This window comes from Lissotriton helveticus, chromosome 4_1, assembly GCF_964261635.1.
Source record: "Lissotriton helveticus chromosome 4_1, aLisHel1.1, whole genome shotgun sequence".
In the NCBI taxonomy this organism is placed as follows: Eukaryota; Metazoa; Chordata; class Amphibia; order Caudata; family Salamandridae; genus Lissotriton; species Lissotriton helveticus.
The window spans coordinates 1,233,592,802-1,233,736,980 of NC_136063.1; positions in this window are offsets into that span (position 1 = coordinate 1,233,592,802).

Here is a 144,179-nt window from a genome sequence, read left to right on the forward strand (position 1 = left end):
ACGCTTTCATGTGTCTTAGGCCATTTTAAGTCATTTCCCCTTGAATGTAGGTATATAATTGATTTAGATGATGTGTTTAAAAACGATTTTTGAAAACAATTAGGTTTCTTGATATGTACTGCTAGAGCTTCATAGGTTGCTTGGGGCATATTTATAAGGCCTTTGAGTCTCTCTGATGTTATTTTTCCCATTTTAATTTAAGACCTTTCCCTGTGGTGCAAGGTCTTTGTAAATACGCCCCCATCTGTGCTTGGAAAATTTAGATCTTGATTATTTGACTTACATAGCCATGTTAAAAGTGATCCAAAAATGGAGCAAGGGCTTAAAAAAAACGCTTTCATGTGTCTTAGGGCATTTTAAGTCACTTCCCGATGAATGTAGGTATATAATTGATTTAGATGATGTGTTTTAAAAAGTTTTTTGACATCAATTAGGTTTCTGGATATGTAGTGCTAGAGTTTCATAGGTTGCTTGGGGCATATTTATAAGGCATTTGAGTCTCTCTGATGTTATTTTTCCCATTTTAATTTAAGACCTTTCCCCGTGGTGCAAGTTCCTTGTAAATATGCCCCCATCTGTGCTTGGCAAATTTAGATTTTAATTCTTTGACCAACATAGCCATGTTAAAAACGACCCAAAAATGGTGCAAGGGCCTTAAAAAAACGCTTTCATGTGTCTTAGGCCATTTTAAGTCATTTCCCCTTGAATGTAGGTATATAGTTGATTTAGATGATGTGTTTAAAAACGATTTTTGAAATCAATTAGGTTTCTTGATATGTAGTGCTAGAGTTTCATAGGTTGCTTGGGGTATATTTAAAAGGCATTTGAGTCCCTTTGATGTTATTTTTCCCATTTTAATTAAAGACATTTCCCCGTGGTGGAAGGTCCTTGTAAATACACCCCCATGTGTGCTTGGCAAATTTAGATTTTGATTATTTGACTTACATTGCCATGTTCCATACAGTTCTCACCTTCTGCGTAGTCTTTGATATGCTAGACTCCATCTGCACTATGAGATACCTAAGCAAAGGAAACACAGGTGATGTGATTGTGAAATGAGGAAAAGAAACTCCACATTTTTCAATTACATCACCTGTGTTTCCTAAGTTTACGAATGATATTGTGCAGATGAGGTTTAGGCCTGTCCACGGACACAGAAGAGGTCTGGCCTTTGTTCAAGAGTGAAGTGGACATGACTTACTTCATTGGTAGGCCTTCACATGTATTATCTCCTCTGTACTCTTCAACAAGCGTAAATTTCATCTGCAACCCTGAGTAGGCCTCACCTTAAACAAACCTCTGGATAGGCCACACCTTATCGTCATCCTGAATCAATCATTTAAAATGTTAGGGACAGATTTATGATAGGTGTATGCCTCTTTTGCGTCACTGTGCGTCAATTTTGTGACGCAGCGGCGGTGCAAAAGATTTGCTATGTGGCGACATATTTACAACTTGATGCATCTAGGCAGATGTGTCATGCTGTAAAGTCCCGTGCCACATGAAACCGATGCAGCAGTGATGCAAAAGATGAACCATGTTGCAAGACAGGCCTCACTTCATCTCCAACAAGATAAGAAGCTGAATCTTCTGTAAATGTCAAAATTGTTGTATACACTGCTGAACTTCTGTGTACTCTTTGATATGCTAGACTCCATCTGCACTATGAGATACCTAAGCAAAGGAAACACAGGTGATGTGATTGTGAAATGAGGAAAAGAAACTCCACATTTTTCAATTACATCACCTGTGTTTCCTAAGTTTACGAATGACATTGTGCAGATGAGGTTTAGGCCTGTCCACGGACACAGAAGAGGTCTGGCCTTTGTTCAAGAGTGAAGTGGACATGACTTACTTCATTGGTAGGCCTTCACATGTATTATCTCCTCTGTACTCTTCAACAAGCGTAAACTTCATCTGCAACCCTGAGTAGGACTCACCTTAAACAAACCTCTGGATAGGCCACACCTTATCGTCATCCTGAATCAATCATTTAAAATGTTAGGGACAGATTTATGATAGGTGTGTGCCTCTTTTGCGTCGCTGTGCGTCACTTTTGTGACGCAGCGGCGGTGCAAAAGATTTGCTATGTTGTGACATATTTAAAACTTGATGCATCTAGGCAGATGTGTCATGCTGTAAAGTCCCGTGCCACATGAAACCAATGCAGCAGTGATGCAAAAGATGCACCATGTTGCAAGACAGGCCTCACTTCATCTCCAACAAGATAAGAAGCAGAATCTTCTGTAAATGTCAAAATTGTTGTATACACTGCTGAACTTCTGTGTACTCTTTGATATGCTAGACTCCATCTGCACTATGAGATACCTAAGCAAAGGAAACACAGGTGATGTGATTGTGAAATGAGGAAAAGAAACTCCACATTTTTCAATTACATCACCTGTGTTTCCTAAGTTTACGAATGACATTGTGCAGATGAGGTTTAGGCCTGTCCACGGACACAGAAGAGGTCTGGCCTTTGTTCAAGAGTGAAGTGGACATGACTTACTTCATTGGTAGGCCTTCACATGTATTATCTCCTCTGTACTCTTCAACAAGCGTAAATTTCATCTGCAACCCTGAGTAGGCCTCACCTTAAACAAACTTCTGGATAGGCCACACCTTATCGTCATCCTGAATCAATCATTTAAAATGTTAGGGACAGATTTATGATAGGTGTGTGCCTCTTTTGCGTCACTGTGCGTCACTTTTGTGATGCAGCGGCGGTGCAAAAGATTTGCTATGTGGCGACATATTTACAACTTGATGCATCTAGGCAGATGTGTCATGCTCTAAAGTCCTGTGCCACATGAAACCTGCGTCAGTTTTCATATAGGTGTTTTGTTGCAGGGTATGCATTTATTTGCATGAAAGCCCTGTAAAACTAACACAGTGAAATTTAGAAGATTTCACTGAGTCAGCTTTATAGCATTGCTGAATCAAATCCTTACGCCTGTTTGAAACAGGCATAAGGAGTGATGCACCATGCAATGTGAGGCTTCCTCCTGTGCATTGCAGTAGACATGTCACGCTTACGACGTGATTCCTGCAATGTGCTGCTTTTGCAGCACAGATGCATGACGCATCTGTGCTGTTTTTGCTCAATGGTGCTCCACATTGTAAATGCGGCACACCATGGGTGGCAGAGCAGCGGTGCATATTAACTGGTTCATCCGTGGGGATGCGCCAGTTAACATAAATCTGCCCCTTTACATTTAAGTATGAGCAGGGGACACAGAGTCGGTGAGGCTTATCCAAGGTTAAGAAGAGATGAGTCCTGTTCACTAAAAACTTGGACATAGGCCTCACCTCCTCAGCATCGCTGGACATGGCTAAATAATAGCTGCAAAATGTTACTCTTGTTAAAAAAAATTACTATTATAATCTCTGAGATTTGTCTCTTACTCTGCAACATCTCATTGTTGTTCTCTTTCTTTAAAGATAACGACAACATCAACCATGAGTGATAATGAGCAATCAGTTGATCTCGACCTTATCATTGAACTTGTAATTGAAACGTCAGTGGAAGTAGATCCCTTGGATGATTTAAATCCTGAGGATGATGAAGAACATGATGAGGATGCCGATTTGTCAGAATTGTATGACATAGGGTGGGAAGCTGACCTGCTTGAGCCTATGGAACTATAAACATTTATTTTTAAAATTTACTTGAAATGAAAAGTAAAAATGTAAACCGTTTCATTTAAAATTAAACACAACTTCAAAAACAGGTTATGTGTAGTGTCTTTAATGAAATAGTAAAATATGCTCATAAAATTAGATCAGATTCACATATGAAACAGCTCAGGTAAAATGTAGAAGCATTCCATTTCTTTGCTACTATTTGTGATTTCTAAATTTGCCAATGCACTAAAAATGACAAGTAGTGTGTTAAATTTTTGATGACTGTTATTGATTTACTGTTTGCTAATAGTGGTTAATAACATTTTTTATTATATTTTACCACAGATTCAACTGCAGATCATTTCAAAATTAAAGAATGCCTTCGAAGGACAGAAGGCGAAAGGCTACCAAACATCAAAGACAGCAGCTTAAAAAATTATTGAAGCAGACCTCTACAATAAAAACTTGTCAAGTCACCAAGAAAGGTCCGGGTAAGATAAAGAAATCATTTATAAGAAACATTTGTAGAAAAAAAAGTAGTACTACAGAAAATGTTTTAGTCCAGAAAAAGAGAAGCAATTTAAACGGAAAGGGAAGGCCAATCAAAAATGTTACTGCTAGAGCAGGAGATAACTCTGTGCATGGTAGTAGAAGGAAAAATCAGTTTAGGGACATTCGTAGACGAATGATCCGCAACAGGATAATTGGCAATTTGTTAAAAAATATTAAGAAAGGTCAGCAGAAAGTGGTTTTTTATAAGAGAAAAAAAAAATTTGAGAAAGTTATTGATCAGGCACTTGAAATTAAGCGAAAGTTATTTATTTTGATAATCAATAGAATTAGGAAGCTAAACAAGGCAATTTATGATTTCAAAACAAATAGTAGATGGAAGAGAACAGTTAATCGAAGTAATTTTTGTGAAGTTTTTTCAGGAGAATGGATGCATAGTTCAAGATGTGAGGCATTTTTTAATGAGGAGAGTTATTTCCAGGATAATGATTTGGTGCATGCAGTTGACATCAGTGGTCGAGCTTATGAGGTGAAAGATGGTTGTCCAGTTGAAAAAGAAAAACTTGTGACAACAGAGGCAGAAGAGGTGTTAGGTAATGAGGTTTTAGGAAGACGTCCTAAGGGACCTGTGTACACCTGGAAGTGTAGTAGTATTTGCAGTGTGCGACAGGATTCCATCAATTTGCTTTGTGATTTTGTACGGACATTTAATAAGAAAAGTTTGAAGCAGAAAATGAAGTTGTTGCAAGAATTAGATCCTTGCAGAGTGAGAGAAGTGACAGGTTTGCATGGTCATTCACTGGCTTGTCTTTCCAGGAGAGTATGCCAGAGTGTTTTTCATCATTTCAGGATGCTAGCAGTGCATCATAATAAAGTGAGGAAATTAGTTAGAATGTTGTATTATGCTAACAGTCCAGCAGTTATGCTTAAACAATTATGCACTGCTCTTTTGCATGGTTCTGAAATAGATGTGAAGATTATTTGTGAAGAAATTAAGTTTTGTTACTTTGGAAGTAAAGAGGAGAATGTTGAAATTGACCCAGAAGAAGAGGGTAATGTGGAAGATAGTGTACAGGTTTCCAGTACAGATAATTTTCAGAAGGAAATTGCCACGTTTCAGGTGAAATCAAGTGGAAGGCCTAATTTCACTTGTGTGTGTTGTCGACGCACTTATTATAAGAATCAGACAAAGTTAGTGGATTTATATGCAAAAAGTGAAAGGGAAAATAATAGTGAATGGAAGGATTTTGCAACATACTTGATGGTAGAAAATTGTTTTGATTTGGGATTGGATCAACGTGTGTGTACTTATTGTTGTAACAAATTAAATCAAAACCAGATGCCTGCTAGAGCGGTTCATAATAATCTGGAATTGGTTGAGATTCCTTCTGAATTGAAGGATTTAAATACTTATTAATCTATTTTGATTCAAAGTATCCATCCCTTTCAGGCTATTGTAAGAATGGAGCCAAAGACAGGGAAATTGCCTCCATCAGATTTACAGAGAGGATTAAAGGGAAGAGTTGTTTATTTGCCTCTAGATTTGAAGAAAAACATTAATACAATTGGAGTAGAAAAAGTGGAAGAGGAACCTCTGGTTATCTTAGTTAATGGGGTTCCGACAAAGAGTAAGAAAATATGGCAAGATTTAGTGGATGTTAGGAAAGTCAAAAAGGCAACATTGTATTTGAAAAAAAACAATAAGTACTATAAGAATGTATATGTTGCAGAAGAGGACGTAAGTGAAGAAGAGGATAGCGATTTGTGTGCTGGTCAAATTGAGAAAGTAGAACCCTCTAAAAGTGAAGACATATATGAACATTATAGTGTTCATCCTTTGCATTCCAAGGAAGTCATGGGGAATGCTATTGAGTTGTTTCAAATGAAACAAGCCAAAGGGAGTCCCATTAGTGTTTGGGAGGAAAGTTTGGAAGGTCGGTGTTTCCCACAGCTATTTCCAACAGGTCAAGGAGGAAGATATGATGAGCGAACTCATCAAATTCCTGCTTCTGAATACCGGACTTTACGATTGTATGCAGAAGATCCTAGGTTTCGACAATGCATTCCCTATTTGTATCATCTCCTGTTTGAAAGCGATCTGTCTGGACTGTCATATGCAGTGAACCACATCTTGAAAAGTGGTGTACAGCTGCAAAATATCTCGGCAAGTGACTTTATGGATAAAGTCAATGTGCAAGACAGTATTTTGGATTCTCACCTGATTAATCTCATGGCGTGTCAGCGTGGTACTAATGAGTACTGGTACCGTCGTCATGGTGATTTTAAATGTATGCTGAGGAACTTAGGAACTCCCACATGGTTCCTCACTCTCAGCTGTGCCGAGTATGGCTGGGAAGACTTACTTGCATTTCTACGAGAGGCAAATGGAAACATTGAAAATATCGAATTCAAGACACCCGGAGAACTGTGCTCTTTGGATCCAGTGAATGTATGCAGGTACTTCAATCATAGATTTGAAGCTATGATGTCTTTCATCATGAACAAGAGAAATCCACCTCTTGGAGAGGTGTTGGATTTCTTTTGGAGAAAGGAGTACCAAGCAAGAGGTGCTCCTCATATACATATGCTGCTGTGGATCAAGGATGCACCTAAATTTGGAACAGATCCAGAAGACTTAGTGATGAGTTTCATAGAACAGTATTCTACATGTGCTGTTCCAAACGCAAAGGAGGACAAAAGCCTAAGAGAACAAGTTCTACGCTTCCAAAGCCATCGTTGCGGAAAGTACTGTCGTCGTAATTTCAGAAACAAGGACAAGTTCTACACCAAATGTCGTTTCGCCTTTCCACGACCGGTGATTTCTAAAGGAAGAGTGAACAGTTTGATGTCTTCGCTGCGACATAATGTGATGAAGAAATCACCTAAAAACACATACAATTTGAAAAGGAACGAAGAGTCTAAGTATATCAACGACTACAACCTAGTGATTTTGTCCATGTGGAATGCTAACATGGATATACAGTTCGTGGCTGATAACTGTATGGCTGTGGCTCGGTATGTGACATCTTACATCACCAAAAAAGAAAAGACAGAATTGAAGGATATGTGGGAGGACATTTCCCATGAAAAGAGCCTCAGTAAGAAGTTGTACAGTTTCAGTCTGAAGATGTTGTCACATCGAGAAATCGGAGCTTACGAATGTTCTGACCGGTTGTCTTCAGCAAGTCTCTATGCCAAATCCAGGAGTATCGTTTGGGCGAGTCTTGGTCTTGCTGCAACGCGTAATCGAGTTTCTGAAACCTGTGCGGGAAATTGAGTATTTGGCGGAAAAGGAGCCAAACAGTACTGATATTTTGAAGACCAACATGTTGGATACATATTATTCAAATAGAAGCAGACACCTCGAGAATGTTTGTCTGTATGAGGTTCTACAAAATTACATATTCAAGAGGAACATCAAAGAAGATATTGATAAAGGAGTGTATGCTGTAATTGGAAGTGAGGGATGTCTCGTCAAGCAAAGAAAATGCCACTTGGTAAACCATCGAAAATTGAGCGGCGAATCTCCTGAAAAAAAAAGAGTTTTTCTATTTAGCACTTTTGCAACTTTTCAAGCCTTGGCGTGCAGAAGAGGAACTGCTTGGAGATTTCCTCTGTTACGAAGACTCTTTCAATGCCGCCAAGGAGACCATAGAATGTCCTGTTTTTCTCAAATATCTAGAAATGTTGAATGCGGAAATCGAGCAGGAAGCAACGATTGCAGCCGAGATTGCTAGAGACAGTTCTCAGGACAGTCAGAGTTCTGTTTCATTGAGTCAGGATCCACTAGGAGGACCAGTTATCGAAAATGAAGCTGCCACTGCCATGATTGAAGTGGAAAGAGCCATGGCACATGCTCAGGAGGATGCGGTTAACTTAGAAGACTTGGAAATAAAACTCAACATTGAGCAGAGGAAAATATATGACGAAGTTACCAACCAAATTGATCATGGATTAAGTCATGAGAAGAAAGAGTGCTCATGTACGTCGTTGAAACCTGTCCGACTGTACGTGAGTGGAGAAGCGGGAACTGGAAAAAGTTTCCTCATTAAAGCAATTTCATGTTATTTGCAGAAAAGGACTGAGTCATCGCTGTCTTGTGTTGTTATCGCTCCAACTGGACTGGCAGCACATAACATTAAAGGTATTACTTTGCATCGTCTACTGATGCTGCCAGTGGAGCATGATAACAAATTACAATACCACAAGTTATCTGGAGATGCTTGTTGTGAAGTTTCAAGAGTCTTGAAGAAAATGAAACTTCTTATCATTGACGAAGTAAGCATGGTTTCCAATGTCATGCTTGCCTTTGTGCATTTGAGAATGCAAGAAGTTCTCAAAACAGAGTATGATGTGTTATTTGGTGGCAAACACATCATTGTTTTCGGTGATCTTCTGCAGCTGACACCAGTGAAAGGACAACCTGTGTTCAAAATGCTCACGCATGAAGATACCAGGAAGTGCCTAGGGAGCATTGGCAACGTCAATATATGGTTAAACTTCAATTATGCTGAACTGCATGAAAATATGTGTCAGGCGAAGGATGAAGATTACAAGAATATTCTACAAGATGTTAGAATCGGAAAAGTGACCGAGCATGGGAAAGAAGCTTTACATGCACGATTACTGTCAAATTTGTATCCAGAACAAGACGTTGTGCCTGAGAATATTTTTCAGAAAATTACTGAGAAGAAATCTGGAATATGTTTGATGCCAACTCTTGCAGAATGTGCCATCTTCAACAACAAAATGTTGTATTTAGAAAACCAAGATATTGTGAAACTGGAAGCTATTGACAGAGTAGAGCATATGGGATCAACAATAATTTTGTCTGAGAATTTGAAATCAAAATTGGATTCATAAGAGAAGAGTATATCAAAAACTGCGGGTTTTGAAAAGACTCTGAATGTGTGCTTAAATTGCCGTATAATTTTAAGAAGGAATTTACATGTTGAAAGAGGTCTGGTACATGGATCAATGGGTAATGTTGTTGATTTTGTGAAATACAGAAATAGGGATGAAATTGAATTTTTAAAAATTAAATTTGATGGCATTGACGAAGTACAGCTAATTGGTCGTTGCTCTGCTAGGTTTTTGGTTGTGAAAGACTTATATGTTCGCCGTAAGCAGTTTCCTGTTTGCTTGGCATATGCGGTGACAATCCATAAATCGCAAGGTTTAAGTGTAGACAGTGCATTGGTGAATATTGGCAGTTCTGTGTTCAAGGAGGGTATGGCATATGTGGCATTGTCACGAGTCAGAACTTTATCGGGATTGTACTTGATTGAGTGTGATGTCACAAACATTTGTGCGGATCTAGACTGTGTTAAGGAATACAATAGGTTAAGAAGAGAGTATGCGCCACATTTGCCTCAATATCCTTTGTTTGAGAAACGTGTGGTAGGCCGGAAACGAAGAAATGTGACCAATAGTAGGGAGGTTGTAGCAAAAAGACGAAAAGTCGATGAACCAGAAATTATAAGCAGAAAGGAAAAGGATTTTGTTGAAGATGTTGTTGGTTTTCAATTTGAAAACAGTTCTGGTGTCAACTGCTATGCTAATGTAGTGGTTAATGTTTTGTTTTCTCTAGAAACTTTAAAACAAGAGATTGTGGTCAATTCGGATCAGAGATTTTGCAGTTTGTTGAATTCTGTGTTAGAGAAATGTAGCACTGATAGAACAAAAATAGAAAGTGTGTCTGAAATTCGAAATCTGTTAGACAGATGTTCAGGTCAAACACAATTCTCTCAAAACATTCAGCAAGATTGTCAGGAGTTTTTAATGTATATGCTTGATGTAATGCATGATGAAGGTGTAGATGTAGATCACCTGTTTGGGCTTTCTTATCAATGGCAGCATGACTGCGAGAACTGTAGGGTATCAAGTACTACTAGTGTTGACTCAGAAAAATGTATATATTTAACTTTGCCAGACAGTAAATCAGTGTCCTTTAATAAGCTAGTAAAAGCAGCTGATCACAACATGGAGTGTAGCCAATGTAAGTCTGAAATGTTGTCAACATTATTTATACGAACATATGGCCAGTATGTTATTTTAATGTTCCAACGATGTAGGCCTGATGGAACAAAATTGACAACTTTGATTAAAAATTTTGTGGCTTTACAGTTGTCAATATCAGGAAGGACTTTTGTAACTGCAGCAATTATATATCATGACGGTCCTTCAATAACATCAGGACATTACACAGCTTATTTAAAGTCTAGAAATGGCTGGTCATTCTGCAATGATTCTGCTTTAACTTTTAAAAAAATTGCCTTTTGACCTTAAAAATTCTTACCTGGTGTTTTTAAAACCAAAATTTTAGGGAAGGAATCTCAGGATTTGCTCTGAGGAATTTCAAGAGGTTCTAATGGCTCCTACACAATTTGGCCTTGAGGATAAGTGTAGTACAGAGTCAAAAGTTATTTTTGAGTTTTAAATAGTTCCTGGAAAAAAAGAATGTTTTCTTACAGTAAGTGGTGGGCACGGATTAGTTAAAGGACAACAGAGTATTTCCCAAAGCAAACGGTGTTCTTACCATAACACTTGACGTCATGGAAAAATAGCTGCACTTTGAATGAGTTCAGAAAAACTGTTTATTTTTATAATCTAATTCAAGCAGCCAATAAAAACATGGAGTAGAGGTAATGTAAGTCTGCAATGCTGTCTAGATTATTTGACCAAACTTTTGGTTATAATGTCATTTTAAAATTCCAACTATATAAACCTGATGAAAGTAAGTCTTCAACTTTAATTACAAATGTTGTGGCTACACAGTCGTTTATTTTAGGAAAATTGTTTTTAACTGCAGCTATTATATGACATGATGGTCCTTTGACAAGATCCGCCTATTACACAGCTTAATGAAAATGTAAAAAAAGCTGCTGTTTCGTAAATGATTCCTATTTGACTACGATACAATGTTGCCTTTTTACTTAAAAATATTCTTACTTTCTGTTTTCAGAAAAGAGAATTTAGGGTAGGTAACTGGTCTATAATGATTCTAGGGGTTGATATAATTTTATCTACTGTTTTAAATTGCTTTGCGATTAAAAGTGATGTAGAGAATTAAATAATTGTAGTAGTCATAGAGGTAGTGTAAGTCTGCTTCATAGTAAGCAGTATCAGTGTCATAGGAAATGTGGAACATGAGTGAGCAAGAAGGGTAAGATATTACTAGTCCAGGATTCTGAAAGTGATCTTGAACGTTTTCTTTCTCAAAGTTGCGGAAATACAAAATGACGGGATTTGCTTAGAAGAATTCCAAGAGTTATAAATGGCTCTTACATGATTCGGCCTTGTCGAAACGTGTGGTAGAGAGCGAGAAGTCATTTATTGTATGTAACATATTTTTCAAAACGATGGAGGTTTTCTTTCAGAAAGTGGCGGGCTGAAAATAATAGCAGCACAACAGAGTGTAAGCTGTTCATAGGACATCATTCGACGTCATGGAAAGTAAGTTAATTTTAAGGAGTTCTGATTTCTGATTTGTCATGTTGTATGGGTTTTTTAAACACAATCATTTTGATTGTGTTTTTTTTCCCCGCTGTTATATGATGAATACCTTCAAGTCACTGTTTTTAGTGAAATTTGATAAATTTTGAGAACAGCAAAAATAAACCATTTAACATGTATAATTAATTCTGTACTTTTTGTATTTATGATATACATTTAGAAATGTGTAGTAGACATGAAGAAGCTGAGGCTTCTGTAAGTGTCAAAGTTGTTGCATACAGTGCTCACATTCTACGTAGTCTTTCATATGATAGACTACATTTTCACAATGAGATACCTAAGCAAAGGAAACACAGGTGATGTGATTGTGAAATGAGGAAAAGAAACTCCACATTTTTCAATTACATTACCTGTGTTTCCTAACATTACGAATCACATTGTGCAGATGAGGTTTAGGCCTGTCCAGAGAGATAGAGGAGGTCTGGCCTTTGTTCAAGAGTGCAGTGGACATGACTCACTTCGTTGGTAGGCCTGCACATGTATTATCTCCTCTGTACTTTTCAAGAAGCTAAATTTCATCTGCAAAACTGAGTAGGACTCACCTGAAAGAAATCTGTGGATAGGCTACACCTTATCAGCATCTAGAAACAATCATTTAAAATGTTAAGGGCAGTTTTATGAAGGCTGTGTGCCTCTTTTGCGCCGCTGTTCCGTCACTTTTGTGTAAAAGATGCACCATGTTGCAAGATAGGCCTCAGTTCATTTCCAGCAAGATACCGTCACTTTAAAATGTATATAATTAGGACTGTGTAGAGGGCATGCAGAAGCTGAGGCTTCAGTAAGTGTCAAAGTTGTTGCATGCAGTGCGTACTCTTTCATATGCTGGACTACATCTGCACAATGAGATACCTAACCAAAGGAAACACAAGTGATGTGATTGTGAAATGAGCAAAAGAAATTGCACGTTTTTCAAATACATTACCTGTGTTTCCTAACATTACGAATCACATTGTGCAGATGAAGTTTAGGCTTGTCCAGGGAAACAGAGGAGGTCTGAACTTTATTGGTAGGCCTGCACATGTATTATCTCCTCTGTACTCTTCAACAAGCCTAAATTTCATCTGCAACCCTGAGTAGGCCTCACCTGAAACAAACGTCTGGATAGGACACACCTTATTGCCATCCTGAAATAATCATTTAAAATGTTAGGAACAGTTTTATGATGATTGTGCACCTCTTTTGCGCTGCCATTGCGTCACTTTTGTGAGACAACAGCAGTGTAAAAGATGCACCATGTTCCAAGATAGGCCTCACTTCATCTGCATCAAGATACTGATAGTTTAAAATGTATATCTTTAGGACTGTGTAGGGGGCCTGGAGAAGCAGAGGCTTCTGTAAGTGTCAAAGTTGTTGAAAAACTGTTTGTCCTTCAATCTTTTCCCTTGTCTTTTCTAATTTTTAAATACATGTTTTAATATTTTTCAAATGTTTGTTCTCTCTTTCACAGATTGAAAGTATAAAAATAACAAGTGACTAAGTTAACGACAATTATAAGGTAAATGTTTTGTACTCTTTTCGTTACATTTCTATCACATTTAACTACTATTAGTTCCACTGCTTCATTTCTTTAACCCTCACTTTCCTGCCTTTGCTACTTCCCTCATTCCTTTCTCTATTACTTACTTACTCTACTCCTTCCACTCCTTTTCTCAGTCCCTCTCTTCTCATAGTTCCTCACCCTTGTTTACTCACTCCGTCTCTATTACTCTCACTGTCTCTGACTGATCACTCTTTCACTACTTGTTCATTATGCTTTCTCTGTGTAGTTGAAGCACACTAAGGGGCATATTATGAACACAGCCAATAAAATTATTGCTGCTTTTATCGGCAGAAAACTGCTGCAAAAGCGGCTTTAGCGTCAGTTTTCTGCCGCAAAAGCGGCTTTAGCGACACATTTCTGCCAATAAAAGCTGCGAAACTTGTATTGCCTATGTTGATAATATGCCCCTAGGTTATTTACATTTCTTTGCTGTTTCAATTATTCCTTTTCTGTTACTTCTTCTTTTCTGCTTTCTGTTTTTTCTCTCTGTTATTCCACATGTTTTAATCTTATTTTGAACATTCACTCACATTCTCTAAGAAACTCTTCTTTGTTATTCTTCTACTCTCCTTTTTTTCTTTCACTTCCTTATCTATTTTGTTTTTCACAATTATACCTTCTTCCATCTTTTCTTCGGTAAATAGATCTATTAAACAGTATCTCTGGTTTCGTCCCTATAGCTGTCTTTCTTTTAACATTACTCTCTGTTTACTTCCCTTATACTTACTCTTCTTTTTTGAAAAAAATTTTTTGGGTTCGCTCCCGGTTCGCATACCGGGGAGCGAACCGGGAAGCGAACCAAAAGAAATAGAGGTTGCCAGAGTGCTAAACATTCTAGCAATTTTTTTATAAAGGGGAGGTAGTTCTGAAAAGAACTTTTTTTTTTGTTTTTGTTGTTTTATATATTTTTTTTATTTTTCTGAACATTTTTTGTTTTTTTTGTATTTTTTGAACAATTTTATGTTTTTTTTGGTTTTTTGGGGAGGAAACAACGAAAAACAGGCATTAGAAAGGGCTCAACAGGAGCAAAAAAAATTTTTATTTTTTGGGGCGTTTTGAGCATTTGTGGTTTTCATATGCTCTGTTTATCAAATTGATGCTCATATTTGCACATGAGAGTAAGTTACCACAATAAAGACACACTATCTTCATGTGCACAAAATTTTCTTGAATGTTTGGCACTGTTTCCCGTGCCTCTGGCCCCGACAGAGTTACCTGTGCCGATGTACTGGCCACAGGAGTTGGTGGGTTGTCTTGGAGGTCACGCATCTCTGCCATGCTGTAATTCAGTGGATGCCACCTCTGCATATGACGGTGCATAGTATAGTTGCCGAAACTATACTTTTTATTTGTGCCTCTAGATAAATCTTCTTTGCATATGAGGCATGTCACATAGCGAGCATTCACTTTTTTTTGTCCTTGAGGAAAAGAAAAAAACTGCCAAATAAAACTATTTTTGTGCTGAGATATCCGGGGCTCCTCATGTAAAAACTGTCTTGGCTGTACTTCCTCTTCCTCTTCTTCATCCTCTTCCTCCTCTGTGTTGGGAAGGAACTGTGGAGGTGGTCCTCTCTTCCTTGGTGGTGGTGGTGGTGGTGGGGGTGCACCAGCTGCAGCTACTACTGAAGCCATTTTCTACTAAGCAAAATAGGTCTTCCTTTCACAAAGTTGAAAGTCAGAGTGAGAAAAAAGGTGGGGGCTTTCATCATTTTGGAAAAAAAATAGTTCTAAACCAATGAAAAGTGTTATTTTTAGGTCACATGACCTAGCCTTACATCATTAGGAAACCAAAAGTGAAATGAACCAATGAAAAGTTTTATTAAGTCACATGACCTGTTACGCTTACGTTACGCGCTGCGGGCCGCGCCCCGGATCGCTTCCGGGGAGCTGCGCTTCGCGCCTCGGTTCGCGTACCGTAGCACTTCCGGGTGCGCTAACGCGGCGCGTCATAAGACGCATTACGCGACAACGCGATACGTCGCGCTTCCGCGACGCGTCACGATGTTGATTTCTAACGCGGCAGTTCCGCTAACAGAACGTTTACCGGTTCGCGTACCGAGTCGCGGCACCAAATTGAGCTAACGGGAAGCTACCCGGTTCGCGGACCGGGAGCGAACCAAAACATAATAATACAATTTTTTTTTATTAATAAACATATAAAATATATTTTTTGATTTAAAGAAGAATACATTTTAAAGCTTTTGATATTTGCTATTAAAAAACCATTGAAATTCACAGAAAAAACCATAGGTTATAGACCATATATAGTTAGGAATTAGCATTTGCAAAACCTTGAAAATTCACTGAATAAACCAAAGGTTATAGACCATATATAGTTAGGAATTAGCATTTAAAAAACCTTTTTTTTAACTCACACAAAACCATTGAAATTCCATATATAGTTAGTTGTACTAACTATATATCCCGCACCCGCAATCCACTGCTGATCATGTCACATATTACATCATTCATGACATGGTCAGTGACATCACTGATGACATCACTGATGACACCTCAAATGACATCACTGATGACATCACTGATGACATCTCAAATGACCCGCAGCGCGTAACGTAAGCGTAACAGGTCATGTGACTTAATAAAACTTTTCATTGGTTCATTTCACTTTTGGTTTCCTAATGATGTAAGGCTAGGTCATGTGACCTAAATGATAGACTTTTCAAATACTGTATGTTAATTGATTGTTGGTTTTGTTGATTATTTATTTTTATTTTTTTTAAACAATTATTTATTGTGTTTCAAAATTTAATAAAATGTCTAACATTTCACTGTCTGAAATGTCGTTATTTTCATTGAACATAGCTTGTAATGTTTGAGTGTGTAAAATGTCCTCATTTTCAAGGAGGACATCTACTGCTTGCACACATTGCAGTAGTTCTTGGTCCCAAGTTTCATCCATAAATTCTATATAATTTGGATCAATTATTTCTTGGTTGGTCTCTTGCAGGACAATTTCAAATGAAACTTTGTGTTCGCCTTCCATTTTGTCTGAAATTTGGATAAAAAATATATTAGTAGAGATAGGGCACTGTTGGGATTAATTTTAGATAGGCAGTTTTTAACAGTGAATTTATCTTTGGGCAGTGTATAGTATCAGAGTGGAAGTAGGAATATAAAAAAGTGTATGTGATTTAACGTAAGTAAATTCATAATTATACAAGAGAAACCTAACTCCATCCATAACTATAACAGAGAAGTCTATCTAAATCTATAACTACTACAGAGGGATAGTATATAACTATCGGAAAAAGTTTACCATATTAACTTATAGTGCACAATATACTTCAGTTTTTAAAATAACAACTTACCTTTACAAAGAAGTTGAAGTGATTAGTGAAAATCCAATTGAAATGTACACCAGGAAGTAGTAGTCAAAATGGCTGTGTTTCCTTCTCTTCCTTTATATATATTCAGGTACATAACCAATCAAATGTCAGGTAAAAAAAAAATTGAAAATGAAAGTAACATTTTAATTGGTTGTGAATTCCAACACTTCAGATGTGTTTTGTGAAGTAATTTACCTCAGGGTATTTAGAGAGGTCTACAGGCTAAATGGCTAAATGGAATTTCAACCAAATTCGTGAAAATGGTAGGGATTGGTATGTAGTATGAGCAAATCTATATTTGGTGAAAGTGTCTCAAGAGTTTCTTCTGTAAATTACTTTCCCACCTTTTTTAATGGAGCGCTTCCCGGGGAGCGCCCCGGTACGCGAACCTTAAGCGTTACGGGAGTCCACCATTTTGTGTTTCGGTCGAATTAAGATACAAGATGGAGGGCACATAATGTTCAGAATGGGTAGAAGGGGACACGGTAGACGTATTTTGACCCCCTAGGTTTTCTGAGGATGGCTGAGGAGGCCCATATGTGCGAAAAAAAACATTTTTTTAAAAAAATTCGCGCGGTTAGCTTCCGGTTCGCGTACCGGGTAGCGCTCCGGGGAGCGTACTTTGTTGAAAATTAGTAAAAAAAGTTAGAGTAAAATAATAATTGTGAGTGATCAGATGTAGGGTAGCTCTGAGAAGAGCTTTTGGGTTTATGGTACATTTAGGTACTTATAAGTAGGTACCAATGCACATTTTTAAATTCAGAATGAAAACTCTGTTCCCTTCATCTGAGAAGTGAACTCCATCTCCTCTGTAGATATTTTGCATGTAGTAACGCAAGTTATTGTTGTACACGGAGCCCATTCCATGGTCTCTCATGTAAGCTGAAACAGATTTGTTTACATGCTTCCTCAACTTCTCAATTTGTGGACAAAATTGGTTCGACCACCTCCATTTCTGTCTTTGGCATATATTTGAATATACCAAGGCAGTTTGAGGAAAAAGTGCCATTAATTGCTCAAAGGTGTCCTTTAAAAGCATTTCCAGACCTACTCCAGTCAAAGTGCCCAAATCATTACCTCCACAGTGCACAATTAACAGGTCAGGTTTTGGCAAATGCATAAAGGTTTTCACCAATGGTATCAATTGGTGACATTTTAATCCTCTGTGGCCAAACCACTTAATTTCCACATCTTGTAAATTGAGGTTAGGTAAATTTCTGTTCTCAGCATACCTCTGAGCCCAATAGATGTAACTATGTCCAACAATCCAGACAGAAAACATGGTGAGAGAAGGTTCTGCTGCAGTCAGATGAAGTGTGGTAATGAAATGGCAGTTGAAAAAATAAGAGTTTAAAATGAAAAAAACTGTGGAGTTTCTGTGTTAATGAAGCAGTAGCAGTGATTGGTGGATTTTGATTGCTGAAAACAGAAAGTTAGGGTGCATGGATGAGTTCTTTGAAAGATGTAATTTGAATGGTTCAAAAAAAATCATTTAATGAAAGATTGCACTGGATACGCAGGTGCACTGAGAGTTCAGAGTTCAATTGAAACATTGTTGTGTGAACTTGCAAACACCAGAGGTCTTCCAGGAGGTGGTTGCTATGTAAAAAAGGCAGAGAGGGCAGAGGGGGGAAGGATTTTCATTTGAAAAAAGTGAGGGAAGAGTTTTGATTGGGTGACATGAGAGATATGTGTGATGAATTACAGCATTTCTGTGCTTTCTATAGCTGCAGCCTCTGGAGTGCATACCCTTTGTTCTGCTGAAGACAAATTGGTGTATTTCTGAGACTGTTTTGAAACTCATAAAGTATTTGCTAAGGTGAGAAAAGATTTATTTAATTTAGATAGAGAATAGTGTGTTTTAAGGAGAAAATTATGAAGAAAGTTGTGTTTTTAAAATGTTGCTTTGTCTCAAGTGTTTTACAAATAGATTATGTTTCTTTGAGAAGTTGTAATTGGAGAAAATGTGAAGTATTAGTACTGACAGGGTGTTTTTGTGCATAGGAGCTGTGCAGTGTTGTCAAATTATGACTTGAAAATCGTTTTTGAGGAAAAGGAATGCTTTTAAAATTTATGACAAAGAAATAATGGTGTCTGCTTCTTTATAAGGCATTTGAGTGTCTCTGATGTTATTTTTCCCATTTTAATTTAAGACCTTTCCCCGTGGTGCAAATTCCTTGTAAATATGTTCCCACCTGTGCTTGGCAAATTTAGATTTTGAGTCTTTGAGTTACATAGCCATGTTAAAAGTGACCCAAAAATGCTGCAAAGGCAATCAAAAAACGCTTTCATGTGTCTTAAGGACATTTTCAGTCATTTCCCCATGTGCAGTGTTTTCAAATTATGACTTGAAAATCATTTTTGAGGAAAAGGAATGCTTTTAAAATTTATGACAAGGACATAATGGTGTCTGCTTCTTTATAAGGCATTTGAGTGTCTCTGATGTTATTTTTCCCATTTTAATTTAAGACCTTTCTCCGTGGGGCAAGTTCCTTGTAAATATGCTCCCACCTGTGCTTGGCAAATTTAGATTTTGAGTCTTTGAGTTACATAGCCATGTTAAAAGTGACCCAAAAATGCTGCAAAGGCAATCAAAAAACGCTTTCATGTGTCTTAAGGACATTTCAGTCATTTCCCCATGTGCAGTGTTTTCAAATTATGACTTGAAAATCGTTTTTGAGGAAAAGGAATGCTTTTAAAATTTATGACAAGGACATAATGGTGTCTGCTTCTTTATAAGGCATTTGAGTGTCTCTGATGGTTTTTTTCCCATTTTAATTTAAGACCTTTCTCCGTGGGGCAAGTTCCTTGTAAATATGCTCCCACCTGTGCTTGGCAAATTTAGATTTTGAGTCTTTGAGTTACATAGCCATGTTAAAAGTGACCCAAAAATGCTGCAAAGGCAATCAAAAAATGCTTTCATGTGTCTTTAGGACATTTTAAGTCATTTCCCCATGTGCAGTGTTTTCAAATTAGGACTTAAAAATCGTTTTTGAGGAAAAGGAATGCTTTTAAAATTTATGACAAGGACATAATGGTGTCTGCTTCTTTATAAGGCATTTGAGTGTCTCTGATGTTATTTTTCCCATTTTAATTTAAGACCTTTCCCCGTGGTGCAAATTCCTTGTAAATATGCTCGCACCTGTGCTTGGCAAATTTAGATTTTGAGTCTTTGAGTTACATAGCCATGTTAAAAGTGACCCAAAAATGCTGCAAAGGCAATCAAAAAACGCTTTCATGTGTCTTAAGGACATTTTCAGTCATTTCCCCATGTGCAGTGTTTTCAAATTATGACTTGAAAATCGTTTTTGAGGAAAAGGAATGCTTTTAAAATTTATGACAAGGACATAATGGTGTCTGCTTCTTTATAAGGCATTTGAGTGTCTCTGATGTTATTTTTCCCATTTTAATTTAAGACCTTTCTCCGTGGGGCAAGTTCCTTGGAAATATGCTCCCACCTGTGCTTGGCAAATTTAGATTTTGAGTCTTTGAGTTACATAGCCATGTTAAAAGTGACCCAAAAATGCTGAAGAGAAATGAAATGAAGAAGCAGACACCATTATTTCCTTGTCATAAATTTTAAAAGCATTCCTTTTCCTCACAAACGATTTTAATTTCATTTTAAGTCATTTCCCCATGAATGTAGGTATACAATTGATTTATATGTTGTTTTTAAAAAAGTTTTTTGAAATCAATTACATTTCTGGATATGTACTGCTAGAGCTTCATGCACCTTAAACAAACCTCTGGATAGGCTACACCTTATCGTCATCCTGAATTAATCATTTAAAATGCTAGGGACAGATTTATGATAGGTGTATGGCTCTTTTGCGCCACTGTGCGTCACTTTTGTGACGCAGTGGCGACAAAATAACAAATTGATGCATCTAGGCAGATGTGTCATGCTGTAAAAAACCTGTGCCACATGAAACCGATGCAGCAGTGATGCAAAAGATGCACCATGTTGCAAGACAGGCCTCACTTCATCTCCAACAAGATAAGAAGCTGAGACTTCTGTAAATGTGAAAATTGTTGTATACACTGCTCAACTTCTGTGTACTCTTTGATATGCTAGACTCCATCTGCACTATGAGGTACCTAAGCAAAGGAAACACAGGTGATGTAATTGTAAAATGAGGAAAAGAAACTCCACATTTTTCAATTACATCACCTGTGTTTCTTAAGTTTACGAATGACATTGTGCAGATGAAGTTAAGGTCTGTCCACGGACACAAAAGAGGTCCGGCCTTTGTTCAAGAGTGAAGTGCACATGACTTACTTCATTAGTAGGCCTTCACATGTATTATCTCCTCTGTATTCTTCAACAAGCGTAAATTTGATCTGCAACCCTGAGTAGGCCTCACCTTAAACAAACCTCTGGATAGGCCACACCTTATCGTCATCCTGAATCAATCATTTAACTTGTTAGGGACAGATTTATGATAGCCGTGTGCCTCTTTTGCGCTGCTGTGCGTCACTTTTGTGACGCAGCGGTGGTGCAAAAGATTTGCTATGTGGTGACATATTTAAAAATTGATGCATCTAGGCAGATGTGTCATGCTGTAAAGTCCTGTGCCACATGAAACCTGCGTCAGTTTTCACATAGGTGTTTTGTTGCAAGGTATGCATTCATTTGCAAGAAAGCCCTGTAAAACTAACACAGTGAAATTTAGAAGATTTCACTGAGTCAGCTTTATAGCATTGCTGAATGAAATCCTTACGCCTGTTTGAAACAGGCATAAGAAGTGATGCACCATGCAATGTGAGGGTTCCTCCTGTGCATTGCAGTAGACATGTCGCGCTTATGACGTGATTCCTGCAATGTGCTGCTTTTGCGGCACAGATGCGTGACGCATCTGTGCTGTTTTTGCTCAATGGTGCTCCACATTGTAAATGCGGCACACTATGGGTGGCAGAGCAGCGATGCACATTAACTGGTGCATCCGTGGGGATGCGCCACTTAGCATAAATCTGCCCCTGTACATTTAAGTATGAGCAGGGGACACAGAGTCGGTGATGCTTATCCAATGTTAAGAAGAGATGAGTCCTGTTCACTGAAAACTTGGATATAGGCCTCACCTCCTCAGCATCGCTGGACATGGCTAAATAATAGCTGCAAAATGTTACTCTTGTTAAACAATTTTACTATTATAATCTCTGAGATTTGTCTCTTACTCTGCAACATCTCATTGTTGTTATCTTTCTTTAAAGATAACGACAACATCAACATGAGCGACAATCAGCAATCAGTTGATCTTGACCTCATCATTGAACTCGTAATTGAAACGTCAGTGGAAGTAGATCCCTTGGATGATTTAAATCCTGAGGATGAAGAAGAACATGGTGAGGATGCAGATTTGTCAGAATTGTATGACATAGGGTGGGAAGCTGACCTGTTTGAGCCTATGGAACTATAAACATTTATTTTTAAAATTTACAATAAATGAAAAGTAAAAATGTAAACTGTTTAATTTTAAATTAAACACACCTTCAAAAACAGGTTATGTGTAGTGTCCTCAATAAAATATTAAAATATGCTCATAAAAATAGATCAGATTCACATATAAAACAGCACAGGTAAAATGAATATGAATTCCATTTTTTTTCAGCTATTTCTGTATTCTAAATTTGCCAAGCACTAAAAAATATTCTATGTAAAAATGTGAAGTAGTGTGTTAAGTTTTTGATGACTGTTATTGATTTACTGTTTGGTAATAGTGGTTAATAACAGTTTTTTATTATATTTTACCACAGATTCAACTGCAGATCATTTCAAGATTTCAGCATGCCAACCAAGGATAGACTTAGAAAGGCTGCAAAACGTCAAAGACAGCAGGTCCATGAAATAATGCAGCAGTCCTCTAGCAAAAAAACTTGTCAAGTCACCAAGAAAGCACCGGGTAAGACCACAAAAACATTCATAAGAAATATTTGTAGTAAAAAAAGTATTACTACAGAAAATTTTTCAGTCCAGAAAAAGAGAAGCAATTTAAACGGAAAGGAAAGGCCAATCAAAAATGTTACTGCTAGAGCAAGAGATAACTCTGTGCATGATAGTAGAAGGAAACAACAGTTTAGGGACATTCGTAAACGAATGTTCCGCAACAGGATAATTGGCAATTTGTTAAAAAATATTAAGAAAGGTCAACAGAAAGTGGTTTTTTATAAGAGAAAAAAAAAAGTTGAGAAAGTTATTGATCAGGCATTTGAAATTAAACGTAAGTTATTTATTTTGATAATCAATACAATTAGGAAGCTAAACAAGGCAATTTATGATTTCAAAACAAATAGTAGATGGAAGAGAATAGTTAATCGTAGTCATTTTTGTGAATTTTTTTCCGGAGAATGGATGCATAGTTCAAGTTGTGAGGCATTTTTTAATGAGGAGAGTTATTTCCAGGATAATGATTTGGTGCATGCAGTTGACACCAGTGGTCGAGCTTATGACGTGAAAGATGGTTGTCCAGTTGAAAAAGAAAAACTTGTGACAACAGAGGCAGAAGAGATGTTAGGTTTGAGGTTTTAGGAAGACGTCCTAAGGGACCTGTGTACACCTGGAAGTGTAGTAGTATTTGCAGTGTGCGACAGGATTCCATCAATTTGCTTTGTGATTTTGTACGGACATTTAATAAGAAAATTTTGAAGCAGAAAATGAAGTTGTTGCAAGAATTAGATCCTTGCATAGTGAGAGAAGTGACAGGTTTGCATGGTTATTCACTGGCTTGTCTTTCCAGGAGAGTATGCCAGAGTGTTTTTCATCATTTCAGGATGCTAGCAGTGCATCATAATAAAGTGAGGAAATTAGTTAGAATGTTGTATTATGCTAAGAGTCCAGCAGTTATGCTTAAACAATTATGCACTGCTCTTTTGCATGGTTCTGAAATAGATGTGAAGAATATTTGTGAAGAAATTGAGTTTTGTTACTTTGGAAGTAAAGAGGAGAATGTTGAAATTGACCAAGAAGAAGAGGGTAATGTGGAAGATAGTGTACAGGTTTCCAGTACAGATAATTTTCAGAGGGAATTTGCGACGTTTCAGGTGAAATCAAGTGAGAGGCCTAATTTCACTTGTGTGTGTTGTCGACGCACTTATTATAAGAATCAGACTAAGTTAGTGGATTTATATGCAAAAAGTGAAAGGGAAAATAATAGTGAATGGAAGGATTTCACAACATACTTGATGGTAGAAAATTGTTTTGATTTGGGATCGGATCAACGTGTGTGTACTTATTGTTGTAGCAAATTAAATCAAAACCAGATGCCTGCTAGAGCAGTTCATAATAATCTGGAATTGGTTGAGATTCCTTCTGAATTGAAGGATTTAAATACTTATGAATCTATTTTGATTCAAAGTATCCATCCCTTTCAGGCTATTGTAAGAATGGAGGCAAAGACCAGGAAATTGCCTCCATCAGATTTACAGAGAGGATTAAAGGGAAGAGTTGTTTATTTGCCTCTAGATTTGAAGAAAAACATTAACACAATTGGAGTAGAAAAAGTGGAAGAGGACCCTCTGGTTATCTTAGTTAATGGGGTTCCGACAAAGAATAAGAAAATATGGCAAGATTTAGTGGATGTTAGGAAAGTCAAAAAGGCAACATTGTATTTGAAAAAAAATAATAAGTACTATAAGAATATGTGATGTATTCCTATAGGTTCTGTATCGATCCCCCTATTCCTGACCCTGTTCTGGTTAACAAGTTAACTAGCAGCCATCCCATGATGCAGAAACCGTTATCTGATTAAGCCACACCACGGCACAGGAACGTGTTATCTGATTATGTCATAACGCTTGCCATCTAATTAGACAAGCGATATTCCTCCAGCCCCTGATAAGGCATACGGAGTTCTCAAAACAAATCAAACCTATGACAACCTGGGAAAAACCCTGCGGCCATTGTTTTGATTTCATCGAGAACTTCAGCAAAAGAATGTGCTAATGACCAAGTCGTATGACATCCTTATTGACGTATCTATGTCCATCCTTACGTCAATCTCGGCACCTTACAGGTATAAATATTACCGTATTGCCTTAAGCAAACACACGCGGTGGTGACGAGATCGGAGCAGCCAGACTTGCCGAAGCCCAGAGCAGAGCAGACCCCGCTGGCGCAGCCCCGCCTTCCTGACGCGCTGAGAACGAGACGCTGCTTTCTCCTGCCGAGAAATCCAGCTCCGGCGCTTCCGGGTAGCCCTCGCAGGCAGCCTGGAATATCGAGACCAGAGACGAGAGATACCATCCCTCATTCATCCTAAATTCCAGGTACAGAACTGAATAACCCCTCGCAGAGAATTCTTGAGTCAGTCACTTGGCAAAACAAACTTAACTTAAACTGCTACTTTCTATTCCCGCCCACGTATTAGGCTTAGGTCAGGTACACCGGGGTAGGCGTAGTTAGAAACACCAGTTGAGTACGATTAGTCAAATGTATATGTATATATATATTTTATCCATTTTAAACCTGCATATGGCTTAGAAACCATATAAATGTTTTTACAGTATTATTTTATACTTCTGCTTTTATTGTATGCACTTTACTTAACCATAAGTATTGCGATAATATCGATCCATTTCTCTTGTATGAGAAAAGAGACTGATCAATAAATACCATCTTTTATTGAACACGCCCGTCTCTTCCTTTTCTCTACAATCTGGTGAGACTAAGAATGCACGTACTGACTGAGTAAAATAAGTTGTCTTTTGTTTTCACACGACTCTGGAGATACACTCTTGATTAGGGGAGAGCAAAGTTGTCATGTTCTATGGTTGTCAGAAACTAAATCCCTTCTTGTCTATCCAGGGAGGTTCAACTCCTCCTTGCCTATTCGAGAAAGTTTCTAGTGAACTCTGAGCTAGCTAGCAAACCCAAAACTTTAAGTCTAATATCGACAATAGAAGACCTAGTTAACGTCTGGTCTAGGCCTATACTATTGAAGGTATTATTCCAATGCGCAGAGCCTATTGGGATAATAGGAACTACACTACATGGCGCCCAAACGTTTGGAAAGGCGATAAAACTAACGCAAGACATTAGAGTAACTCAGTCGTGCTTTTTCACTCAGACCCCTTTTTTCCCATAATACTCCAAAGACGTCTGGAGTGGGTGAAAGGTCATATCCGCCAAACCTCGCAGGAGGAAACTCCTATGTATGGTTCTTGGTTTAGTCAACGTTGAAGGATACACTGTTCCAAAATATTGTGCATCTAATCTTTGTTTCCATAAGAAACCTGATCTGCAAACAAACAAAATAACCTTCCTGTCGGTAAAATGGTAGACAGTGATGAAGAAAGAGAGATAGCTAGAGTAGCAGCTGAACTCGTAACAGCTGATAATACTATGCAAGAAGCAGACCCGGATTTAATACTCATCGCGGTCAACATAAGGAAATCTATAACTTTAAAACTTATAGAAAATGGACTGACACCTAGAGGTGGCACAGTCATATTCGTAATTGAGGCACACGAATATCGGCAGACAGAGGTATTCTATTCATGGATAAACTTTCCAGCAGCAAACGCTGTAACAAAGGTCTTCCACCATTACAAAACAGAGGAACCTCCTGAAGAATACACTCCTTTTGAGGAGGTGGAAGTACCACTTAAATTTCAAGAGCACCTGCTCTTGTTTAATGGCGCCCTAAAACACAACAATCACATCACCAGGCTTGGTCCACTAGGTAGACCAGGAGCAACGTGGCCGGTCCTAGCCGGATACACACCACATCCAGACATCGATGGGATGTCTGCAGCAAATCTTTTAATACAACTAAAACAATTAATAAAAATACATAGACAATTAGTCCAATATGTAATGCGGACTTCAACAATTCAACCAGCAATTAAAATTCCACAGCTGACCCCTCATCAGGGGAACACAAATAAAATTACACCACAGAACATACAGTCCTGACTAGGTAAGGTACCAGCTAAAAGGGAACAAATACCATTCTGGTTAGCACAAAAAATCACCCAAATAGAGGCGGTGTTTCCAGACACCACTCCTGTGGATAAACACAGGATTCTGACTATCTGTCTTCCAATGGGAATCGCACCACACGTGGAGTACTGTGACACTTGGGGTACAGTCTTTGCTTCCATCTACACAAAAACGCATGGTGTTCCATCCATCTCGGTAATACCAGATGTGCTAAAACAAATTCAAGACGAATACGGTCCAGAACCCGCTTTAACTCTTGGTATGAAATTACTGAAAGACTTCAAGCAGGTCTCGGCTATATTACTGGCCAATATAAAGGGAGAAGCAGCAAACGTGGCGATCCGCCAGAGGTTAAAAGAAACAGATATAGCAGACCAACCAGCTGAAATTGCCAGAATCATAGAAAAATCCTATGAGGAACTAGGTAGAGATAGTTTAGGTGAAATACCAGTAAAACCCCAACTGATTGAAAGTCCTGAAAAAATATTTATTAAAAATAATTTAACATCACAAAAGAAGAACTGGGATGGAAACAAACAATCCAATCCGAAAGAAAAGAGATTCCAGTCCAGAGGAAGGTCTCCTCGGCGGAGAGAAAAATCTCCAAACCAAGGACACAGGTCTCCCCAAAGTGAGCCCTCTGGGAAAAAATACAACCTTAGAAATAGGGATAATATAAAGAAACCGGATAGATATCAAGATTTTGATACATGTCCCTCTCAATCTTTTCAGACTTCCTCGCAGAAATCGGAAAGAAGAGGACAATCGGAACTCAGGGAAGGGCACGTCAAGTCCAAAGACAAGGAACCTGCTCATCCAAATAAGAAATTACAATTTCCAAAAAAGAAGGTAGCCAGTATTAAAGTATTCAACAATGCCGAGAATACTGAGGACACAGCTGAAAAACGGAGAGTGGGCTCAGACAATGCTAGACAGCGCAGCAGAAGTGAGCATAGCTCGCAAAGTCCTTATGAATCATCTGGAGACAGTGGACACGAATGAATACCTTCAAGTGGAAACTGCAGACACCAGAGTTAGCAAACCTCACAAAATATACGAAATAACATTACGTATAGAGGGGGATAAGACTAGAAAAATAAGGGGACTATTTTGGGATAATCTCTCCAAGGGCTATGACATCCTTCTAGCTGAAAAAGACTGGCCACCAGAGTTTGTCAGGGACTGCCCTCATGGCGAAGAAATAATTATGCCTGCCTTCTCAAATCATATCCCAATTCATAAAAAATATACACTTGCAAGAAAGTGGGCAGTAGCTCAAGCTCCTGCTTTATATAAAAATCATGTAGAATGGGATGAGGATTCTCCTCCTCACAAAATCCAGTTAAAATCACAACCTACTGCACAAAGACAGTACCCAATTAAGCAAGAAGCTAAAAAACAGGTAAAAGAAATCCTAGACCAATTAGAATACCAGGGGGTGATTGAAACTTGCACCTCACAAATGAACAACCCTTTGTTTCCTGTCTCCAAACCAGACAATTCATATCGTCTAGTTTTGGATTACAGACACCTTAACTCATGTTGCAAAACTTTTGCAGTACAAAACTCGCATAGTGCAGCACTAATGAATAACATAGTGCGCAAAAAATACAAAACACCATTAGACATCTCTAATGGATTCTTCTGTCAAAATGTAGCACCAGAGAGCAGATACTTGTCTGCGTTCTCAATAAATGGTGCTCAAAAACAATTCTGTCGGTTACCCCAAGGGTTCAAGAACAGCCCAGAATTATTCTCAGCGAGAGTAACAGAATTATTACAAACATATGACGAAGAGGCATTATCTTATGTCGACGACATATACCTAACAGATGATGACTTGGATACTCACTTGAAGAGAGTGAACACCATAATACTTGGGTTCGCAGCAGAAGGTTACAAATTCAACTTCAAAAAATCCAGAATTGCCCATCTAACAGTCCTGTTCTTAGGATATGAATTATCAAGTGAAGGCAAAAGCCTGGCTGACAATTTCCTAGAGAAATGTGCCGTACTCCAAGCACCTAGAACACTAAAAAACCTACAGTCAATTCTAGGCTTCCTAAATTTCGGAAGAACATACATTGCAAATTACGCAGAAAGGGTCAAACCCCTTTATGATCTAATAAAACCAGATTTTAAAAGAACCAATTGGACTCAAATACACACAGAAATTCTGAGATCCTTACAAACAGATATGTTAATTAAAACAAAATTAGAAACACGTGATAACACACGCAATCTTGTGATTCGAGTCATCCCAGGAAGATGCGGATTCACATACCTGACCTCTAACGAGGGAGAAAAGGTACCAATTGCATTCAAATCACACTTATACACAGAAGCTGAAAAGAAATTCAGCATTAAAGAAAACATTGTTCGTGCAGTTCAAACCGCAATAGGTAAAGAAAAAGATAAAGCTGACGGTAGACACATCACAGTCATAACAGCAGAATCAGCCTTTGAGGCATTAACAACCCCGTGTAATTTACCAACCACAGCATTGAATCCAAAGTGGATACAATGGGTGAATTCAATTACAACGGACAAAGTATACTACTACTTTGATCCAGAACTAAAGGAATTAAAAAATCTAGAATATGAAAGAATATTCCCTCTGCCGGCCGACATTCTGCCATTACGACAGTACGCTTGTGTAATCTATACAGACGGACATGCTCAACCCTCCGTTTGGGGAGAACAAGCATACAACCCCACATGTGAGATTACAAAAGAAGTGTGGCGCGGAGGTAAACTAAGACCTCTATTAACAAAAACACACTCAGTAGAAACTAATTCAGAACAACAGACTGAAATAATAGCATTGAAAATGGCGCTAGATAATGCAGATCGCGAATTCCCGACACTTATAGTGTCCGATTCATATTACTGCGTCAAATCATATAACAACGATTTGCAGAAATGGATTCAAAACGGTTACAAAGATGACACAGGTGCAACAATAAAGCAAAAACTGCTTTGGGAACACATAGTTCTGTTACAAAAAGAACTACCAAAGACTCACGTGATACATACACTGAGTCATCAGCGTGATGGCGTTCACGTTGCAGGGAATTCATTGGCTGAGACAGCCACAGCGGTAGCAACTAAATCGGCTTCCGTAGCTAGGAAAAAGCGTACAATGAAAAACATTGACGGTGAAACAGTGCTGGCGGTGAAAACGTCATCAAAAGGCGACTGCTCAGCGCTACCGATCAACTATCCACTCAATTATACATACACTGAGTCATCAACGTGATGGCGTTCACGTTGCAGGGAATTCATTGGCTGACGAGGCCGCGAAGGCAGCTGTGCAAACGGCTTCCGTAGCTGCCATCACACGGTCAAAAACAAAAATAGACAGCGAAATATTACAGGCTGTCAGCGCTACAGAAAAGGATTCGATAGAAACACTCCCGAAAGGCTTTCCAGTAAAATACTCATACATAACTGATGCAAATAATGTTCCGTTTGCTCGAATCCCTGGAGTGGGGGATAGGGCAATTCCAAACATGGAACATAGGTTAGGACTAATAATAGCGGCACACGAAGGGCTCGCTTCTGTACATGCTGGCGTCTCAGCCACAGTATCATTGTTAAAACAGAGATACTGGTGGCCACAAATGAGAAGACAAACAAGGAACTATGTTTTAGAATGTGAAATATGTCAAAGAATGAAAGTATCAACGGTGAGACGACCAGCGCAGACGCCCCTTCTAATCTCAGATAAACCATTAGCCTGTGTTTATCTGGACCACTGTGGTCCCTTAAAAAGGGATGGTAACTATAAATATATCCTGGTCGCAGTGGATTCATGCACGAGATTCATATGGATGTGGCCCCAGCGATCGGCTGACGACAGAACTGTTATAAAAGATCTGCGAGTCTTTATCTGCACATACGCAATTGGCATGCTGCATTCTGATCAGGGTCCTGCTTTTAGCTCTCGAGCTTATAAGGAGGCCATGACCAGCATGGGCATTGCATTGCGGTACTCTTGTCCATTTCACCCTGAGGGGAACGGAATTGTAGAAAGAAAAAACCGTGACATAAAGCAATCTATAACAGCAAAGGTATTAGGTTCGGGAGCTGGGTGGGTCAAACATCTAATAAGTGTCCAACGTAGTCTAAATAACTTGCCAAGAAATTCTCTGAAGGGATTCAGTCCGTACGAATTATTGTTTGGAACTAGGATGTTAGTCTTAGATCTTGACAGTCAGACTTCAGTGGTGAAGGAAAAAAGCTTTGATATCAAAGATCGTTTGGCTATTTTACAGGACTTAAACAAAACAAGAAAAGACCTGAGCAACATAAAATTGAAACAGCAGCCAACAACCACTGAAGAACCACCACCTGTCCCAGCAAGACCTGTCTGGATTCCAAAAGTCGGGGATCTAGTCAGAGAAAAGATCGCGGTAAAGAAGGAATTTGGGCCTTCTTACAGAAAAGCAGTTCCTGTCTTGTCTATCAACGGGACAAGATCAGTTGTACTACCGCCGCTTGCTGGTAAAAAGGAGAACCGAGTTGTATCCATCGACCTGGTAAAACCACAATCATGTGGCCGATAACAAACAGTAGGCCAAGTGGACTCCCGATAAGTAGCAGAACACCAAGGTTTTCTACAAATACAGAGGTCCAAACTAAGAGGCTAATCACATTCGAAACGCCTACAGAACAACAACAAGGACTATGCAACAATGCATTGGAACTCAGACCTCTAACAACCCAAATAAAAACATTTAGTAGAGACACACCGACCTACAATGAAGTAACAAACGAATATGCAAGAAACAGTAATCCTGAAGCAATTGGAACAATTGACAGAACTGCATCCGGTTACTTCATAAACTTCGATGATTCCTCTGAAGACCTAAATGAATCAAAAACACAGCCATCGTCAAAAACCTTTAAAGATAAAGCTAAAGAACTTTTGAAACAACTGAAAGAAACATATCTGATTTCTCCATGGATTGAATTTTGGGTGGGCTTCGGTGCATTTATCCTCATACTTTGGCTCATCATGATACTAACTTTGGGACGCTTCATTGAGGGAAAATATGCTAAAATGGACACAGCAAGTCGGAAAATCAACTTGATCCTCAAGCCACACACATCTTCACACGTCGAGAAAAGAGAACTTTCTTCAGTCAACTTCACAGCCAATCCTATACCAGGTGGGGTAGCATGGGACAATACTGACTACGAAATTTATGGTCCGGTTGAAATCCTGAAATATCCACACCAAATCAAGATCTCGTTAAGTGACTTTGTAAAACCAAGCTCATTTGCTGATGATTGGGACTTTGAAAACATAAATGATATGATGTCTGACTTAGTGATGTCTGCTAAGTTTACCAAACATGATTATTTGCAGGGTTCGACTAATTATGATAGTATGTACTGTTACAACCACTATGGTAACCATTTTTTACATAAATCGGCACAACCTAGAAATGTTTTAAATTATAATCAATGGGAACATTGTGCGACCCCTCCAAAAGGAAGCTCAAGAACCTTTTACGACAAATATTCATACTTTTCAGGGTTCAACACAAGTAGTGCTGAAACATTTTATTTCAAATTATCAAATAAGACAGGGACAAAGATCATGCTAACAAACACGAAATTGATATATTCAGACTCATTTTTTGAACAAATGAATACTTTTGGTTTTGATTATTGGGACAAAAATGTTGAAGTAAAATGTGTTTGGGGTACAAAAGAATGGCAAGTACAATGTATAGAATCATTGTTTAGAGCCTGCATGATCCCAGAACAAATTATATTTTTAAATGACACTGTTCAACAAACCACCTGTCTTGGCTTAGCCAAAATCAAAGACTTAAATAAACCGTCTATTCCAAAGCCAACAATGGACAGCAATAGCTCTACAGATGAAGAGATAGACGTAAACTATGTATTAAACCAAAACAGAACACATCCTGATTGGAAACAATGGTTGATCTGGCCCACAGATACTAATAACTGTCAAGATAGATTCCTGAACAAAACACAGGGGTTCACATTGACCAGGGCAGACCCTAGATATTCCCAAAGACAACACCCAGGGATAATAACCACCTACAGTGTGGGCAAATTATGCCTTCAATGGCTGCAAACTTCCACACTGACAGAAATTAAGCAACACCTAACTTTACTTACTGATGGTGCTGACTTGCGTGATTTCATTATGGGACCGCGCAAACAGCGTCAGAAACGTTTCATTGCAGCCTCTGTATATGCAGCTTACAACGAGGCCTGGAAGGTTACTCAAATTGAGACAGCAGAAAGAATACGGGAAATTGACCGTATTAATTTGGAAAAATCACTTTCTGTAGTGGACAATGGGTTAATGACTCTGTCCTCCAGAATTTGGACAGCATTGTGTCTTCAGCAATCGACATTTTATCGCAAGACTTACTTTTGTTACAACACGGTCAGTCTCAATTGCGTTCTATTGTACAGCTTGGCTGGACGTTACAAAATCTGCGTTCAGGCTATGTGCCTTGGCGTTTAATCAACACAACGTCACTATTCAATATCTTTAACCTTACTGATAAACAAATCAGTATGGCACAAAAGGGTGCTGATTATACAATCCTGAGCATTGAGAAACTAGAGAGATTACCAGTGACAATGTCAGAACGACCTGTCAATGAATGGATAATACATGGGATAATTAATATTCCAATATCAACCTTCAGGTTTCAATACTGCCAAAAATATATACAGGCTGGCATGTACGAAAAATTGGGAAAAGGGTACATTAAGACAACATGGAACTTGCCCTATTCACATGCATGTGTCAGTAATAAAGGACAGAAAGTGTTTCTTAGTGGCAATAATTGTGCGATGTCACTAAGCGGTACACTTCTGTGTAATGGAATTAGTTTGCATGGAGCCTGTGAAGGGAACTCAAATAACTTTTCATGTCACCAGCTAGGCACACCTGCAACAGAGATAGAACCATTTTTTCAAAGACTCTATAATGGGAGTTACATTCTAATTGTGGACCGCAGATGCTGTAGTCTTATGCCCGGGACTCCTTATCTCATAACTACGACTGCGAAGGTCAAGTGCTGTGGACGCTTATTGTTCCCCAGCTCCTTTCCAGACAGGGAGGCAAGGGCATGGCCCAACTTGAAAATTACTTCTATTCGAATAGACACTTTAAGCAGAATGAAAACAGTGCTTCTTCAGACGCCAACCAGACTCACGTCATCAAAAGAAACGTATGATCTCCTAGTCGCAAGGACGACTGCAGAGATTCACTCATTGTTATCAACTAATTCCCCCATACATTTCGCAGAAATCCTGAATGAAATCTTAAATATTTCTGATACCAGTGGAGTCTCAAAAGTATTTAAGACAGTATTTTCAATGGCATTAACACCATTCAAAGCCATACTGGGTATTTTTCCAGATTTCGTCCATTCGATTTTTGGCGGACTTCCCCTCATTTTGGGACTAATTGCAGGAATTCTATTCTTAGTCCTTATATTTCGTTATGGCAAACCGTGTCACAGACAAAACACCTGCGACAAGGGAAGAAACAATCCGAGCCATTGGATACCGGGACCGGATATCAAAAATCCTGGGACTATCCCGGCTTAGAGACCTGAACATGACTTGGTTTCTTTCATTTCGACCAATATGGCATCGATGCGTTTTACCTGTATTAAGGTGCTTGCTGTGCGGAGAAGAATGCGTGTTGGAAACCTGTCTGACGCTACAATCGGATGCGCCTACAGATGCAGAAACATTGTTGGGTCCGATAAAGGCTCATGCTTTGTGCTGCCCTCAACGGCTGCCAATCCTGATGACGGCATTCGTGGAGACTTCACCGCTATGATTAAGGTGTAGTGAAGTTCAAGATGAAAGCAGCATCGATCAGGTACGACCTTCTGTCAGCAATACTAATCAAAACGTCAATGGAGACAATCATGCACATGAATGCATGGTTACATCCTTTTCCGAGTTAGTGGAACCCTCCCAGGAAGCTGTTGACAGCTTTTTCGACAGTCTAAATGATATGATGTTCTCACCAGAGCAGAAATAGAGACTTTTGAGCAAGCTTGCACACGGCGTTCCCAACACCCTGAATTTGGCCTTCAACTTTAATAACAAAATACCATGAACAATTTCCCTCCAGTTCACGGACAGCAATTTTTTCAGCAGCCCCAAAATATTTTTACGATTTTTCGGGACACTTATCTTCTGCTTAAAGTAAGAACTATTCTTAGAGAACTAAAATTTCTACTTTTAGATACTTTATAGACATTAGCTGCCCGCTGGTATGTTCATAATTATTTTATTCTGTGATGAAATGGTCTCGAACTTTTTCTTCTGTCTTAAGAGCCATTTCATGTGTAATTCTCATATTCGATTAGTAATAATGTATACATATGCTTGATTACTTTGGCATTATTCTACAGCTTGAGTGCATATAATACATGTGACTATTTTTTCGTATATTAGATAAATTCGAAATGCATAATATGTATTTTGGGGTGGTAAGGTATACACAATACTCTACAGTATGTTTTACTATGCCTAGATTCGTAAATATGGCCATAGTTAGCGTGGAGTGGGTGTGATGTATTCCTATAGGTTCTGTATCGATCCCCCTATTCCTGACCCTGTTCTGGTTAACAAGTTAACTAGCAGCCATCCCATGATGCAGAAACCGTTATCTGATTAAGCCACACCACGGCACAGGAACGTGTTATCTGATTATGTCATAACCCTTGCCATCTAATTAGACAAGCGATATTCCTCCAGCCCCTGATAAGGCATACGGAGTTCTCAAAACAAATCAAACCTATGACAACCTGGGAAAAACCCTGCGGCCATTGTTTTGATTTCATCGAGAACTTCAGCAAAAGAATGTGCTAACGACCAAGTCGTATGACATCCTTATTGACGTATCTATGTCCATCCTTACGTCAATCTCGGCACCTTACAGGTATAAATATTACCGGTATTGCCTTAAGCAAACACACGCGGTGGTGACGAGATCGGAGCAGCCAGACTTGCCGAAGCCCAGAGCAGAGCAGACCCCGCTGGCGCAGCCCCGCCTTCCTGACGCGCTGAGAACGAGACGCTGCTTTCTCCTGCCGAGAAATCCAGCTCCGGCGCTTCCGGGTAGCCCTCGCAGGCAGCCTGGAATATCGAGACCAGAGACGAGAGATACCATCCCTCATTCATCCTTAATTCCAGGTACAGAACTGAATAACCCCTCGCAGAGAATTCTTGAGTCAGTCACTTGGCAAAACAAACTTAACTTAAACTGCTACTTTCTATTCCCGCCCACGTATTAGGCTTAGGTCAGGTACACCGGGGTAGGCGTAGTTAGAAACACCAGTTGAGTACGATTAGTCAAATGTATATGTATATATATATTTTATCCATTTTAAACCTGCATATGGCTTAGAAACCATATAAATGTTTTTACAGTATTATTTTATACTTCTGCTTTTATTGTATGCACTTTACTTAACCATAAGTATTGCGATAATAACGATCCATTTCTCTTGTATGAGAAAAGAGACTGATCAATAAATACCATCTTTTATTGAACACGCCCGTCTCTTCCTTTTCTCTACAATCTGGTGAGACTAAGAATGCACGTACTGACTGAGTAAAATAAGTTGTCTTTTGTTTTCACACGACTCTGGAGATACACTCTTGATTAGGGGAGAGCAAAGTTGTCATGTTCTATGGTTGTCAGAAACTAAATCCCTTCTTGTCTATCCAGGGAGGTTCAACTCCTCCTTGCCTATTCGAGAAAGTTTCTAGTGAACTCTGAGCTAGCTGGCAAACCCAAAACTTTAAGTCTAATATCGACAATAGAAGACCTAGTTAACGTCTGGTCTAGGCCTATACTATTGAAGGTATTATTCCAATGCGCAGAGCCTATTGGGATAATAGGAACTACACTACAAATATATATGTTGCAGAAGAGGAAGTAAGTGAGGAAGAGGATAGCGATTTGTGTGCTGGTCAAATTGAGAAAGTAGAACCCTCTACTAGTGAAGAAATATATGAACATTATAGTGTTCATCCTTTGCATTCCAAGGAAGTCATGGGGAATGCTATTGAGTTGTTTCAAATGAAACAAGCCAAAGGGAGTCCCATTAGTGTTTGGGAGGAAAGTTTGGAAGCTCGGTGTTTCCCACAGCTTTTTCCAACAGGTCAGGGAGGAAGATATGATGAGCGACCTCATCAAATTCCTGCTTCTGAATACCGGACTTTGCGATTGTATGCAGGAGATGCTAGGTTTCGACAATGTATTCCCTATTTGTTTCATCTCCTGTTTGAAAGCGATCTTTCTGGACTGTCATATGCAGTGAACCACATCTTGAAAAGTGGTATACACATGCAAAACATCTCGGCAAGTGACTTTATGGATAAAGTCAATGTCCAAGACAGTATTTTGGATTCTCACCTGGTTAATCTCATGGCGTGTCAGCGTGGTACTAATGAGTACTGGTACCGTCGTCATGGTGATTTAAAATGTATGCTGAGGAACTTAGGAACTCCCACATGGTTCCTCACTCTGAGCTGTGCCGAGTATGGCTGGGAAGACTTACTTGAATTTCTACGAGAGGCAAATGGAAACATCGAAAACATCGAATTCAAGACACCCGGAGAACTGTGCTCTTTGGATCCAGTCAATGTATGCCGGTACTTCAATCATAGATTTGAAGCTATGATGTCTTTCATCATGAATAAGAAGAATCCACCTCTTGGAGAGGTGTTGGATTTCTTCTGGAGAAAGGAGTACCAAGCAAGAGGTGCTCCTCACATACATATGCTGTTGTGGATCAAGGATGCACCTAAATTGGGAACAGATCCAGAAGACTCAGTGATGAGTTTCATACAACAGTATTCTACGTGTGCTGTTCCAAACGCAAAGGAGGAGAAAAGCCTAAGAGAAAAAGTTCTACGTTTCCAAAGCCATCGTTGTGGAAAGTACTGTCGTCGTAAATTCCGAAACAAGGACAAGTTCTACACCAAATGTCGTTTCGGCTTTCCACGACCGGTGATTTCTAAAGGAAGAGTAAACAGTTTGATGTCTTCGCTGCGACATAATGTGATGAAGAAATCACCTAAAAACACATACAATTTGAAGAGGAACGAAGAGTCCAAGTACATCAACGACTACAACCCAGTGATTTTGTCCATGTGGAATGCTAACATGGATATACAGTTTGTGGCTGATAACTGTATGGCTGTGGCTCGGTATGTGACATCTTACATCACCAAAAAAGAAAAGACAGAATTGAAGGATATGTGGGAGGACATTTGCCATGAAAAGAGCCTCAGTAAGAAGTTGTACAGTTTCAGTCTGAAGATGTTGTCGCATCGAGAAATCGGAGCTTACGAATGTTCTGACCGGTTGTCTTCAGCAAGTCTCTATGCCAAATCTAGGAGTATCGTTTGGGCGAGTCTTGGTCTTGCAGCAACACGTAATCGAGTTCTGAAACCTGTGCGGGAAATTGAGTATTTGGCGGAAAAGGAGCCAAACAGTACCGACATTTTGAAGAGCAACATGTTGGATACATATTATCCAAATCGAAGCAGTCACCTCGAGAATGTTTGTCTGTATGAGGTTCTACAAAATTACATATTCAAGAGGAACATCAAAGAAGATACCGAGAAAGGAGTGTATGCTGTAATTGGAAGTGAGGGATGTCTGGTCAAGCAAAGAAAATGCCACTTGGTAAACCATCGAAAATTGAGTGGCGAATCTCCTGAAAAAAAGGAGTTTTTCTATTTAGCACTTTTGCAACTTTTCAAGCCTTGGCGTGCAGAAGAGGAACTGCTTGGAGATTTCCTCTGTTACGAAGACTCTTTCACTGCCGCCAAGGAGACCATAGAATGTCCTGCTTTTCCTAAATATGTAGAAATGTTGAATGCGGAAATCGAGCAGGAAGCAACGATTGCAGCCGAGATTGCCAGAGACAGTTCTCAGGACAGTCAGAGTTCTGCTTCATTGAGTCAGGATCCACTAGGAGGACCTGTTATCGAACATGAAGCTGCCACTGCCATGAATGAAGTGGAAAGAGCCATGGCACATGCTCAGGAGGATGCAGTTAACTTAGAAGACTTGGAAAGACAACTCAACGTTGAGCAGAGGAAAATATATGACGAAGTTACCAAGCAAATTGATCATGGATTAAGTCATGAGAAGAAAGAGTGCTCATGTACGTCGTTGAAGCCTGTCCGACTGTACGTGAGTGGAGAAGCGGGAACTGGAAAAAGTTTCCTCATTAAAGCAATTTCATGTTATTTGCAGGAAAGGACTGAGTCATCGCTGTCTTGTTTTGTCACCGCTCCAACTGGACTGGCAGCACATAACATTAAAGGGATTACTTTACATCGTTTACTGATGCTGCCAGTGGAGCATGACAACAAATTACAATATCACAAGCTATCTGGAGATGCTTGTTGTGAAGTTTCAAGAATCTTGAGGAAATTGAAACTTCTTATCATTGACGAAGTAAGCATGGTTTCCAATGTCATGCTTGCCTTTGTGCATTTGAGAATGCAAGAAGTTCTCAAAACAGAGTATGATGTGTTATTTGGTGGCAAACACATCATTGTTTTCGGAGATCTTCTGCAGCTGACACCAGTGAAAGGACAACCTGTGTTCAAAATGCTCACGCATGAAGATACCAGGAAGTGCCTAGGGAGCATTGGCAACGTCAATATATGGTTAAACTTCAATTATGCTGAACTGCATGAAAATATGCGTCAGGCGAAGGATGAAGTTTACAAGAATATTCTACAAGATGTTAGAATTGGAAAAGTGACCGAGCATGGGAAAGAAGCTTTACATGCACGATTACTGTCAAATTTATATCCAGAACAAGATGTTGTGCCTGAGAATATTTTTCAGAAAATTACTGAGAAGAAATCTGGAATATGTTTGATGCCAACTCTTGCAGAATGTGCCATCTTCAACAACAAAATGTTGCATTTAGAAAAGCAAGAGATTGTGAAACTGGAAGGTATTGACAGAGTAGAGCATATGGGATCAACAATTATTTTGTCTGAGAATTTGAAAACAAAATTGGATTCATTAGAGAAGACTATATCTAAAACTGCAAGTTTTGAAAAGACTCTGAATGTGTGCTTAAACTGCCGTATAATTTTAGGAAGGAATTTACATGTTGAAAGAGGTCTGGTAAATGGATCAATGGGTAATGTTGTTGATTTTGTGAAATACAGAAATAGAGATGGAATTGAATTTTTAAAAATTAAATTTGATGGCATTGAGGAAGTACAGCTAATTTGTCGTTGTTCTGCTAGATTTTTGCTTGTAAAAGACTTATATGTTCGCCGTAAGCAGTTTCCTGTTTGCTTGGCATATGCAGTGACAATCCATAAATCGCAAGGTTTAAGTGTAGACAGTGCATTGGTGTATATTGGCAGTTCTGTGTTCAAGGAGGGTATGGCATATGTGGCATTGTCACGAGTTAGAACTTTATCGGGATTGTACTTGATTGAGTGTGATGTCACAAACATTTGTGCGGATCTAGATTGTGTTAAGGAATACAATAGGTTAAGAAGAGAGTATGCGCCACATTTGCCTCAATATCCTTTGTTTGAGAAACGTGTGGTAGGCCGGAAACGAAGAAATGTGACCAATACTAGGGAGGTTGTAGCAAAAAGACGAAAAGTCGATGAACCTGAAATTATAAGCAGAAACAAAAAGGATTCTGTTGAAGATGTTGTTGGTTTTCAATTTGAAAACAGTTCTGGTGTCAACTGCTATGCTAATGTAGTGGTTAATGTTTTGTTTTCTCTAGAAAATGTAAAAGAAGAGATTGTGGTCAATTCTGATCAAAGATTTTGCAGTTTGTTAAATTCTGTGTTAGAGAAATGTAGCACTGATAGAACAAAAATAGAAAGTGTGTCTGAAATTCGAAATCTGTTAGACAGATGTTCAGGTCAAACACAATTCTCTCAAAATATTCAGCAAGATTGTCAGGAGTTTTTAATGTATATACTTGATGTATTGCATGCTGAAGGTGTAGATGTAGATCACCTGTTTGGGCTTTCTTATCAATGGCAGCATGACTGCGAGAACTGTAGGGTATGAAGTACTACTAGTGTAGACTCAGAAAGATTTATATATTTAACTTTGCCAGACAGTAAATCAGTCTCTTTTAATAAGCTAGTAAAAGCAGCTGATCACAACATGGAGTGTAGCCAATGTAAATCTGAAATGATGTCAACATTATTTATACGAACATATGGCCAGTATGTCATTTTAATGTTCCAACGATGTAGGCCTGATGGAACAAAATTGACAACTTTAATTAAAAATTTTGTGGCTTCACAGTTGTCAATATCAGGAAGGACTTTTGTAACTGCAGCAATTATATATCATGACGGTCCTTCAATAACATCAGGACATTACACAGCTTATTTAAAGTCTAGAAATGGCTGGTCATTCTGCAACGATTCTGTTTTAATTTAAAAAAAAAATTGCCGTATGACCTTAAAAATTCTTACCTGGTGTTTTAAAACCAAAATTTTAGGGAAAGAATCTCGGGATGTGCTCTGAGGAATTTCAAGAGGTTCTAATGGCTCCTACACGATTTGGCCTTGAGGATAAGTGTAGTACAGAGACATAACTTCTTACCATAACAGTTGACGTCATGGAAAAATAACTGCACTTTGAATGAGTTCAGAAAAACTGTTTCTTTTTATAAGCTAATTGAAGCAGCCAATCAAAACATGGACTAGAGGGAATGTAAGTCTGCAATGCTGTCTACTGTTTTATATTGCTTTGTGATTAAAAGTGATGTAGAGAATTAAATAATTGTAGTAGTCATAGAGGTAGTGTAAGTCTGCTTCATAGTAAGCAGTATCAGTGTCATAGGAAATGTAGAACATGAGTGAGCAAGAAGGGTAAGATATTACTAGTCCAGGATTGTGAAAATGGTCTTCAACATTTTAATTCTGAAAGTTGCGGAAATACAAAATGACGGGATTGGCTTACAAGAATTTCAAGAGTTATAAATGGCTCTTACATGATTTGGCCTTGTGGAAACCTGTGGTAGAGAGCGAGAAGTCATTTATTGTATGTAACATATTTTTCAAAACGATGGAGGTTTTCTTTCAGAAAATGGCGGGCTGAAAGTAATAACAGCACAACAGAGTGTAAGCTGTTCATAGGACATCCTTCGACGTCATGGAAAGTAAGTTAATTTTAAGGAGTTCTGAATTCTGATTTGTTATGTTGTATGGGTTTTTTAAACACAATCATTTTGATTGTGTTTTTTTTCCCCGCTGTTATATGATGAATACCTTCAAGTCACTGTTTTTAGTGAAATTTGATACATTCTGAGAACAGCAAAAATAAACCATTTAACATGTATAATTAATTCTGTACTGTTTGTATTTATGATGTACATTTAGAACTGTGTAGGAGGCATGGAGAAGGAGAGGCTTCTGTAAGTGTCAAAGTTGTTGCATACAGTGCTCACATTCTACGTAGTTTTTCATATGATAGACTACATTTCCACAATGAGATACCTAAGCAAAGGAAACACAGGTGATATGATTGTGGAATGAGCAAAAAAAATTGCACGTTTTTCAATTATATTACCTGTGTTTCCTAACATTACACATCACATTGTGTAGATGAGGTTTAGGCCTGTTCCAGGAGACAGAGGAGGTCTGACATTTGTTCAAGAGTGCAGTGGACATGACTCACTTCGTTGGTAGGTCTGCACATATATTATCTCCTCTGTATTCTTCAACAAACCTAAATTTCATCTGCAACCCTGAGTAGGACTTACCTGAAACAAATCTGTGGATAGGTTACACCTTATCGGCATCTTGAAACAATCATTTAAAATGTTAGGATCAGATTTATGATGGCCGTGCGCCTCTTTTGCGCCGCTGTGGGTCAGTTTTGTGTAAAAGATGCACCATGTTGCAAGATAGGTTTTAGTTCATCTCCAGCAAGATACCATCAGTTTGAAATGTATATAATTAGCACTGTGTAGGGGGCATGCAGAAGCTGAAGCTTTTGTAAGTGTCAAAGTTCTTGCATGCAGTGTGCATTTCTGGGTACTGTTTCATATGCTGGACTACATCTGCACTATGAGATACCTAAGCAAAGGCAACACAGGTGATGTGATTGTGAAATGAGGAAAAGAAACTCCACATTTTTCAATTACATCACCTGTGTTTCCTAAGTTTACGAATGACATTGTGCAGATGAAGTTTAGGTCTGTCCACGGACACAGAAGAGGTCTGGCCTTTGTTCAAGAGTGAAGTGGACATGACTTACTTCATTGGTAGGCTTTCACATGTATTATGTCCTTTGTATTCTTCAACAAGCGTAAATTTGATCTGCAACCCTGAGTAGGCCTCACCTTAAACAAACTTCTGGAGAGGCCACACCTTATCGTCATCCTGAAGTAATCATTTAAAATGTTAGGGACAGATTTATGATAGGTGTATGCCTCTTTTGCGACACTGTGATTCACTTTTGTGACGCATTGGCGGTGGAAAAGATTTGCTATGAGGCGACAAAATTACAAATTGATGCATCTAGGCAGATGTGTCATGCTGTAAAAAACCCGTGCCACATGAAACGATGCAGCAGTGATGCAAAAGATGCACCATGTTGCAAGACAGGCCTCACTTCATCTCCAACAAGATAAGAAGCTGAGTCTTCGGTAAATGTCAAAATTGTTGTATACACTGCTCAACTTCTGTGTACTCTTTGATATGCTAGACTCCATCTGCACTATGAGATACCTAAGCAAAGGAAACACAGGTGATGTGATTGTGAAATGAGGAAAAGAAACTCCACATTTTTCAATTACATCACCTGTGTTTCCTAAGTTTACGAATGACATTGTGCAGATTAAGTTTAGGTCTGTCCACAGACCAAAAGAGGCCTGGCCTTTGTTCAAGAGTGAAGTGTACATGACTTACTTCATTGGTAGGCCTTCACGTGTATTATCTCCTCTGTATTCTTCAACAACTCGAAATTCCATTTGGAACCCTGAGTAGGCCTCACCTGAAACAAACCTCTGGATAGGACACATCTTATTGGCGCCCTGAAACAATTATTTAAAATGTTAAGGGCAATTTTATGATGGCTTTGCACCTCTTTTGCGCTGCCATTGCATCACTGTTGTGAGACAGCAGCAGTGCAAAAGATGCACCATATTGCAAGATAGGCCTCACTTCATCTGCATCAAGATACTGTTAGTTTAAAATGTATATTTTTAGGACTGTGTAGGGGCATGGAGAAGCAGAGGCTTCTGTAAGTGTCAAAGTTATTGAAAAACTGTTTGTCCTTCAATCTTTTCCCTTGTCTTTTCTAATTTTTAAATACATGTTTTAATATTTTTCAAATGTTTGTTCTCTCTTTCACAGATTGAAAGTATAAAAATTACAAGTGACTAAGTTAACGACAATTATAAGGTAATGTTTTGTACTCTTTTCGTTACATTTCTATCACATTTAACTTCTATTAGTTTCACTACTTCATTTCTTTAACCCTCACTTTCCTGCCTTTGCTAATTCCCTCAATCCTTTCTCTATTACTTACTTACTCTACTCTTTCCACTATTTTTGTCAGTCCCACTCTTCTCATACTTCGTCACTCTTGTTCACTCACTCTGTCTCTATTACTCTCACTGTTTCTGACTGATCACTCTTTCACTACTTGTTCATTATTCTTTCTCTCTGTAGTTCAAGCACAGTAAGGGGCATATTATCAACACAGGCAATAAATTTATCAGTGTTTTTATCGGCAGAAAACTGCTGCAAAAGCGGCTTTAGTGTCAAATTTCTGCTGATAAAAGCAGCAACATTTTTATCGCCTATGTTGATAATATGCCCCTATGTTATTTAAATTTCTTTGCTGTTTCAATCATTCCTTTTCTGTTACTTCTTCTTTTCTGCATTGTGTTTTTTCTCTCTGTTATTCCGATGTTTTAATCTTAATTTGATTATTCATTCACATTCTCTAAGAAACTCTTGTTTGTTATTCTTCTACTCTCTTTTCTTTTTTTTCTCACTTCCTTATCTATTTTGTTTTTCACAATTATACTCTCTTAAATCTTTTCTTCAGTAAATAGATCTATTAAACAGTATCTCTACTTTACTCCCTATAGCTCTCTTTCTTTTAACATAACTGTCTGTTTCCTTCCCTTATAATTACTCTTCTTTTTTTTTTACATTTTTTTTTGGTTCGCTCCCGGTTCGCGTACCGGAGAGCGAACGGGGAAGCGAACCAAAAGAAATAGAGGTTGGCAGAGTTCCAAATATTCTACCAATTTTTTTATAACGGGGAGGTAGTTCTGAAAAGAACTTTTTTTTTATTGATTTTGTTGTTTTATATTTTTTTTATTATTTTTCTGAACATTTTTTTACTTTTTTTGTATTTTCTGAACAGTTTTATATATTTTTTGGTTTTTTTGGGGGGGGGAATCGAAAACGATTCATTGTAAAGGGCTCAACAGGAGCAACAAAAAAAAAAGAATTTATTGTTTGGGGCGTTTCGGACAATCATGATTGTCGATAGCTCTGTTGATCAGAGTGATGCTACTTTCTCTGTAGCAAATGAACCCATTGCAATGCACGCACACTTGCTTCACTTCCCCGAATTTCATCTGAATATTTGGGACCAACTCCCTCGCCTCTGGTCCCGTCACTTCCTGCACAACTGATCTTCTGGCCATAAAAGGAGGATTATCTTGCTGGTCACGTAACTGCGCAGCACTGTAGTTGTTAGGATGCCACCTACTCATATGGCGATGCTTCGTGTAATTGCCGTAACTGTACTTCTTCCCGGTGCCTCTGGACAGTCTTTCTTTACGTATAAGGCAAGTTACGTACCGTGCATTGACTTTTTTTTGGCCCTGGGGATAACTAAAAAATTGCCAAATATAATTTACTTTCACATGAGACCTCCTGGGCTCCTCACGCAAAAATTGCCTCTCTTGCTGCTCTTCCTCTTCTTCCTCTTCTTCCTCCTCTTGCTGAATAATAACTTCAGCAGGTGGTCCTCTCTTCTTTGGATGTGGTGGAGGTGGTGGGGAAGCACCAGCTGAAGCTACTAATGAAGCCATTGCTCACTAATCACAAAGGGTCTTTCTCTCACAAAGATGAAAGTCAGAGTGAGGAAAGAAGGAGGGGTTTTCATCATTTGGGAAAAACAATAGTTCAAACCAATGAAAAGTGTTACTTTTAGGTCACATGACCTAGTCTTACATCATTAGGAAACCAAAAGTGAAATGAACCAATGAAAAGTGTTATTACCGAGTCACATGACTTGTTGTGTTTACGTTACGCGCTTTGGGCCGCGTCCCGGATCGCTTCCGGGAAGCAGCGCTTCGCGCCTCGGTTCGCGTACCAGTTCGCTTCCGGGTACGCTACCTTGGCGCGTCATATGACGTATTACGCGACAACGCGATACGTCACGCTGACGCGACGCGTCACGATGTTGTTTTCTAACGCAGCAGTTGCGGAAACAGAACGTTTACTGGTTCGCGGACCGGGTCGCGGCACCAAATTGCGCTAACGGGAAGCTAACCGGTTCGCGTACCGGGAGCGAAACAAAAAATATAATAAAAAAATATATATATATATTAAAAACATGTAAAATATATTTTTTGATTTAAAGAAAATACATTTTAAAGCTTTTGTTATTTGCTATTAAAAACCATTGAAATTCACTGAAAAAACCATAGGTTATAGACCATATATAGTTAGGAATTAGCATTTAAAAAACCTTTTTTTACTCACACAAAACCATTGAAATTCCATATATAGTTAGTTGTACTAACTATATATCGCGCACCCGCAATCCACTGCTGATCATGTCATATATTACATCATTCATGACATGGTCAGTGACATCACTGATGACATCACTGATGACATCTCAAATGACATTACTGATGACATCACTGATGACATCTCAAATGACATCACTGATGACAACATCCAGTGACTGTATGTTTCTGTAAAGTTAAAATATGTCTTACATATTGAAGAATGAGTGGATGTATAAGTGTCTGGATGAAGGATTTATTAGGTGCATGATTGACTGTATGAGTGAGTGAATAAATGTGTGTCACTGAGTGCATGAGTTAGTGACTAAACTGTCTTAATTTGTGCATCATTATGTCTGTTGTTCTGTAAACTGCTGCATGTGTTGATCAGTAGCTATATGAGTAAGTATATGGGTTATTGATTGGTTGCCCAAGTATTTGTATGGGAGACTGTGTGTGTGTGGTTGTGGGTGGCTGGGAGGTGCATGACTCTGTGCATAGATGTGTTAGCAGTTAATTCAATAGATGTATGGGTTCAAAAGTGCATGTGGAAACACCTGTATGGTGACTGAGTGCATTGGTGAGTGAATGGATATCTCAGTGCTACATGTCAAAGTAAGTACATATGTAAAACACAGTACATGTGACAGTTGACATATATAAATAACTGTGCATAAGAGCCAGTGAATGTGTGAGTGGCTGTATGGATCATTGTGTACTTGTATCAGGCATTGTAAAAGAGAGTAAATATGTGTTAGTATATGTTTGAATACGTAAGGTGTGTATAACTGAATAGTTGAGGAAATGGAGGTGTGATTGATTCTTTGCATGACTGACTAAGTGTCTGAGTAACTCCATGGATGAGTGACAGTCTGTGAGTGTCTGTTTACACTGAGTGTATCTAAGGTTATATTAGAGTCTGAAGAGGTTCATCGTATTATCACATGAATGATGTCATCAGTGATGTGATCAGTAATGTCAAATGAGATGTCATCAGTGATGTCATCAGTGATGTCATTTGAGATGTCATCAGTGATGTCATCAGTGATGTCATTTGAGATGTCATCAGTGATGTCATTTGAGATGTCATCAGTGATGTCATCAGTGATGTCATTTGAGATGTCATCAGTGATGTCATCAGTGATGTCACTGACCATGTCATGAATGATGTAATATGTGACATGATCAGCAGTGGATTGCGGGTGCGCGATATATAGTTAGTACAACTAACTATATATGGAATTTCAATGGTTTTGTGTGAGTAAAAAAAGGTTTTTTAAATGCTAATTCCTAACTATATATGGTCTATAACCTATGGTTTTTTCAGTGAATATATATATTACCTACTGGCGGTCGCCAGTAGGTATATATAGTTAGGATTTTTTCCCTATGGGATTTTTGAAAATTCTATGTCTAATAACTTTGGCGTTTGTGGACGGAATTGGCTGAAATTTTCTGGAAAATGGAACATTTTGTTTCTGAGCAGCCACTGGAAATTTGGGGGGAGTTGGTCCAGGGGGGGCCGAGAAAAAAGGGGGGTCCCAAAACGTGTTTTTAACATTGAGTTTTCCATAGGGCGGTTAGCCTCACTTTTAGCCCGAACGGCTGAATGGATTTGCACGAAACTTGGCAAAATTGTAGGGACTGGTAGCCCGATGTGCCTTTTGTAGGTCTTAATATATGTGCTGCAGTGGATTTTGAGAAAATAACGTTCAAAAAAAGATATATATCTGTAAGCGCGGACCAGGCAGCGCCCCGGTACGCGTACTTGACGCGTAACGGAACTTCGCGTAGCGAAGTTGATTGGCTCTGTGGTGTCTGTCAACATTCTAAACAGTCCGGAGCGGCCGCCATCTTGTCTCTCGGTAGGATCGAGAGACAAGAGGAGGTCAAAAGCGAAGGGGCAAATGACCTTAAGGGGGCATAGTAGATAGTCCCTGACCCCCTAGGTTTGATGTGGAGGCTTTAAAGGGGCCCCGCTAAGCAAAAAAAAAAAAAAATTTTTTTTGTTTTTTTTCGTGGTTAGCGCCCGGTACGCGAACCGGGAAGCGTACTGGGGAGCGTATCACAATAAAAAATGAATGATAGACTTTTCAAATGCTGTATGTTAATTGATTGTTGGTTTTGTTGATTATTTTTTTTTTTTTAATTTTTTTTATTGTGTTTCATAATTTATTAAACTTTCTAACATTTCATTGTCAGAAATTTCATAATCATGGAATATAGATTGTAGTCTCTGAGGTTGTAAAATGTCCTCATTTGCAAGGAGGTTATCTACTGCTTGCACACATTGCAGTAGTTCTTGGTCCCATGTTTCATCCATAAATTCAATCTCATTTGGATCAATGATTTCTGTGTTGGACTCTGGAAGGACAATTTCAAATGAAATGTTTTGTTCACTTTCCATTTTTCCTGAAATTTGCATAAAAAAAATATATATTAGTAGAGGTAGGGCACTGTTGGGATTAATTTTAGATAGGCAGTTTTTATCAGAGAATTTATCTTTGGGCAGTGTATAGTATCAGAGTGGAAGTAGGAATATAAAAAAGTGTATCTAAATTTATAAGTACTACAGAGGGATAGTATATAACTAACAGAAAAAGTTTGCCATATTAACTTAAAGTGCACAATATACTTCAGTTTTAAAAATAACAACTTACCTTTAAAAAGAAGTTGAAGTTATTAATGAAAATCCAAATGAAATGTACACCAGGAAGTAGTAGTCAAAATGGCTGTGTTTCCTTCTCTTCCTTTATATATATTCGGGTACATAACCAATCAAATATCATGTAAAAAAAGTAGAAAATGAAAGTAACATTTTAATTGGTTGTCAATTCCAACACTTCAGATGTGTTTTGTGAAGTAATTTACCTCACGGTATTTAGAGAGGACTACAGGCTAAATGGCTAAATGGAATTCCAATCAAATTTGTGAAAATGGTAGGGATTGGTATGTAGTATGAGCTATTCTATATTTGGTGAAATTGTCTCCAGTGGCTTTTCTGTGAACTACTTTCCCACCTTTTTTGATGGTGCGCTTCCCAGGAAGCGACCCGGTACGCGAACCGGTGAGCGCCCTGGTACGCGAACCTTAAGCGTAACGGAAGTTCACCATTTTGTGTTTCGGTCGAATTATGATACAAGATGGAGGGCAAATAATGTTCAGAATGGGTAGAAGGGGGCACGGTAGACTTATCTTGACCCCCTAGGTTTTGTGAGGGTGGCTGAGGAGGCCCATATGTGCGGAAAAAGAAACATTTTTTTTAAAAATTTCGCGAGGTTAGCTCCCGGTACGCGTACCGGGTAGCGCACCAGGGAGCGTATTTTGTTGAAAATTAGTGAAAATAGTTAGAGTAAAAAAATAATTGTGAGTGATTAGATGTAGGGTAGCTCTGAGAAGAGCTTTTGGGTTTATGGTACATTTAGGTACTTATAAGTAGGTACCAATGCACATTTTTAAATTCAGAGTGAAAACTCTGTTGCCCTCATCTGAGAAGTGAACTCCATCTCCTCTGTAGATATCTTGCATGTAGTAACGCAAGTTATTGTTGTACAGGGAGCCCATTCCATGGTCTCTCATGTAAGCTGAAACAGATTTGTTTACATGCTTCCTCGACTTCTCAATTTGTGGACAAAATTGGTTTGACCACCTCCATTTCTGTCTTTGGCATATATTTGAATATACCAAGGCAGTCTGAGGAAAAAGTGCCATTAATTGCTCAAAGGTGTCCTTTAAAAGCATTTCCAGACCTACACCAGTCAAAGTGCCCAAGTCATTACCTCCACAGTGCACAATTAACAGGTCAGGTTTTGGCAAATGCATAAAGGTTTTCACCAATGGTATCAATTGGTGACATTTTAATCCTCTCTGGCCAAACCACTTAATTTCCACATCTTGTAAATTGAGGTTAGGTAAATTCCTGCTTTCAACGTACCTTTGAGCCCAGTGAATATAACTATGACCAACAATCCAGACAGAAAACATGGTGAGAGAAGGTTCTCCTGCAGTCAGATGAAGTGTGGCAATGAAATGGCAGTTGAAAAAATGTGAGTTTGAAATGAAAAAAACTGTGGAGTTTCTGTGTTCATGAAGTAGTAACAGTGATTGGTGGATTTTGATTGATGAAAACAGAAAGTTAGGGTGTAGAGATGTGTTCTTTGAAAGATGTATTTTGAGTGGTCAATAAAAAATCATTAAATGAAAGAAAGCACTGGATATGCAGGTGCACTGAGAGTTCAGAGTTCAATTGCAACATTGTTGTGTGAATTTGCAAACACCAGAGTTTCTCCAAGAGGTGGTTGCTATGGAAAATAGGCAGAAAGGGCAGAGGGGGAAGGGTTTTCATTTGAAAAAAAGTGAGGGAAGAGTTTTGATTGGGTGACATGAGAAATATGTGTGAAGAATTACACCATTTCTGTGCTTTTGATAGCTGCAGACTCTGGAGTGCATACCTTTTGCTCTGCTGAAGACAAATTGGTGTGTTTCTGAGACTGTTTTCAAACTCAAAGTATTTGCTAAGGTGAGAAAATATTTCTTTACTTTAGATAGAGAATAGTGTGCTTTAAGGAGAAAATTATGATTTATGTGGCGCAATTTGCTAGTAAATATGCTCTCACATGTGCATGGAAATTTTTGATTTTGAATGTTTTTGTTATATAGCCATGTTAAAAGTGACTCAACCATGCTGGAAAGTCAATCAAAAAATGATTTCATGTGTTTTAATGACATTTTAAGTCATTTTCTGATGTGCAGTGTTTAGAAATTATGATTTGAAAATCGTTTTTGTGGAAAAGGAATTGTTTTTAAAATCATGACAAGGAAATAATGGTGTATGGTTATTTATAAGGCAATTGACTGTCCTTGATGTTATTTTTCTCATTTTAGTGTAAGACCTTTCTCTGTGGCGCAAATTGCTTGTAAATATGCTCTTACATGTGCATGAAAATTTTAATTATCAATGTTTGTGTTACATAGCCATGATAAAAGTGAACCAACCATGCAGGAAAGCCAATAAAAAAACGCTTTCATGTGTTTCAATGACATTTTAAGTCATTTTCTCATGTGCAGTTTTTTGAAATTATGATCTGAAAATCGTTTTTGGGAAAAAGGAATTGTTTTTAAATTCATGAGAAGGACATAATGGTGTATGGTTCTTTATAAGGCAATTGACTGTCCCTGATGTTATTTTTCCCATTTTAATGTCAGACCTTTCTTTGTGGCGCAAATTGCTTGTAAATATGCTCCCACCTGTACATTGAAAATTTTGATTTTGAATGTTTATGTTACATAGCCATGTTAAAAGTGACCCTACCATGCAGGAAAGCCAATCAAAATACGCTTTTATGTGTCTTAAGGACAATTTAAGTAATTTTCCCATGTGTAGTGTTTTGAAGTTATGATTTGAAAATCGTTTTTGAGGTAAAGGAATGTTGTTAAAATTTATGTTCGCCATATGCCCCCAAATTTCTTTCTCAGGGTTGCAGCAGGGTGTTCTTGAGACACCCCTGCACTTTTGGAATAAATTCCTAATTTGTGATGAGCAAATTGTTAATCGCAAATTGCACCTTCATTTATATGAGCCTCCTAGCCCATGGAAATGAATGGGTAATTTGCAATTAGCAATTTTCTCATCGCAAATTTGGAATGGTAAAGAATCGCTATTTATTCCTTAAAATTCGCTTTTTTGGAAATGCAAAATAGTTATATGATACATATGGCGGTTGATGTCTAACAAGATAAGAAGCTTATGGATACATTTATGATGACTGGTGCAATGAAGTAGAAATCACTTACTTCATTGGTAGGCCTTTACAATAAATTATCTCCTCTGTATTCTTCATCAAGCATAACTTTAATCTGCAATCCTGAGTAGGCCTCACCTTAAACAAACCTCTGGATAGGCCACATCTTATTGTCATCCTGATTTAATCATTTATAATTCTAGGGACAGATTTATGATAGGTGTATACCTCTTTTGTGCCACTTAGAAAACATTGTCCATGGGGAAATGAATTAAAATGTCATTAAGACACATGAATGTGTTTTTTTTAAACGTTTGCAATTTTTTTGGGTCACTTTCAACATGGCTATGTGTCTGAAACAGTCAAAATCTAAATTTGCAATGCACTGGTGGGAGCATATTTACAAGGAATGTGCTTCATGGGGAAAGGTCTTATAATGTAATATGGGAAAAATGACATTAGAGATACTGAAATGCCTTATAGAGAAGCATACACCATTATGTCCTTGTCATAAATTTGCAAACCATTACTTTTCCCCAAAAACGATTTTCAAATTATATTTAGAAAACAGTGCACATGTGGAAATTACTTAAAATGTCAATAATTCAAAATTTGTGATTCCTTAAATGCAATGTATAAAAAAAAAATATGTAAAAAATGATATTAAGGATTTGGAAACTACCACCAACTTGTAGTTTGTGGTAATTTGCGAATTCTTTTCAAAAAGAATTTAAAAAAAAAAAAAAAAAAGGTCCCATATGACGCCCATACATGCCATTAGGGCATGTAGGTGTGCCATGTGCTCCCAAATTTCTTTTTCAGGGGTGCAGCAGGGTGTTCTTGAGATACCCCTGCACGCTTGAAAAAAATCCTATTTTGTGATGAGCTAATTGCTAATCACAACTTGCAACATTAATTCCTATGAGCCTCCTAGCCTATGGAAATGAATGGGTAATTTGCAATTAGCAATTTGCTCATTGCAAATTAGGAATAGTAAAGAATCGCTATTTATTCCTTAAAATTTGCTATTTATAATATGTAAAATATTTTGATGATACATATGGCAGTTCATCTGTAACAAGATAAGAAGCTTAGGGATAGATTTATGATGAGTGGCGCATCCCCAGGGATGTGACAGTCATCCTGCGCCACTGTTCCGCCACCCATGGTGTGCTGCATTTACAATGCGGCGCAGCATGGGGCAAAAAAGGCACAGATGCGTGACGCATCTGTGCTGTAAAGGTGGCGCATTGCTGGAGTTGTATCGTAAGTGCGATGCAGCTCCAGCAAGGATCAGGGGTGCCCCATCTATACAATGCTGCGTCAAGACCTATGCCAGCTTCAAGCAGGCGCAGGGTTTTGAAGCAGCTTTCTCCTATCTGATTGTAAATGCGGCACACCATGGGTGGTAAAGCAGTGGTGCACATTAACTGGTGCATGCCTGGGGATGTGCCATTTAATATAAATCTGCACTTTAACATTTGAGTATGTGCAGGGGACACAGAGTCGTTGAGGCTTATCCAAGGTTAAGAACAGATGAGTCCTGTTCAGTGAAAAATTAGACATAGGCTTCACCTGCTCAGCATCGCTGGACATGGCTAAATAATAGCTGCAAAATGTTACTCTTGTTAAATAATTTTACTATTATAATCTGTGAGATTTGTCTCTTACTCTGCAACATCTCATTGTTGTTGTCTTTCTTTAAAGATAAAGACAACCTCAACATGAGCGACAATCTGCAATCAGTTGATTTTGACCTCATCATTGAACTTGTAATTGAAACATCAGTGGATGTTGATCCATTGGATGATTTAAATCCTGAGGATGAAGAAGAGCGTGATGAGGATGCAGATTTGTCCGAATTATATGATATAGGATGGGAAGCTGACCTGCTTGAGCCTTTGGAATTATAAACATTTATTTTTAAAATTTATAATCAATAAAAAGTAAAAAGGTAAACCGTTTAATTTAAAAATAAAGACACCTTCAAAAACAGGTTATGTGTAGTGTCTTCAATAAAATATTAAAATATGCTCATAAAATTAGATCAGATTCACATATAAAATAGCATAGGTAACATAAATATAAATCTCATTTCTTTTCTGCTATTTCTGTATTGTAAATTTGCAAGGACTAAAAAATCTTCTATTTAAAATGTCAAGTAGTGTGTTATGTTTTTGATCACTATTACTGATTTACTGTTTGATAATATTTTTTTATTAACATTTTTATTATATTTTTCCTCAGATTCAACTATGCCTACAAAAATAAGAGAGATGAAGGCTGCAAAACGTCAAAGACAGCAGGAGAAAAAAAAAATGCAGCAGTCCTCTAACAAAAAGATTTCTCAAGCGATGAAGAAAGCACCGGGTAAGAGCTCTAAATATTTCATAAAAAATATTTCTAATAAAAAAAATATTAGTACAGAAAATGTTTCAATCCATAACAACACAAGTAAATCAAATGGAAAGAAAAGGACAAATGAAAATGTTACTGCTAGAGCAAGAGATAAATCTGTGCATGATAGTAGAAGGAAACAACAGTTTACGGAGATTCGTAAACGAATGTTCCGTAACAGGATAATTGGCAATTTGTTAAAAAATATTAAGAAAGGTCAACAGAAATTAGTTTTTTATAGGAGAAAAAAAAAAGTTGAGAAAGTTATTGATCAGGCTTTTGAAATTAAACGTAAGTTATTTATTTTGATAATCAATAGAATTAGGAAGCTAAACAAGGCAATTTTTGATTTCAAAAGAAATAGTAGATGGAAGAGAATAGTTAATCGTAGTAATTTTTGTGAAGTTTTTTCTGGAGAATGGATACATAGTTCAAGCTGTGAGGCATTTTTTAATGAAGAGAGTTATTTCCAGGATAATGATTTGGTGCATGCAGTTGACATCAGTGGTCGTGCTTATGAAGTGAAAGATGGTTGTCCAGTTGAAAAAGAAAAAGTTGTGACAACAGAGGCAGAAGAGTTGTTAGGTAATGAGGTTTTAGGAAGACGTGCTAAGGGTCCTGTGTACACCTGGAAGTGTAGTAGTATTTGCAGTGTGCGACAGGATTCCATCAATTTGCTTTGTGATTTTGTACGGTCATTTAACAAGAAAAGTTTGAAGCAGAAAATGAGGTTGTTGCAAGAATTAGATCCTTGCAGAGTGAGAGAAGTGACAGGTTTGCATGGTCATTCACTGGCTTGTCTTTCCAGGAGAGTATGCCAGAGTGTTTTTCATCATTTCAGGATGCTAGCAGTGCATCATAACAAAGTGAGGAAGTTAGTTAGACTGTTGTATTATGCTAAGAGTCCAGCAATTATGCTGAAACAATTATGCGCTGCTCTTTTGCATGGTTCTGAAATAGATGTGAGGAATATATGTGAAGAAATTGAGTTTTGTTACTTTGGAAGTAAAGAGGAGAATGTTGAAATTGAGCAAGAAATAGAGGGTCATTTGGAAGATACTGTACATGTTTCCAGTACAGATAATTTCCAGAGGGAAATTGCGACGTTTGACATGAAATCAAGTGAGAGGCCTAATTTCACTTGTGTGTGTTGTCGACGCACTTATTATAAGAATCAGACTAAGTTAGTGGATTTATATGCAAAAAGTGAAAGGGAAAATAATAGTGAATGGAAGGATTTTGCAACATACTTGATGGTAGAAAATTGTTTTGATTTGGGATTGGATCAACGTGTGTGTACTTATTGTTGTAACAAATTAAAACAAAACCAGATGCCTGCTAGAGCAGTTCATAATAATCTGGAATTGGTTGAGATTCCTTCTGAATTGAAGGATTTAAATACTTATGAATCTATTTTGATTCAAAGTATCCATCCCTTTCAGGCTATTGTAAGAATGGAGCCAAAGACAGGGAAATTGCCTCCATCAGATTTACAGAGAGGATTAAAGGGAAGAGTTGTTTATTTGCCTCTAGATTTGAAGAAAAACATTAACACAATTGGAGTAGAAAAAGTGGAAGAGGAACCTCTGGTTATCTTAGTTAATGGGGTTCCGACAAAGAATAAGAAAATATGGCAAGATTTAGTAGATGTTAGGAAAGTTAAAAAGGCAACATTGTATTTGAAAAAAAATAATAAATACTATAAGAATGTATATGTTGAAGAAGAGGAAGTAAGTGAGGAAGAGGATAGCGATTTGTGTGCTGGTCAAATTGAGAAAGTAGAACCCTCTACTAGTGAGGAAATATATGAACATTATAGTGTTCATCCTTTGCATTCAAAGGAAGTCATGGGGAATGCTATTGAGTTGTTTCAAATGAAACAAGCCAAAGGGAGTCCCATTAGTGTTTGGGAGGAAAGTTTGGAAGCTCGGTGTTTCCCACAGCTTTTTCCAACAGGTCAGGGAGGAAGATATGATGAGCGACCTCATCAAATTCCTGCTTCTGAATACCGGACTTTGCGATTGTATGCAGGAGATGCTAGGTTTCGACAATGCATTCCTTATTTGTTTCATCTCCTGTTTGAAAGCGATCTGTCTGGATTGTCATATGCAGTGAACCACATCTTGAAAAGTGGTATACACATGCAAAACATCTCGGCAAGTGATTTTATGGATAAAGTGAATGTCCAAGATAGTATTTTGGATTCTCACCTGATTAATCTCATGGCGTGTCAGCGTGGTACTAATGAGTACTGGTACCGTCGTCATGGTGATTTAAAATGTATGCTGAGGAACTTAGGTACTCCCACATGGTTCCTCACTCTGAGCTGTGCCGAGTATGGCTGGGAAGACTTACTTGAATTTCTACGAGAGGCAAATGCTAACGTAGAAAACATCGAATTCAAGACACCCGGAGAACTGTGCTCTTTGGATCCAGTCAATGTATGTAGGTACTTCAATCATAGATTTGAAGCTATGATGTCTTTCATCATGAATAAGAAGAATCCACCTCTTGGAGAGGTGTTGGATTTCTTCTGGAGAAAGGAGTACCAAGCAAGAGGTGCTCCTCATATACATATGTTGCTGTGGATCAAGGATGCACCTAAATTTGGAACGGATCCAGATGACTCAGTGATGAGTTTCATCCAACAGTATTCTACGTGTGCTGTTCCAAACGCAAAGGAGAAGAAAAGCCTAAGAGAAAAAGTTCTGCGTTTCCAAAGCCATCGATGTGGAAAGTACTGCCGTCGTAAATTCCGAAACAAGGACAAGTTCTACACTAAATGTCGTTTCGGCTTTCCACGACCGGTGATTTCTAAAGGAAGAGTAAACAGTTTGATGTCTTCGCTGCGACACAATGTCATGAAGAAATCACCTAAAAACACTTACAATTTGAAGAGGAACGAAGAGTCCAAGTACATCAACGACTACAACCCGGTGATTTTGTCCATGTGGAATGCTAACATGGATATACAGTTTGTGGCTGATAACTGTATGGCTGTGGCTCGGTATGTGACGTCTTACATCACCAAAAAAGAGAAGACAGAATTGAAGGATATGTGGGAGGACATTTCCCATGAAAAGAGCCTCAGCAAGAAGTTGTACAGTTTCAGTCTGAAGATGTTGTCGCATCGAGAAATCGGAGCGTACGAATGTTCTGACCGGTTGTCTTCAGCAAGTCTCTATGCCAAGTCCAGGAGTATCGTTTGGGCGAGTCTTGGTCTTGCTGCAACGCGTAATCGAGTTCTCAAACCTGTGCGGGAAATTGAGTATTTGGCGGAAAAGGAGCCAAACAGTACCGACATTTTGAAGACAAACATGTTGGATACATATTATCCAAATCGAAGCAGTCACCTAGAGAATGTTTGTCTGTATGAGGTTCTGCAAAATTACATGTTCAAGAGGAACATCAAAGAAGATACTGAGAAAGGAGTGTATGCTGTAATAGGAAGTGAGGGATGTCTGGTGAAGCAAAGAAAATGCCACTTGATAAACCATCGAAAATTGAGTGGCGAATCTCCTGAAAAAAAGGAGTTTTTCTATTTAGCACTTTTGCAACTTTTCAAGCCTTGGCGTGCAGAAGAGGAACTGCTTGGAGATTTCCTCTGTTATGAAGACTCTTTCAATGCCGCCAAGGAGACCATAGAATGTCCTGCTTTTCCCAAATATGTAGAAATGTTGAATGCGGAAATTGAGCAGGAAGCAACGATTGCAGCCGAGATTGCCAGAGACAGTTCTCAGGACAGTCAGAGTTCTGCTTCATTGAGTCAGGATCCACTAGGAGGACCTCTTATTGAAAATGAAGCTGCCACTGCTATGAATGAGGTGGAAAGAGCCATGGCACATGCTCAAGAGGATGCGGTTAACTTAGAAGAGTTGGAAAGGCAACTCAACGTTGAGCAGAGGAAAATATATGACGAAGTTACCATGCAAATTGATCATGGATTAAGTCATGATAAGAAAGAGTGCTCATGTACGTCGTTGAAGCCTGTCCGACTGTACGTGAGTGGAGAAGCGGGAACTGGAAAAAGTTTCCTCATTAAAGCAATTTCATGCTATTTGCAGGAAAGGACAGAGTCATCGCTGTCTTGTGTTGTCACTGCTCCAACTGGACTGGCAGCACATAATATTAAAGGGATTACTTTACATCGTTTACTGATGCTGCCAGTGGAGCATGACAACAAATTAGAATATCACAAGCTATCTGGAGATGCTTGTTTTGAAGTTTCAAGAATCTTGAGGAAAATGAAACTTCTTATCATTGACGAAGTAAGCATGGTTTCCAATGTCATGCTTGCCTTTGTGCATTTGAGGATGCAAGAAGTTCTCAAAACAGAGTATGATGTGTTATTTGGTGGCAAACACATCATTGTTTTCGGAGATCTTCTGCAGCTGACACCAGTGAAAGGGCAACCTGTGTTCAAAATGCTCACGCATGAAGATACCAGGAAGTGCCTAGGCAGCATTGGCAACGTCAATATATGGTTAAACTTCAATTATGCTGAACTGCATGAAAATATGCGTCAGGCAAAGGATGAAGTTTACAAGACTATTCTACAAGATGTTAGAATTGGAAAAGTGACCGAGCATGGGAAAGAAGCTTTACATGCACGATTACTGTCAAATTTATATCCAGAACAAGATGTTGTGCCTGAGAATATTTTTCAGAAAATTACTGATAAGAAATCTGGAATATGTTTGATGCCAACTCTTGCAGAATGTGCCAAATTTAACAACAAAATGTTGCATTTAGAAAAGCAAGAGATTGTGAAAGTGGAAGCTATTGATAGAGTAGAGCATATGGGATCAACAATTATTTTGTCTGAGAATCTGAAATCAAAATTGGATTCATTAGAGAAGACTATATCTAAAACTGCAGGTTTTGAAAAGACTCTGAATGTGTGCTTGAACTGCCGTATAATTTTAAGAAGGAATTTACATGTTGAAAGAGGTCTGGTAAATGGATCAATGGGTAATGTTGTTGATTTTGTGAAATACAGAAATAGAGATGGAATTGAATTTTTAAAAATTAAATTTGATGGCATTGAGGAAGTACAGCTAATTGCTCGTTGTTCTGCTAGATTTTTGCTTGTAAAAGACTTATATGTTCGCCGTAAGCAGTTCCCTGTTTGCTTGGCATATGCGGTGACAATTCATAAATCGCAAGGTTTAAGTGTAGACACTGCATTGGTGAATATTGGCAGTTCTGTGTTCAAGGAGGGTATGGCATATGTGGCATTGTCACGAGTTAGAACTTTATCGGGATTGTACTTGATTGAGTGTGATGTCAGAAACATTTGTGCAGATCTAGATTGTGTTAAGGAATACAATAGGTTAAGAAGAGAGTATGCGCCACATTTGCCTCAGTTTCCTTTGTTTGAGAAACGTCTGGTAGGCCGGAAACGAAGAAATGAGAACAATACTGGGGAGGTTGTAGCAAAAAGACAAAAAGTGAATGAACCTAAAATTACAAGCAGAAACAAAGAGGATTCTGTTGAAGATGTTGTTGGTTTTCAGTTTGAAAACAGTTCTGGTGTCAACTGCTATGCTAATGTAGTAATGAATGTTTTGTTTTCTCTAAAAAATGTAAAAGAAGAGATTGTGGTCAATTCTGATCAAAGATTTTGCAGTTTGTTGAATTCTGTGTTAGAGAAATGTAGCACAGATAGAACAAAAATAGAAAGTGTGTCTGAAATTCGAAACCTGTTAGACAGATGTTCAGGGCAAACACAATTCTCTCAAAATATTCAGCAAGATTGTCAGGAGTTTTTAATGTATATGCTTGATGTATTACATGCTGAAGGTGTAGATGTAGATCAGCTGTTTGGGCTTTCTTATCAATGGCAGCATGACTGCGAGAACTGTATGGTATCAAGTACTACTAGTGTAGACTCAGAAAGATTTATATATTTAACTTTGCCAGACAGTAAATCAGTCTCCTTTAATAAGCTAGTAAAAGCTGCTAATCACAGCATGGAGTGTAGCCAATGTAAATCTGAAATGATGTCCACATTATTTATACGAACATATGGCCAGTACGTCATTTTAATGTTCCAACGATGTAGGCCTGATGGAACAAAATTGACAACTTTAATTAAAAATTTTGTAGCTTCGCAGTTGTCAATATCAGGAAGGACTTTTGTAACTACAGCAATTATATATCATGACGGCCCTTCAATATCATCAGGACATTACACAGCTTATTTAAAGTCTAGAAATGGCTGGTCATTCTGCAATGATTCTGTTTTAATTTTCAACAAAAAAATTGCCGTATGACCTTAAAAACTCTTACCTGGTGTTTTTAAAACCAAAATTTTAGGAAAATAATCTCGGGATATGATCTGTGGAATTTCAAGAAGTTCTAATGGCTCCTACACAATTTGGCCTTGAGGATAAGTGTAGTTCAGAGACATAACTTCTAATCAAAGGATTGGACATCATGGAGATGTATGTGCACTTTAAATGAGTTCAGAAAAACTGTTTCTTTTCATAAGCTAATTGAAGCAGCCAATCAAAACATGGAGTAGAGGGAATGTAAGTCTGCAATGCTGTCTACTGTTTTACATTGCTTTGTGATTAAAAGTGATGTAGAGAATTAAATAATTGTAGTACTCATAGAGGTACTGTAAGTCTGCTTCATATTAAGCAGTATCAGTGTCATAGGAAATGTAGAACATGACTGACCAAGAAGGGGAAGATATTACTATTCCAGGATTGTGAAAATGATCTTCAACATTTTAATTCTGAAAGTTGCGGAAATGCCAAATGATGGGATTGGCTTACAAGAAATCCAAGAGTTATAAATATCTCTGACTAGATTTGGCCTTGTGGAAAATAGTGGTAGAGAGCAAGAAGTCATTTATTGCATGTAACGTGTTTTTAAAAACGATGGAGGTTTTCTTTCAGAAAGTGGCGGGCTGAAAGTAATAACAGCACAAAAGAGTGTAAGCTGTTCATAGGACATCCTTGGACGTCATGGAAAGTAAGTTAACTTTAAGGAGTTCTGAATTTTATTTTCTGATGTTGTATGGGTTTTTTAAACACAATCATTTTGATTGTGTTTTTTTTTCCCCGCTGTTACATGATGAATACCTTCAAGTCACTGTTTTTAGTGAATTTTGATACATTCTGAGAACAGCAAAAATAAACCATTTAACATGTATAATTAATTCTGTACTGTTTGCATTTATGATGTATATGTAGAACTGTGTAGGAGGCATGGAGAAGGTGAGTTTTCTGTAAGTGTTAAATTTATTGTATGCAGTGCTGCACTTCTACGTATTCTTTCATATGCTGGACTACATCTGCACAATGAGATACCTAAGCAAAGGAAACACAAGTGATGTGATTGTGAAATGAGCAAAATAAATTGCACATATTTCAATTACATCACTTGAGTTTCCTATCATTACGAATCACATTGTGCAGATCAAGTTTAGGTCTGTCCAGGGAAACATAGGAGGTTTCTACTTTGTTGAAGAGTGCAGTGGACATGACTCACTTCATTAGTAGACTTTCACAGATATTATCTCCTCTGTACACTTCAACAAGTGTAAATCTCATCTTGAACTCTGAGTAGGCCTCACCTCAAACAAATCTCTGGATAGGAGACATGTTATTGGCATACTGAAGCGACACTTTTCTGAAACAAGAGCAATGCAAAAGATGCACCATGTTTTAAGATAGGCCTCACTTCATCTGCATCAAGATACTGTTAGTTTAAAATGTATATCTTTAGCATTGTGTAGAGGACCTGGAGAAGCAGAAGCTTCTGTCAGTGTCAAAGTTGTTGAAAAACTATTTGTCCTTCAATATTTTCCCTTGTCTTTTGTAATTTTTAAATACATATTTTAATTTTTTTTCAAATGTTGGTTCTCTCTTTCACAGATTGAAAGTATAGAAATAAAATGTGATTAATTTAACGGCAATTACAAGGTAAATAGTTGTACTCTTTTCGTTACATTTCTATCACATTCACCTACTATTAGATCCACTGCTTCACTTCTTTAATCCTCAGTTTCCTGCCTTTGCTACTTTCCTCATTCCTTTCTCTATTACCTATTTACTCAACTCCTTCCACTCTTTTTCTCAGTCCCTCTGTTCTCATAGTTCCTCAGTCTTGTTCACTCACTCCATCTCTATTACTCTTAGTGTCTGTGAATTACTTTCCCAACTTTTTTTTTTTTGGGACCGCTTCCTGGGAAGTTGCCCGGTTCGCAAACCAGCAGCGTTATGGCAGTCCACCATTTTGTGTTTCGTTCGAATCAAGATACAAGATGGAGGGCAAATAATGTTCAGAATAGGTAGAAGGGGGCACGGTAGATGTATCTTGACCCCCTTGGTTTTCTGAGGGTGGCTGAGGAGGACCATAGTTCTTCACTCTTGTTCACTCTCTCTGTTTCTATTAATGTCACTGTTTATGACTGATCAAAAAAATGTTTTTTAAAAAAGAACAGTAACTATAAGGGAAGGAAATAGACAGTTATGTTAAAAGAAAGACAGCTATAGGGAGTAAACTAACGATACTGTTACCTACAATCCACTGCTGTTGATGTTACTGACCATGTCATGAATGATGTAATATGTGAAATCATCAACAGTGGATTGTAGGTAACAGTATCCTTAGTTTACTCCCTAGAGCTGTGTTTCTTTTAACATAACTGTGTATTTCCTTCCCTTATAGTTACTGTTCTTTTTTAAAAAATATTTTTTTGGTTAGCTTCCGGTACGCGTACCGGGTAGCGCTCCGGGAGCGAACTAAGAGAAATACAGGTTGGCAGAGTTCCAAATATTCTACCAATTTTTTTATAATGGGGAGTTAGTTCTGAAAAGAACTTTTTTTTTTATGTTTTTGTTGTTTTATATTTTTTTTAGTATTTTTTGAACATTTTTTTACTTTTTTTGTATTTTCTGAACGTTTTTAAAAATTTTTGGGTTTTTTTGGGGGGGGGGAAACAAAAACGATCCATTATAAAGGGCTCAACAGGAGCAAAAAAAAAAAAAGAATTTATTTTTTGGTGCGTTTTGTGCAAACATTAATATGATTTTGAATTGCTCGCAAAATCAAAGTGATGCTACTTTCTCTGTAGCAGATGAAAGCGCCACATTCCACGCACACTTGTTTTACGTGCCCAAACAACATTTGGATGTTTGCAATCACCTCCCTCGCCTCTGGTCCCGACACCTCTGGAACCACCGATCTTCTTGCCATTTGGAGGGGATTTTGTTGTTGGTCACGTAGCTGGGCAGCACTATAGTTATTTGGGTGCCACCTACTCATATGCCGATGCATAGTATGATTGCCATAACTATATTTTTTATCAGTGCCCCTTGACAATCTGTCACCGCATATGCGGCAAAACACGTAACGAGCATTCACTTTCTTTTGCCCCTCAGGAATTCTGTAGAATTGCCAGATATAATTCTCCTGTCGATTGTACCTCCTGGGCTCCTCTGGCAAAAACTCATGCTCTTCCTCCTCTTCCTCCTCTTCCTGTTCTTCCTCTTCTTGCAGAATTACTTCTGCAGGTGGTCCTCTCTTTCTTGGATTTGGTGGAGGTGGTGGGCTAGCACCAGCTGAAGCTACTAATGAAGCCATCACAAAGTCTCAATAAAGGGTCTTTCTCTCACCAAGATGAAAGTCAGAGTGATGAAAGAAGGAGGGGTTTTCATCATTTGGGAAAAACAAAAGTTCTAAACCAATGAAAAGTGTCCATTTTAGATCACATGACCTTGTATTACATCATTAGGAAACCAAAAGTGAAATGAACCAATGAAAAGTGTTATTATCGAGTCACATGACCTGCTATGTTTACATTACGCGGTCGGCGCCGCGCCGCGGATCGCTTCCGGTTCGCGTACCGCTGCGCTTCCGGGTACGCGAACGTAGCACGTAATATGACGTATTACGCGAGAACGCGAAACGTCATGCTGACGCGAAGCGTCGCGATGTTGTTTTGTAACGCGAGAGGTGCGCTAAAGGAACGTTTACCAGTTCGCGTACCGGGTCGCGCCTCCGGATTGAGCTAACGGGAAGCTAACCGGTACGCGTACTGGGAGCGAAACAAAAAAAAATTAAAAAAAAATTGTATAAAAAACATGTAAAAAATATTTTTCTTTTTAAAGAATAATACATTGTAAAGGTTTTGATATTAGCTATTAAAAAACCAATGAAATTCACTGAAAAAACCATAGGTTATAGACCATATATAGTTAGGAATTAGCATTTACAAAACCTTAAAAATTCACTGAAAAAACCATAGGTTATAGACCATATATAGTTAGGGATTAGCATTTAAAAAACCTTATTTTACTCACACAAAACCATTGAAATTCCATATATAGTTAGTTGTACTAACTATATATCACGCACCCGCAATCCACTGCTGATGATGTCACATATTACATCATTCATGACATGGTCAGTGACATCACTGATGACATCACTGATGACATCTCAAATGACATCACTGATGACATCACTGATGACATCTCAAATGACATCACTGATGACATCACTGATGACATCTCAAATGACATTACTGATGACATCACTGTTGTGATAATACGATGAACCTCTTCAGACTCTAATATAACCTTAGATACACTCAGTGTAAACACAGACTCACAGATTGTCACTCATCCATGAAGTTACACACACACCTAGACAGTCATGCAAACAATCAATCACACCTCCATTTCCTTAACTATACAGTTAAACACACCTTACTTACTTATTCAAACAAATACTAAAACATATTTACTCACTTATACAATCCTGGATACAAGTTCACAATGATCCATACAGCCACTCACACATTCACTGGCTCTTATGCACAGTTATTTATATATGTCAACTCTCACATGTACTGTATTTTACATATGTACTTAATTTGACATGTAGCACTGAGATATCTATTCACTCACCAATACAGTCATGCACACAGTCAACTGCCCATACAGCTGTTTCCAACATGCACTTTTGAACCCATACATCTATGCACAGAGTCATACACTTCCCAGCCACTCACACACACACTCAGTCTCCTATACAAATGCTTGGGCAAGCAATCAATAACCTATATAGTTACTCATATAGCTACTGATCAACACATGCAGCAGTTTACAGAACAACAGACATAATGATGCACAAATTAAGACAGTTTAGTCACTAACCCATGCACTCAGTGAGACACATTTAATCACTCACTCATACAGTCAGTCACGCACCTACTAAATCCTTCATCCAGACACTTCTACATCTACTCATTCTTCAATATGTAAAACATATTTAAACTTTACAGAAACACACAGTCACTGGATGATGTCATCAGTGATGTCATCAGTGATGTCATTTGAGATGTCATCAGTGATGTCATCAGTGATGTCACTGACCATGTCATGAATGATGTAATATGTGACATCATCAGCAGTGGATTGCGGGTGCGTGATATATAGTTAGTACAACTAACTATATATGGAATTTCAATGGTTTTGTGTGAGTAAAATAAGGTTTTTTAAATGCTAATCCCTAACTATATATGGTCTATAACCTATGGTTTTTTCAGTGAATTTTTAAGGTTTTGTAAATGCTAATTCCTAACTATATATGGTCTATAACCTATGGTTTTTTCAGTGAATATATATATATATATGTATATTCACTGAAAAAACCATAGGTTATAGACCATATATAGTTAGGAATTAGCATTTAGAAAACCTTATTTTACTCACACAAAACCATTGAAATTCCATATATAGTTAGTTGCACTAACTATATATCGCGCACCCGCAATCCACTGCTGATGATGTCACATATTACATCATTCATGACATGGTCAGTGACATCACTGATGACATCACTGATGACATCTCAAATGACATCACTGATGACATCACTGATGACATCTCATTTGACATCATTCTTGTGCTAATACGATAAACCTCTTCAGACTCTAATATAACCTTAGATACACTCAGTGTATACAGACACTCACACACTGTCACTCATCCATGGAGTTACTCACACACCTAGTCAGTCATGCAAAGAAACAATCTCACCTCCATTTCCTCAACTATACAGTTATACACACCTTACTTATTCAAACATATACTAACACATATTTACTCTCTTATACAATCCCTGATACAAGTTCACAATGATCCATACAGCCACTCACACATTCAGTGGCTCTCATGCACAGTTATTTATATATGCCAACTCTCACATGTACTGTGTTTTACATATGTACTTACTATGACATGTAGCATTGAGATATCCATTCACTCATCAATACACTCATGCACACAGTCAACCGCCCATGTAGCTTTTTCCACATGCACTCTTGAACTCATACACCTAGTGAATCAACTGCTCACACATCTATGCACAGAGTCACACACCTCCCAGCCACCCCCACACAAACTCAATCTCCCATAGAAATACTTGGGCAACCAATTAATAACACATATAGCCTCTCGTATAGCTAATGATCAACACATGCAGCAGTTTACATCACAACAGACATAATGATGCACAAATTAAGACAGTTTAGTCACTAACCCATGCATTCAGTGAGACACATTTAATCACTCACTCATACAGTCAGTCACGCAGCTACTAAATCCTTCATCCAGACACTTATACATCCACTCATTCTTCAATATCTAAGACATATTTTAACTTTACAGAAACATACAGTCACTGGATGTTGTCATCAGTGATGTCATTTGAGATGTCATCAGTGATGTCATCAGTGATGTCACTGACCATGTCATGAATGATGTAATATGTGACATCATCAGCAGTGGATTGCGGGTGCGCGATATATAGTTAGTGCAACTAACTATATATGGAATTTCAATGGTTTTGTGTGAGTAAAATAAGGTTTTCTAAATGCTAATTCCTAACTATATATGGTCTATAACCTATGGTTTTTTCAGTGAATTTTCAAGGTTTTGTAAATGCTAATTCCTAACTATATATGGTCTATAACCTATGGTTTTTTTTGTGAATTTCATTGGTTGTTTAACAGCTAATATCTGTAGCTGTAAAATGTATTCTTCTTTAAATCCAAAAATATATTTTATATGTTTATGAATAATTTTTTTTTTAAATATTTTTTTTTCTTCGTTCCCGCTTCGCGAATCTGGAAGCTTCCCGTTAGCTGACCTTGATGCCGCGAAATAGACCGCGAGCCGGTAAACGTTTCTTTACCGCAAGTGCCGCGTTAGAAAACAACATCGTGACGCCTCCCGTCCGCATGACGTTTCACGTTGTCGCGTGATACGTCATATGACGTGCTACGTTAGCGAACTGGTACGCTAAGCGAGTCGCAAAGCGCAGGTTTCTGGAAGCAAACCGGGAGGCCCTGCAAAGCGCTTAACGTAAACACAGCAAGTCATGTGACTTGGTAATAACACTTTTCATTGGTTCATTTCACTTTTGGTTTCCTAATGATGTAATACTAGGTCATATAATCTAAAATGAACACTTTTGATTGGTTGAGAACTCTTGTTTTTCCCAAATGATGAAAATCCCTCCTTCTTTCCTCACTCTGACTTTCATCATTGTGAGAGAAAGACCCTTTGTGATCACTGAGCAATGGCTTCTTTAGTAGCTTCAGCTGGTGCTTCCCCACCACCTCCACCACATCCAAGGAAGAGTGGACCACCTGCTCAAGTTGTAATTCAACAAGAAGAAGAAGAAGAGGAACAGGAGGACGAGCACGAAGAGAGGCAGTTTTTGCCTGAGCAGCCCAAGACGTCTCACCGGAAAGAAAACTTCATTTGGCAATTTTTTAAAATTCCCAAAGGTCAGAAAAAAGTAAATGCAAGATACGTAACTTGCCTTATATGTCAAGATAGACTGTCCAGAGGGACCGACAAAAAATACAGTTTCGGAAACTACACAATGCATCGCCATATGACTAGGTGGCATCCTAACAACTACAGTGCTGCACAGTTTCGGAACGACCTAGATAATCTCCCTATTATGGCCAGAAGATCTGTTGTACCGGAAGTAACGGGACCAGAGGGCAGGGAGATGGTGCCAAATATACAAATGAGATTTGGTGATGTAAAACACACCTGCGCATTTTGCGATGGATTCATTTCCTACGGAGAAAAAAGCATCACTCTGATCAACAGAGCTATTGACTATCATATGCAAGTTTGTCCGAAACGCCCAAAATAATAAATACTTCTTTTTTTTGTTTTGTTGCTCCTGTTGAGCCCTTTACAATGAATCGTTTTCATTGCCCCCTCCAAGAAAAACCCAAAAAAATATAAAACTGTTCCGAAAAATTCAAAAACAGTAAAAAAATGTTCAGAAAAATAAAAAAAAAAGTTCTTTTCAGAACTACCTCCCCGTTATTAAAAAATTGGTACAATATTTGGAACTGTGCCAACCTCTATTTCTCTTAGTTCGCTTCCTAGTTCGCTCGCTGGTACGCGAACTGGAAGCGAACCAAAAACAGTAAGTATAAGGGAAGGAAACACACACTTATGTTAAAAGAAAGACAGCTATAGGGGAGTAAACTAGAGATACCATTACCCATAATCCACTGCTGATGATGTCACATATTACATCATTCATGACATGCTCAGTGACATCATCAGCAGAGGATTGCGGGTTTTTTGGCAACATGCCTTATCCACGGTTTAATAACGCTGCCTTTTGCTTTATATAAGTTTTCAAATTGTATGAAATATATACCAATAGGTCGTTATGAACCTTTAGGTAGTGCTTTTCTTCATGAGGTCTGGTCGCTTCCATACACATACAGATGTTTCAAAGATGATCAAGAAGTTTATCTGAATGGAGAGGAATGCACTGAGACGCCAGATCATTCACTAATGTGTAGGCACATACAGTTACACAATTCATGCAACAAACACCGACCAAATATGGCTTGCGTGTTGCAAGGCACGCCAGTTCCTGCTATCATCCCCACGTTCAAGTTGTTGGAAAATGGTAGTTATTTGATGCTCAATAATGAAGATTGTTCTGAGTTAATTAAAAGTATTCCTTTTATCGTAACAGTAAGTGAACGGGTTATTTGCTGCAGAAATGTTCTATTTCCTCCCACACATGAACATAGGGAGTTTTCAATCTGGCCACAAATACCAACCTTGGGACACGTTTCAACGGCATGGCAAGAATAAGAGCTCTTTTGTCTCAGAGAGAGGTGGCCTTGAGTTCGGCCCGTGAAACTTTCGTACTTCACATAGCGAACACCCGTACACAGGTTTGCCTTTCAATTTCAGCAACATGTTTCCGACTATCTTTAACGCATCCTCCACAAAATCCCTGGCACACTTTTTTAAAGTTGTTACCAGTGGTCTCGTGACTTCATTTGAGAAAATCTTTGGAGTCATCCCTGCTTCTTTTCATTGTATTTTCTGCACTCTGGTTCGTGGATTGGCATTTTTACTTGCATTACCAGCGGACGCTCTTGTGCTTTTTTACATTTTTAAATATGGATGTCCCTCCTATGCAACCTCCGACCCTGCAGCTGCTGACACTGTTCCGCAATCGCATGCTAGAATATTATGGCACAATGCCGTTGGCGATATTAAGCACGGCATATGGATTATCTTTTCGGTTCTCCTACTTCACCTGTGTCCAGCCTGTATTTCACTGCCTGACCTGTGATTTCGATTGGGCCATTGATTTGTGTCTCTGCGGACCGGTTTCTCCTGACGTCGACTTTAATCAGCTGATGACTCCTATCATTACTCACGAGTTGGTTTGTCCTGGCGAAAGGATTATGGCTGTGGCATTGATGCATGGACTACTTGGTCCCTGGAATTTACTGGCGGCAGCACAGTCTTTCTTGGAACAGAGCTTTCTTGAAAACCCACCGAGCTGTCCTCTGATGGTGATAGAGGATCCGGTGCTGGGAGAGCACGTATGTTCTTTTCCGCTTTTAAATTGGATGGCTGAACTGTTTTCGGATGAAGACGGTGACTTCCTATTGGAGGCTGTTGCAGCTTATTTTGCATACACAGTTATGTCATAGACCTTTTTCATGTTTGATATGCTGAGTACTAGCATTTCATTGACAATTCATTGACTTATTTGTCAAGTTTTTATTATTTACCTTGCCTATTGGCTTAAGACTCGATAAAGTACTTGGCTGTTTTATTTTTCTTTAGCATTGAATTTTCCTAGTTTTTAATGCTTTACCTTGCGGACCGTCCACATATAAACTTGCAATCTGCTCTCATGAGATGGCACTTCTATTATCTTATTCAGTTCGTTTCCGGATCATGAGGAGGTGTCATCTAGGTCCTGGATATCTTTACACCGTGTTAAGTTAGCATGGGCTCATTACCGGTTTAAACGCCATTTTTCCTTTTTTGCAACTTCTGCACACGACACTTAGTTGTTGCTTTAGCTTTCCACCTAGTAGTTCATCGTGGTTTACATGAGAATAATATGTTATTGGTCTACTATCTGCTTTACTTGTTAAACTATATCTGTACAGCGAGTGCTAAAGTTTCAAGAACAACACGATACAGAATTGTTATGAGGTCTGATCTCCACGACTTCATACTCATAACATAAGTGCAACTTCTGCCAATTCTGGGCATGAGGCGGGTTTTATATTGCTTTGCCGAACACACATACACAACAGTTGATGCGGTTCACATGAAGAGAGAGCTGGTGTATGCTGATGTGATTCCTTCAAATCTAAGACACTAAAGTATGGGCACGCCCTAAACCAACACAAAGAGACCTTCTTAGCAAATAATATAATATGTGTATTAGGGAGGGTGAGATATAAGCAGCCGCGGGCCGTGGAGGGAGTTACGATGGGGCAGGGAGGCGGGGAGGGGGAGAAGCAGGGTGGAGCCCTCTCTACCTTGCCCCTCCCCCTCCCCGCCTCCCTGCCCCACCGTAACTCCCTCCACGGCCCGCGGCTGCTTATAAGTGTTGCTAACTCTTATTCATTTACAGCATGTTAACATACTGTCACCATTCGCTTTTTATGTACTAGTAACTATGCTGGTAATTTTGCTACTGATAATATGTGTACTTGTATTCTCCACCCTGCTTCTCCCCCTCCCCGCCTCCCTGCCTCACCGTAACTCCCTCCACGGCCCGCGGCTGCTTATAAGTGTTGCTAACTCTTATTCATTTACAGCATGTTAACATACTATCACCATTCACTTTTTATGTACTAGTAACTATGCTGGTAATTTTGCTACTGATAATATGTGTACTTTTATTATCTAAGGTACTACGCCTGAGAAGACGGCATTAGTAAATAAACATTTCAAATACACATCTGTTCTTCTTAACTCCATGTTCTGGTTTCTAAGAAATCTATAACGACCGACTGTTCATGAGTTCCACGTATCCTGAGGTACTATAAGTTCATATTCTGGATTGTCTAAACATTGAGAGTTTGTTATATCCAATGTGACACTGTACCTAGCTTGCTAAATAGTTTTTGATTACTAACGTGAGTTTTGGGACACCCTAATTCGCCGAGGTTCCAATCCTCTGTCCACAGTTCTGTGTGAGAACAGAAACCCTGCGACAGGGGCACCCCCGACCCTTGCTGGAGCTTCATCACACTTGCGATACAACTCCAGCAATGCATTCGCCGAGGTTCCAATCCTCTGTCCACAGTTCTGTGTGAGAACAGAAACCCTGCGACAGGGGCACCCCCGACCCTTGCTGGAGCTTCATCACACTTGCGATACAACTCCAGCAATGCGCCACCTTTACGGCACAGATACATCACGCATCTGTGCTGTTTTTGCCCCATGATGCGCCGCATTGTAAATGCAGCACACCATAGGTGACGGAACAGCGGCACAGAATGACTAACACATCCCTGGTGATGCGCCAGTCATCATAAATGTATCCCTATGCTTCTTATCTTGTTAGAGATGAACCGCCATATGTATCATCAAAGTTATTTGCATTTCCTAAATTGCGAACTTTAAGGAATAAATAGCGATTCTTTACCATTCCTAGTTTGCGATGAGCTATTTGCTAATTAGCCGAATGTAGCCCAATGAAGCCCAATGTAGCCCAATGTAGCCCAAAGATGGCCGCCAGACACACAAAAAAACAAATGTAGCCCAAATATCAGCCAGATGTAGCCCAACTATAGCCCAGTGACAGAATGACCAATCAGCTTCGCAAACCTCCGTTACGCGAAGCGGAGCGCTGTTACAGATATATATCTTTTTTTGAACGTTAATTTCTCAAAATCCACTGGAGCACATATATTGAGACCTAGCAAAGGCACATCGGGCTACCAGTCCCTAATATTTTGCCAAGTTTCGTGCAAATCCATTCAGCCGTTCAATTATTATTTTTATTATTTTTTTTTGCCCCGCGGGGCCCTTTTAAAACCTCCACATCAAACCTAGGGGGTCAGCGAGGATCTACTATGCCCCCTTATAGTTATTTCCCCCTTTGTTTTGACCTCCTCTTGTCTCTCGATCCTACCGAGAGACAAGATGGCGGCCGCTACGGACTGTTTGGAATGTTGACAGACGCCGGAGAACGAATCAGCTTCGCTTCACAAAGCTCCGTTGCGCGAAAAGTCCGCAAACCAGAGCGCTGCCTGGTCCGCGCTTACAGATATATATCTTTTTTTAAACGTTAATTTCTCAAAATCCACTGGAGCACATATATTGAGACCTACAAAAGGCATATCGGGCTACCAGTCCCTACAATTTTGCCAAGTTTCGTGCAAATCCATTCAGCCGTTCGGGCTAAAAGTGAGGCCAACCGCCCTATGGAAAACTCAATGTTAAAAACACGTTTTGGGACCCACCTTTTTTCTCGGCCCCCACTGGACGAACCCCCCCCAAATTTTCAAGGGCTGCTCAGAAACAAAATGTGCCATTTTCCTGAAAATTTCAGCCAATTCCGTCCACAAACGCCAAAGTTATTAGACATAGAATTTTCAAAAAACCCATAGAGAAAAAATCCTAACTATATATACCTACTGGCGACCGCCAGTAGGTAATATGTATCCAAACAGCGTTAATCCTCAAATCAACGAAAAGAGCCGCCACTCACAGCCAATATCCTCTGCAAAATATATATTTATTTGATATAATCGCACAGAAAACCAACGCGTTTCGGTAGTCACATCTACCTTGATCACGGTTAATTTTTACTTTGAAAGTGCATTGTTTAAATTACCCATGCTCCCCAAAATCATGTGATTACCACACTTCCTGTGTGTTAACCTGCAGGGCATTCTGGATGATGTAGTTAACCTTATTCCCATCATATTTTTACATTGGTTTTAAAAGGAACCCCATCAGTTTAATCATACCAATGATGCTACATAAGCCATATATACAATATGTACATTCTGTTTAGTTTAGTAAAGCCCTCCAGTGGGCCATATAGTTTACCTGATTCCCATCATTATTTTGCATTGGTATTGAGAGAACCCCCGTATATATATATACGTATATATATACGTATATATTACCTACTGGCGTTCGCCAGTAGGTATATATAGTTAGGATTTTTTCTCTATGGGATTTTTGAAAATTCTATGTCTAATAACTTTGGCATTTGTGGACGGAATTGGCTGAAATTTTCAGGAAAATGGAACATTTTGTTTCTGGGCAGGCCCTAAAAATTTGGGGCGGTTCGTCAAGGGGGGGCTGAGAAAAAAGGGGGGTCCCAAAACGCGTTTTTCCCATGTTAATTTCCATAGGGCGGTTGGCCTCACTTTTAGCCCGAACGGCTGAATGGATTTGCACGAAACTTGGCAAAATTGTAGGGACTGTCAGCCCAATGTGCCTTTGCTAGGTCTCAATATATGTGCTCCAGTGGATTTTGAGAAATTAACGTTCAAAAAAAGATATATATCTGTAAGCGCGCTCCGGGCAGCGCCCCGGTTCGCGTACTTGACGCGTAACGGAACTTCGCGAAGCGAAGCTGATTGGCTCTTCGGTGTCTGTCAACATTCTAAACAGTCCGGAGCGGCCGCCATCTTGTCTCTCGGTAGGATCGAGAGACAAGAGGAGGTCAAAACAAAGGCGAAAATTACCATAAGGGGGCATAGTAGATCCTCCCTGACCCCCTAGGTTTGATGTGGAGGCTTTAAAAGGGCCGCGCGGGCCAACAAAAAAAAAAAAAAATTGTTTTTTTTGCGTGGATAGCGCCCGGTTCGCGAACCGGGAAGCGGCCCGGGAGCGTACTATGAGGAAAAAAGAATTATAGACTTTTCAAATACTGTATGTTAATTGATTGTTGGTTTTGTTGATTATTTTTTTTTTAAACAATTATTTATTGTGTTTCAAAATTTAATAACATGTCTAACATTTCACTGTCTGAAATGTCGTTATTTTCATTGAACATAGCTTGTAATGTTTGAGTGTGTAAAATGTCCTCATTTTCAAGGAGGACATCTACTGCTTGCACACATTGCAGTAGTTCTTGGTCCCAAGTTTCATCCATAAATTCTATATAATTTGGATCAATTATTTCTTGGTTGGTCTCTTGCAGGACAATTTCAAATGAAACTTTGTGTTCGCCTTCTATTTTGTCTGAAATTTGGATAAAAAATATATTAGTAGAGATAGGGCACTGTTGGGATTAATTTTAGATAGGCAGTTTTTAACAGTGAATTTATCTTTGGGCAGTGTATAGTATCAGAGTGCAAGTAGGAATATAAAAAAGTGTATGTGATTTAACGTAAGTAAATTCATAATTATACAAGAGAAACCTAACTCCATCCATAACTATAACAGAGAAGTCTATCTAAATCTATAACTACTACAGAGGGATAGTATATAACTATCAGAAAAAGTTTACCATATTAACTTATAGTGCACAATATACTTCAGTTTTTAAAATAACAACTTACCTTTACAAAGAAGTTGAAGTGATTAGTGAAAATCCAATTGAAATGTACACCAGGAAGTAGTAGTCAAAATGGCTGTGTTTCCTTCTCTTCCTTTATATATATTCAGGTACATAACCAATCAAATGTCAGGTAAAAAAAAAATAGAAAATGAAAGTAACATTTTAATTGGTTGTGAATTCCAACACTTCAGATGTGTTTTGTGAAGTAATTTACCTCGGGTATTTAGAGAGGTCTACAGGCTAAATGGCTAAATGGAATTTCAACCAAATTTGTGAAAATGGTAGGGATTGGTATGTAGTATGAGCAAATCTATATTTGGTGAAAGTGTCTCAAGAGTTTCTTCTGTAAATTACTTTCCCACCTTTTTTAATGGAGCGCTTCCCGGGGAGCGCCCCGGTACGCGAACCTTAAGCGTTACGGGAGTCCACCATTTTGTGTTTCGGTCGAATTAAGATACAAGATGGAGGGCACATAATGTTCAGAATGGGTAGAAGGGGACACGGTAGACGTATTTTGACCCCCTAGGTTTTCTGAGGATGGCTGAGGAGGCCCATATGTGCGAAAAAAAACAAACATTTTTTTAATTTCGCGCGGTTAGCTTCCGGTTCGCGCACCGGGTAGCGCTCCGGGGAGCGTACTTTGTTGAAAATTAGTAAAAAAAGTTAGAGTAAAATAATAATTGTGAGTGATCAGATGTAGGGTAGCTCTGAGAAGAGCTTTTGGGTTTATGGTACATTTAGGTACTTATAAGTAGGTACCAATGCACATTTTTTAAATTCAGAATGAAAACTCTGTTCCCTTCATCGGAGAAGTGAACTCCATCTCCTCTGTAGATATCTTGCATGTAGTAATGCAAGTTATTGTTGTACACGGAGCCCATTCCATGGTCTCTCATGTAAGCTGAAACAGATTTGTTTACATGCTTCCTCGACTTCTCAATTTGTGGACAAAATTGGTTCGACCACCTCCATTTCTGTCTTTGGCATATATTTGAATATACCTAGGCAGTTTGAGGAAAAAGTGCCATTAATTGCTCAAAGGTGTCCTTTAAAAGCATTTCCAGACCTACTCCAGTCAAAGTGCCCAAATCATTACCTCCACAGTGCACAATTAACAGGTCAGGTTTTGGCAAATGCATAAAGGTTTTCACCAATGGTATCAATTGGTGACATTTTAATCCTCTGTGGCCAAACCACTTAATTTCCACATCTTGTAAATTGAGGTTAGGTAAATTTCTGTTCTCAGCATACCTCTGAGCCCAATAGATGTAACTATGTCCAACAATCCAGACAGAAAACATGGTGAGAGAAGGTTCTGCTGCAGTCAGATGAAGTGTGGTAATGAAATGGCAGTTGAAAAAATAAGAGTTTAAAATGAAAAAAACTGTGGAGTTTCTGTGTTAATGAAGCAGTAGCAGTGATTGGTGGAATTTGATTGCTGAAAACAGAAAGTTAGGGTGCATGGATGAGTTCTTTGAAAGATGTAATTTGAATGGTCAAAAAAAAATCATTTAATGAAAGATTGCACTGGATACGCAGGTGCACTGAGAGTTCAGAGTTCAATTGAAACATTGTTGTGTGAACTTGCAAACACCAGAGGTCTTCCAGGAGGTGGTTGCTATGTAAAAAAGGCAGAGAGGGCAGAGGGGGGAAGGGTTTTCATTTGAAAAAAGTGAGGGAAGAGTTTTGATTGGGTGAGATGAGAGATATGTGTGATGAATTACAGCATTTCTGTGCTTTCTATAGCTGCAGCCTCTGGAGTGCATACCCTTTGTTCTGCTGAAGACAAATTGGTGTATTTCTGATACTGTTTTGAAACTCATAAAGTATTTGTTAAGATGAGAAAAGATTTATTTAATTTAGATAGAGAATAGTGTGTTTTAAGGAGAAACTTATGAAGAAAGTTGTGTTTTTAAAATGTTGCTTTGTCTCAAGTGTTTTACAAATAGATTATGTTTCTTTGAGAAATTGTAATTGGAGAAAATGTGAAGTATTAGTACTGACAGGGTGTTTTTGTGCATAGGAGCTGTGCAGTGTTTTCAAATTATGACTTGAAAATCGTTTTTGAGGAAAAGGAATGCTTTTAAAATTTATGACAAAGAAATAATGGTGTCTGCTTCTTTATAAGGCATTTGAGTGTCTCTGATGTTATTTTTCCCATTTTAATTTAAGACCTTTCCCCGTGGTGCAAATTCCTTGTAAATATGCTCCCACCTGTGCTTGGCAAATTTAGATTTTGAGTCTTTGAGTTACATAGCCATGTTAAAAGTGACCCAAAAATGCTGCAAAGGCAATCAAAAAACGCTTTCATGTGTCTTAAGGACATTTTAAGTCATTTCCCCATGTGCAGTGTTTTCAAATTATGATTTGAAAATCGTGTTTGAGGAAAAGGAATGCGTTTAAAATTTATGACAAGGAAATAATGGTGTCTGCTTCTTTATAAGGCATTTGAGTGTCTCTGATGTTATTTTTCCCATTTTAATTTAAGACCTTTCCCCGTTGTGCAAATTCCTTGTAAATATGCTCCCACCTGTGCTTGGCAAATTTAGATTTTGAGTCTTTGAGTTACATAGCCATGTTAAAAGTGACCCAAAAATGCTGCAAAGGCAATCAAAAAACGCTTTCATGTGTCTTAAGGACATTTTAAGTCATTTCCCCATGTGCAGTGTTTTCAAATTATGATTTGAAAATCGTGTTTGAGGAAAAGGAATGCGTTTAAAATGTATGACAAGGAAATAATGGTGTCTGCTTCTTTATAAGGCATTTGAGTGTCTCTGATGTTATTTTTCCCATTTTAATTTAAGACCTTTCCCCGTGGTGCAAATTCCTTGTAAATATGCTCGCACCTGTGCTTGGCAAATTTAGATTTTGAGTCTTTGAGTTACATAGCCATGTTAAAAGTGACCCAAAAATGCTGCAAAGGCAATCAAAAAACGCTTTCATGTGTCTTAAGGACATTTTCAGTCATTTCCCCATGTGCAGTGTTTTCAAATTATGACTTGAAAATCGTTTTTGAGGAAAAGGAATGCTTTTAAAATTTATGACAAGGACATAATGGTGTCTGCTTCTTTATAAGGCATTTGAGTGTCTCTGATGTTATTTTTCCCATTTTAATTTAAGACCTTTCTCCGTGGGGCAAGTTCCTTGGAAATATGCTCCCACCTGTGCTTGGCAAATTTAGATTTTGAGTCTTTGAGTTACATAGCCATGTTAAAAGTGACCCAAAAATGCTGAAGAGAAATGAAATGAAGAAGCAGACACCATTATTTCCTTGTCATAAATTTTAAAAGCATTCCTTTTCCTCACAAACGATTTTAATTTCATTTTAAGTCATTTCCCCATGAATGTAGGTATACAATTGATTTATATGTTGTTTTAAAAAAAGTTTTTTGAAATCAATTACATTTCTGGATATGTACTGCTAGAGCTTCATGCACCTTAAACAAACCTCTGGATAGGCTACACCTTATCGTCATCCTGAATTAATCATTTAAAATGCTAGGGACAGATTTATGATAGGTGTATGCCTCTTTTGCGCCACTGTGCGTCACTTTTGTGACGCAGTGGCGGTGCAAAAGATTTGCTATGTGGCGACAAAATTACAAATTGATTCATCTAGGCAGATGTGTCATGCTATAAAAAACCTGTGCCACATGAAACCGATGCAGCAGTGATGCAAAAGATGCACCATGTTGCAAGACAGGCCTCACTTCATCTCCAACAAGATAAGAAGCTGAGTCTTCTGTAAATGTGAAAATTGTTGTATACACTGCTCAACTTCTGTGTACTCTTTCATATGCTAGACTCCATCTGCACTATGAGGTACCTAAGCAAAGGAAACACAGGTGATGTAATTGTAAAATGAAGAAAAGAAACTCCACATTTTTCAATTACATCACCTGTGTTTCTTAAGTTTACGAATGACATTGTGCAGATGAAGTTAAGGTCTGTCCACGGACACAAAAGAGGTCTGGCCTTTGTTCAAGAGTGAAGTGCACATGACTTACTTCATTAGTAGGCCTTCACATGTATTATCTCCTCTGTATTCTTCAACAAGCGTAAATTTGATCTGCAACCCTGAGTAGGCCTCACCTTAAACAAACCTCTGGATAGGCCACACCTTATCGTCATCCTGAATCAATCATTTAACATGTTAGGGACAGATTTATGATAGCCGTGTGCCTCTTTTGCGCTGCTGTGCGTCACTTTTGTGACGCAGCGGTGGTGCAAAAGATTTGCTATGTGGTGACATATTTAAAAATTGATGCATCTAGGCAGATGTGTCATGCTGTAAAGTCCTGTGCCACATGAAACCTGCGTCAGTTTTCATATAGGTGTTTTGTTGCAAGGTATGCATTCATTACCCGACACCCGGATAGTCGCACTACCGATTCGCGGAGTGCGCATACATCGTGCACATCCTGTTATCCTCAGGTTTATCATACCACAACGATTCCTGGCACTTTTATAAGTTCTTCCTCCCGGTGTATCCCTTCCAATTGGATTCACCCCACATCGGGAAAGGCATATTAATCGCGTCACTGAGTGGGCAGCCATTGGACATATCCTGCCTTTGCGAGGTTTGACACTCCGTCGCCGATTTTGACCATTTTAACCGTTTTTACTTCATTGGAACAGCGCAAATCGTTGCTGAGGTTTCTTCTTTTTTCGTATTGGGCTGCACGTCGTGACTATTGCCTGCGGTTGCACCCTATAAGAATTATCCAGGCACTTAGACATCAGTCTGCAGATTCGTTGGTTCATCTGGATATTTATATGAACCTCTACCTGAAAGCATATCCCATTTAAGACTGTAATCTTCGTATACTTATATCAGATCCAACTGATCCAACTAATCCGCATAGAACTTTATGGTTGAGCATTTGACCGAACAAATCCCTGGTCTGCATGAAAATGCCTTGTGGCTCCTGAAGAAGGCGTTAAGTCGCCGAAACGCGCGTCCAGTACTGTTATTGTCCTTCAGCTGGACACCGTCAGAATTGGTGTTCCTTTATAAACTGCATCTGTATTTGTTTTTAATGTAATTCCTTGGTTGTGAATTTTTAGCATTGTGTTAATCAGACATTTTATTATTAAATTGTGTTTGTGCTATTGCGTATATTATACACACATGTGTGTTTTTTATTAAAAATTGATGAACTCAGATCACCTCCTCAGCTTTTGCAACTGTCCTTGACTTGGGTTCTCTTACTTGTTTATTTTTTGTAAATTGTTGACTGCCTAGGAAATTTTTTCGCATACAGGTTAATTTGCAAGAAAGCCCTGTAAAACTAACACAGTGAAATTTAGAAGATTTCACTGAGTCAGCTTTATAGCATTGCTGAATGAAATCCTTACGCCTGTTTGAAACAGGCATAAGAAGTGATGCACCATGCAATGTGAGGGTTCCTCCTGTGCATTGCAGTAGACATGTCGCGCTTATGACGTGATTCCTGCAATGTGCTGCTTTTGCGGCACAGATGCGTGACGCATCTGTGCTGTTTTTGCTCAATGGTGCTCCACATTGTAAATGCGGCACACTATGGGTGGCAGAGCAGCGGTGCACATTAACTGGTGCATCCGTGGGGATGCGCCACTTAGCATAAATCTGCCCCTGTACATTTAAGTATGAGCAGGGGACACAGAGTCGGTGATGCTTATCCAATGTTAAGAAGAGATGAGTCCTGTTCACTGAAAACTTGGATATAGGCCTCACCTCCTCAGCATCGCTGGACATGGCTAAATAATAGCTGCAAAATGTTACTCTTGTTAAACAATTTTACTATTATAATCTCTGAGATTTGTCTCTTACTCTGCAACATCTCATTGTTGTTATCTTTCTTTAAAGATAACGACAACATCAACATGAGCGACAATCAGCAATCAGTTGATCTTGACCTCATCATTGAACTCGTAATTGAAACGTCAGTGGAAGTAGATCCCTTGGATGATTTAAATCCTGAGGATGAAGAAGAACATGATGAGGATGCAGATTTGTCAGAATTGTATGACATAGGGTGGGAAGCTGACCTGTTTGAGCCTATGGAACTATAAACATTTATTTTTAAAATTTACAATAAATGAAAAGTAAAAATGTAAACTGTTTAATTTAAAATTAAACACACCTTCAAAAACAGGTTATGTGTAGTGTCTTCAATAAAATATTAAAATATGCTCATAAAATTAGATCAGATTCACATATAAAACAGCACAGGTAAAATGAATATGAATTCCATTTCTTTTCTGCTATTTCTGTATTCTAAATTTGCCAAGCACTAAAAAATATTCTATGTAAAAATGTGAAGTAGTGTGTTAAGTTTTTGATGACTGTTATTGATTTACTGTTTGGTAATAGTGGTTAATAAAAATTGTTATTATATTTTACCACAGATTCAACTGCAGATCATTTCAAGATTTCAGCATGCAAACCAAGGATAGACTTAGAAAGGCTGCAAAACGTCAAAGACAGCAGGTCCATGAAATAATAAAGCAGTCCTCTAGCAAAAAAACTTGTCAAGTCACCAAGAAAGCACCGGGTAAGACCAAAAAAAAATTCATAAGAAATATTTGTAGTAAAAAAAGTATTACTACAGAAAATGTTTCAGTCCAGAAAAAGAGAAGCAATTTAAACGGAAAGGAAAGGCCAATCAAAAATGTTACTGCTAGAGCAAGAGATGACTCTGTGCATGATAGTAGAAGGAAACAACAGTTTAGGGACATTCGTAAACGAATGTTCCGCAACAGGATAATTGGCAATTTGTTAAAAAATATTAAGAAAGGTCAACAGAAAGTGGTTTTTTATAAGAGAAAAAAAAAAGTTGAGAAAGTTATTGATCAGGCATTTGAAATTAAACGTAAGTTATTTATTTTGATAATCAATAGAATTAGGAAGCTAAACAAGGCAATTTATGATTTCAAAACAAATAGTAGATGGAAGAGAATAGTTAATCGTAGTAATTTTTGTGAAGTTTTTTCAGGAGAATGGATGCATAGTTCAAGTTGTGAGGCATTTCTTAATGAGGAGAGTTATTTCCAGGATAATGATTTGGTGCATGCAGTTGACACCAGTGGTCGAGCTTATGAAGTGAAAGATGGTTGTCCAGTTGAAAAAGAAAAACTTGTGACAACAGAGGCAGAAGAGATGTTAGGTAATGAGGTTTTAGGAAGACGTCCTAAGGGACCTGTGTACACCTGGAAGTGTAGTAGTATTTGCAGTGTGCGACAGGATTCCATCAATTTGCTTTGTGATTTTGTACGGACATTTAATAAGAAAAGTTTGAAGCAGAAAATGAAGTTGTTGCAAGAATTAGATCCTTGCAGAGTGAGAGAAGTGACAGGTTTGCATGGTCATTCACTGGCTTGTCTTTCCAGGAGAGTATGCCAGAGTGTTTTTCATCATTTCAGGATGCTAGCAGTGCATCATAATAAAGTGAGGAAATTAGTTAGAATGTTGTATTATGCTAAGAGTCCAGCAGTTATGCTTAAACAATTATGCACTGCTCTTTTGCATGGTTCTGAAATAGATGTGAAGAATATTTGTGATGAAATTGAGTTTTGTTACTTTGGAAGTAAAGAGGAGAATGTTGAAATTGACCAAGAAGAATAGGGTAATGTGGAAGATAGTGTACAGGTTTCCAGTACAGATAATTTTCAGAGGGAAATTGCGACGTTTCAGGTGAAATCAAGTGAGAGGCCTAATTTCACTTGTGTGTGTTGTCGACGCACTTATTATAAGAATCAGACTAAGTTAGTGGATTTATATGCAAAAAGTGAAAGGGAAAATAATAGTGAATGGAAGGATTTCACAACATACTTGATGGTAGAAAATTGTTTTGATTTGGGATCGGATCAACGTGTGTGTACTTATTGTTGTAGCAAATTAAATCAAAACCAGATGCCTGCTAGAGCAGTTCATAATAATCTGGAATTGGTTGAGATTCCTTCTGAATTGAAGGATTTAAATACTTATGAATCTATTTTGATTCAAAGTATCCATCCCTTTCAGGTTATTGTAAGAATGGAGGCAAAGACCAGGAAATTGCCTCCATCAGATTTACAGAGAGGATTAAAGGGAAGAGTTGTTTATTTGCCTCTAGATTTGAAGAAAAACATTAACACAATTGGAGTAGAAAAAGTGGAAGAGGACCCTCTGGTTATCTTAGTTAATGGGGTTCCGACAAAGAATAAGAAAATATGGCAAGATTTAGTGGATGTTAGGAAAGTCAAAAAGGCAACATTGTATTTGAAAAAAAATATTAAGTACTATAAGAATATGTGATGTATTCCTATAGGTTCTGTATCGATCCCCCTATTCCTGACCCTGTTCTGGTTAACAAGTTAACTAGCAGCCATCCCATGATGCAGAAACCGTTATCTGATTAAGCCACACCACGGCACAGGAACGTGTTATCTGATTATGTCATAACGCTTGCCATCTAATTAGACAAGCGATATTCCTCCAGCCCCTGATAAGGCATACGGAGTTCTCAAAACAAATCAAACCTATGACAACCTGGGAAAAACCCTGCGGCCATTGTTTTGATTTCATCGAGAACTTCAGCAAAAGAATGTGCTAATGACCAAGTCGTATGACATCCTTATTGACGTATCTATGTCCATCCTTACGTCAATCTCGGCACCTTACAGGTATAAATATTACCGGTATTGCCTTAAGCAAACACACGCGGTGGTGACGAGATCGGAGCAGCCAGACTTGCCGAAGCTCAGAGCAGAGCAGACCCCGCTGGCGCAGCCCCGCCTTCCTGACGTGCTGAGAACGAGACGCTGCTTTCTCCTGCCGAGAAATCCAGCTCCGGCGCTTCCGGGTAGCCCTCGCAGGCAGCCTGGAATATCGAGACCAGAGACGAGAGATACCATCCCTCATTCATCCTAAATTCCAGGTACAGAACTGAATAACCCCTCGCAGAGAATTCTTGAGTCAGTCACTTGGCAAAACAAACTTAACTTAAACTGCTACTTTCTATTCCCGCCCACGTATTAGGCTTAGGTCAGGTACACCGGGGTAGGCGTAGTTAGAAACACCAGTTGAGTACGATTAGTCAAATGTATATGTATATATATATTTTATCCATTTTAAACCTGCATATGGCTTAGAAACCATATAAATGTTTTTACAGTATTATTTTATACTTCTGCTTTTATTGTATGCACTTTACTTAACCATAAGTATTGCGATAATATCGATCCATTTCTCTTGTATGAGAAAAGAGACTGATCAATAAATACCATCTTTTATTGAACACGCCCGTCTCTTCCTTTTCTCTACAATCTGGTGAGACTAAGAATGCACGTACTGACTGAGTAAAATAAGTTGTCTTTTGTTTTCACACGACTCTGGAGATACACTCTTGATTAGGGGAGAGCAAAGTTGTCATGTTCTATGGTTGTCAGAAACTAAATCCCTTCTTGTCTATCCAGGGAGGTTCAACTCCTCCTTGCCTATTCGAGAAAGTTTCTAGTGAACTCTGAGCTAGCTGGCAAACCCAAAACTTTAAGTCTAATATCGACAATAGAAGACCTAGTTAATGTCTGGTCTAGGCCTATACTATTGAAGGTATTATTCCAATGCGCAGAGCCTATTGGGATAATAGGAACTACACTACATGGCGCCCAAACGTTTGGAAAGGCGATAAAACTAACGCAAGACATTAGAGTAACTCAGTCGTGCTTTTTCACTCAGACCCCTTTTTTTCCCATAATACTCCAAAGACGTCTGGAGTGGGTGAAAGGTCATATCCGCCAAACCTCGCAGGAGGAAACTCCTATGTATGGTTCTTGGTTTAGTCAACGTTGAAGGATACACTGTTCCAAAATATTGTGCATCTAATCTTTGTTTCCATAAGAAACCTGATCTGCAAACAAACAAAATAACCTTCCTGTCGGTAAAATGGTAGACAGTGATGAAGAAAGAGAGATAGCTAGAGTAGCAGCTGAACTCGTAACAGCTGATAATACTATGCAAGAAGCAGACCCGGATTTAATACTCATCGCGGTCAACATAAGGAAATCTATAACTTTAAAACTTATAGAAAATGGACTGACACCTAGAGGTGGCACAGTCATATTCGTAATTGAGGCACACGAATATCGGCAGACAGAGGTATTCTATTCATGGATAAACTTTCCAGCAGCAAACGCTGTAACAAAGGTCTTCCACCATTACAAAACAGAGGAACCTCCTGAAGAATACACTCCTTTCGAGGAGGTGGAAGTACCACTTAAATTTCAAGAGCACCTGCTTTTGTTTAATGGCGCCCTAAAACACAACAATCACATCACCAGGCTCGGTCCACTAGGTAGACCAGGAGCAACGTGGCCGGTCCTAGCCGGATACACACCACATCCAGACATCGATGGGATGTCTGCAGCAAATCTTTTAATACAACTAAAACAATTAATAAAAATACATAGACAATTAGTCCAATATGTAATGCGGACTTCAACAATTCAACCAGCAATTAAAATTCCACAGCTGACCCCTCATCAGGGGAACACAAATAAAATTACACCACAGAACATACAGTCCTGCCTAGGTAAGGTACCAGCTAAAAGGGAACAAATACCATTCTGGTTAGCACAAAAAATCACCCAAATAGAGGCGGTGTTTCCAGACACCACTCCTGTGGATAAACACAGGATTCTGACTATCTGTCTTCCAATGGGAATCGCACCACACATGGAGGACTGTGACACTTGGGGTACAGTCTTTGCTTCCATCTACACAAAAACGCATGGTGTTCCATCCATCTCGGTAATACCAGATGTGCTAAAACAAATTCAAGACGAATACGGTCCAGAACCCGCTTTAACTCTTGGTATGAAATTACTGAAAGACTTCAAGCAGGTCTCGGCTATATTACTGGCCAATATAAAGGGAGAAGCAGCAAACGTGGCGATCCGCCAGAGGTTAAAAGAAACAGATATAGCAGACCAACCAGCTGAAATTGCCAGAATCATAGAAAAATCCTATGAGGAACTAGGTAGAGATAGTTTAGGTGAAATACCAGTAAAACCCCAACTGATTGAAAGTCGTGAAAAAATATTTATTAAAAATAATTTAACATCACAAAAGAAGAACTGGGATGGAAACAAACAATCCAATCCGAAAGAAAAGAGATTCCAGTCCAGAGGAAGGTCTCCTCGGCGGAGAGAAAAATCTCCAAACCAAGGTCACAGGTCTCCCCAAAGTGAGCCCTCTGGGAAAAAATACAACCTTAGAAATAGGGATAATATAAAGAAACCGGATAGATATCAAGATTTTGATACATGTCCCTCTCAATCTTTTCAGACTTCCTCGCAGAAATCGGAAAGAAGAGGACAATCGGAACTCAGGGAAGGGCACGTCAAGTCCAAAGACAAGGAACCTGCTCATCCAAATAAGAAATTACAATTTCCAAAAAAGAAGGTAGCCAGTATTAAAGTATTCAACAATGCCGAGAATACTGAGGACACAGCTGAAAAACGGAGAGTGGGCTCAGACAATGCTAGACAGCGCAGCAGAAGTGAGCATAGCTCGCAAAGTCCTTATGAATCATCTGGAGACAGTGGACACAAATGAATACCTTCAAGTGGAAACTGCAGACACCAGAGTTAGCAAACCTCACAAAATATATGAAATAACATTACGTATAGAGGGGGATAAGACTAGAAAAATAAGGGGACTATTTTGGGATAATCTCTCCAAGGGCTATGACATCCTTCTAGCTGAAAAAGACTGGCCACCAGAGTTTGTCAGGGACTGCCCTCATGGCGAAGAAATAATTATGCCTGCCTTCTCAAATCATATCCCAATTCATAAAAAATATACACTTGCAAGAAAGTGGGCAGTAGCTCAAGCTCCTGCTTTATATAAAAATCATGTAGGATGGGATGAGGATTCTCCTCCTCACAAAATCCAGTTTAAATCACAACCTACTGCACAAAGACAGTACCCAATTAAGCAAGAAGCTAAAAAACAGGTAAAAGAAATCCTAGACCAATTAGAATACCAGGGGGTGATTGAAACTTGCACCTCACAAATTAACAACCCTTTGTTTCCTGTCTCCAAACCAGACAATTCATATCGTCTAGTTTTGGATTACGGACACCTTAACTCATGTTGCAAAACTTTTGCAGTACAAAACTCGCATAGTGCAGCACTAATGAATAACATTGTGCGCAAAAAATACAAAACAACATTAGACATCTCTAATGGATTCTTCTGTCAAAATGTAGCACCAGAGAGCAGATACTTGTCTGCGTTCTCAATAAATGGCGCTCAAAAACAAGTCTGTTGGTTACCCCAAGGGTTCAAGAACAGCCCAGGATTATTCTCAGCGAGAGTAACAGAATTATTACAAACATATGACGAAGAGGCATTATCTTATGTCGACGACATATACCTAACAGATGATGACTTGGATACTCACTTGAAGAGAGTGAACACCATAATACTTGGGTTCGCAGCAGAGGGTTACAAATTCAACTTAAAAAAATCCAGAATTGCCCATCTAACAGTCCTGTTCTTAGGATATGAATTATCAAGTGAAGGCAAAAGCCTGGCTGACAATTTCCTAGAGAAATGTGCCGTACTCCAAGCACCTAGAACACTAAAAAACCTACAGTCAATTCTAGGCTTCCTAAATTTCGGAAGAACATACATTGCAAATTACGCAGAAAGGGTCAAACCCCTTTATGATCTAATAAAACCAGATTTTAAAAGAACCAATTGGACTCAAATACACACAGAAATTCTGAGATCCTTACAAACAGATATGTTAATTAAAACAAAATTAGAAACACGTGATAACACACGCAATCTTGTGATTCGAGTCATCCCAGGAAGATGCGGATTCACATACCTGACCTCTAACGAGGGAGAAAAGGTACCAATTGCATTCAAATCACACTTATACACAGAAGCTGAAAAGAAATTCAGCATTAAAGAAAACATTGTTCGTGCAGTTCAAACCGCAATAGCTAAAGAAAAAGATAAAGCTGACGGTAGACACATCACAGTCATAACAGCAGAATCAGCCTTTGAGGCATTAACAACCCCGTGTAATTTACCAACCACAGCATTGAATCCAAAGTGGATACAATGGGTGAATTCAATTACAACGGACAAAGTATACTACTACTTTGATCCAGAACTAAAGGAATTAAGAAATCTAGAATATGAAAGAATATTCCCTCTGCCGGCCGACATTCTGCCATTACGACAGTACGCTTGTGTAATCTATACAGACGGACATGCTCAACCCTCCGTTTGGGGAGAACAAGCATACAACCCCACATGTGAGATTACAAAAGAAGTGTGGCGCGGAGGTAAACTAAGACCTCTATTAACAAAAACACACTCAGTAGAAACTAATTCAGAACAACAGACTGAAATAATAGCATTGAAAATGGCGCTAGATAATGCAGATCGCGAATTCCCGACACTTATAGTGTCCGATTCATATTACTGCGTCAAATCATATAACAACGATTTGCAGAAATGGATTCAAAACGGTTACAAAGATGACACAGGTGCAACAATAAAGCAAAAACTGCTTTGGGAACACATAGTTCTGTTAAAAAAAGAACTACCAAAGACTCACGTGATACATACACTGCGTCATCAGCGTGATGGCGTTCACGTTGCAGGGAATTCATTGGCTGAGACAGCCACAGCGGTAGCAACTAAATCGGCTTCCGTAGCTAGGAAAAAGCGTACAATGAAAAATATTGACGGTGAAACAGTGCTGGCGGTGAAAACGTCATCAAAAGGCGACTGCTCAGCGCTACCGATCAACTATCCACTCAATTATACATACACTGAGTCATCAACGTGATGGCGTTCACGTTGCAGGGAATTCATTGGCTGACGAGGCCGCGAAGGCAGCTGTGCAAACGGCTTCCGTAGCTGCCATCACACGGTCAAAAACAAAAATAGACAGCGAAATATTACAGGCTGTCAGCGCTACAGAAAAGGATTCGATAGAAACACTCCCGAAAGGCTTTCCAGTAAAATACTCATACATAACTGATGCAAATAATGTTCCGTTTGCTCGAATCCCTGGAGTGGGGGATAGGGCAATTCCAAACATGGAACATAGGTTAGGACTAATAATAGCGGCACACGAAGGGCTCGCTTCTGTACATGCTGGCGTCTCAGCCACAGTATCATTGTTAAAACAGAGATACTGGTGGCCACAAATGAGAAGACAAACAAGAACTATGTTTTAGAAAGTGAAATATGTCAAAGAATGAAAGTATCAACGGTGAGACGACCAGCGCAGACGCCCCTTCTAATCTCAGATAAACCATTAGCCTGTGTTTATCTGGACCACTGTGGTCCCTTAAAAAGGGATGGTAACTATAAATATATCCTGGTCGCAGTGGATTCATGCACGAGATTCATATGGATGTGGCCCCAGCGATCGGCTGACGACAGAACTGTTATAAAAGATCTGCGAGTCTTTATCGGCACATACGCAATTGGCATGCTGCATTCTGATCAGGGTCCTGCTTTTAGCTCTCGAGCTTATAAGGAGGCCATGACCAGCATGGGCATTGCATTGCGGTACTCTTGTCCATTTCACCCTGAGGGGAACGGAATTGTAGAAAGAAAAAACCGTGACATAAAGCAATCTATAACAGCAAAGGTTTAAGGTTCGGGAGCTGGGTGGGTCAAACATCTAATAAGTGTCCAACGTAGTCTAAATAACTTGCCAAGAAATTCTCTGAAGGGATTCAGTCCGTACGAATTATTGTTTGGAACTAGGATGTTAGTCTTAGATCTTGACAGTCAGACTTCAGTGGCGAAGGAAAAAAGCTTTGATATCAAAGATCGTTTGGCTATTTTACAGGACTTAAACAAAACAAGAAAAGACCTGAGCAACATAAAATTGAAACAGCAGCCAACAACCACTGAAGAACCACCACCTGTCCCAGCAAGACCTGTCTGGATTCCAAAAGTCGGGGATCTAGTCAGAGAAAAGATCGCGGTAAAGAAGGAATTTGGGCCTTCTTACAGAAAAGCAGTTCCTGTCTTGTCTATCAACGGGACAAGATCAGTTGTACTACCGCCGCTTGCTGGTAAAAAGGAGAACCGAGTTGTATCCATCGACCTGGTAAAACCACAATCATGTGGCCGATAACAAACAGTAGGCCAAGTGGACTCCCGATAAGTAGCAGAACACCAAGGTTTTCTACAAATACAGAGGTCCAAACTAAGAGGCTAATCACATTCGAAACGCTTACAGAACAACAACAAGGACTATGCAACAATGCATTGGAACTCAGACCTCTAACAACCCAAATAAAAACATTTAGTAGAGACACACTGACCTACAATGAAGTAACAAACGAATATGCAAGAAACAGTAATCCTGAAGCAATTGGAACAATTGACAGAACTGCATCCGGTTACACTCAAAGTGGTGGTGATCCCAACAGGTGGGGAACACACAGTGTTGTATAAATGCCCCTCACACACCAACAGGCCCCTTGGTGTCATGCTTCATCATCGGGGCCTTCGCACCCCTCTACGGGATGCGGCGTGCTACGACTCGCGAATACGCAGGAGCACTTGAAAGTGAACTATGTGAGAGGTTGTGTGTGTCTACAAAAGTGTGAGTGAGGTGAGGTGAAAAAATGGTTTAAAAAATACCTGGCACGTGGGTAAAACAAATTTATTAAATCCCCGGCTGGTATTATTAAAAAAGTGCAAAGCGTGGTTGAAGAAATACAAATTAAGGTATTACAACCACTGTGAAAGGTGTCAACATGTTTCGGAACTCAGAGGTTCCTTCTTCAGGACAAGGATAGCACTTACCCTCCCCTTACTCACATGTAAATGTAAAAGTGTAAAATAGATTACAACAATGTGTAATATACCTAACAATGTTATATATGTTGGTTGATGTTGTTGCGCCCAATTGGCGATGAAAACCTGTGAAAAGAAAGCATACATAAACACCTTGGTCTAAGATGCACAGGCCCAAGGAGAAAAAAATGACTTCCCAAAAAGCAACTTCACAGAATACAACAGGGTCAGTCCAAAAATAGTGGAACCCTGTGATGAATGAAAAAATGAAAAAATTAAAAATAAAATACAACACACCAGGACATAACACGACGCTCACAGATATGTATGTATATACAAACACAGAACATACAATAAATCTCTACTCTGATGGAAATAGAGCACACAAATAGATATTTTCACAGCTTACTTAAAGTTTTCAAAATAAAGACCTCATGAGCCTGTGCGTGTTATTGGGGGATCCTTCCTTTCTGTTCAGAAAAAGACCTATAACAACATTAATATATGGGATTCAGTTTGTTGTAGGTACAAAAGTACCAAAGCGCCATACTAAAGCTCCTTTTTCAACCCAAAACTCACGGTTACTGCAATGACTAGTTGTCTGCCTTCCCTCAACGCGGCTCCGGTGAAGTGAGCGTACATCGCGTTTGTAACCTTCTTTATACTCTGCCACTAGCTCATTATTGGTGGTTAATTGAATAACGAGGCCAGGAAGAAGCCCAAATAGGGACTTGGTACACCGAAGTGGTCCGGTGTTGCGCGTTCTGCCACCGCTATACCCTGCGCATGCGCCTCCCCAGCCGGACTGGTATAAACTGCGCATGCGCGGAACGGTGAAGTCACCGCGCATGCGCCAAGGAGCAGCACTGCCGCTGATGTCGGTACGCCTGCACAAGAGACTTGGAGGTATCCTGAGCATGCGCACTACGGCGGAACATCACAGAATGAAAGTTTTTCCAATGTACCAGTGAGAGTACGAGAAAAAGGCTAAATGGGGGGTAATGAAAACGTGATTATCCATACAATCTGGAAGTGGTCATTGGTTTTTATGTGGGAACAGGAGGCATACAGTGTTGGGGTGAATCATTAAGAACCCTGACTGAGTTATGGCCCCGTCAGCTACCTGTTGTTCATCATTAAAAAAACGGCAATAACCAAAAAGGAAAGGATTAACCTATAGGAGATTATATAAATAGATACACCCCCGAATAGGAATTCTCAGAGGTCATTTGACTGAGTTTCTATGAGCAAGGTCCAATGAAGTTCATCTCAAATGCAAGAACTGAAGTGTTTGGAAACTAAACAAAGGGTTTTTCAAAACATGACTCGAATGGAAAACGAGGCAATTAAGGAATTGAGGCTGAATAAAAATCTCACCATAAAACCCGCTGATAAGGGTGGGGCAGTGGTTGTCCAAACCACCCAGGCCTATGACAAAGAGTGCAGAAGACTGCTCTCTGATAATAGGAACTATCAGATCTTAATTGAAGACCCCACTGAATCATTACGAGTGCGAATAGGTGGTATGGTAGAAGAGGCTGTTGCACATGACTGGATAACCAAAAAAGAGTCTGAGTTTTTGATTCAGAATAATCCACGTATTCCTTATTTTTACACCATTCCAAAGGTGCATAAAAACCTGGACAACCCTCCAGGACGGCCCATCGTATCGGGCATATCATCAATCTTGGAACCTCTTTCCAAGTTTGCCGATGCCTTTTTGAGACCTATTGTACAAGCCACTGACACATATCTGAGAGACACAAAAGCGGTACTCCAACTATTACAAAACCAAACTTTTGACTCCACCTCTCAAATGCTCCTGAGTCTAGACGTAGAGAGCCTCTATACCAGCCTCCCACACGATGAGACCCTACAAATCATGGAGGAAGTACTGCACTCTACCAATTGGGAATACCACACTCCCAGGAGTGTAGTACTGGAATGTATTTCATTGGCCCTCACAAAAAATTTTTTCGAGTACGAGGGCACCCTCTACTGGCAGAAACATGGTACGAGTATGGGCAGCACCTTCGCCCCAAGCCTGGCGGGTTTATATGTCCATCATCTTGAATCTACCAAAATTCTGCATCCAGACAATCCACACAGGGCATGGATTCATACCTGGCGAAGGTATATAGATGACATTCTCGTCATCTGGGAAGGAGACGAGACTACGGTGTCTGATTTCATCCTCTGGCTGAACACCCAGAATGCATTTCTTAAGTTCACACATCAGATGTCGAAAGAGAGCATGGTGTTCTTGGACTTAAACATCTATCATCAAGCGGGCATTCTAAAAACAGAGACCCACTTCAAACCGACGGCCAGGAACTGTCTCCTCAGATTTGACAGCTTTCATCCGCGTCATCTGAGGGAGAATCTACCCTATGGACAGTTCCTGCGTCTACGTCGGAACTGTAGTGACATCAACAAATACAAAACCCAGGCAAAAGACCTCAGTACAAAACTGAGACAGAGACAGTATCCGGAAACGGTGATCCAAAAAGCGATGAAAAGGGCAAGAAATAACAACCGTGAGGCCCTCCTGGAGGATAATCCAAGGAGTGAAAATAAAGGGGAAAGAACAGTATGTGTCACAACTTATAGCCCAGTTACTAACCAGGTGACTAAACTGGTCAATAAACATTGGCGCATACTAACGAGCGGAAGTCTGTCATTGGAAAAACCTCTGTTTGCACACAGAAGGGGTAGGAACTTAAGAGACATGCTTGTCCACACGAGACCGTTGCCTAAAAGAAGTGACCAGCCAAGACTACAGGGCATTCACGGCCACCATCCATGTGGCAACTGTAACAATTGTCACCTCACCAAAAAAAGCCTATCCTTGACTTTTTCGAACGGGACAAAGTGGGACCAACGAGTTTTTACAAATTGCAACAGTAAGAATGTTGTATACTTGATCACGTGTCCCTGTGGAAAAGAGTATGTGGGAATGACAACGAGACAAGTTAAAATCAGACTCAATGAGCACAAAAGTAATATCAGGTGCAAAAAACTGACAACAAAAATGTCTGCCCATTTCATTGAACACCAACACTGTGTCAATGAATTACAGTGGACGGTAATAGAACAGCTGCCCTCAGATATGGGTCTCCTGGAAAAGGAACAAAGATGGGTGTACCGTCTTGGCACTGATGTCACTGGGCTCAATGATTCCATTCCTTGGAACCTCTTGAGATGAACTTCATTGGACCTTGCTCATAGAAACTCAGTCAAATGACCTCTGAGAATTCCTATTCGGGGGTGTATCTATTTATATAATCTCCTATAGGTTAATCCTTTCCTTTTTGGTTATTGCCGTTTTTTTAATGATGAACAACAGGTAGCTGACGGGGCCATAACTCAGTCAGGGTTCTTAATGATTCACCCCAACACTGTATGCCTCCTGTTCCCACATAAAAACCAATGACCACTTCCAGATTGTATGGATAATCACGTTTTCATTACCCCCCATTTAGCCTTTTTCTCGTACTCTCACTGGTACATTGGAAAAACTTTCATTCTGTGATGTTCCGCCGTAGTGCGCATGCTCAGGATACCTCCAAGTCTCTTGTGCAGGCGTACCGACATCAGCGGCAGTGCTGCTCCTTGGCGCATGCGCGGTGACTTCACCGTTCCGCGCATGCGCAGTTTATACCAGTCCGGCTGGGGAGGCGCATGCGCAGGGTATAGCGGTGGCAGAACGCGCAACACCGGACCACTTCGGTGTACCAAGTCCCTATTTGGGCTTCTTCCTGGCCTCGTTATTCAATTAACCACCAATAATGAGCTAGTGGCAGAGTATAAAGAAGGTTACAAACGCGATGTACGCTCACTTCACCGGAGCCGCGTTGAGGGAAGGCAGACAACTAGTCATTGCAGTAACCGTGAGTTTTGGGTTGAAAAAGGAGCTTTAGTATGGCGCTTTGGTACTTTTGTACCTACAACAAACTGAATCCCATATATTAATGTTGTTATAGGTCTTTTTCTGAACAGAAAGGAAGGATCCCCCAATAACACGCACAGGCTCATGAGGTCTTTATTTTGAAAACTTTAAGTAAGCTGTGAAAATATCTATTTGTGTGCTCTATTTCCATCAGAGTAGAGATTTATTGTATGTTCTGTGTTTGTATATACATACATATCTGTGAGCGTCGTGTTATGTCCTGGTGTGTTGTATTTTATTTTTAATTTTTTCATTTTTTCATTCATCACAGGGTTCCACTATTTTTGGACTGACCCTGTTGTATTCTGTGAAGTTGCTTTTTGGGAAGTCATTTTTTTCTCCTTGGGCCTGTGCATCTTAGACCAAGGTGTTTATGTATGCTTTCTTTTCACAGGTTTTCATCGCCAATTGGGCGCAACAACATCAACCAACATATATAACATTGTTAGGTATATTACACATTGTTGTAATCTATTTTACACTTTTACATTTACATGTGAGTAAGGGGAGGGTAAGTGCTATCCTTGTCCTGAAGAAGGAACCTCTGAGTTCCGAAACATGTTGACACCTTTCACAGTGGTTGTAATACCTTAATTTGTATTTCTTCAACCACGCTTTGCACTTTTTTAATAATACCAGCCGGGGATTTAATAAATTTGTTTTACCCACGTGCCAGGTATTTTTTAAACCATTTTTTCACCTCACCTCACTCACACTTTTGTAGACACACACAACCTCTCACATAGTTCACTTTCAAGTGCTCCTGCGTATTCGCGAGTCGTAGCACGCCGCATCCCGTAGAGGGGTGCGAAGGCCCCGATGATGAAGCATGACACCAAGGGGCCTGTTGGTGTGTGAGGGGCATTTATACAACACTGTGTGTTCCCCACCTGTTGGGATCACCACCACTTTGAGTGGATTCTACTTTGTTTATTCATGTAACTAGGGAGGCCGAATCCACTGACTCTCTCTCTCCCCCCTCTTGTTAAATTTGTGTCTTTAGACAGCGCGCAGCTGTGGGAGCCCCTTTCCCATTATAACTTACCCACCTTGGACATACACAGACACACACACATACAACACAGAATATCAACATTTTCTTGTACCTTCCTCCTTGCTTTACATCATGGAGGATGAACATGGATTGACCTTCAGTGAGGATGATATCGACCGGCTTCTAGCTGATGCTAATCCCTTTGAAGGCCTTAGCAACAGTGACCCTGGCCCTGCTGTGGCGGATTGGGATGAATTAATGAACGTACGTAAAACCCAGATCAGAACAGCTCTTCATGGCCTCTTGATGAGGGAATATTTACGAAACAAAATGGCCCCGCAGGGTCTCTTAGTAAAAACTGAACCGTTCATCTTCCAAGATGACCTGGTTTTTAAAAAAGCATGGTCACTTATCTCGTGGCACTGCACCAGGGATTGGTTGGTGCTTATAGTCCAAACTGCCGCTAGAAAATCTCTGGAATTGAAAGTAGAGATCCAAAGACTAGAGGTTCAGCTAAAGTCCTTCATCTCACCAGCAGACTTAAAGAAGGGTTTAGAGGAACTGAACCAACAAATGAGAGACTTTGAAGCAACATTGAAACAAAGTAAATTCAACAAATTAAAGAAGGACAAAGATCGCTTCACCCCTGAAAGAGCCTACCCATACACACGGGCTGACTATGTTATGAAAGATAACACAAGCGACACGGACAGTGTGAACTCGGATGGCAGTAACTCAAGCACAAAGTCAGGGGGTTTCCAACAGAACAAACAAAGAGGAGGTTTTCGACAAAGAAGAGCCCAATTCCCCCGCCAAAGAGGCTGGCGTGGCTATCAGGGTCCCCAATTCAACCCTTACCAGCCACCTTTCCAATTCCCACAGTACCAGTTCGTTCCCCCCCAAATGGGACAAATGTACCCTCAATGGGTCCCAGACCAAACCGATGCCCCCCAGAATGCACAGCCTTTTTTATCCTGGGGCCAGGGACCCCGCAGGGGGAGGAACAAGAAGGGCAACAACGTCAACTGGCACCCCATAGGGGAGGCAGACCAACGGGTATCAACGAGGAGCATGACGGCGAATCAGGCGTCTACGAGCAGCAGGGGGACCTAGTCATTAACATAACCCCATGGCCCCTTACTGAATTGCAAAACAAGGTGCTCAACAAAGGCCTGGGGTATGTCCCCACCAACAAACCAGACCTCTTTCTACTGCACAAAGAAATGCAGGACTTCATCAGAACAGTGAAGTTGAGGGCCTTTTTCAAAGACAAGGAACCATCTACAGACACTTCTGATACAGGTTTGAGACCTAGGTCAACCTTTACACCGATGGATCACCAACTCCCGGTGGAGGTATTGGCTTTCGAAAAAGCCATAATGCAAGAACTGAAGTGTTTGGAAACTAAACAAAGGGTTTTTCAAAACATGACTTGAATGGAAAACGAGGCAATTAAGGAATTGAGGCTGAATAAAAATCTCACCATAAAACCCGCTGATAAGGGTGGGGCAGTGGTTGTCCAAACCACCCAGGCCTATGACAAAGAGTGCAGAAGACTGCTCTCTGATAATAGGAACTATCAGATCTTAATTGAAGACCCCACTGAATCATTACGAGTGCGAATAGGTGGTATGGTAGAAGAGGCTGTTGCACATGACTGGATAACCAAAAAAGAGTCTGAGTTTTTGATTCAGAATAATCCACGTATTCCTTATTTTTACACCATTCCAAAGGTGCATAAAAACCTGGACAACCCTCCAGGACGGCCCATCGTATCGGGCATATCATCAATCTTGGAACCTCTTTCCAAGTTTGCCGATGCCTTTTTGAGACCTATTGTACAAGCCACTGACACATATCTGAGAGACACAAAAGCGGTACTCCAACTATTACAAAACCAAACTTTTGACTCCACCTCTCAAATGCTCCTGAGTCTAGACGTAGAGAGCCTCTATACCAGCCTCCCACACGATGAGACCCTACAAATCATGGAGGAAGTACTGCACTCTACCAATTGGGAATACCACACTCCCAGGAGTGTAGTACTGGAATGTATTTCATTGGCCCTCACAAAAAAATTTTTCGAGTACGAGGGCACCCTCTACTGGCAGAAACATGGTACGAGTATGGGCAGCACCTTCGCCCCAAGCCTGGCGGGTTTATATGTCCATCATCTTGAATCTACCAAAATTCTGCATCCAGACAATCCACACAGGGCAAGGATTCATACCTGGCGAAGGTATATAGATGACATTCTCGTCATCTGGGAAGGAGACGAGACTACGGTGTCTGATTTCATCCTCTGGCTGAACACCCAGAATGCATTTCTTAAGTTCACACATCAGATGTCGAAAGAGAGCATGGTGTTCTTGGACTTAAACATCTATCATCAAGCGGGCATTCTAAAAACAGAGACCCACTTCAAACCGACGGCCAGGAACTGTCTCCTCAGATTTGACAGCTTTCATCCGCGTCATCTGAGGGAGAATCTACCCTATGGACAGTTCCTGCGTCTACGTCGGAACTGTAGTGACATCAACAAATACAAAACCCAGGCAAAAGACCTCAGTACAAAACTGAGACAGAGACAGTATCCGGAAACGGTGATCCAAAAAGCGATGAAAAGGGCAAGAAATAACAACCGTGAGGCCCTCCTGGAGGATAATCCAAGGAGTGAAAATAAAGGGGAAAGAACAGTATGTGTCACAACTTATAGCCCAGTTACTAACCAGGTGACTAAACTGGTCAATAAACATTGGCGCATACTAACGAGCGGAAGTCTGTCATTGGAAAAACCTCTGTTTGCACACAGAAGGGGTAGGAACTTAAGAGACATGCTTGTCCACACGAGACCGTTGCCTAAAAGAAGTGACCAGCCAAGACTACAGGGCATTCACGGCCACCATCCATGTGGCAACTGTAACAATTGTCACCTCACCAAAAAAAGCCTATCCTTGACTTTTTCGAACGGGACAAAGTGGGACCAACGAGTTTTTACAAATTGCAACAGTAAGAATGTTGTATACTTGATCACGTGTCCCTGTGGAAAAGAGTATGTGGGAATGACAACGAGACAAGTTAAAATCAGACTCAATGAGCACAAAAGTAATATCAGGTGCAAAAAACTGACAACAAAAATGTCTGCCCATTTCATTGAACACCAACACTGTGTCAATGAATTACAGTGGACGGTAATAGAACAGCTGCCCTCAGATATGGGTCTCCTGGAAAAGGAACAAAGATGGGTGTACCGTCTTGGCACTGATGTCACTGGGCTCAATGATTCCATTCCTTGGAACCTCTTGAGATGAACTTCATTGGACCTTGCTCATAGAAACTCAGTCAAATGACCTCTGAGAATTCCTATTCGGGGGTGTATCTATTTATATAATCTCCTATAGGTTAATCCTTTCCTTTTTGGTTATTGCCGTTTTTTTAATGATGAACAACAGGTAGCTGACGGGGCCATAACTCAGTCAGGGTTCTTAATGATTCACCCCAACACTGTATGCCTCCTGTTCCCACATAAAAACCAATGACCACTTCCAGATTGTATGGATAATCACGTTTTCATTACCCCCCATTTAGCCTTTTTCTCGTACTCTCACTGGTACATTGGAAAAACTTTCATTCTGTGATGTTCCGCCGTAGTGCGCATGCTCAGGATACCTCCAAGTCTCTTGTGCAGGCGTACCGACATCAGCGGCAGTGCTGCTCCTTGGCGCATGCGCGGTGACTTCACCGTTCCGCGCATGCGCAGTTTATACCAGTCCGGCTGGGGAGGCGCATGCGCAGGGTATAGCGGTGGCAGAACGCGCAACACCGGACCACTTCGGTGTACCAAGTCCCTATTTGGGCTTCTTCCTGGCCTCGTTATTCAATTAACCACCAATAATGAGCTAGTGGCAGAGTATAAAGAAGGTTACAAACGCGATGTACGCTCACTTCACCGGAGCCGCGTTGAGGGAAGGCAGACAACTAGTCATTGCAGTAACCGTGAGTTTTGGGTTGAAAAAGGAGCTTTAGTATGGCGCTTTGGTACTTTTGTACCTACAACAAACTGAATCCCATATATTAATGTTGTTATAGGTCTTTTTCTGAACAGAAAGGAAGGATCCCCCAATAACACGCACAGGCTCATGAGGTCTTTATTTTGAAAATTTTAAGTAAGCTGTGAAAATATCTATTTGTGTGCTCTATTTCCATCAGAGTAGAGATTTATTGTATGTTCTGTGTTTGTATATACATACATATCTGTGAGCGTCGTGTTATGTCCTGGTGTGTTGTATTTTATTTTTAATTTTTTCATTTTTTCATTCATCACAGGGTTCCACTATTTTTGGACTGACCCTGTTGTATTCTGTGAAGTTGCTTTTTGGGAAGTCATTTTTTTCTCCTTGGGCCTGTGCATCTTAGACCAAGGTGTTTATGTATGCTTTCTTTTCACAGGTTTTCATCGCCAATTGGGCGCAACAACATCAACCAACATATATAACATTGTTAGGTATATTACACATTGTTGTAATCTATTTTACACTTTTACATTTACATGTGAGTAAGGGGAGGGTAAGTGCTATCCTTGTCCTGAAGAAGGAACCTCTGAGTTCCGAAACATGTTGACACCTTTCACAGTGGTTGTAATACCTTAATTTGTATTTCTTCAACCACGCTTTGCACTTTTTTAATAATACCAGCCGGGGATTTAATAAATTTGTTTTACCCACGTGCCAGGTATTTTTTAAACCATTTTTTCACCTCACCTCACTCACACTTTTGTAGACACACACAACCTCTCACATAGTTCACTTTCAAGTGCTCCTGCGTATTCGCGAGTCGTAGCACGCCGCATCCCGTAGAGGGGTGCGAAGGCCCCGATGATGAAGCATGACACCAAGGGGCCTGTTGGTGTGTGAGGGGCATTTATACAACACTGTGTGTTCCCCACCTGTTGGGATCACCACCACTTTGAGTGGATTCTACTTTGTTTATTCATGTAACTAGGGAGGCCGAATCCACTGACTCTCTCTCTCCCCCCTCTTGTTAAATTTGTGTTCTGCATCCGGTTACTTCATAAACTTCGATGATTCCTCTGAAGACCTAAGTGAATCAAAAACACAGCCATCATCAAAAACCTTTAAAGATAAAGCTAAAGAACTTTTGAAACAACTGAAAGAAACATATCTGATTTCTCCATGGATTGAATTTTGGGTGGGCTTCGGTGCATTTATCCTCATACTTTGGCTCATCATGATACTAACTTTGGGACGCTTCATTGAGGGAAAATATGCTAAAATGGACACAGCAAGTCGGAAAATCAACTTGATCCTCAAGCCACACACATCTTCACACGTCGAGAAAAGAGAACTTTCTTCAGTCAACTTCACAGCCAATCCTATACCAGGTGGGGTAGCATGGGACAATACTGACTACGAAATTTATGGTCCGGTTGAAATCCTGAAATATCCACACCAAATCAAGATCTCGTTAAGTGACTTTGTAAAACCAAGCTCATTTGCTGATGATTGGGACTTTGAAAACATAAATGATATGATGTCTGACTTAGTGATGTCTGCTAAATTTACCAAACATGATTATTTGCAGGGTTCGACTAATTATGATAGTATGTACTGTTACAACCACTATGGTAACCATTTTTTACATAAATCGGCACAACCTAGAAATGTTTTAAATTATAATCAATGGGAACATTGTGCGACCCCTCCAAAAGGAAGCTCAAGAACCTTTTACGACAAATATTCATACTTTTCAGGGTTCAACACAAGTAATGCTGAAACATTTTATTTCAAATTATCAAATAAGACAGGGACAAAGATCATGCTAACAAACACGAAATTGATATATTCAGACTCATTTTTTGAACAAATGAATACTTTTGGTTTTGATTATTGGGACAAAAATGTTGAAGTAAAAAGTGTTTGGGGTACAAAAGAATGGCAAGTACAAGGTATAGAATCATTGTTTAGAGCCTGCATGATCCCAGAACAAATTATATTTTTAAATGACACTGTTAAACAAACCACCTGTCTTGGCTTAGCCAAAATCAAAGACTTAAATAAACCGTCTATTCCAAAGCCAACAATGGACAGCAATAGCTCTACAGATGAAGAGATAGACGTAAACTATGTATTAAACCAAAACAGAACACATCCTGATTGGAAACAATGGTTGATCTGGCCCACAGATACTAATAACTGTCAAGATAGATTCCTGAACAAAACACAGGGGTTCACATTGACCAGGCCAGACCCTAGATATTCCCAAAGACAACACCCAGGGATAATAACCACCTACAGTGTGGGCAAATTATGCCTTCAATGGCTACAAACTTCCACACTGACAGAAATTAAGCAACACCTAACTTTACTTACTGATGGTGCTGACTTGCGTGATTTCATTATGGGACCGCGCAAACAGCGTCAGAAACGTTTCATTGCAGCCTCTGTATATGCAGCTTACAACGAGGCCTGGAAGGTTACTCAAATTGAGACAGCAGAAAGAATATGGGAAATTGACCGTATTAATTTGGAAAAATCACTTTCTGTAGTGGACAATGGGTTAATGACTCTGTCCTCCAGAATTTTTTCTTTGGACAGCATTGTGTCTTCAGCAATCGACATTTTATCGCAAGACTTACTTTTGTTACAACACGGTCAGTCTCAATTGCGTTCTATTGTACAGCTTGGCTGGACGTTACAAAATCTGCGTTCAGGCTATGTGCCTTGGCGTTTAATCAACACAACGTCACTATTCAATATCTTTAACCTTACTGATAAACAAATCAGTATGGCACAAAAGGGTGCTGATTATACAATCCTGAGCATTGAGAAACTAGAGAGATTACCAGTGACAATGTCAGAACGACCTGTCAATGAATGGATAATACATGGGATAATTAATATTCCAATATCAACCTTCAGGTTTCAATACTGCCAAAAATATATACAGGCTGGCATGTACGAAAAATTGGGAAAAGGGTACATTAAGACAACATGGAACTTGCCCTATTCACATGCATGTGTCAGTAATAAAGGACAGAAAGTGTTTCTTAGTGGCAATAATTGTGCGATGTCACTAAGCGGTACACTTCTGTGTAATGGAATTAGTTTGCATGGAGCCTGTGAAGGGAACTCAAATAACCTTTCATGTCACCAGCTAGGCACACCTGCAACAGAGATAGAACCATTTTTTCAAAGACTCTATAATGGGAGTTACATTCTAATTGTGGACCGCAGATGCTGTAGTCTTATGCCCGGGACTCCTTATCTCATAACTACGACTGCGAAGGTCAAGTGCTGTGGACGCTTATTGTTCCCCAGCTCCTTTCCAGACAGGGAGGCAAGGGCATGGCCCAACTTGAAAATTACTTCTATTCGAATAGACACTTTAAGCAGAATGAAAACAGTGCTTCTTCAGACGCCAACCAGACTCACGTCATCAAAAGAAACGTATGATCTCCTAGTCGCAAGGACGACTGCAGAGATTCACTCATTGTTATCAACTAATTCCCCCATACATTTCGCAGAAATCCTGAATGAAATCTTAAATATTTCTGATACCAGTGGAGTCTCAAAAGTATTTAAGACAGTATTTTCAATGGCATTAACACCATTCAAAGCCATACTGGGTATTTTTCCAGATTTCGTCCATTCGATTTTTGGCGGACTTCCCCTCATTTTGGGACTAATTGCAGGAATTCTATTCTTAGTCCTTATATTTCGTTATGGCAAACCGTGTCACAGACAAAACACCTGCGACAAGGGAAGAAACAATCCGAGCCATTGGATACCGGGACCGGATATCAAAAATCCTGGGACTATCCCGGCTTAGAGACCTGAACATGACTTGGTTTCTTTCATTTCGACCAATATGGCATCGATGCGTTTTACCTGTATTAAGGTGCTTGCTGTGCGGAGAAGAATGCGTGTTGGACACCTGTCTGACGCTACAATCGGATGCGCCTACAGATGCAGAAACATTGTTGGGTCCGATAAAGGCTCATGCTTTGTGCTGCCCTCAACGGCTGCCAATCCTGATGACGGCATTCGTGGAGACTTCACCGCTACGATTAAGGGGTAGTGAAGTTCAAGATGAAAGCAGCATCGATCAGGTACGACCTTCTGTCAGCAATACTAATCAAAACGTCAATGGAGACAATCATGCACATGAATGCATGGTTACATCCTTTTCCGAGTTAGTGGAACCCTCCCAGGAAGCTGTTGACAGCTTTTTCGACAGTCTAAATGATATGATGTTCTCACCAGAGCAGAAATAGAGACTTTTGAGCAAGCTTGCACACGGCGTTCCCAACACCCTGAATTTGGCCTTCAACTTTAATAACAAAATACCATGAACAATTTCCCTCCAGTTCACGGACAGCAATTTTTTCAGCAGCCCCAAAATATTTTTACGATTTTTCGGGACACTTATCTTCTGCTTAAAGTAAGAACTATTCTTAGAGAACTAAAATTTCTACTTTTAGATACTTTATAGACATTAGCTGCCCGCTGGTATGTTCATAATTATTTTATTCTGTGATGAAATGGTCTCGAACTTTTTCTTCTGTCTTAAGAGCCATTTCATGTGTAATTCTCATATTCGATTAGTAATAATGTATACATATGCTTGATTACTTTGGCATTATTCTACAGCTTGAGTCCATAAAATACATGTGACTATTTTTTCGTATATTAGATAAATTCGAAATGCATAATATGTATTTTGGGGTGGTAAGGTATACACAATACTCTACAGTATGTTTTACTATGCCTAGATTCGTAAATATGGCCATAGTTAGCGTGGAGTGGGTGTGATGTATTCCTATAGGTTCTGTATCGATCCCCCTATTCCTGACCCTGTTCTGGTTAACAAGTTAACTAGCAGCCATCCCATGATGCAGAAACCGTTATCTGATTAAGCCACACCACGGCACAGGAACGTGTTATCTGATTATGTCATAACGCTTGCCATCTAATTAGACAAGCGATATTCCTCCAGCCCCTGATAAGGCATACGGAGTTCTCAAAACAAATCAAACCTATGACAACCTGGGAAAAACCCTGCGGCCATTGTTTTGATTTGATCGAGAACTTCAGCAAAAGAATGTGCTAACGACCAAGTCGTATGACATCCTTATTGACGTATCTATGTCCATCCTTACGTCAATCTCGGCACCTTACAGGTATAAATATTACCGGTATTGCCTTAAGCAAACACACGCGGTGGTGACGAGATCGGAGCAGCCAGACTTGCCGAAGCCCAGAGCAGAGCGGACCCCGCTGGCGCAGCCCCGCCTTCCTGACGCGCTGAGAATGAGACGCTGCTTTCTCCTGCCGAGAAATCCAGCTCCGGCGCTTCCGGGTAGCCCTCGCAGGCAGCCTGGAATATCGAGACCAGAGACGAGAGATACCATCCCTCATTCATCCTTAATTCCAGGTACAGAACTGAATAACCCCTCGCAGAGAATTCTTGAGTCAGTCACTTGGCAAAACAAACTTAACTTAAACTGCTACTTTCTATTCCCGCCCACGTATTAGGCTTAGGTCAGGTACACCGGGGTAGGCGTAGTTAGAAACACCAGTTGAGTACGATTAGTCAAATGTATATGTATATATATATTTTATCCATTTTAAACCTGCATATGGCTTAGAAACCATATAAATGTTTTTACAGTATTATTTTATACTTCTGCTTTTATTGTATGCACTTTACTTAACCATAAGTATTGCGATAATATCGATCCATTTCTCTTGTATGAGAAAAGAGACTGATCAATAAATACCATCTTTTATTGAACACGCCCGTCTCTTCCATTTCTCTACAATCTGGTGAGACTAAGAATGCACGTACTGACTGAGTAAAATAAGTTGTCTTTTGTTTTCACACGACTCTGGAGATACACTCTTGATTAGGGGAGAGCAAAGTTGTCATGTTCTATGGTTGTCAGAAACTAAATCCCTTCTTGTCTATCCAGGGAGGTTCAACTCCTCCTTGCCTATTCGAGAAAGTTTCTAGTGAACTCTGAGCTAGCTGGCAAACCCAAAACTTTAAGTCTAATATCGACAATAGAAGACCTAGTTAACGTCTGGTCTAGGCCTATACTATTGAAGGTATTATTCCAATGCGCAGAGCCTATTGGGATAATAGGAACTACACTACAAATATATATGTTGCAGAAGAGGAAGTAAGTGAGGAAGAGGATAGCGATTTGTGTGCTGGTCAAATTGAGAAAGTAGAACCCTCTACTAGTGAAGAAATATATGAACATTATAGTGTTCATCCTTTGCATTCCAAGGAAGTCATGGGGAATGCTATTGAGTTGTTTCAAATGAAACAAGCCAAAGGGAGTCCCATTAGTGTTTGGGAGGAAAGTTTGGAAGCTCGGTGTTTCCCACAGCTTTTTCCAACAGGTCAGGGAGGAAGATATGATGAGCGACCTCATCAAATTCCTGCTTCTGAATACCGGACTTTGCGATTGTATGCAGGAGATGCTAGGTTTCGACAATCTATTCCCTATTTGTTTCATCTCCTGTTTGAAAGCGATCTTTCTGGACTGTCATATGCAGTGAACCACATCTTGAAAAGTGGTATACACATGCAAAACATCTCGGCAAGTGACTTTATGGATAAAGTCAATGTCCAAGACAGTATTTTGGATTCTCACCTGGTTAATCTCATGGCGTGTCAGCGTGGTACTAATGAGTACTGGTACCGTCGTCATGGTGATTTAAAATGTATGCTGAGGAACTTAGGAACTCCCACATGGTTCCTCACTCTGAGCTGTGCCGAGTATGGCTGGGAAGACTTACTTGAATTTCTACGAGAGGCAAATGGAAACATCGAAAACATCGAATTCAAGACACCCGGAGAACTGTGCTCTTTGGATCCAGTCAATGTATGCCGGTACTTCAATCATAGATTTGAAGCTATGATGTCTTTCATCATGAATAAGAAGAATCCACCTCTTGGAGAGGTGTTGGATTTCTTCTGGAGAAAGGAGTACCAAGCAAGAGGTGCTCCTCACATATATATGCTGTTGTGGATCAAGGATGCACCTAAATTTGGAACAGATCCAGAAGACTCAGTGATGAGTTTCATACAACAGTATTCTACGTGTGCTGTTCCAAACGCAAAGGAGGAGAAAAGCCTAAGAGAAAAAGTTCTACGTTTCCAAAGCCATCGTTGTGGAAAGTACTGTCGTCGTAAATTCCGAAACAAGGACAAGTTCTACACCAAATGTCGTTTCGGCTTTCCACGACCGGTGATTTCTAAAGGAAGAGTAAACAGTTTGATGTCTTCGCTGCGACATAATGTGATGAAGAAATCACCTAAAAACACATACAATTTGAAGAGGAACGAAGAGTCCAAGTACATCAACGACTACAACCCAGTGATTTTGTCCATGTGGAATGCTAACATGGATATACAGTTTGTGGCTGATAACTGTATGGCTGTGGCTCGGTATGTGACATCTTACATCACCAAAAAAGAAAAGACAGAATTGAAGGATATGTGGGAGGACATTTGCCATGAAAGAGCCTCAGTAAGAAGTTGTACAGTTTCAGTCTGAAGATGTTGTCGCATCGAGAAATCGGAGCTTACGAATGTTCTGACCGGTTGTCTTCAGCAAGTCTCTATGCCAAATCTAGGAGTATCGTTTGGGCGAGTCTTGGTCTTGCTGCAACACGTAATCGAGTTCTGAAACCTGTGCGGGAAATTGAGTATTTGGCGGAAAAGGAGCCAAACAGTACCGACATTTTGAAGAGCAACATGTTGGATACATATTATCCAAATCGAAGCAGTCACCTCGAGAATGTTTGTCTGTATGAGGTTCTACAAAATTACATATTCAAGAGGAACATCAAAGAAGATACCGAGAAAGGAGTGTATGCTGTAATTGGAAGTGAGGGATGTCTGGTCAAGCAAAGAAAATGCCACTTGGTAAACCATCGAAAATTGAGTGGCGAATCTCCTGAAAAAAAGGAGTTTTTCTATTTAGCACTTTTGCAACTTTTCAAGCCTTGGCGTGCAGAAGAGGAACTGCTTGGAGATTTCCTCTGTTACGAAGACTCTTTAACTGCCGCCAAGGAGACCATAGAATGTCCTGCTTTTCCTAAATATGTAGAAATGTTGAATGCGGAAATCGAGCAGGAAGCAACGATTGCAGCCGAGATTGCCAGAGACAGTTCTCAGGACAGTCAGAGTTCTGCTTCATTGAGTCAGGATCCACTAGGAGGACCTGTTATCGAAAATGAAGCTGCCACTGCCATGAATGAAGTGGAAAGAGCCATGGCACATGCTCAGGAGGATGCAGTTAACTTAGAAGACTTGGAAAGACAACTCAACGTTGAGCAGAGGAAAATATATGACGAAGTTACCAAGCAAATTGATCATGGATTAAGTCATGAGAAGAAAGAGTGCTCATGTACGTCGTTGAAGCCTGTCCGACTGTACGTGAGTGGAGAAGCGGGAACTGGAAAAAGTTTCCTCATTAAAGCAATTTCATGTTATTTGCAGGAAAGGACTGAGTCATCGCTGTCTTGTGTTGTCACCGCTCCAACTGGACTGGCAGCACATAACATTAAAGGGATTACTTTACATCGTTTACTGATGCTGCCAGTGGAGCATGACAACAAATTACAATATCACAAGCTATCTGGAGATGCTTGTTGTGAAGTTACAAGAATCTTGAGGAAAATGAAACTTCTTATCATTGACGAAGTAAGCATGGTTTCCAATGTCATGCTTGCCTTTGTGCATTTGAGAATGCAAGAAGTTCTCAAAACAGAGTATGATGTGTTATTTGGTTGCAAACACATCATTGTTTTCGGAGATCTTCTGCAGCTGACACCAGTGAAAGGACAACCTGTGTTCAAAATGCTCACGCATGAAGATACCAGGAAGTGCCTAGGGAGCATTGGCAACGTCAATATATGGTTAAACTTCAATTATGCTGAACTGCATGAAAATATGTGTCAGGCGAAGGATGAAGTTTACAAGAATATTCTACAAGATGTTAGAATTGGAAAAGTGACCGAGCATGGGAAAGAAGCTTTACATGCACGATTACTGTCAAATTTATATCCAGAACAAGATGTTGTGCCTGAGAATATTTTTCAGAAAATTACTGAGAAGAAATCTGGAATATATTTGATGCCAACTCTTGCAGAATGTGCCATCTTCAACAACAAAATGTTGCATTTAGAAAAGCAAGAGATTGTGAAACTGGAAGGTATTGACAGAGTAGAGCATATGGGATCAACAATTATTTTGTCTGAGAATTTGAAAACAAAATTGGATTCATTAGAGAAGACTATATCTAAAACTGCAAGTTTTGAAAAGACTCTGAATGTGTGCTTAAACTGCCGTATAATTTTAGGAAGGAATTTACATGTTGAAAGAGGTCTGGTAAATGGATCAATGGGTAATGTTGTTGATTTTGTGAAATACAGAAATAGAGATGGAATTGAATTTTTAAAAATTAAATTTGATGGCATTGAGGAAGTACAGCTAATTGGTCGTTGTCCTGCTAGATTTTTGCTTGTAAAAGACTTATATGTTCGCCGTAAGCAGTTTCCTGTTTGCTTGGCATATGCAGTGACAATCCATAAATCGCAAGGTTTAAGTGTAGACAGTGCATTGGTGAATATTGGCAGTTCTGTGTTCAAGGAGGGTATGGCATATGTGGCATTGTCACGAGTTAGAACTTTATCGGGATTGTACTTGATTGAGTGTGATGTCACAAACATTTGTGCGGATCTAGATTGTGTTAAGGAATACAATAGGTTAAGAAGAGAGTATGCGCCACATTTGCCTCAATATCCTTTGTTTGAGAAACGTGTGGTAGGCCGGAAACGAAGAAATGTGACCAATACTAGGGAGGTTGTAGCAAAAAGACGAAAAGTCGATGAACCTGAAATTATAAGCAGAAACAAAAAGGATTCTGTTGAAGATGTTGTTGGTTTTCAATTTGAAAACAGTTCTGGTGTCAACTGCTATGCTAATGTAGTGGTTAATGTTTTGTTTTCTCTAGAAAATGTAAAAGAAGAGATTGTGGTCAATTCTGATCAAAGATTTTGCAGTTTGTTAAATTCTGTGTTAGAGAAATGTAGCACTGATAGAACAAAAATAGAAAGTGTGTCTGAAATTCGAAATCTGTTAGACAGATGTTCAGGTCAAACACAATTCTCTCAAAATATTCAGCAAGATTGTCAGGAGTTTTTAATGTATATACTTGATGTATTGCATGCTGAAGGTGTAGATGTAGATCACCTGTTTGGGCTTTCTTATAAATGGCAGCATGACTGCGAGAACTGTAGGGTATCAAGTACTACTAGTGTAGACTCAGAAAGATTTATATATTTAACTTTGCCAGACAGTAAATCAGTCTCTTTTAATAAGCTAGTAAAAGCAGCTGATCACAACATGGAGTGTAGCCAATGTAAATCTGAAATGATGTCAACATTATTTATACGAACATATGGCCAGTATGTCATTTTAATGTTCCAACAATGTAGGCCTGATGGAACAAAATTGACAACTTTAATTAAAAATGTTGTGGCTTCACAGTTGTCAATATCAGGAAGGACTTTTGTAACTGCAGCAATTATATATCATGACGGTCCTTCAATAACATCAGGACATTACACAGCTTATTTAAAGTCTAGAAATGGCTGGTCATTCTGCAACGATTCTGTTTTAATTTTCAAAAAAAAATTGCCGTATGACCTTAAAAATTCTTACCTGGTGTTTTAAAACCAAAATTTTAGGGAAAGAATCTCGGGATGTGCTCTGAGGAATTTCAAGAGGTTCTAATGGCTCCTACACGATTTGGCCTTGAGGATAAGTGTAGTACAGAGACATAACTTCTTACCATAACAGTTGACGTCATGGAAAAATAACTGCACTTTGAATGAGTTCAGAAAAACTGTTTCTTTTTATAAGCTAATTGAAGCAGCCAATCAAAACATGGACTAGAGGGAATGTAAGTCTGCAATGCTGTCTACTGTTTTATATTGCTTTGTGATTAAAAGTGATGTAGAGAATTAAATAATTGTAGTAGTCATAGAGGTAGTGTAAGTCTGCTTCATAGTAAGCAGTATCAGTGTCATAGGAAATGTAGAACATGAGTGAGCAAGAAGGGTAAGATATTACTAGTCCAGGATTGTGAAAATGGTCTTCAACATTTTAATTCTGAAAGTTGCGGAAATACAAAATGACGGGATTGGCTTACAAGAATTTCAAGAGTTATAAATGGCTCTTACATGATTTGGCCTTGTGGAAACGTGTGGTAGAGAGCGAGAAGTCATTTATTGTATGTAACATATTTTTCAAAACGATGGAGGTTTTCTTTCAGAAAATGGCGGGCTGAAAGTAATAACAGCACAACAGAGTGTAAGCTGTTCATAGGACATCCTTCGACGTCATGGAAAGTAAGTTAATTTTAAGGAGTTCTGAATTCTGATTTGTTATGTTGTATGGGTTTTTTAAACACAATCATTTTGATTGTGTTTTTTTTTCCCCGCTGTTATATGATGAATACCTTCAAGTCACTGTTTTTAGTGAAATTTGATACATTCTGAGAACAGCAAAAATAAACCATTTAACATGTATAATTAATTCTGTACTGTTTGTATTTATGATGTACATTTAGAACTGTGTAGGAGGCATGGAGAAGGAGAGGCTTCTGTAAGTGTCAAAGTTGTTGCATACAGTGCTCACATTCTACGTAGTCTTTCATATGATAGACTACATTTCCACAATGAGATACCTAAGCAAAGGAAACACAGGTGATATGATTGTGGAATGAGCAAAAAAAATTGCACGTTTTTCAATTATATTACCTGTGTTTCCTAACATTACACATCACATTGTGTAGATGAGGTTTAGGCCTGTTCCAGGAGGCAGAGGAGGTCTGACATTTGTTCAAGAGTGCAGTGGACATGACTCACTTCGTTGGTAGGTCTGCACATATATTATCTCCTCTGTATTCTTCAACAAACCTAAATTTCATCTGCAACCCTGAGTAGGACTTACCTGAAACAAATCTGTGGATAGGTTACACCTTATCGGCATCTTGAAACAATCATTTAAAATGTTAGGATCAGATTTATGATGGCCGTGCGCCTCTTTTGCGCCGCTGTGGGTCAGTTTTGTGTAAAAGATGCACCATGTTGCAAGATAGGTTTTAGTTCATCTCCAGCAAGATACCATCAGTTTGAAATGTATATAATTAGCACTGTGTAGGGGGCATGCAGAAGCTGAAGCTTTTGTAAGTGTCAAAGTTCTTGCATGCAGTGTGCATTTCTGGGTACTGTTTCATATGCTGGACTACATCTGCACTATGAGATACCTAAGCAAAGGCAACACAGGTGATGTGATTGTGAAATGAGGAAAAGAAACTCCACATTTTTAAATTACATCACCTGTGTTTCCTAAGTTTACGAATGACATTGTGCAGATGAAGTTTAGGTCTGTCCACGGACACAGAAGAGGTCTGGCCTTTGTTCAAGAGTGAAGTGGACATGACTTACTTCATTGGTAGGCTTTCACATGTATTATGTCCTTTGTATTCTTCAACAAGCGTAAATTTGATCTGCAACCCTGAGTAGGCCTCACCTTAAACAAACATCTGGAGAGGCCACACCTTATCGTCATCCTGAAGTAATCATTTAAAATGTTAGGGACAGATTTATGATAGGTGTATGCCTCTTTTGCGACACTGTGCGTCACTTTTGTGACGCATTGGCGGTGGAAAAGATTTGCTATGAGGCGACAAAATTACAAATTGATGCATCTAGGCAGATGTGTCATGCTGTAAAAAACCCGTGCCACATGAAACGATGCAGCAGTGATGCAAAAGATGCACCATGTTGCAAGACAGGCCTCACTTCATCTCCAACAAGATAAGAAGCTGAGTCTTCTGTAAATGTCAAAATTGTTGTATACACTGCTCAACTTCTGTGTACTCTTTGATATGCTAGACTCCATCTGCACTATGAGATACCTAAGCAAAGGAAACACAGGTGATGTGATTGTGAAATGAGGAAAAGAAACTCCACATTTTTCAATTACAGCACCTGTGTTTCCTAAGTTTACGAATGACATTGTGCAGATTAAGTTTAGGTCTGTCCACAGACCAAAAGAGGTCTGGCCTTTGTTCAAGAGTGAAGTGTACATGACTTACTTCATTGGTAGGCCTTCACATGTATTATCTCCTCTGTACTCTTCAACAACTCGAAATTTCATTTGGAACCCTGAGTAGGCCTCACCTGAAACAGACCTCTGGATAGGACACATCTTATTGGCATCCTGAAACAATTATTTAAAATGTTAAGGGCAATTTTATGATGGCTTTGCACCTCTTTTGCGCTGCCATTGCATCACTGTTGTGAGACAGCAGCAGTGCAAAAGATGCACCATATTGCAAGATAGGCCTCACTTCATCTGCATCAAGATACTGTTAGTTTAAAATGTATATTTTTAGGACTGTGTAGGGGCATGGAGAAGCAGAGGCTTCTGTAAGTGTCAAAGTTATTGAAAAACTGTTTGTCCTTCAATCTTTTCCCTTGTCTTTTCTAATTTTTAAATACATGTTTTAATATTTTTCAAATGTTTGTTCTCTCTTTCACAGATTGAAAGTATAAAAATTACAAGTCACTAAGTTAACGACAATTATAAGGTAAATGTTTTGTACTCTTTTCGTTACATTTCTATCACATTTAACTTCTATTAGTTTCACTACTTCATTTCTTTAACCCTCACTTTCCTGCCTTTGCTACTTCCCTCAATCCTTTCTCTATTACTTACTTACTCTACTCTTTCCACTATTTTTGTCAGTCCCTCTCTTCTCATACTTCGTCACTCTTGTTCACTCACTCTGTCTCTATTACTCTCACTGTTTCTGACTGATCACTCTTTCACTACTTGTTCATTATGCTTTCTCTCTGTAGTTCAAGCACAGTAAGGGGCATATTATCAACACAGGCAATAAATTTATCAGTGTTTTTATCGGCAGAAAACTGCCGCAAAAGCGGCTTTAGTGTCAAATTTCTGCTGATAAAAGCAGCAACATTTTTATCGCCTATGTTGATAATATGCCCCTATGTTATTTACATTTCTTTGCTGTTTCAATCATTCCTTTTCTGTTACTTCTTCTTTTCTGCATTGTGTTTTTTCTCTCTGTTATTCCGATGTTTTAATCTTAATTTGATTATTCATTCACATTCTCTAAGAAACTCTTGTTTGTTATTCTTCTACTCTCTTTTTTTTTTTCTCACTTCCTTATCTATTTTGTTTTTCACAATTATACTCTCTTAAATCTTTTCTTCAGTAAATAGATCTATTAAACAGTATCTCTACTTTACTCCCTATAGCTCTCTTTCTTTTAACATAATTGTCTGTTTCCTTCCCTTATAATTACTCTTCTTTTTTTTTTTTTTTTTTTTTGGTTCGCTCCAGGTTCGCGTACCGAAGAGCGAACGGGGAAGCGAACCAAAAGAAATAGAGGTTGGCAGAGTTCCAAATATTCTACCAATTTTTTTATAACGGGGAGGTAGTTCTGAAAAGAACTTTTTTTTTAATTGTTTTTGTTGTTTTATATTTTTTTTATTATTTTTCTGAACATTTTTTTACTTTTTTTGTATTTTCTGAACAGTTTTATATTTTTTGGGTTTTTTTTGGGGGGGGAAACGAAAACGATTCATTGTAAAGGGCTCAACAGGAGCAACAAAAAAAAAAGAATGTATTGTTTGGGGCGTTTCGGACAATCATGATTGTCGATAGCTCTGTTGATCAGAGTGATGCTACTTTCTCTGTAGCAAATGAACCCATTGCAATGCACGCACACTTGTTTCACTTCCCCGAATTTCATCTGAATATTTGGGACCAACTCCCTCGCCTCTGGTCCCGTCACTTCCTGCACAACTGATCTTCTGGCCATAAAAGGAGGATTATCTTGCTGGTCACGTAACTGCGCAGCACTGTAGTTGTTAGGATGCCACCTACTCATATGGCGATGCATCGTGTAATTGCCGTAACTGTACTTCTTCTCGGTGCCTCTGGACAGTCTTTCTTTACATATAAGGCAAGTTACGTACCGTGCATTGACTTTTTTTTGGCCCTGGGGATAACTAAAAAATTGCCAAATATAATTTACTTTCACATGAGACCTCCTGGGCTCCTCACGCAAAAATTGCCTCTCTTGCTGCTCCTCCTCTTCTTCCTCTTCTTCCTCCTCTTGCTGAATAATAACTTCAGCAGGTGGTCCTCTCTTCTTTGGATGTGGTGGAGGTGGTGGGGAAGCACCAGCTGAAGCTACTAATGAAGCCATTGCTCACTAATCACAAAGAGTCTTTTTCTCACAAAGATGAAAGTCAGAGAGAGGAAAGAAGGAGGGGTTTTCATCATTTGGGAAAAACAACAGTTCTAAACCAATGAAAAGTGTTACTTTTAGGTCACATGACCTAGTCTTACATCATTAGGAAACCAAAAGTGAAATGAACCAATGAAAAGTGTTATTACCGAGTCACATGACTTGTTGTGTTTACGTTACGCGCTTTGGGCCGCGTCCCGGATCGCTTCCGGGAAGTAGCGCTTCGCGCCTCGGTTCGCGTACCAGTTCGCTTCCGGGTACGCTACCTTGGCGCATCATATGACGTATTACGCGACAACGCGATACGTCACGCTGACGCGACGCGTCACGATGTTGTTTTCTAACGCAGCAGTTGCGGAAACGGAACGTTTACCGGTTCGCGGACCGGGTCGCGGCACCAAATTGCGCTAACGGGAAGCTAACCAGTTCGCGTACCGGGAGCGAAACAAAAAATATAATAAAAAATATATATACATTAAAAACATGTAAAATATATTTTTTGATTTAAAGAAAAATACATTTTAAAGCTTTTGTTATTTGCTATTAAAAACCATTGAAATTCACTGAAAAAACCATAGGTTATAGACCATATATAGTTAGGAATTAGCATTTAAAAAACCTTTTTTTACTCACACAAAACCATTGAAATTCCATATATAGTTAGTTGTACTAACTATATATCGCGCACCCGCAATCCACTGCTGATCATGTCACATATTACATCATTCATGACATGGTCAGTGACATCACTGATGACATCACTGATGACATCTCAAATGACATCACTGATGACATCACTGATGACATCTCAAATGACATCACTGATGACAACATCCAGTGACTGTATGTTTCTGTAAAGTTAAAATATGTCTTACATATTGAAGAATGAGTGGATGTATAAGTGTCTGGATGAAGGATTTATTAGGTGCATGATTGACTGTATGAGTGAGTGAATAAATGTGTGTCACTGAGTGCATGAGTTAGTGACTAAACTGTCTTAATTTGTGCATCATTATGTCTGTTGTTCTGTAAACTGCTGCATGTGTTGATCAGTAGCTATATGAGTAAGTATATGGGTTATTGATTGGTTGCCCAAGTATTTGTATGGGAGACTGAGTGTGTGTGTGTGGGTGGCTGGGAGGTGTATGACTCTGTGCATAGATGTGTTAGCAGTTAATTCAATAGATGTATGGGTTCAAAAGTGCATGTGGAAACACCTGTATGGGCGGTTGACTGAGTGCATTGGTGAGTGAATGGATATCTCAGTGCTACATGTCAAAGTAAGTACATATGTAAAACACAGTACATGTGACAGTTGACATATATAAATAACTGTGCATAAGAGCCAGTGAATGTGTGAGTTTCTGTATGGATCATTGTGTACTTGTATCAGGCATTGTAAAAGAGAGTAAATATGTGTTAGTATATGTTTGAATACGTAAGGTGTGTATAACTGTATAGTTGAGGAAATGTAGGTGTGATTGATTCTTTGCATGACTGACTAAGTGTCTGAGTAACTCCAAGGATGAGTGACAGTCTGTGAGTGTCTGTTTACACTGAGTGTATCTAAGGTTATATTAGAGTCTGAAGAGGTTCATCGTATTATCACATGAATGATGTCATCAGTGATGTGATCAGTAATGTCAAATGAGATGTCATCAGTGATGTCATCAGTGATGTCATTTGAGATGTCATCAGTGATGTCATCAGTGATGTCATTTGAGATGTCATCAGTGATGTCATCAGTGATGTCACTGACCATGTCATGAATGATGTAATATGTGACATGATCAGCAGTGGATTGCGGGTGCGCGATATATAGTTAGTACAACTAACTATATATGGAATTTCAATGGTTTTGTGTGAGTAAAAAAAGTTTTTTTAGATGCTAATTCCTAACTATATATGGTCTATAACCTATGGTTTTTTCAGTGAATATATATATATATATATGTATATATGTATCCAAACAGCGTTAATCCTCAAATCAACGAAAAGAGCCGCCACTCACAGCCAATATCCTCTGCAAAATATATATTTATTTGATATAATCGCACAGAAAACCAACGCGTTTCGGTAGTCACATCTACCTTGATCACGGTTAATTTTTACTTTGAAAGTGCATTGTTTAAATTACCCATGCTTCCCAAAATCACTTCCTGTGTGTTAACCTGCAGGGCATTCTGGATGATGTAGTTAACCTTATTCCCATCATATTTTTACATTGGTTTTAAAAGGAACCCCATCAGTTTAATCATACCAATGATGCTACATAAGCCATATATACAATATGTACATTCTGTTTAGTTTAGTAAAGCCCTCCAGTGGGCCATATAGTTTACCTGATTCCCATCATTATTTTGCATTGGTATTGAGAGAACCCCCGTCCCATTATTCATACCAATCAAACTACGTGTGCAATATGTACAATATATACAATATGTGCTATTTTAGCCCTCCAGTGGGCATTTTAACCGTAGTAGTGTCTCTTAATTGATTCCTTACTGTCCTCCAGTGGACTGTATAGTCTCAATTTGTTATCAGAAAAGGAGGGAGGAGGAGCTAGTTCGGGGGGAAGGTAGAAAAAGAGGGAAGGGGTTTTAGGTAAGGGAGGGTACAGTGTGAAATGAAGATCAATGGAATAGAGTAAGTAGTCATAATAATGGGACAGGGGTTCTCTCAATACCAATGCAAAATAATGATGGGAATCAGGTAAACTATATGGCCCACTGGAGGGCTTTACTAAACTAAACAGAATGTACATATTGTATATATGGCTTATGTAGCATCATTGGTATGATTAAACTGATGGGGTTCCTTTTAATACCAATGTACAAATATGATGGGAATAAGGTAAACTACATCATCCAGAATGCCCTGCAGGTTAACACACAGGAAGTGTGGTAATCACAAGATTTTGGGAAGCATGGGTAATTTAAACAATGCACTTTCAAAGTAAAAATTAACCGTGATCAAGGTAGATGTGACTACCGAAACGCGTTGGTTTTCAGTGCGATTATATCAAATAAATATATATTTTGCAGAGGATATTGGCTGTGAGTGGCGGCTCTTTTCGTTGATTTGAGGATTAACGCTGTTTGGATTGATTGGCGGCTTGGTTCGGCCGCGGGAGCAACGCACCGCTAAGCAGCGCCACTACGGGGGAAAACAGAGCCACCGAGTTGTATATATATATGTATATAAAACATATTTAAACTTTACAGAAACTTTACTGTCATTGGATGATGTCATTAGTGATGTCATTGAAGATGTCATTCGAGATGTCATCAGTGATGTCATCAGTGATCTCACTGGCCATGTCATGAATGATGTAATATGTTGATGTCATCAGCAGTGCATTGCGGGACGAGAGTCATAGTTAGCTGAACTAACTATAACTGCCAAATGTCTCTGGTTTTGTACAAGTAAAATATCCAACTAACTATAAAGTCCCTGAAACCTGTGTATTTTTTCAGTGAATATGTATATATATATATATATATACGTATATATATACGTATATATTACCTACTGGCGTTCGCCAGTAGGTATATATAGTTAGGATTTTTTCTCTATGGGATTTTTGAAAATTCTATGTCTAATAACTTTGGCGTTTGTGGACGGAATTGGCTGAAATTTTCAGGAAAATGGAACATTTTGTTTCTGGGCAGGCCCTGAAAATTTGGGGGGGGTTCGTCAAGGGGGGGCCGAGAAAAAAGGGGGGTCCCAAAACGCGTTTTTCCCATGTTAATTTCCATAGGGCGGTTGGCCTCACTTTTAGCCCGAACGGCTGAATGGATTTGCACGAAACTTGGCAAAATTGTAGGGACTGTTAGCCCAATGTGCCTTTGCTAGGTCTCTATATATGTGCTCCAGTGAATTTTGAGAAATTAACGTTCAAAAAAAGATATATATCTGTAAGCGCGCACCGGGCAGCGCCCCGGTTCGCGTACTTGACGCGTACCGGAACTTCGCGAAGTGAAGCTGATTGGCTCTTCGGTGTCTGTCAACATTCTAAACAGTCCGGAGCGGCCGCCATCTTGTCTCTCGGTAGGATCGAGAGACAAGAGGAGGTCAAAACAAAGGTGAAAATTACCATAAGGGGGCATAGTAGATCCTCCCTGACCCCCTAGGTTTGATGTGGAGGCTTTAAAAGGGCCCCGCGGGCCAACAAAAAAAAAAAAAAAAAATTTTTTTGCGTGGATAGCGCCCGGTTCGCGAACCGGGAAGCGGCCCGGGAGCGTACTATGAGGAAAAAAGAATGATAGACTTTTCAAATACTGTATGTTAATTGATTGTTGGTTTTGTTGATAATTTTTTTTTTTAAACAATTATTTATTGTTTTTCAAAATTTCATAAAATGTCTAACATTTCACTGTCTGAAATGTCGTTATTTTCATTGAACATAGCTTGTAATGTTTGAGTGTGTAAAATGTCCTCATTTTCAAGGAGGACATCTACTGCTTGCACACATTGCAGTAGTTCTTGGTCCCAAGTTTCATCCATAAATTCTATATAATTTGGATCAATTATTTCTTGGTTGGTCTCTTGCAGGACAATTTCAAATGAAACTTTGTGTTCGCCTTCCATTTTGTCTGAAATTTGGATAAAAAATATATTAGTAGAGATAGGGCACTGTTCGGATTAATTTTAGATAGGCAGTTTTTAACAGTGAATTTATCTTTGGGCAGTGTATAGTATCAGAGTGGAAGTAGGAATATAAAAAAGTGTATGTGATTTAACGTAAGTAAATTCATAATTATACAAGAGAAACCTAACTCCATCCATAACTATAACAGAGAAGTCTATCTAAATCTATAACTACTACAGAGGGATAGTATATAACTATCAGAAAAAGTTTACCATATTAACTTATAGTGCACAATATACTTCAGTTTTTAAAATAACAACTTACCTTTACAAAGAAGTTGAAGTGATTAGTGAAAATCCAATTGAAATGCACACCAGGAAGTAGTAGTCAAAATGGCTGTGTTTCCTTCTCTTCCTTTATATATATTCAGGTACATAACCAATCAAATGTCAGGTAAAAAAAAAATAGAAAATGAAAGTAACATTTTAATTGGTTGTGAATTCCAACACTTCAGATGTGTTTTGTGAAGTAATTTACCTCAGGGTATTTAGAGAGGTCTACAGGCTAAATGGCTAAATGGAATTCCAACCAAATTTGTGAAAATGGTAGGGATTGGTATGTAGTATGAGCAAATCTATATTTGGTGAAAGTGTCTCAAGGGTTTCTTCTGTAAATTACTTTCCCACCTTTTTTAATGGAGCGCTTCCCGGGGAGCGCCCCGGTACGCGAACCTTAAGCGTTACGGGAGTCCACCATTTTGTGTTTCGGTCAAATTAAGATACAAGATGGAGGGCACATAATGTTCAGAATGGGTAGAAGGGGACACGGTAGACGTATTTTGACCCCCTAGGTTTTCTGAGGATGGCTGAGGAGGCCCATATGTGCGAAAAAAAAACATTTTTTTTAAAAATTTCGCGCGGTTAGCTTCCGGTTCGCGTACCGGGTAGCGCTCCGGGGAGCGTACTTTGTTGAAAATTAGTAAAAAAAGTTAGAGTAAAATAATAATTGTGAGTGATCAGATGTAGGGTAGCTCTGAGAAGAGCTTTTGGGTTTATGGTACATTTAGGTACTTATAAGTAGGTACCAATGCACATTTTTAAATTCAGAATGAAAACTCTGTTCCCTTCATCTGAGAAGTGAACTCCATCTCCTCTGTAGATATCTTGCATGTAGTAACGCAAGTTATTGTTGTACACGGAGCCCATTCCATGGTCTCTCATGTAAGCTGAAACAGATTTGTTTACATGCTTCCTCGACTTCTCAATTTGTGGACAAAATTGGTTCGACCACCTCCATTTCTGTCTTTGGCATATATTTGAATATACCTAGGCAGTTTGAGGAAAAAGTGCCATTAATTGCTCAAAGGTGTCCTTTAAAAGCATTTCCAGACCTACTCCAGTCAAAGTGCCCAAATCATTACCTCCACAGTGCACAATTAACAGGTCAGGTTTTGGCAAATGCATAAAGGTTTTCACCAATGGTATCAATTGGTGACATTTTAATCCTCTGTGGTCAAACCACTTAATTTCCACATCTTGTAAATTGAGGTTAGGTAAATTTCTGTTCTCAGCATACCTCTGAGCCCAATAGATGTAACTATGTCCAACAATCCAGACAGAAAACATGGTGAGAGAAGGTTCTGCTGCAGTCAGATGAAGTGTGGTAATGAAATGGCAGTTGAAAAAATAAGAGTTTAAAATGAAAAAAACTGTGGAGTTTCTGTGTTAATGAAGCAGTAGCAGTGATTGGTGGAATTTGATTGCTGAAAACAGAAAGTTAGGGTGCATGGATGAGTTCTTTGAAAGATGTAATTTGAATGGTCAAAAAAAAATCATTTAATGAAAGATTGCACTGGATACGCAAGTGCACTGAGAGTTCAGAGTTCAATTGAAACATTGTTGTGTGAACTTGCAAACACCAGAGATCTTCCAGGAGGTGGTTGCTATGTAAAAAAGGCAGAGAGGGCAGAGGGGGGAAGGGTTTTCATTTGAAAAAAGTGAGGGAAGAGTTTTGATTGGGTGACATGAGAGATATGTGTGATGAATTACAGCATTTCTGTGCTTTCTATAGCTGCAGCCTCTGGAGTGCATACCCTTTGTTCTGCTGAAGACAAATTGGTGTATTTCTGAGACTGTTTTGAAACTCATAAAGTATTTGCTAAGGTGAGAAAAGATGTATTTAATTTAGATAGAGAATAGTGTGTTTTAAGGAGAAAATTATGAAGAAAGTTGTGTTTTTAAAATGTTGCTTTGTCTCAAGTGTTTTACAAATAGATTATGTTTCTTTGAGAAATTGTAATTGGAGAAAATGTGAAGTATTAGTACTGACAGGGTGTTTTTGTGCATAGGAGCTGTGCAGTGTTTTCAAATTATGACTTGAAAATCGTTTTTGAGGAAAAGGAATGCTTTTAAAATTCATGACAAAGAAATAATGGTGTCTGCTTCTTTATAAGGCATTTGAGTGTCTCTGATGTTATTTTTCTTATTTTAATTTAAGACCTTTCCCCGTGGTGCAAATTCCTTGTAAATATGCTCCCACCTGTGCTTGGCAAATTTAGATTTTGAGTCTTTGAGTTACATAGCCATGTTAAAAGTGACCCAAAAATGCTGCAAAGGCAATCAAAAAATGCTTTCATGTGTCTTAAGGACATTTTAAGTCATTTCCCCATGTGCAGTGTTTTCAAATTATGATTTGAAAATCGTTTTTGAGGAAAAGGAATGCTTTTAAAATTTATGACAAGGAAATAATGGTGTCTGCTTCTTTATAAGGCATTTGAGTGTCTCTGATGTTATTTTTCCCATTTTAATTTAAGACCTTTCTCCGTGGGGCAAGTTCCTTGTAAATATGCTCCCACCTGTGCTTGGCAAATTTAGATTTTGAGTCTTTGAGTTACATAGCCATGTTAAAAGTGACCCAAAAATGCTGCAAAGGCAATCAAAAAACGCTTTCATGTGTCTTAAGGACATTTTCAGTCATTTCCCCATGTGCAGTGTTTTCAAATTATGACTTGAAAATCGTTTTTGAGGAAAAGGAATGCTTTTAAAATTTATGACAAGGACATAATGGTGTCTGCTTCTGTATAAGGCATTTGAGTGTCTCTGATGTTATTTTTCCCATTTTAATTTAAGACCTTTCTCCGTGGGGCAAGTTCCTTGTAAATATGCTCCCACCTGTGCTTGGCCAAATTTGGATTTTGAGTCTTTGAGTTACATAGCCATGTTAAAAGTGACCCAAAAATGCTGAAGAGAAATGAAATGAAGAAGCAGACACCATTATTTCCTTGTCATAAATTTTAAAAGCATTCCTTTTCCTCACAAACGATTTTAATTTCATTTTAAGTCATTTCCCCATGAATGTAGGTATACAATTGATTTATATGTTGTTTTTAAAAAAGTTTTTTGAAATCAATTACATTTCTGGATATGTACTGCTAGAGCTTCATGCACCTTAAACAAACCTCTGGATAGGCTACACCTTATCGTCATCCTGAATTAATCATTTAAAATGATAGGGACAGATTTATGATAGGTGTATGCCTCTTTTGCGCCACTGTGCGTCACTTTTGTGACGCAGTGGCGGTGCAAAAGATTTGCTATGTGGCGACAAAATTACAAATTGATGCATCTAGGCAGATGTGTCATGCTGTAAAAAACCTGTGCCACATGAAACCGATGCAGCAGTGATGCAAAAGATGCACCATGTTGCAAGACAGGCCTCACTTCATCTCCAACAAGATAAGAAGCTGAGTCTTCTGTAAATGTGAAAATTGTTGTATACACTGCTCAACTTCTGTGTACTCTTTGATATGCTAGACTCCATCTGCACTATGAGGTACCTAAGCAAAGGAAACACAGGTGATGTAATTGTAAAATGAGGAAAAGAAACTCCACATTTTTCAATTACATCACCTGTGTTTCTTAAGTTTACGAATGACATTGTGCAGATGAAGTTAAGGTCTGTCCACGGACACAAAAGAGGTCTGGCCTTTGTTCAAGAGTGAAGTGCACATGACTTACTTCATTAGTAGGCCTTCACATGTATTATCTCCTCTGTATTCTTCAACAAGCGTAAATTTGATCTGCAACCCTGAATAGGCCTCACCTTAAACAAACCTCTGGATAGGCCACACCTTATTGTCATCCTGAATCAATCATTTAACATGTTAGGGACAGATTTATGATAGCCGTGTGCCTCTTTTGCGCTGCTGTGCGTCACTTTTGTGACGCAGCGGTGGTGCAAAAGATTTGCTATGTGGCGACATATTTAAAAATTGATGCATCTAGGCAGATGTGTCATGCTGTAAAGTCCTGTGCCACATGAAACCTGCGTCAGTTTTCATATAGGTGTTTTGTTGCAAGGTATGCATTAATTTGCAAGAAAGCCCTGTAAAACTAACACAGTGAAATTTAGAAGATTTCACTGAGTCAGCTTTATAGCATTGCTGAATGAAATCCTTACGCCTGTTTGAAACAGGCATAAGAAGTGATGCACCATGCAATGTGAGGGTTCCTCCTGTGCATTGCAGTAGACATGTCGCGCTTATGACGTGATTCCTGCAATGTGCTGCTTTTGCGGCACAGATGCGTGACGCATCTGTGCTGTTTTTGCTCAATGGTGCTCCACATTGTAAATGCGGCACACTATGGGTGGCAGAGCAGCGGTGCACATTAACTGGTGCATCCGTGGGGATGCGCCACTTAGCATAAATCTGCCCCTGTACATTTAAGTATGAGCAGGGGACACAGAGTCGGTGATGCTTATCCAATGTTAAGAAGAGATGAGTCCTGTTCACTGAAAACTTGGATATAGGCCTCACCTCCTCAGCATCGCTGGACATGGCTAAATAATAGCTGCAAAATGTTACTCTTGTTAAACAATTTTACTATTATAATCTCTGAGATTTGTCTCTTACTCTGCAACATCTCATTGTTGTTATCTTTCTTTAAAGATAACGACAACATCAACATGAGCGACAATCAGCAATCAGTTGATCTTGACCTCATCATTGAACTCGTAATTGAAACGTCAGTGGAAGTAGATCCCTTGGATGATTTAAATCCTGAGGATGAAGAAGAACATGATGAGGATGCAGATTTGTCAGAATTGTATGACATAGGGTGGGAAGCTGACCTGTTTGAGCCTATGGAACTATAAACATTTATTTTTAAAATTTACAATAAATGAAAAGTAAAAATTTAAACTGTTTAATTTTAAATTAAACACACCTTCAAAAACAGGTTATGTGTAGTGTCTTCAATAAAATATTAAAATATGCTCATAAAATTAGATCAGATTCACATATAAAACAGCACAGGTAAAATGAATATGAATTCCATTTCTTTTCTGCTATTTCTGTATTCTAAATTTGCCAAGCACTAAAAAATATTCTATGTAAAAATGTGAAGTAGTGTGTTAAGTTTTTGATGACTGTTATTGATTTACTGTTTGGTAATAGTGGTTAATAACATTTTTTATTATATTTTACCACAGATTCAACTGCAGATCATTTCAAGATTTCAGCATGTCAACCAAGGATAGACTTAGAAAGGCTGCAAAACGTCAAAGACAGCAGGTCCATGAAATAATGCAGCAGTCCTCTAGCAAAAAAACTTGTCAAGTCACCAAGAAAGCACCGGGTAAGACCACAAAAACATTCATAAGAAATATTTGTAGTAAAAAAAGTATTATTACAGAAAATGTTTCAGTCCAGAAAAAGAGAAGCAATTTAAACGGAAAGGAAAGGCCAATCAAAAATGTTACTGCTAGAGCAAGAGATAACTCTGTGCATGATAGTAGAAGGAAACAACAGTTTAGGGACATTCGTAAACGAATGTCCCGCAACAGGATAATTGGCAATTTGTTAAAAAATATTAAGAAAGGTCAACAGAAAGTGGTTTTTTATAAGAGAAAAAAAAAAGTTGAGAAAGTTATTGATCAGGCATTTGAAATTAAACGTAAGTTATTTATTTTGATAATCAATAGAATTAGGAAGCTAAACAAGGCATTTTATGATTTCAAAACAAATAGTAGATGGTAGAGAATAGTTAATCGTAGTAATTTTTGTGAAGTTTTTTCCGGAGAATGGATGCATAGTTCAAGTTGTGAGGCATTTTTTAATGAGGAGAGTTATTTCCAGGATAATGATTTGGTGCATGCAGTTGACACCAGTGGTCGAGCTTATGAAGTGAAAGATGGTTGTCCAGTTGAAAAATAAAAACTTGTGACAACAGAGGCAGAAGAGATGTTAGGTAATGAGGTTTTAGGAAGACGTCCTAAGGGACCTGTGTACACCTGGAAGTGTAGTAGTATTTGCAGTGTGCGACAGGATTCCATCAATTTGCTTTGTGATTTTGTACGGACATTTAATAAGAAAAGTTTGAAGCAGAAAATGAAGTTGTTGCAAGAATTAGATCCTTGCAGAGTGAGAGAAGTGACAGGTTTGCATGGTCATTCACTGGCTTGTCTTTCCAGGAGAGTATGCCAGAGTGTTTTTCATCATTTCAGGATGCTAGCAGTGCATCATAATAAAGTGAGGAAATTAGTTAGAATGTTGTATTATGCTAAGAGTCCAGCAGTTGTGCTTAAACAATTATGCACTGCTCTTTTGCATGGTTCTGAAATAGATGTGAAGAATATTTGTGAAGAAATTGAGTTTTGTTACTTTGGAAGTAAAGAGGAGAATGTTGAAATTGACCAAGAAGAAGAGGGTAATGTGGAAGATAGTGTACAGGTTTCCAGTACAGATAATTTTCAGAGGGAAATTGCGACGTTTCAGGTGAAATCAAGTGAGAGGCCTAATTTCACTTGTGTGTGTTGTCGACGCACTTATTATAAGAATCAGACTAAGTTAGTGGATTTATATGCAAAAAGTGAAAGGGAAAATAATAGTGAATGGAAGGATTTCACAACATACTTGATGGTAGAAAATTGTTTTGATTTGGGATCGGATCAACGTGTGTGTACTTATTGTTGTAGCAAATTAAATCAAAACCAGATGCCTGCTAGAGCAGTTCATAATAATCTGGAATTGGTTGAGATTCCTTCTGAATTGAAGGATTTAAATACTTATGAATCTATTTTGATTCAAAGTATCCATCCCTTTCAGGCTATTGTATGAATGGAGCCAAAGACAGGGAAATTGCCTCCATCAGATTTACAGAGAGGATTAAAGGGAAGAGTTGTTTATTTGCCTCTAGATTTGAAGAAAAACATTAACACAATTGGAGTAGAAAAAGTGGAAGAGGACCCTCTGGTTATCTTAGTTAATGGGGTTCTGACAAAGAATAAGAAAATATGGCAAGATTTAGTGGATGTTAGGAAAGTCAAAAAGGCAACATTGTATTTGAAAAAAAATAATAAGTACTATAAGAATATATATGTTGCAGAAGAGGAAGTAAGTGAGGAAGAGGATAGCGATTTGTGTGCTGGTCAAATTGAGAAAGTAGAACCCTCTACTAGTGAAGAAATATATGAACATTATAGTGTTCATCCTTTGCATTCCAAGGAAGTCATGGGGAATGCTATTGAGTTGTTTCAAATGAAACAAGCCAAAGGGAGTCCCATTAGTGTTTGGGAGGAAAGTTTGGAAGCTCGGTGTTTCCCACAGCTTTTTCCAACAGGTCAGGGAGGAAGATATGATGAGCGACCTCATCAAATTCCTGCTTCTGAATACTGGACTTTGCGATTGTATGCAGGAGATGCTAGGTTTCGACAATGTATTCCCTATTTGTTTCATCTCCTGTTTGAAAGCGATCTTTCTGGACTGTCATATGCAGTGAACCACATCTTGAAAAGTGGTATACACATGCAAAACATCTCGGCAAGTGACTTTATGGATAAAGTCAATGTCCAAGACAGTATTTTGGATTCTCACCTGATTAATCTCATGGCGTGTCAGCGTGGTACTAACGAGTACTGGTACCGTCGTCATGGTGATTTAAAATGTATGCTGAGGAACTTAGGAACTCCCACATGGTTCCTCACTCTGAGCTGTGCCGAGTATGGCTGGGAAGACTTACTTGAATTTCTACGAGAGGCAAATGGAAACATCGAAAACATCGAATTCAAGACACCCGGAGAACTGTGCTCTTTGGATCCAGTCAATGTATGCCGGTACTTCAATCATAGATTTGAAGCTATGATGTCTTTCATCATGAATAAGAAGAATCCACCTCTTGGAGAGGTGTTGGATTTCTTCTGGAGAAAGGAGTACCAAGCAAGAGGTGCTCCTCACATACATATGCTGTTGTGGATCAAGGATGCACCTAAATTTGGAACAGATCCAGAAGACTCAGTGATGAGTTTCATGCAACAGTATTCTACGTGTGCTGTTCCAAACGCAAAGGAGGAGAAAAGCCTAAGAGAAAAAGTTCTACGTTTCCAAAGCCATCGTTGTGGAAAGTACTGTCGTCGTAAATTCCGAAACAAGGACAAGTTCTACACCAAATGTCGTTTCGGCTTTCCACGACCGGTGATTTCTAAAGGAAGAGTAAACAGTTTGATGTCTTCGCTGCGACATAATGTGATGAAGAAATCACCTAAAAACACATACAATTTGAAGAGGAACGAAGAGTCCAAGTACATCAACGACTACAACCCAGTGATTTTGTCCATGTGGAATGCTAACATGGATATACAGTTTGTGGCTGATAACTGTATGGCTGTGGCTCGGTATGTGACATCTTACATCACCAAAAAAGAAAAGACAGAATTGAAGGATATGTGGGAGGCCATTTGCCATGAAAAGAGCCTCAGTAAGAAGTTGTACAGTTTCAGTCTGAAGATGTTGTCGCATCGAGAAATCGGAGCTTACGAATGTTCTGACCGTTGTCTTCAGCAAGTCTCTATGCCAAATCTAGGAGTATCGTTTGGGCGAGTCTTGGTCTTGCTGCAACACGTAATCGAGTTCTGAAACCTGTGTGGGAAATTGAGTATTTGGCGGAAAAGGAGCCAAACAGTACCGACATTTTGAAGAGCAACATGTTGGATACATATTATCCAAATCGAAGCAGTCACCTCGAGAATGTTTGTCTGTATGAGGTTCTACAAAATTACATATTCAAGAGGAACATCAAAGAAGATACTGAGAAAGGAGTGTATGCTGTAACTGGAAGTGAGGGATGTCTGGTCAAGCAAAGAAAATGCCACTTGGTAAACCATCGAAAATTGAGTGGCGAATCTCCTGAAAAAAAGAAGTTTTTCTATTTAGCACTTTTGCAACTTTTCAAGCCTTGGCGTGCAGAAGAGGAACTGCTTGGAGATTTCCTCTGTTATGAAGACTCTTTCACTGCCGCCAAGGAGACCATAGAATGTCCTGCTTTTCCTAAATATGTAGAAATGTTGAATGCGGAAATCGAGCAGGAAGCAACGATTGCAGCCGAGATTGCCAGAGACAGTTCTCAGGACAGTCAGAGTTCTGCTTCATTGAGTCAGGATCCACTAGGAGGACCTGTTATCGAAAATGAAGCTGCCACTGCCATGAATGAAGTGGAAAGAGCCATGGCACATGCTCAGGAGGATGCAGTTAACTTAGAAGACTTGGAAAGACAACTCAACGTTGAGCAGAGGAAAATATATGACGAAGTTACCAAGCAAATTGATCATGGATTAAGTCATGAGAAGAAAGAGTGCTCATGTACGTCGTTGAAGCCTGTCCGACTGTACGTGAGTGGAGAAGCGGGAACTGGAAAAAGTTTCCTCATTAAAGCAATTTCATGTTATTTGCAGGAAAGGACTGAGTCATCGCTGTCTTGTGTTGTCACCGCTCCAACTGGACTGGCAGCACATAACATTAAAGGGATTACTTTACATTGTTTTCTGATGCTGCCAGTGGAGCATGACAACAAATTACAATATCACAAGCTATCTGGAGATGCTTGTTGTGAAGTTTCAAGAATCTTGAGGAAAATGAAACTTCTTATCATTGACGAAGTAAGCATGGTTTCCAATGTCATGCTTGCCTTTGTGCATTTGAGAATGCAAGAAGTTCTCAAAACAGAGTATGATGTGTTATTTGGTGGCAAACACATCATTGTTTTCGGAGATCTTCTGCAGCTGACACCAGTGAAAGGACAACCTGTGTTCAAAATGCTCACGCATGAAGATACCAGGAAGTGCCTAGGGAGCATTGGCAACGTCAATATATGGTTAAACTTCAATTATGCTGAACTGCATGAAAATATGCGTCAGGCGAAGGATGAAGTTTACAAGAATATTCTACAAGATGTTAGAATTGGAAAAGTGACCGAGCATGGGAAAGAAGCTTTACATGCACGATTACTGTCAAATTTATATCCAGAACAAGATGTTGTGCCTGAGAATATTTTTCAGAAAATTACTGAGAAGAAATCTGGAATATGTTTGATGCCAACTCTTGCAGAATGTGCCATCTTCAACAACAAAATGTTGCATTTAGAAAAGCAAGAGATTGTGAAACTGGAAGGTATTGACAGAGTAGAGCATATGGGATCAACAATTATTTTGTCTGAGAATTTGAAAACAAAATTGGATTCATTAGAGAAGACTATATCTAAAACTGCAGGTTTTGAAAAGACTCTGAATGTGTGCTTAAACTGCCGTATAATTTTAAGAAGGAATTTACATGTTGAAAGAGGTCTGGTAAATGGATCAATGGGTAATGTTGTTGATTTTGTGAAATACAGAAATAGAGATGGAATTGAATTTTTAAAAATTAAATTTGATGGCATTGAGGAAGTACAGCTAATTGGTCGTTGTTCTGCTAGATTTTTGCTTGTAAAAGACTTATATGTTCGCCGTAAGCAGTTTCCTGTTTGCTTGGCATATGCAGTGACAATCCATAAATCGCAAGGTTTAAGTGTAGACAGTGCATTGGTGAATATTGGCAGTTCTGTGTTCAAGGAGGGTATGGCATATGTGGCATTGTCACGAGTTAGAACTTTATCGGGATTGTACTTGATTGAGTGTGATGTCACAAACATTTGTGCGGATCTAGATTGTGTTAAGGAATACAATAGGTTAAGAAGAGAGTATGCGCCACATTTGCCTCAATATCCTTTGTTTGAGAAACGTGTGGTAGGCCGGAAACGAAGAAATGTGACCAATACTAGGGAGGTTGTAGCAAAAAGACGAAAAGTCAATGAACCTGAAATTATAAGCAGAAACAAAAAGGATTCTGTTGAAGATGTTGTTGGTTTTCAATTTGAAAACAGTTCTGGTGTCAACTGCTATGCTAATGTAGTGGTTAATGTTTTGTTTTCTCTAGAAAATGTAAAAGAAGAGATTGTGGTCAATTCTGATCAAAGATTTTGCAGTTTGTTAAATTCTGTGTTAGAGAAATGTAGCACTGATAGAACAAAAATAGAAAGTGTGTCTGAAATTCGAAATCTGTTAGACAGATGTTCAGGTCAAACACAATTCTCTCAAAATATTCAGCAAGATTGTCAGGAGTTTTTAATGTATATACTTGATGTATTGCATGCTGAAGGTGTAGATGTAGATCACCTGTTTGGGCTTTCTTATCAATGGCAGCATGACTGCGAGAACTGTAGGGTATCAAGTACTACTAGTGTAGACTCAGAAAGATTTATATATTTAACTTTGCCAGACAGTAAATCAGTCTCTTTTAATAAGCTAGTAAAAGCAGCTGATCACAACATGGAGTGTAGCCAATGTAAATCTGAAATGATGTCAACATTATTTATACGAACATATGGCCAGTATGTCATTTTAATGTTCCAACGATGTAGGCCTGATGGAACAAAATTGACAACTTTAAATAAAAATTTTGTGGCTTCACAGTTGTCAATATCAGGAAGGACTTTTGTAACTGCAGCAATTATATATCATGACGGTCCTTCAATAACATCAGGACATTACACAGCTTATTTAAAGTCTAGAAATGGCTGGTCATTCTGCAACGATTCTGTTTTAATTTTCAAAAAAAAAATTGCCGTATGACCTTAAAAATTCTTACCTGGTGTTTTTAAAACCAAAATTTTAGGGAAAGAATCTCAGGATGTGCTCTGAGGAATTTCAAGAGGTTCTAATGGCTCCTACACGATTTGGCCTTGAGGATAAGTGTAGTACAGAGACATAACTTCTTACCATAACAGTTGACGTCATGGAAAAATAACTGCATTTTGAATGAGTTCAGAAAAACTGTTTCTTTTTATAAGCTAATTGAAGCAACCAATCAAAACATGGACTAGAGGGAATGTAAGTCTGCAATGCTGTCTACTGTTTTATATTGCTTTGTGATTAAAAGTGATGTAGAGAATTAAATAATTGTAGTAGTCATAGAGGTAGTGTAAGTCTGCTTCATAGTAAGCAGTATCAGTGTCATAGGAAATGTAGAACATGAGTGAGCAAGAAGGGTAAGATATTACTAGTCCAGGATTGTGAAAATGGTCTTCAACATTTTAATTCTGAAAGTTGCGGAAATACAAAATGACGGGATTGGCTTACAAGAATTTCAAGAGTTATAAATGGCTCTTACATGATTTGGCCTTGTGGAAACGTGTGGTAGAGAGCGAGAAGTCATTTATTGTATGTAACATATTTTTCAAAACGATGCAGGTTTTCTTTCAGAAAATGGCGGGCTGAAAGTAATAACAGCACAACAGAGTGTAAGCTGTTCATAGGACATCCTTCGACGTCATGGAAAGTAAGTTAATTTTAAGGAGTTCTGAATTCTGATTTGTTATGTTGTATGGGTTTTTTAAACACAATCATTTTGATTGTGTTTTTTTTTCCCCGCTGTTATATGATGAATACCTTCAAGTCACTGTTTTTAGTGAAATTTGATACATTCTGAGAACAGCAAAAATAAACCATTTAACATGTATAATTAATTCTGTACTGTTTGTATTTATGATGTACATTTAGAACTGTGTAGGAGGCATGGAGAAGGAGAGGCATCTGTAAGTGTCAAAGTTGTTGCATACAGTGCTCACATTCTACGTAGTCTTTCATATGATAGACTACATTTCCACAATGAGATACCTAAGCAAAGGAAACACAGGTGATATGATTGTGGAATGAGCAAAAAAAATTGCACGTTTTTCAATTATATTACCTGTGTTTCCTAACATTACACATCACATTGTGTAGATGAGGTTTAGGCCTGTTCCAGGAGACAGAGGAGGTCTGACATTTGTTCAAGAGTGCAGTGGACATGACTCACTTCGTTGGTAGGTCTGCACATATATTATCTCCTCTGTATTCTTCAACAAACCTAAATTTCATCTGCAACCCTGAGTAGGACTTACCTGAAACAAATCTGTGGATAGGTTACACCTTATCGGCATCTTGAAACAATCATTTAAAATGTTAGGATCAGATTTATGATGGCCGTGCGCCTCTTTTGCGCCGCTGTGGGTCAGTTTTGTGTAAAAGATGCACCATGTTGCAAGATAGGTTTTAGTTCATCTCCAGCAAGATACCATCAGTTTGAAATGTATATAATTAGCACTGTGTAGGGGGCATGCAGAAGCTGAAGCTTTTGTAAGTGTCAAAGTTCTTGCATGCAGTGTGCATTTCTGGGTACTGTTTCATATGCTGGACTACATCTGCACTATGAGATACCTAAGCAAAGGCAACACAGGTGATGTGATTGTGAAATGAGGAAAAGAAACTCCACATTTTTCAATTACATCACCTGTGTTTCCTAAGTTTACGAATGACATTGTGCAGATGAAGTTTAGGTCTGTCCACGGACACAGAAGAGGTCTGGCCTTTGTTCAAGAGTGAAGTGGACATGACTTACTTCATTGGTAGGCTTTCACATGTATTATGTCCTTTGTATTCTTCAACAAGCATAAATTTGATCTGCAACCCTGAGTAGGCCTCACCTTAAACAAACGTCTGGAGAGGCCACACCTTATCGTCATCCTGAAGTAATCATTTAAAATGTTAGGGACAGATTTATGATAGGTGTATGCCTCTTTTGCGACACTGTGCGTCACTTTTGTGACGCATTGGCGGTGGAAAAGATTTGCTATGAGGCGACAAAATTACAAATTGATGCATCTAGGCAGATGTGTCATGCTGTAAAAAACCCGTGCCACATGAAACGATGCAGCAGTGATGCAAAAGATGCACCATGTTGCAAGACAGGCCTCACTTCATCTCCAACAAGATAAGAAGCTGAGTCTTCTGTAAATGTCAAAATTGTTGTATACACTGCTCAACTTCTGTGTACTCTTTGATATGCTAGACTCCATCTGCACTATGAGATACCTAAGCAAAGGAAACACAGGTGATGTGATTGTGAAATGAGGAAAAGAAACTCCACATTTTTCAATTACATCACCCGTGTTTCCTAAGTTTACGAATGACATTGTGCAGATTAAGTTTAGGTCTGTCCACAGACCAAAAGAGGTCTGGCCTTTGTTCAAGAGTGAAGTGTACATGACTTACTTCATTGGTAAGCCTTCACATGTATTATCTCCTCTGTACTCTTCAACAACTCGAAATTTCATTTGGAACCCTGAGTAGGCCTCACCTGAAACAAACCTCTGGATAGGACACATCTTATTGGCATCATTAAACAATTATTTAAAATGTTAAGGGCAATTTTATGATGGCTTTGCACCTCTTTTGCGCTGCCATTGCATCACTGTTGTGAGACAGCAGCAGTGCAAAAGATGCACCATATTGCAAGATAGGCCTCACTTCATCTGCATCAAGATACTGTTAGTTTAAAATGTATATTTTTAGGACTGTGTAGGGGCATGGAGAAGTAGAGGCTTCTGTAAGTGTCAAAGTTATTGAAAAACTGTTTGTCCTTCAATCTTTTCCCTTGTCTTTTCTAATTTTTAAATACATGTTTTAATATTTTTCAAATGTTTGTTCTCTCTTTCACAGATTGAAAGTATAAAAATTACAAGTGACTAAGTTAACGACAATTATAAGGTAAATGTTTTGTACTCTTTTCGTTACATTTCTATCACATTTAACTTCTATTAGTTTCACTACTTCATTTCTTTAACCCTCACTTTCCTGCCTTTGCTACTTCCCTCAATCCTTTCTCTATTACTTACTTCCTCTACTCTTTCCACTATTTTTGTCAGTCCCTCTCTTCTCATACTTCGTCACTCTTGTTCACTCACTCTGTCTCTATTACTCTCACTGTTTCTGACTGATCACTCTTTCACTACTTGTTCATTATGCTTTCTCTCTTTAGTTCAAGCACAGTAAGGGGCATATTATCAACACAGGCAATAAATTTATCAGTGTTTTTATCGGCAGAAAACTGCCGCAAAAGCGGCTTTAGTGTCAGATTTCTGCTGATAAAAGCAGCAAAATTTTTATCGCCTATGTTGATAATATGCCCCTATGTTATTTACATTTCTTTGCTGTTTCAATCATTCCTTTTCTGTTACTTCTTCTTTTCTGCATTGTGTTTTTTCTCTCTGTTATTCCGATGTTTTAATCTTAATTTGATTATTCATTCACATTCTCTAAGAAACTCTTGTTTGTTATTCTTCTACTCTCTTTTTTTTTTTCTCACTTCCTTATCTATTTTGTTTTTCACAATTATACTCTCTTAAATCTTTTCTTCAGTAAATAGATCTATTAAACAGTATCTCTACTTTACTCCCTATAGCTCTCTTTCTTTTAACATAACTGTCTGTTTCCTTCCCTTATAATTACTCTTCTTTTTTTTAAAATTTTTTTTTTGGTTCGCTCTCGGTTCGCGTACCGGAGAGCGAACGGGGAAGCGAACCAAAAGAAATGGAGGTTGGCAGAGTTCCAAATATTCTACCAATTTTTTTATAACGGGGAGGTAGTTCTAAAAAGAACTTTTTTTTTATTGTTTTTGTTGTTTTATATTTTTTTTATTATTTTTCTGAACATTTTTTTACTTTTTTTGTATTTTCTGAACAGTTTTATATCTTTTTTGTTTTTTTTTGGGGGGGGAAACGAAAACGATTCATTGTAAAGGGCTCAACAGGAGCAACAAAAAAAAAAGAATTTATTGTTTGGGGCGTTTCGGACAATCATGATTGTCGATAGCTCTGTTGATCAGAGTGATGCTACTTTCTCTGTAGCAAATGAACCCATTGCAATGCACGCACACTTGTATCACTTCCCCGAATTTCATCTGAATATTTGGGACCAACTCCCTCGCCTCTGGTCCCGTCACTTCCTGCACAACTGATCTTCTGGCCATAAAAGGAGGATTATCTTGCTGGTCACGTAACTGCGCAGCACTGTAGTTGTTAGGATGCCACCTACTCATATGGCGATGCATCGTGTAATTGCCGTAACTGTACTTCTTCTCGGTGCCTCTGGACAGTCTTTCTTTACATATAAGGCAAGTTACGTACCGTGCATTGACTTTTTTTGTGGCCCTGGGGATAACTAAAAAATTGCCAAATATAATTTACTTTCACATGAGACCTCCTGGGCTCCTCACGCAAAAATTGCCTCTCTTGCTGCTCTTCCTCTTCTTCCTCTTCTTCCTCCTCTTGCTGAATAATAACTTCAGCAGGTGGTCCTCTCTTCTTTGGATGTGGTGGAGGTGGTGGGGAAGCACCAGCTGAAGCTACTAATGAAGCCATTGCTCACTAATCACAAAGGGTCTTTCTCTCACAAAGATGAAAGTCAGAGTGAGGAAAGAAGGAGGGGTTTTCATCATTTGGGAAAAACAATAGTTCTAAACCAATGAAAAGTGTTACTTTTAGGTCACATGACCTAGTCTTACATCATTAGGAAACCAAAAGTGAAATGAACCAATGAAAAGTGTTATTACCGAGTCACATGACTTGTTGTGTTTACGTTACGCGCTTTGGGCCGCGTCCCGGATCGCTTCCGGGAAGCAGCGCTTCGCGCCTCGGTTCGCGTACCAGTTCGCTTCCGGGTACGCTACCTTGGCGCGTCATATGGCGTATTACGCGACAACGCGATACGTCACGCTGACGCGACGCGTCACGATGTTGTTTTCTAACGCAGCAGTTGCGGAAACGGAACGTTTACCGGTTCGCGGACCGGGTCGCGGCACCAAATTGCGCTAACGGGAAGCTAACCGGTTCGCGTACTGGGAGCGAAACAAAAAATATAATTAAAAAAAAAATTGTATTAAAAACATGTAAAATATATTTTTTGATTTAAAGAAAAATACATTTTAAAGCTTTTGTTATTTGCTATTAAAAAACCATTGAAATTCACTGAAAAAACCATAGGTTATAGACCATATATAGTTAGGAATTAGCATTTAAAAAACCTTTTTTTACTCACACAAAACCATTGAAATTCCATATATAGTTAGTTGTACTAACTATATATCGCGCACCCGCAATCCACTGCTGATCATGTCACATATTACATCATTCATGACATGGTCAGTGACATCACTGATGACATCTCAAATGACATCACTGATGACATCACTGATGACATCTCAAATGACATCACTGATGACAACATCCAGTGACTGTATGTTTCTGTAAAGTTAAAATATGTCTTACATATTGAAGAATGAGTGGATGTATAAGTGTCTGGATGAAGGATTTATTAGGTGCATGATTGACTGTATGAGTGAGTGAATAAATGTGTGTCACTGAGTGCATGAGTTAGTGACTAAACTGTCTTAATTTGTGCATCATTATGTCTGTTGTTCTGTAAACTGCTGCATGTGTTGATCAGTAGCTATATGAGTAAGTATATGGGTTATTGATTGGTTGCCCAAGTATTTGTATGGGAGACTGAGTGTGTGTGTGTGGGTGGCTGGGAGGTGTATGACTCTGTGCATAGATGTGTTAGCAGTTAATTCAATAGATGTATGGGTTCAAAAGTGCATGTGGAAACACCTGTATGGGCGGTTGACTGAGTGCATTGGTGAGTGAATGGATATCTCAGTGCTACATGTCAAAGTAAGTACATATGTAAAACACAGTACATGTGACAGTTGACATACATAAATAACTGTGCATAAGAGCCAGTGAATGTGTGAGTGGCTGTATGGATCATTGTGTACTTGTATCAGGCATTATAAAAGAGAGTAAATATGTGTTAGTATATGTTTGAATAAGTAAGGTGTGTATAACTGTATAGTTGAGGAAATGGAGGTGTGATTGATTCTTTGCATGACTGACTAAGTGTCTGAGTAACTCCATGGATGAGTGACAGTCTGTGAGTGTCTGTTTACACTGAGTGTATCTAAGGTTATATTAGAGTCTGAAGAGGTTCATCGTATTATCACATGAATGATGTCATCAGTGATGTGATCAGTAATGTCAAATGAGATGTCATCAGTGATGTCATCAGTGATGTCATTTGAGATGTCATCAGTGATGTCATCAGTGATGTCATTTGAGATGTCATCAGTGATGTCATCAGTGATGTCATTTGAGATGTCATCAGTGATGTCACTGACCATGTCATGAATGATGTAATATGTGACATGATCAGCAGTGGATTGCGGGTGCGCGATATATAACTAACTTTCAGTGAATATATATATATATATATATATATATATATATATTCACAGAAAAAACCATAGGTTATAGACCATATATAGTTAGGAATTAGCATTTACAAAACCTTGAAAATTCACTGAAAAAACCATAGGTTATAGACCATATATAGTTAGGAATTAGCATTTAGAAAACCTTATTTTACTCACACAAAACCATTGAAATTCCATATATAGTTAGTTGCACTAACTATATATCGCGCACCCGCAATCCACTGCTGATGATGTCACATATTACATCATTCATGACATGGTCAGTGACATCACTGATGACATCACTGATGACATCTCAAATGACATCACTGATGACATCTCGAATGACATCACTGATGACATCATCCAGTGACTGTGTGTTTCTGTAAAGTTTAAATATGTTTGATATATTGAAGAATGAGTGGATGTATAAGTGTCTGGATGAAGGATTTAGTAGGTGCGTGACTGACTGTATGAGTGAGTGAATAAATGTGTCGTACTAAATGCATGGGTTAGTGACTAAACTGTCTGAATGTGTGCTTCAGTATGTCTGTTGTTCTGTAAACTGCTGTATGTGTGGATCATTAGCTATACGAGAGGCTACATATGTTATTGATTGGTTGCCCAAGTATTTGTATGGGAGATTGAGTTTGTGTGGGGGTGGCTGGGAGGTTTGTGACTCTGTGCATAGATGTGTGAGCAGTTGATTCACTAGGTGTATGAGTTCAAGAGTGCATGTGGAAACAGCTACATGGGCGGTTGACTGTGTGCATGAGTGTATTGATGAGTGAATGGATATCTCAATGCTACATGTCATAGTAAGTACATATGTAAAACACAGTACATGTGAGAGTTGGCATATATAAATAACTGTGCATGAGAGCCACTGAATGTGTGAGTGGCTGTATGGATCATTGTGAACTTGTATCAGGGATTGTATAAGAGAGTAAATATGTGTTAGTATATGTTTGAATAAGTAAGGTGTGTATAACTGTATAGTTGAGGAAATGGAGGTGTGATTGATTCTTTGCATGACTGACTAGGTGTGTGAGTAACTCCATGGATGAGTGACAGTGTGTGAGTGTCTGTATACACTGAGTGTATCTAAGGTTATATTAGAGTCTGAAGAGGTTTATCGTATTAGCACAAGAATGATGTCAAATGAGATGTCATCAGTGATGTCATCAGTGATGTCATTTGAGATGTCATCAGTGATGTCATCAGTGATGTCACTGACCATGTCATGAATGATGTAATATGTGACATCATCAGCAGTGGATTGCGGGTGCGCGATATATAGTTAGTGCAACTAACTATATATGGAATTTCAATGGTTTTGTGTGAGTAAAATAAGGTTTTCTAAATGCTAATTCCTAACTATATATGGTCTATAACCTATGGTTTTTTCAGTGAATTTTCAAGGTTTTGTAAATGCTAATTCCTAACTATATATGGTCTATAACCTATGGTTTTTTCTGTGAATTTCATTGGTTTTTTAACAGCTAATATCTGTAGCTGTAAAATGTATTCTTCTTTAAATCCAAAAATATATTTTATATGTTTATGAATAATTTTTTTTTTAAATATTTTTTTTTCTTCGTTCCCGCTTCGCGAATCGGGAAGCTTCCCGTTAGCTGACCTTGATGCCGCGAAATAGACCGCGAGCCGGTAAACGTTCCTTTACCGCAAGTGCCGCGTTAGAAAACAACATCGTGACGCCTCCCGTCCGCATGACGTTTCACGTTGTCGCGTGATACGTCATATGACGTGCTACGTTAGCGAACTGGTACGCGAAGCGAGTCGCAAAGCGCAGGTTTCTGGAAGCAAACCGGGAGGCCCTGCAAAGCGCTTAACGTAAACACAGCAAGTCATGTGACTTGGTAATAACACTTTTCATTGGTTCATTTCACTTTTGGTTTCCTAATGATGTAAGACTAGGTCATATAATCTAAAATGAACACTTTTGATTGGTTGAGAACTCTTGTTTTTCCCAAATGATGAAAATCCCTCCTTCTTTCCTCACTCTGACTTTCATCATTGTGAGAGAAAGACCCTTTGTGATCACTGAGCAATGGCTTCTTTAGTAGCTTCAGCTGGTGCTTCCCCACCACCTCCACCACATCCAAGGAAGAGTGGACCACCTGCTCAAGTTGTAATTCAACAAGAAGAAGAAGAAGAGGAACAGGAGGACGAGCACGAAGAGAGGCAGTTTTTGCCTGAGCAGCCCAGGACGTCTCACCGGAAAGAAAACTTCATTTGGCAATTTTTTAAAATTCCCAAAGGTCAGAAAAAAGTAAATGCAAGATACGTAACTTGCCTTATATGTCAAGATAGACTGTCCAGAGGGACCGACAAAAAATACAGTTTCGGAAACTACACAATGCATCGCCATATGACTAGGTGGCATCCTAACAACTACAGTGCTGCACAGTTTCGGAACGACCTAGATAATCTCCCTATTATGGCCAGAAGATCTGTTGTACCGGAAGTAACGGGACCAGAGGGCAGGGAGATGGTGCCAAATATACAAATGAGATTTGGTGATGTAAAACACATCTGCGCATTTTGCGATGGATTCATTTCCTACGGAGAAAAAAGCATCACTCTGATCAACAGAGCTATTGACTATCATATGCAAGTTTGTCCGAAACGCCCAAAATAATAAATACTTCTTTTTTTTGTTTTGTTGCTCCTGTTGAACCCTTTACAATGAATCGTTTTCATTGCCCCCTCCAAGAAAAACCCAAAAAAATATAAAACTGTTCCGAAAAATTCAAAAACAGTAAAAAAATGTTCAGAAAAAAAAAAAAAAAAGTTCTTTTCAGAACTACCTCCCCGTTATTAAAAAATTGGTACAATATTTGGAACTGTGCCAACCTCTATTTCTCTTAGTTCGCTTCCTAGTTCGCTCGCTGGTACGCGAACCGGAAGCGAACCAAAAACAGTAAGTATAAGGGAAGGAAACAGACACTTATGTTAAAAGAAACACAGCTATAAGGGAGTAAACTAGAGATACCATTACCCGTAATCTACTGCTGATGATGTCACATATTACATCATTCATTACATGCTCAGTGACATCATCAGCAGAGGATTGCGGGTTTTTTGGCAACATGCCTTATCCACGGTTTAATAACGCTGCCTTTTGCTTTATATAAGTTTTCAAATTGTATGAAATATATACCAATAGGTCGTTATGAACCTTTAGGTAGTGCTTTTCTTCATGAGGTCTGGTCGCTTCCATACACATACAGATGTTTCAAAGATGATCAAGAAGTTTATCTGAATGGAGAGGAATGCACTGAGACGCCGGATCATTCACTAATGTGTAGGCACATACAGTTACACGGTTCATGCAACAGACAACCGACCAAATATGGCTTGCATGTTGCAAATCACGCCAGTTCCTGCTATCATCCCCACGTTCAAGTTGTTGGAAAATGGTAGTTATTTGATGCTCAATAATGAAGATTGTTCTGAGTTAATTAAAAGTATTCCTTTTATCGTAACAGTAAGTGAACGGGTTATTTGCTGCAGAAATGTTCTATTTCCTCCCACACATGAACATAGGGAGTTTTCAATCTGGCCACAAATACCAACCTTGGGACACGTTTCAACGGCATGGCAAGAATAAGAGCTCTTTTGTCTCAGAGAGAGGTGGCCTTGAGTTCGGCCCGTGAAACTTTCGTACTTCACATAGCGAACACCCATACAGAGGTGCACACCCTTTTCAATTAAGATTTGCCTTTCAATTTCAGCAACATGTTTCCGACTATCTTTAACGCATCCTCCACAAAGTCCCTGGCACACTTTTTTAAAGTTGTTACCAGTGGTCTCGTGACTTCATTTGAGAAAATCTTTGGAGTCATCCCTGCTTCCTTTCATTGTATTTTCTGCACTCTGGTTCGTAGATTGGCATTTTTACTTGCATTACCAGCGGACGCTCTTGTGCTTTTTTACATTTTTAAATATGGATGTCCCTCCTATGCAACCTCCGACCCTGCAGCTGCTGACACTGTTCCGCAATCGCATGCTAGAATATTATGGCACAATGCCGTTGGCGATATTAAGCACGGCATATGGATTATCTTTTCGGTTCTCCTACTTCACCTGTGTCCAGCCTGTATTTCACTGCCTGACCTGTGATTTCGATTGGGCCATTGATTTGTGTCTCTGCGGACCGGTTTCTCCTGACGTCGACTTTAATCAGCTGATGACTCCTATCATTACTCACGAGTTGGTTTGTCCTGGCGAAAGGATTATGGCTGTGGCATTGATGCATGGACTACTTGGTCCCTGGAATTTACTGGCGGCAGCACAGTCTTTCTTGGAACAGAGCTTTCTTGAAAACCCACCGAGCTGTCCTCTGATGGTGATAGAGGATCCGGTGCTGGGAGAGCACGTATGTTCTTTTCCGCTTTTAAATTGGATGGCTGAACTGTTTTCGGATGAAGACGGTGACTTCCTATTGGAGGCTGTTGCAGCTTATTTTGCATACACAGTTATGTCATAGACCTTTTTCATGTTTGATATGCTGAGTACTAGCATTTCATTGACAATTCATTGACTTATTTGTCAAGTTTTTATTATTTACCTTGCCTATTGGCTTAAGACTCGATAAAGTACTTGGCTGTTTTATTTTTCTTTAGCATTAAATTTTCCTAGTTTTTAATGCTTTACCTTGCGGACCGTCCACATATAAACTTGCAATCTGCTCTCATGAGATGGCACTTCTATTATCTTATTCAGTTCGTTTCCGGATCATGAGGAGGTGTCATCTAGGTCCTGGATATCTTTACACCGTGTTAAGTTAGCATGGGCTCATTACCGGTTTAAACGCCATTTTTCCTTTTTTGCAACTTCTGCACACGACACTTAGTTGTTGCTTTAGCTTTCCACCTAGTAGTTCATCGTGGTTTACATGAGAATAATATGTTATTGGTCTACTATCTGCTTTACTTGTTAAACTATATCTGTACAGCGAGTGCTAAAGTTTCAAGAACAACACGATACAGAATTGTTATGAGGTCTGATCTCCACGACTTCATACTCATAACATAAGTGCAACTTCTGCCAATTCTGGGCATGAGGCGGGTTTTATATTGCTTTGCCGAACACACATACACAACAGTTGATGCGGTTCACATGAAGAGAGAGCTGGTGTATGCTGATGTGATTCCTTCAAATCTAAGACACTAAAGTATGGGCACGCCCTAAACCAACACAAAGAGACCTTCTTAGCAAATAATATAATATGTGTATTAGGGAGGGTGAGATATAAGCAGCCGCGGGCCGTGGAGGGAGTTACGATGGGGCAGGGAGGCGGGGAGGGGGAGAAGCAGGGTGGAGCCCTCTCTACCTTGCCCCTCCCCCTCCCCCTCCCCGCCTCCCTGCCCCACCGTAACTCCCTCCACGGCCCGCGGCTGCTTATAAGTGTTGCTAACTCTTATTCATTTACAGCATGTTAACATACTGTCACCATTCGCTTTTTATGTACTAGTAACTATGCTGGTAATTTTGCTACTGATAATATGTGTACTTGTATTCTCCACCCTGCTTCTCCCCCTCCCCGCCTCCCTGCCTCACCGTAACTCCCTCCACGGCCCGCGGCTGCTTATAAGTGTTGCTAACTCTTATTCATTTACAGCATGTTAACATACTATCACCATTCACTTTTTATGTACTAGTAACTATGCTGGTAATTTTGCTACTGATAATATG